Below are 139,795 nucleotides of genomic sequence, written 5' to 3'. Positions count from 1 at the left end.
CCAAATTAGGATCATTTCCTAATTCGGAATGAACCTAATTCATTCCGAATTAGTTATGAGACAGATAATCTGTGGGGAACAAAAGGTTGAGGTCCTTTGTATTCTCCCTGTGGTCCAGCTGCAATCTGTGGAAATACACCACTTGTTCAGAAACAACCAATAAGAGGCAGGAGGAGGGTCTAACGCTGTCAATCATACCAGTGGTCATGCCCTCCCTCTTGCTCTCTGTATGCCACAGCTGATTCCCTATACTACTCTGGAGCCCGGCTCTGATTGGTTGTTTCTGACCGGGAGCGGTGCATTTCTGTTGAACATGAGATGTTTTTTTTTACAACGGGTTTTCAAAAGTTTACTTTACCTCCTCAATAGAAGATTAGTTGTTTTTTTTTCTATAGGGTACATTGTCAAAACAAGAAAAAAGAAGTCAAATGTAACATTCCTTTCATGAGTTTAACTTACTGCCTGAATTCTGCATCATGCAGCAGCTCCTCCACCATGGTTCTCTTCCTCTCTTTCTTGGGAACACGGGAATGATGGAAATCAACTGGGCTGTCCATCACGGTGCCCACCTATCAGACATGTAGAATGAGAAAAAAATAAAATAAAAATCTTATCACCGCAGACTGTGACATCGTAGAACAGCTATTTGAAAGATTAATGAAAATCTGTGAATTTTTGTAAGGAATCAGACACCAGTAAACAATGACCTGGAAATATTTGGGGAAGCCATCTCTGTCGTTCTTCTTGTAGAACCTCTTGGGATCCAGGGAGCCTCTCATCTTCAGGACCTGAAGGTCTCCTTTCAACTCCTGGGTAACCTCTGGAGCTTTCATACCAAACCAACCGTCTCCCGTTGATTTCGCCCTCTCTGCCTGAAAAAAAAAAAAAGATCGGTACAAAACAAGCTTCATTGATGGAGAGCTAACCAGACTTCAAAAGTGCTTCAATTGTTCAAACTAAAGGTTAACTTTTTAAAACTTACTCTGTGTTTCAACTTTAAGGCTTGTTTAGATTCACTGTAGGGAGGCACTGCATCCTTCTTCTCAAAGTCCGGGACGATCACGCTCTTCTTCATCGCCTGTGGAGAAGCACAAAAACTGCCACCCTGAACACGTCTCTAAAAACAACTGAGTAAAATGGGACAAAGTCCAAAAACTTTGACAGAAACTATAAACATTAAATAAATATGACGTTTGTTATTCATTCTGCACCTCAGCTCACCTTCAGAGAAACGGAGTTAAGAAAAATCAATCGGTAATTTACCTCACCCAAGCTCCTCTTTTCCTTCAGATTTTGCAGCAACCTGGAGACGGGTTTTGAATTGCTGGAGACGGGTTTTGATTTGCTGCCATCGAAACTGATGTATAAACCCCCAAGCTCCTTCATCCTGATGCCAGGGTCAATACGGCTGGACATCTCTGTCCTGAAATGAATAGGCACAAAGAAAATTCCTCAGGAGGCGCAACCACGTCTCATTCCTCACCGCCGTACGGCTGGGATGTAACCAGGAGGCTCTGCAGTCCTTTACATGGCCAGTCAATTTAAGAAAATAATAAACTCCCCAAACATATAACCAAGTTGCTCTCTGAATGAAGCACATTTCACAGTGACAGGTAAGTGTTGCTACGATTCAGTAGAAATCTCTATAGCACAAACACTCCTGCAAGGATGAGTAGCAAAAAGTTTGCATTCCCTAAAACTTGGATAATTATACCTCTACATGCATTGGTAGCTGCTGGTCTGTTATCTACAGAGACCCGAGTGTCCAGGTATGAAACAACAGGGATATATTGCAACTTAGACGAAAAACAACACATTTCACTATCTTGGGAGTATAAAATGAGTTTAAAAGTGATAGAAACAAGTTAATATATTGCAAAAACTGATAGAAATAGTCCTTAAAATGTTTCCTCTGGCTTCAGTGGGTAAATAGACCTCTTAGTCATCATGAACATTCAAAGTGCTTTAAGCTAGAGCCACATTCACCCATTCAAATTCTCAAACATGCACACATTCAAACACCCTGCTGTATATTTGCACCCTGCTTAGCGTAGCTTTTCTTAAATTAAGATGGAGGTATACTGATCTTTCTCTCCACCTGCTCATTAAAGACTCCATCATTTGTACATTTTGAATTTCTAAAGCCTTTAAAAAGCTATTCCGCTTATTCTAAGTCATATTTTTCCATGTTGCTTTTTTTTTTTTGTGGTTGGATGCAAGTAAAATTAAAATCTATAATCTATAGAAGTCCCACCCCCTTCCTTCATTGAGTCTTGGGACGGCTTTGCATGTGTGTGACGCTGTGCAACACAGAAAACATCAAAAAAGATGAAGGTGATATTTTTCTTCTCTCTGCCTTCAAACTGGAATAATCTGTTTCACTTACAACTGAGAGCCTCTGCTGAAGAACAAGACTTTTGAATCCTCGTCGTCATCCTCGTTCCCCTCTTCATCTATGAACTCTTCATCTTCCGATTCAGCTGCGTTATCCACAGCTTCCTCTTCCTCTCTGAAGTACTGCTGGTCAGCATCTTGTCCGGGTCTAGTGTCGATCATAAACAGGCCCTCCACCGCGGACGTCGAGGCTGCCTCGGACATGCTGGAAGGCTCTCTTCGTCTCTCCTCTCTGCTCTCCGAATCGTCTTCATCAGACATCAGGTCCTCATCCTCGTCTTCGTCGCTGCTGTCTAGCAGGCTGATTGTTTTCGTTTTCTGGACGACAACGTCCTTCGATTTCTTCTCCGAGTCAGACTCTACCGTGGCCGTTACCTTCTGGCTCGCCGTCACCTGGACTTCTAGTTTTTCCTCCTCACTGGGCCTGGTTTCCTCCTCCAGAGGCTCGTCTGCCGGGGTGGGATGGATCCCTACAGCTTCTTGCTTCTCCTTACTCTCTGCCATGTCGGAGTCCATCTCACTTATTACTGGAGCAGACTGAAGATTCTGCTCTGGCTCTGATGGTGGTAACGTTTCCTGTATCATCTCCATCTCTGAGGCCTCTCCAGCTTTGCTTTCAGAGGACAGCTCCTCCTGCAGGTCTTTGGTGATCACTGCAGGCTCACTCTCGTCACACACTGACCCTGGGAGCTCCACATCTTCTGCTGGATCCGTTTTCTCCTTTTCTGCTTTCTCCTCATCAGCTCCGCTGGAAGTGAACTCCAAGCTTTCCTGTTCTCCAGATGTTTGGATCGTTTCTTCCTCTACCAGAGTGCGGTCGGCGTCCTCTACAATCACGGTGCTTTCCAACTTAGAATCATTCGACAAGCTCTCCTCTTCAGTTGCTTCTTCACTTTTTTCTAAAACCACACTGCTGGGCTGGGTGGACTCTCTGCTTTCTGCTAATGAATTTTCTTCCACCTCCTCGGATTCTGAATCCCCAGTGGATTTAGACCCAGCAGACTGGGTTCTGGTGCTCAGACTGTAGGTGGGCCCAGACTCAAACCCGTCAGATTCGCAATCTGATTTCTTATCTTCGTTCCCAGCCAAAGCTGTTTTCCCTCTTACTAGTTTGCTTCGTCGAGTCGTCCTGGTGGGGGACTCGGAGCTTTCGGACAGCTCGTCCAGGTGGATGGGAATTGGACGGAGTTGCCCCCTGAGCCTTCGTCCTGAGACGCTGGACGTGCCGCTCTCGGCCTCCGAGAGCTCAGAGTCTTCGATGTGTCGCCTTGCAGATGATTGTGTGTGAGCAGATTTCCTCTGACTTCTAGTAACTCTCTGAGATTCGGACTTGGCTTCCGGTACCGTTTCCTCTTTGCCATCTGCGGCTTTCGCCGAGCCAGACGTCTGAGCCGGCTCTCTTCTCGTGCTCCGTCTGCTGCCAAGTCCAGGTCTGGCTGCAGACACAGCAGACGAGCTCGACTCCACCTCGGACGTCTCATGGTCCCGATCCTTCCCACAGAGCGCTCTCGTCCTCGCTCTGGTCAGCGTTACTGGCGGCTCGGCGTCCGACACAGCAGAGCAGAGGGACTCCACGTCAGACATGTCCTCTTGGTGGTCGGAGCCCACGGGAGTGCAGGGCTGCTCTGGGCTGTGGAGTCTGGAGGCTCTGGTGCATCTCTTCCTGGTGGAGGTGGCATGAGTATCTAAGGATCCTCCTTTGTTGTTCTCCAGCTGGCTGGAGGTCTCTGTGAGGGTCTGCTGGCATTCCTCCTGCTGAGCCCTCCTGGTTCTTCGGGCGGTGGAGGGCGTGGCCTGTTGAGCACAAGAAAAACAGCTCATAGCAAACATGGTTTAAAGGTATATAGTAATACATTAAATTATCACTGAAAACTATGTCACTCTTATTTTACTAGGACTGGAACAGGCGATTATTTTTATAACCCATAATTTTGACGATTAATTGGGTAAAACAATTGGACGATTTTGCAGATTTCACCACTTAAACCTTTCTCTACACAATATTAAAAATACATTAATAGATGCAGAAAAACCAACAATTCAATTCCCTTTTCAAATAAGAAAATAAACACAACCAAGATTCCTTTAGTGAATTTGAACTCGGTGAAACTAAAACTACACCGCTTGAGGAGGAGTTTTGTGTAAATTATTGTAAATGCAAAATGTAGATAATTTTTCTTACAGTGTTGGTCAATTACTGTCTGAATAAGACCTTTTCAGCAAATGGTCTTTTATGTAAGACTACTTGATTACTGTATGAGCTGATGATTATTTCAACTATCGATTTATCACAATTCATCCGGTTAATCATTGCAGCCCTATATCTTACACATTGCACACAAATTCCAAAGAATCAGTTCTATTAATCTAAATGATTTTTAACAAATTAATCTTAAAATATAGTTTCTCATAAAATGAGACTCAGCAGAGAGAGAGAGAGTAAACCTCAAAACAAGCTTTCTATATCTTCTTTCTCACATATTGCAGACTTTTTCGAATTATTGCTTTCTAGACTTCTCTTGTGTTTTATTGATAAAAGCATAAAGGGAAAGTAGGAACGAAAGCAATAAGGTAAGACGGGTGCAAGAAAAGGAAGGTAAAAATACATAAGATGGAGGATATGAGAAAGGAACATTATTAATTTACTAATTAGAGTCAAATTCAAACATTAAGCTGAAAGAAAAATATGAACAAACTGACTTTGATTTTAAACAAACATTCAACACCAACACTTTCGCTCTCAATAAATGTGTCCATCAGGGTTGGCAAAACAAATTTGTACGTTTCTTTGTAAAGTTTTTTTTTTCCTACTATTGCAGAAGATCCGCATTTTGCACGTGTAATTATAGCTGGGTGAGGGGCATCTGTGTTCCAAACTGGGGGGAAAATAGTAGACAATTAGAAGAACAGCTTTCAGTATTTTCCGAGACAAACTCTTCACGTGAATCTTCCACCTGAATGGGTTTTACAACCTGGTCTGTTTGGTTCACACAGCGTGTTTTGTTTCCAGCAGCTTCTGTTATAAAAATGTTTGTAAACTCAGGCAGATCGCCTCCTATCTGTCCACGTGAAGCTTCGGCGGAACCACACACGCGAGAACACCAACAGCCACGTGGCTGCTTTAAATCGCCACCGTTCAAACATCCACATCAAACTGGGCCTCTACCAGTTCCCAGCTTCAAATACACATATCTGCTGTACGTACCTGGACAACTGGCTGCTTTTCCTCCGCTCTTTTAGGGGGAGAGTTCGCGTATGCTCCTCTTCTGGTGGCCACCATCTTGGACGCAATATTCTACTTTCACTTCCGGTCCGAGCCAGACCTGAGTAATCGATGCGCGGAGAAAACCAACAGTCCTAGTAGACGAACACATCGGTTTTTGTATTCCTATTGTTGTCGACCTCCGATTTATTTTTGGAAAATCTAGCTTTTTAATTTTCAAACTCTTGATGTCTTGTAAATTCACTTAATGATAATCAAAGTAAATTGTTTATTATTCGGTTAAAGTCTGAATATGTATGTGTTTCTGTCAGTAACACAATGACAAGTTAAAAGAAATATATTGGAAAAAATGAGGCATGAACACCAACTTATTTTCGGAGTTCCCAGGTCTAGATAATTAGGACACAAGACATACCAGTAAGGATGGAAGGAAAGGCAGAAAAGAAGTGACCACCACAATGGAAAATCTTAAGACAGATGGACTGAAGAATCAAAAGGACAAAACTAGGAAAATAAATTAGTAAAGATGGAGAATAAGGACAAAATGGAGAAATGTTGCTCCTGAAGAAAAGAAAAAGGGTGACAAAAATCAAGAGAACAAGAAGTAAAAATGACAGAAACAAACGTAAAAAAGAGGGGAAAGCAAAAACATGGAAAGACTGAGAAAATTACAGAAGCAGGAAAATATGAACAGAGAAAAAGAAGGCTGGACACATATGTAAACGCAAAAACCAAAGGAAAGTAAAGAGACAAAGGTTTCCAGGAATGGAGGAAATTAAGGTTAACAGGAAGGACAGACCACACTGTAGGAGCTCTAGGAGCAGCGTTAATGTTTTAACACACCTTTAAATAATTCATTATACAACTTATTGTCAGAAACCAAGTTAGTGTAAAACAAGTTGTTAAACAAGCTGATTAGGATAAATTTAAATATATCGCTTTATAATTACATCCATCCATTCATCCATTTTCTTCCGCTTATCCGGGGTCGGGTCGCGGGGGCAGCAGCTTCAGAAGGGAGGCCCAGACTTCCGGATGACCGAGCTTCTCACCCTATCTCTAAGGGAGAGCCCAGCCACCCTGCGGAGGAAACCCATTTCGGCCGCTTGTACCCGTGATCTCGTTCTTTCGGTCATGACCCAAAGCTCATGACCATAGATGAGGGTGGGAACGTAGATCGACCGGTAAATCGAGAGCTTCGCTTTTTGGCTCAGCTCTCTCTTCACCACGACGGACCGGTACAGCGCCCGCTTCACAGTAGACCCAATCCGCCCCAATCCGCCTGTCGATCTCCCGTTCCCTTCTTCCCTCATTCGTGAACAAGATCCCCCAGATACTTAAACTCCTCCACTTGAGGCAGGACGACCCCCCTGACCCGGAGAAGGCACTCTACCCTTTTCCGGCTCAAGACCATGGCCTCGGATTTGGAGGCACCGAGCCTCATCCCGGCCGCTTCACACTCGGCTGCGAACCGCTCCAGTGAGAGCTGCAGATCACGTTCCGATGAAGCCAACAGGACCACATCATCCGCAAAAAGCAGAGATGCGATCCTAAGGCCACCAAAACGGATCCCCTCAACACCTCGGCTGCGCCTAGAAATTCTGTCCATAAAAGTAATGAACAGAATCGGTGACAAAGGGCAGCCTTGGCGGAGTCCAACTCTCACCGGAAACGAGCCCGACTTACTGCCGGCAATGCGGACCAAACTCTGACACCGGTCATACAGGGACCTGACAGCCCGTATCAAAGGGCCCGGTACCCCATACTCCCGGAGTACCCCCCACAGGGCCCCCCGAGGGACACGGTCGAACGCCTTCTCCAAGTCCACAAAACAGACTGGTTGGGCGAACTCCCATGCACCCTCCAGGACCCCGCTGAGGGTGTAGAGCTGGTCCAGTGTTCCACGACCAGGACGAAAACCACACTGCTCTTCCTGAATCCGAGGTTCGACTATCCGACGGACCCTCCTCTCCAGGACCCCTGAATAGACCTTACCAGGGAGGCTTAAGAGTGTGATCCCCCTGTAATTGGAGCACACCCTCCGGTCCCCCTTTTTAAACAGGGGGACCACCACCCCAGTCTGCCAGTCCAGGGGAACTGCCCCCGATGTCCATGCGATATTGCAGAGTCGCGTTAGCCAACACAACCCCGCAACATCCAGAGCCTTAAGGAACTCCGGGCGGATCTCATCCACCCCCGGGGCCCTGCCACCGAGGAGCTTTTTGACCACCTCGGTGACCTCGTCCCCAGAGATTGGAGAGCCCAGCCCAGAGTCCCCATGCTCAGCTTCCTCAACAGAAGGCATGTTGGTGGGATTGAGGAGGTCTTCGAAGTATTCCGCCCACCGGCCCACAACGTCCCGAGTTGAGGTCAGCAGCGCACCATCCCCACTATAAACAGCGTTGGTGCTGCACTGCTTCCCCCTCCTGAGACGCCGGATGGTGGACCAGAATCGCCTCGAAGCCGTACGGAATTACATTTATTTAATTATAAATTACATTTATAATTACACTTTATACAGATTTATCAAAACATCCTCACTTCAAGACCGGTGAGTCAAAAAACACACTTTCATCACTTTAATAAAGCCAATTCATAATATACAGATAAAACATTTTAAATATGTTGATAAAACCGAATTTACAGTCATGAACCTCGTCTAAGAACAGTTGTATTTAATAAAATAAAAACAGATTGTCCACATCTTCTGTGTGTGGAGTCTCCAGTGCTGTAATCACAACATGTAAAGGACACAAGCCTGCTAGTTAATCTCATATTGCTTCACTTTGCCTCGGATTAGTTTTCTGTGTACGAGCTGATTGAACATATTATAGCTACAAAAAGCATGATAAATTATACATTTCTACATACATAGCTGCATATTTACCCAAAAATCCAACCATAAAATAAACTCAACCACCGCATTTGGGTTTTCAATCTGTGCACCGTTTCCAAAATAATGGAATGATAATTGTCTAATCAAAAAAAATATATATATAATCGTTTTCCAAACCTGCTAAACTGAATTAGATGCGTTCAAAACTAGAGAATAAATTTTATTTTATTTTTTTACAGTTCCAATAACATTTTTACTCCCCAATATTCAAAGCTGCATTCCTACAGAATAAGTGGAAAGCAGGTAAGTCTGAGAACAGAAGGGGGCAGTAGAGAGGCACTTTACATCAAGACACAATTAAACAACCTCCATGTTCAACCAAGGTTTAGCCACCAACAGTTTCCATTAATAAAACATCATTTACTGTGTTTCTGAGCGGCTGTTAGTGCAATGCTGCTGCTGGTGGTGACGATTAAAGACATTTTGCTTTAACACTCGGTGACCGAGTGTTTTGTGATACTGGTAACCACCAAGTGCTTCTGTTTAAGTTGGAAACGAGGAAGATGCGACTTTATCAGGGAGATAAATTACTTTAATTACTTCATGACTAGCAGCGTCCATTAATCGGAGCTGGAACTTTCTGTGTGAGAATGACAGCTGAGGAAAATGGCTTCATCCGTGCGTTTTCCTTCCCCTCTCTCTCTCCCCGTTTGAGTGCTAGGGGCTCGCCCTCCTCGCGCTGACCAGGTAACCCTTGGATTTGATGATGCCGCGGCTCTTGACAATGACGGAGTAGCGGAGGACCCACTCCAGCCTCCAGTCGGTGGCGCTCAGGCCCGGCGCTCCTTCCTGCATCGCCTCCTGGAATGTGGCTGTTGACATCAGTTCTACGAGAAAAACGACATATTAGGCTGCCTGCAAATCACAAAGATGAAAGAAAACACTACTTGCTTCTAGGGAAGCTTGTTTTATGGATGTCAACTTAAAACTGTTTTTCAGTTCTGGTGAGAAGAGAGCATCGACACATACATGCACTTTCAGAACTGTTGGGTTTTAACCAACTATTGACATCGGTTTTCAAGCAAAATGTCTTTAAATATTCACTTTCCCATGACCAAAAGAACAATAAAGGAAATTTATTAAATTGCCTAAAGTACAATATTAAGACAACATGGCTTCTGGGGACAGATTCCTTTTAAACATGCCTGTTGCCTTCTGGCATCAGGTGATTTAGAGTTTTATAACAATGTAATAACAGTCAGTTATGCACCACTGAAAAACAATGCCTCCAGTTAGTTATTCAAGAAATTTTTTTTTGACAAATCGTTTAAATAAAACAAGAATGAGTGTACAGATTTAAACACAGCTAAATATAATTTCAGCTGTAGTAGGGGAAAATTGGTTTATGCCAAAAGACACGAGTCCTAAAATTAAAAGAAATTTTAAGATCTTGCAGAAATTGTGTTTTACACAAGAAGTTAAATGATGCATTCTGAAAGCTTCAATATGATTGGTCAGGATAGAAAAGACGCAATTAGTCATCTAAGGGATGTTTATCACACATGAAAGTGAAAATGACTGAATGTTTGCAACAGATTGTTTCAAAGGGTTTGAATGGGTGTCAATGAAAGTATAAAGTGAATAAAAATGTAGTTTGTGAATTTCAGGTGCTCAGATATTGGTGCGTAACACTGGACTCTGTTCTCTAATTGGCAAAGTTATATAGAAAGAAGGTTAAAATTGGAATGCATGTTTCATTATTATTAGAAACATGCATTTATTTATCTATTCGAGATGGTTACATTTATGCGTTTGCTCTACTACATAGTGAAGGTTAACTAGTGTAGCTCGTTTTTCCCCAACCTGTCCTGCATTTTTGGAATAGTTTGTTGTAATTTATGATCTACCTCATTATTTTATGTTCCTTGTGTGACTGAACTTCTGTTGTGAGTTCAGTGCCCGACTGAAGGGGAAAAAAACAAAACCAGGTTTCACCTTTGGGGTCGTTGTGTGTGAGCAGCTGGATGTCAAACTCTTTGGCGAAGGCGGTCAGATCAGGCGGCATCACGCAGCAGGAGGCCAGGTTCACCTGATTACTGCTGGGCTTCACCTGGTTCAGGACAGGAAATAAAAAGATGGGGTTGCAACATGTTTAGTTTCAGAAACCAATTTATTTTCAAGACTCAAATTGCTAAGAAATTTCACAATTTTATTTTTAAATCTGAAATTTGACTAGCAGGAGCTTCCAACATAGTCAAGGTTGAAATATGCAAGCCACAAACATCGATAAACTACAGACTATAAAACAGAATTAAATAAGATCAAACACTTCCAAAAGGGAAGAAAAAAAAAAGTTTGCACTTTAAACATGATTTACTTTCGTCATTACTTGTTCAATCATTTGAATAATCTCTCTAAACAGTAAAAGTTTAATGATCATAGCTTAGAGTCTTTAACTCCAAACATAAAAGATTTATGAAATTAATCTTTTATGTACAAACAGTGTGTGCTCGTAAAATTTATTGTTACGTCTCTTTCCAGATGAAAAGTTCAGATGAATCTGACTGGAAATATTCACTGCCTCACAGAAACATGTCTACACTTATTGGACCTGGCGTCCATGTTGGGAAACTGTCAGCAATGTGAAAATTATTGCTGGCCAGATCCGGTTCACCTGTAATTGGAGGTCTGAGCTGCTCACATATCGCTAAAGGCTTCATCAAGGGATGTTCATGCTAATCGGAGGCTTTTCTGTTCCATCCAGGTACCATAAATGTTTGCTATGTGCAAAGGCTTTTATCCAACACTGTGGTGATGTAGCCTGGCAAGATTTAGTCAAACATTGTGGTTGGCAGCAGAACTAAAAGCTGACTCAATGTACATGAATCATAACATTGATGATTTTCCACATAAAGTCTAAACAGTTGCAGAGTCTGTGGTTTCACATGCCTCATTTAAAAGCATCCTCCACTCAAGTTCCTCTTCTTTCCTCGAGAATACATCACATTTGACCGTGTAGCCTGAAGAATCGCACATGCTGAAGTGGTTTATATGTATTTGCTTATGTAAAAAGTGTTTGTGCGCCTGGCAGTTTATTCCGGATGCCTCAGAGTTGCCCTGTGGTGGACTGGTGAGCTGGAGATTGCGTTAAAGAAAACAACTCCTGCAGAATTAAGTGGATGTAGATGTTGAACATGCATTTTTCAGCTCCACATTGATTGGGGAGTAATGTGCTTGGATCTATGCATGCTTAAAGTTTCCCAGTGGTTTTCTTTTGTGCATGCAGTTTTCTTTTTTGGCTCAGCAGTTAAAAGTCTGGAAATACAAATGTTTCCCATTTTTTCAGGCAAGTGACGGGGAAATACTTCAATAAAATGGTAAACTTTTCTAGATTAAACAAACACTTATCAAAGTCCAACTATTTCCATTCGAGTTGCTTAGATTTGGTATTTTAAATTCCTTCTCGTCTCGTCTAAATGATCCAACATTTGTTCTCAAACCAAGAGATAATTCTGCCTGTTGGGCGTTTTTGGGACAGGATCAAGAGAAGGAAAATTAACAGCAAGGTGTGAACGCTTTCAGGGTTTCCTTTGTGGATTTAGGTGGAGTGTCTCTGTCCTTCTTTCAGTTTTTACCATTTCTTTCAATCTCTAACCATCATGCACTTCCACACCAAGTTCAGACTTGTCTAATCAGGGGGAGTAATTCTCCTCAAACAGCCCAACCAGGACAAAACCATTTATTTGGTGATGACTGAATTGTTGCATTTCAGGTGCAGGACATGAAGCACTTGCCATGATTTACTGGTATTGTTGCAGTAGGAGAGTTACTCCTGCTGCTACAGACATCAAAATTAAATTCTGTGTTTAAAAAAAATGCAGATATCTTAGCCCGAGACATTTTCTGCATCCTTCTGACTTATTACCACTTTCACAGCTCAGAGACAACAGATTCTCAGCTACCTGGGCCCAGTTGTAGAGCTGCTCCAGCAGCTCTTTGTCCAGGTCAGACGTGCCGATGGCGGCGATCTTCTGCTTCCTCACCAGAGACTCTAGCTCCTCCCACGCCGGCTGCAGGTGAGCCAGACTCTGGCCGTCACCCTCCAAAGGCCCAGGGGGCGCTATGATGACAGAGTCGAGCTGGGAAACTGCCAACGTCTGGCAAGCTGAAGGCAAGAAAAAGAAAACATATTTATAAAAAAAAAAAAAAAAGGCTGTGGCATCATTAATCTCTTACTGAAGCGGTACGAAGCTCACCCGTCTCCACGGCATCCCTGATAGCCGTCTGACCCGACTCACAGAGGAAAAGCTTCGCTGCAAAAAAAACAAACATCAATCAGCAGGTCGTCCTCGATCAACTGCAGCCATTTCATCTACGGAGCTCAAATTTGTGCCACAGATATTTTTAAGTTTCATTTACATAACTATGCTTCATGCATGAAATCTTTATGAAATTGACAGCAATGATTCCTGACTGGTGATTTATTAGCATTTGGTAAAAAAAAAAAAAAAAGTGGAAAAATTGACATCTTTAGGGGGGAAAACCCCGAATTTAAATGCTAATCTGAAACAGTCCGATTACTCCAATACTTCTGTTTTGACAGCGGCTGCAAAGCAGCACTGACCTGAAATCTTCACTTCCTCCCTTTCTTCAGGTGTGATGGCATCTGTCGCCTCAGGAATGGAGCAGTCCAGTGTGTCTGGAAAACCCTGTTCAACAGGAAATGTCTTATCAAAAACTCCATGTAAAAATGTTTAAGTTGTTACTCATACAAAGTATTCAAAAGGTTCACAAAAACTCCCTACATGGGGAGTAAAAAATTTATACATACATTTTCTCTTCCTACTAGACTGGAAATCTTATTCTCCAACTAAATTAAAATCTAAAACTTTAATTATATTCACAAACAAAAGCATCTGGCTATAATATTGTTAAAATATTAAGTTAAAAAAACATTGTTTTTTTCTGCACCACAGTGAAGCAAAAAGCTAGAACATCGAATTCAATATTCAGTTATTAAGAAATATTGACATCCGTTTGTGGAATTTTATTCATCTCTGAAAAGATATTTATTTGCGATCAAGTAACAAAGACATTACATGTTTTAAACATCGAAAACAAAGACAAACAAATGTGTTTTAATGTACCTTGTTCCCCAACAGCTAGTTGGCTAAAATAGCCCTAGTGGGACATGACTAACCCTCAGTTGTGCCATTCTCAACATTTCCCTACAGGAAAAGAGTCATGCGAGTTTTCCCAGGGTATAAGACCCCTCACCTCACCGTCCAGACCTCCCCATCTCTGGCAGAGTCTGCTGGGTGAGATGATAAAAGTTGAGATAGATAAGCTGAGATCAGCTAAACAAGCAGAGCAGGAGCAAGTTCAGCAGGGCTCATACTCTGCAGTCAAATGCATCTGGTTTTATTCTTCTCTGAATACATTCGATTAACAGAATCGCTATACAGTAAAAGTAGCACCGTTTGATGAGAGCCTCCAGACCTCCTGTGATAAAAGATTTCCACCCTCGCCTCTTCCCTTCACCCAGCAGACAGATGCCATGTTTGGAAAGGCGCCTTTGGCGGGCAGCGCGGCATGAACATCCACTGTGACAGCTTCTGTTCAGAGAGCCCGCAGGCTTCCTTTGACGGCCATCGCTGCTGTTATTTTACTTTAACAAACACTGCTAGCCAAATAGCCGAGGCAGCACATCGTTCACATGCAGTTCATGTGATCCATAACGCAATCAATGCAAACAGTTATTTCTAAACAAACACACAAAAAGAAAGAAAAAAGCCGCCTACTCACCGTGCTTGTGGGTTTAGCCGTCGACAACCAGTCACTCAGCGTGGCTTGGATGCAGTCTCGAAGCTAAATAAAATTAAACAGAGTTGAAGTTTAAACAGCACTCGGAAAAATATGTGAATCTATTTACAAAGAGAAAACACGTGTAGGATACTCGGACGTCACTGATGTAGTGCAGAAAATGCGTCAGAAAAGTGAAACAACAATGCTCTTAACGATCAAAATATTGACATCAACCTGCTTTAATAGAAATTACAACATAATTATAAAATGGCAAAACAAAACAATTGTTTCTGTTCAATAAATAATTTAGTGTTACTAAATTTGACTTTTTGTGACCATGTATTAAAAAACAAAAAGTGCCATCTTATTATTTTGAGAACCACATTCCAACCTTTGCCCTTGATGGTGGTTATTATAAGCCTGGAGAATAACTTATCCCTAAGGTGCGACGGGGACTGTACCTGCTGTGTCATGCTTTGGGGGATAAACTTCAAACAGTAGGACAATGAAGGGAGCTGGAGAAACTTCAGCCAAGCCCTCTTTGTAAACAGCCATTACATAAAACCTCAAACCCGTCAGGAATGGCTTTACCCGATTAATATAAGGCAATGATGACATCATAAATGGATCGCTTGCAAAAGGTTAAACATGTAGCTACTAGTCTCAGCTCATCTTATCATACAATGTAAAATTAAATGTCAAGAAGCCTTTATGAAAAAAATAAAACAAAAGAGTAGCATCAAAAAAAGTGTATTTCTTATACTGATGCTCATGAGAAATAAGCATCTGTATGCTTATTTCTGGAGGAAGAGTGTACAGGCACAGAATCCTGTACATTCTACTTGGATTCACAGAATCCAAGTAGTGATGATTTAGCGCATCATTTGATGCATGCGTGTTAAACCAGGGAGAGAACTAAAACATGTCGGCCCTCGAGGACCGACTTTGGGCACATTTAGAATATCACATAAAACCATTAAAAATATGTTTTTAAAACTCAGAAATGTTACATTATGGACAAAAAAAATGAGAATCTCTGCTGACTTGTCAGCTGACCACAGCCTGGTGCATTCAAGAGGTTTGAGAGAAATTCACAGCGAATCCACTATTGCAAGTGGATTTACAGCTTCAAAAGCTGTGTCACACACACGTATCCAGGAAATGGGCTGCCACTGACTGCTGATGCTAAGCTACTCCTGAATGAGAAGATGTGCTACCCACGCTGGCCAGGCGAAGGAGGAAAAAGAACATGGTTTCTCAGGGGTCCAAATTTCTCTCTTCAGAAGAAAGGACATTTTACGTTTCATTTAAAACAGAAGTCAAGGTCTCAGAGTCTGGAGGAAGAGTGTACAGGCACAGAATCCAAGTAGTGATGATTTAGGGAGTTGTGTTCTGTGCAGGTTCTCACACTCAGCAACAGTAAAGCAGCTGAGGTGGCTCTTCACTGTGACCCTATAAAAGTTGACCATCAGTCTGCGTGGGTGCTGTGCCTTCATCAGATTTCTGTAAGATAAAGTTGTTGTTGTTTTTCTGCAAGAAAAATTCTCTCTCAGTCACATGCTCTACTTCGTTTCTGTGGGTTTCCTTGTTGTCACGTGTGATTAGACTTACCACTGATGTGTCAGCAAATTATACAATGAAGTTTAATTATTCTCTGAATAATGCAAAGCTGACAGTGCTCAGCACACAGCCTTGAGGAATTCCTGTATTTCCAATAAGAGTAAAGATGGCTTGCTTGGCACCTGGATAAAATATTTAGAAACTTATTACTTTGCCGTCTTGACAGGATTCTTTCATCATATTGGATGAGTTATTGGATAACAGAAACTCTTGCTCCTAGCTTGTTGGCCTCACTTGTAAAAACATTTGTGCCAGATAACCATTTATTTTCAGGTGAAATAAGTCACCATAAGTCACCTGCTTGGTCTGTGTAGCTCAGGGGAGTCAAACTCCAGTCCTCAAGGGCCGCCGTCCTGCAGTTTTTAGATGTGTCACAGATCCAAAACACCGGGATTAAATGGTTCAATTACCTTCTCATTGTATAGATAAGTTATCCAGAGCCTTGCTAATGACCTAATTATTCTATTCAGGTGTGGTGCAGCTGAGGCGCATCGAAAAGTTACAGGTCAGTAGCCCTCCAGGACTGGAGTTTGACACCTGTGGTGTAGCTCTACAGTCAAAGTGTGCCTGCAACAATCATTGATCAGATGCTGCAGTCTGTAAACTATTCACTTCAACTTGAGCCATAAACATTCTGATAAAATGTTTCATTCACGACCTGAACCTCTAGAGTTGTACTGAAACAGCTACAAATAGTGCCATTGTTTACCTTAAACCGGCTTCATTCAGTCTGAAACAGCAGTTTAAATATTTAGTAGCCTAGCCTAACTTAAGCTAAGCTAACAGGCTAAGTAATGACTTAGCAAGTTTCTCTGCGGTTCTTCCCTTACCTCCTCGCTGGGAGAACCGGGACACTTCTTCTTCAGCCGGCTGCGGTTCACTAAATTCCCTGTGTGGAGTCGGAGGGTCTTGCCGTGGTTCAGCAGCTCCTTCCCCTCATCGTTAGTGTTGGTGTTTTGAAGATCCATGTGGCTTTCGGTTGCTAAGATAATGAGTTGCTAAACAGTGTTTTTGCTGCTTCGAAACGCGACAAAGCGGTTTCACCGAATGACTGACTGCGACTCGGATATAAAGACAAAAGGTCCTCCTGCTGCTGCCAAACTGTTGTGTTCAGGATGACTTGCATTCAGTCAGTCACTCACCTGCTGCTGTAGAGCGACATCAGTGGCTGTTTTAAAGCTTAGCCGGTCGGTCACGCCCACACGGAGGAATCCGTCAAACTCCTCAGACAAGTATTACAAGGACTGCGCTGCGGCTGTTAAACCACTAGATGGGGCTGTTGTGTTTGTATTCACTTGACAACGTCACAGTGTTAATGGAGCTAAGGTGAATGTCTCCTGAATTTGATCGAAACAATTGCATTTTTATGGTTATTAACGTACAGACATTTTTTTTGCTTCTTTTAAAAGAACTGTGTATCGATTAAGTTTTTATGTGCTTAAATGTCTTAAGACAAATGTTGATATTATGCTAATTCCTGCATATTTTCATTATGGTAATATTGATACAAATAAAATACATTTAATTTAATTTAATTTGGTTTGGTTTGATTTGAAGTTGGCACCTCTGCTTGTTACTGGGAGTAGGGTGACTAGATTACTTGCTTTGCAGCTTTTATACTTCTTCAGCATCTCAGATTTTGCCTTTTAATTGGTTGGGGGCAGCATTGGTCTGCAGGATGGTGATTCTCCATCCCAATCACAACTCAGCCTCTAATGAGTTTTAAAAAATATATATTTAGTTAATTTCCTTCTCCAATCGACTCTGACAGTCGACTCTGTTCCTGCTAAGGCAAAGCTTACCCACATGCTGTAGCCACCACAAATAGTTACTTCATGCAAAAAGGTGGCAAAGCAATGCCAAATACGGAAAGACATGCAGAATGAATTTATCTGTGAGTGTAAGTAGCATAATTATTTTCATTTCATTAAACAACAAAACAGCTGTTTTTAAATGTAATTCTTTGAAGTCTCTTAAAATTATTAGTGTCCCTACTACAATGACACTATTGGTAAATGGACATTGAAAATATTCATATTGCAGAGAACAATAATAATATTATCATCATTAACATTGTGGAAAGAAGAATTTAATTTTATGACAAAAGCAGTTTCTGAAAAATGTTATGCAGCCAACCTTTCATAAGAATTCATTTGTTTCAAATAATCTATTTTGAAATAGACATGACATTTATAAAGAAGTGTAACCTTTCAAAAAAAAATTTTGTGGATATTTTCTCTAAGCAATTTTTGTGTTTTTGCCTGCTTTCTTTTGTGTTTTAAGTGTTTAGAATTCAGTTTTTCTTCTCATCCCATATGTTTGTTTTAACATGTTTTAAATACTTCTTAAATTCTTCAGTTGTTTGTTAAAATAATATTGTAAGCCTTGTAATCTGGCCATACATTACCATGAAAGAGGGCAGCTGTGTTGTGCTGCTTGCAGTGAATACTGCTTGGTGCTCCTGAACTATGTAGGTTACTAATGAAGGCAAATGGTTGCACTGAATTTTATTTAAGAGTGGAAGAGTAAAGAGAATTAAGATGCCCGCCATATTCTTCTGATTTTTTAAACATGTTACTTTGGAAAACTTCCTTCTCCTTCTTCAATATCATATGCCACTTTATACTGACCTGTCACATGAAATCCAAACTCAGTGCATTGAACAACTGAAGACCAGTTGTGAAGAATTGGTATTAACAGTGTTGAATCCTTTTCTTCATAACTTCTGCAATTCCCCCTGACTCTGAGTAAATATGAACTTTTGACAAAATCCTGACTGATCTATGTCAGTATTGGGAGTCAGACAGTTTTATTTGCTTCTGTGTTTCTGCTTTTATTTTTATTTTTTTTACTTTTTTTTTAAATGACCCCAAATTTACGAGGATTCCCGGAAATTTCTGGACAGTAGTCAAAAATTCCAGGGCTATGAATTTGAGCTTCTTTATCACTTTCGCCTTGGGATCAGGATGGAAAGGAGGCAGATCGTCTCAACATAAATGTTGAAAGAATTTGCTCTCTGAGGATTTCTGTGTGCACCTCCTAATCCTTGCCATTGTCCTGTGGTAAAGTTGTGAGTAAGTCTGTTCCGATTTATGAGAAACAGCCACACATGGGTTGGATCAAGACGCCTCACTTTTTGGCAGGACACATGAGTCATGATAAAACTTACCTTTTTTGCCAGATAAGTGATTCTCCAGATGTTCTGAACAATTGTTAGGGGGATTCATTCGTTTATCAGGGGAAACAACTCTGGATCAGTTTCTTGTCTTATCCTTCTTCCTGGACAGTCTCTGTCCTTGATGTTTTTGTTGGACAAAAGGGGTTACATTGGTGCCTTCTTTTATCACAAAGCTGTTGCCCAAATGATTTCACTTCTCAGCTCTGCAACGGTGGCGGCACCATTGCAGAGCTTGCTTACTCATTATTTAGCTACAAGTAATGAACTTGTAACTAAGATGATGAAGAAAACCTTTTCCAGGTAATAACAACTCACATCTCTTTAGAGAATATGAAGGGTTTTGAGGGTGAACTGTAATGTGTGTTTTTTTGATCTATGTTTTTTTTTATCAGGTCTTCAATATCTTCAAAAATGTGGTTTTATTAAGTAAACTTTTTGAGCTAATGGACCTCTTTGCAATTATTCTAATACATCAGATCAATCTGTAGGATAAATAAAAAAAATGACTTTTACTGTCATCTTAAAAGCTGAAGGTACAATGTTTGCCAAACACAACATTTGTGCCAATGCCAAAACCTTTGGCCATTATTGTACTCTGAACTTCTGGCCCAAGCAGTCAAAACAAACAAAGGCCCAAGAAGCTGAGGTTGAGGAAATCCTTTCCCTAAGCACAAGAAGCCACAGATTTTCCATTGTACTGAAAACATTTAAAAGATGTTAGAAAGTCGGACAGATTCTCAATTCTCAAATTGCTCAAGATATTGCTAAATAGTAAGAGCAGACAATGCAGTATGATCTGGCCCAGTTGTCTTTGCAGAATTATTTTTAATTTAGCTGCAATGGAGGGATGTAAATGAACTGCTCGAGGTCAGTCCACAGCATCTCAAATGTTCAGCAGGATGTGTTTGGCAGCTGTGAGAAAAGTCATTAATCAGCAGGAGGTTTGCATCTTGAAACTCTGAAATGGACGCCATTTTGGAGGCAAATGAGATCTGCAGTGCTGTGGACCTCTGGGTCTGGCCTAAATCTGCTTTTTGAGACTATTGGCATGTTCCCAATAGTTTCCTTCATTTATGGAGCAGAGAAATAAAAGTCTGACACTAATCAAGTCTGAAAGTGGTTTAGTGAAACTGAACCCAAAATTATCCTGGAGTAAATTTATGATTCACAAGTGGACCAATTATATTTTTTAAATAGGACCAAATTGGCTTGAATAGCTTTTTCCTACAATGAATGAATTTGATGATTCACTTTGCATTTGTATGTGTTGTTTGATGATAAAATCAAGAACAGAACAATTCTACACGGGAGTAATATTTTTTTACTGCTCTGTATGTTTCACAAATGTCTGAAATAGGACAACTTGACATGATTTTGGTGACAGTCCAAATCATGTTGCAATGAGTAACCGTTTTCCGGCTCCACTGTTCAGCTGGTGTGTTAAATCTTTTCTGTTTCTTTGTTTAGCACAGCACCTTTTGATTTGTCCATGCTAAGATTTAGGAAAGAAAAAAATAAAATTTTCAAATCATCATTCCAAAACTATTTACAAAATGAAGAAGCTATGTGTTTAGATACCTGCCACTATCAGGCTGCTCATCTTTTATTACTCAGCAAAAAACGCAAAAAGCTGAAAAAACCGCAAAGCAAAAAAGATCCGAAATTAAACACTTTATAATTACCAGTTACTTTGTAAACATGTACCAACTGTGAAATCCTAAACTAACACTAATGTTAATAATAATTTAACCAAAGCCAGTGTAAGTTGTATTTTACTTCAGCTTCCTATTTAAGCTTTAAAAAAATCTATTTACAAAAACAAAACAAAAGAACTTGATTAAGAGCGCCGTGGTTCGTTATTGAGCAGAGACCCCAAATCTGATGCCGCTGGAATCCAGCAGAGATATCCAACAGAGACATGTCAGAGTGTTTTCTAATAAAAAGGCCTGTCGCAACAACCCAGCATGAGAAGAGAGAAAAAAATGGGGTATTGAGTAAGATTCAGAACAATTACTTTCACTCTCTGTTCTGTTCTGAGTTTAAGTTAAGAGGCATGTCCTTTTCTCAGTGTTATGTAACCACTGGGTCTATCAGAGGGTTTTTTGTTACCAAACCTACCTCAGATGTAGACATATCAATCACTGGGAATGTTTGAAAAACTGTGAAAAGTCATTCTTATCAAGGCGCCTCCAAAAATATTGAGGCCTGGAGAGAAAACTTTTTGCCTTAAGGAAAGTTAACAGACCACTCACCCAAAATGCAACTGGGGTATAAGGCATTACTACAGGCTTCATATGCAATAAAATGTTTTAAAAAAGAAGTAGCAAAAAACAGTTGAATTCTCTGACTTCATTTCTTATTTTATTGTTTGTTTAGAGGGAGCCTCCTACTCAAGTCGTCAAGAGCATTGTCCTGCAAATTTTAGATGCATCCCTGTTTCAACACACACACACTAAATTCAGATTGTTTTATGAATCTGAAGAAGCCTCTGACTGAAGATGCCCTGCCTTCACAAGACGGCATCATGAAGACTGATTACTATCCTCTTGGTTAATTGTTAAGTAGCTCTAGGAAGAGGTTTTCATATTGGTTTTGTGGGTCTAGTTTTCATTTCCTCAACAGTTACTGGTGGGTGATCAACAACTTAGAGGTGTAGAGATGGACTAAAACTGCTGCAAATGGCAGATGCAGATACATGATTTTATTAAATATGATTTGTATATTTACACAGTAATTCAAATAGATGTTTAAATATGTTGTGAGCCTGGAAAGCATGGCTAACTCACTTGAAATAAAAAAAGTTGGGGGAGTGCTTTAGAAGCAAGTGAAAGTTGTTTCCTGTTTCTACATGACAGCATGTTGAGCAGTTGAACACAGTACTGGGTGAAGGGGGTCAAAGTTTTTGCAAGAATAAAAACATAGATCCCTTCTGTTTGAGCTCTGACTTTTCTAACTCTGGCTACAAGTAAAACGTTTTCACTCCCACAATAAATGCCGTTCAACTGCAGGAAATCCCTGCAGACATGAATAAAAAATAGAAATCCGATGCTCTCGCTCCAATCTGTGGGAAGATATTTCGCAGTCACATGTGAATGTGCAGTTTGTGCGACAAAGCTTTAAGCCTTGTAATTCATTGCACATGGCGCTGTAAATCCTCCCCATGTGGCAAAGTTTTTGCATAAATATTCAGCAGATTTGGCTTGTAGCACATGCACCTCTCCAGAAATACTGAGCTGAATGGATTTACCATCCTGGCTGAATGTTATGCTTCTGACAACATTGCTTCAAAGAACAATGTTGTGTGGAGGTGATGACAGACAACCATAAGTGCAGGAAGTGAAATAGGCCGTGTCGTTTTGCCTCATATTTCACAACATATTCGCATGGTGAAAATCTAGTTTACAACGTTGTTGACAATATTGACTCTGAGGTCAGATTCTTTGTGTTTTCCTCTACGACTTGCATGTTTTCACAACTTTACTCTGCTTCCCACATTTGGGCAATCAGGCTAAATGGAAACAAATTTTAATGTTTGACTGTGAATCAATCAGTTGATATGAAGGAATTCATCCTTAACATCAAAATATATATGAATTATTTACCTTTACAGCAAACAATCTTCCTCACATATATAAGAATAACTCAATGAGAATCGATACTAATATATGGACCTCAGCTAAAGACTATAAAAAAGAATCAGTAATAAACTAAATCAGTAGCTAAACTTACTGTAAATCCAATTTAAATCTATTCAATGATAATTAAATTAAAGCAGAAAAACGCAAACTACCATGTTTTCCGGACTGAAAGTTGCTCCAGAATATAAGTTGTATGAGACAAAAAATGCATCATGAAGAGGTAAAAAAGCAAAATAGTCAAAAGTGAGGAGATGTCATTAATTTTGACGATATGACCAAGTAACATGTTCAGTTCAATTACATGTTTTTTAACAAGCTCACAGAAACTGTCAAAGTCAGCAGACAGTTCGCATTTCATGAAGCAGTAGTATACGTTCACAGAGCAGTTTTTGATGTTTAATTATGATTTGATTAGGCTTGTGACCTTACAAGGTCATATTCTCATATTCTGATAACTTTGAATTTCACCTGCAATGGAAAAGAGTTTATTTTGACAAGACCTAAAATCTGGTGAGTCCATTTTGATATTAAAGTAGAGATATTGTAGGTGAAAGGTCAAATATTTTGTGTGTCTAGGAAAATGACAGACATAAACAAAATAAATTAGCAATGTTTGAGGTCAGACTGAAATGAACTTGAAAAGGCAAAACTATTGTTCTTTTTGTCCAGGCTTGAGGCTAATGACAAACATAGTACAGAAAACAAAGAAAAAAGGCCAAACTGAAAAACAAAAGAAAGTATGAAGAAGAGGCTGTCAGTCCAATAAACATTTTAAGAGCTGGGTCTGGAGATGTTTTACAAAAATCTCATGAGGGCGCTTAAGAATGTTTCTCAGGTTTCTTTGTTGTTGTTTGTGTTTTGCTCCAAAAATTCTCATAAATGACTGTTCAAGAATCCGCCAAACCCGACCACCTAGAGTTTAATCACCAACGTCCAGCCACACAGTATTTTCTCCCCCCCTAAAGACATTAAAACTTCATCTAAAAATAATTAACTATGGTTTCATTCAAAATAAAGACAAAATGAAACAAAAATTCAACCACGAGAGACTCGCATGAAGAGATGCAATTAGAACGTTTTATTTGGCGTTCAGACCACAGCAGAAGACATGGGTGGTTTGAACTGCAATTAACTTGGATGAGCAGATAAGGATGAGGATTAGAGACGTTGTTCCCCCAGGGGATCGGACACTGGTGGTGGAGAAAGGATGGAAGCCTGAAGGGCGGAGAAGGGGCGGAGGTGAATTGAAGTTCAGGTGGCGAGCAGATGGAGCCATGGATGGAGGCTTGCTCGATGACTGATTACGGCGAGGCGTAACCCGATGCTGATGGGCTGCAGCAGAAACATGTGATGCAGCGACTGGATGATGCAGGTGAGGCGTCCAGTTCAAATTTACACTTAGTCTTCATTATTATAGTTTTTTTTTAAATAATGGTTTAAAAAACCTCAAATTCCAACCTCACTACCAACTACCAACCTCAAATTCTAGAAATATCTTGTAATAAAAGACATAAAACTAAAATTCTTCCAAAGAGGCATAGTTTTAAAGATGTTAAAGGGGGGTATTATAAAGTCAATGCACGTAGTGCCATTTTATAACACAATCAAGTAACTTAAGTGGTTATTGAAAACCTGTAAATATAAAAATCAACTTAAAAGAATTTAGATTTTGCATCGTAACCGAATCTGGCACCTTGAAATTGGCCACTGTCTCTTTAAAACCTTCCTGCCCTGTCCGACACGCTCCCTTTAGCATATCATCACACCAGTGCTTCTCCATGCCATCCATTGATGCTGCTTACAAGTTGTAGTTTATATGACAAGCTTAGCAGACGTGCAATTCCTCCAGGTGTTTGCTAAATGCTGCTGCCGCTAGTCTGGAGGATCTGACTGGGGAAGGACGGGTGCTTTGTGGGGCCAAAGCTAAACTGGGGACTGTCGCTCCAAGGTGGAGCTTTGGGTAAAGAGGAGCAAGTGTTTAGATGCCACCGTCAGGATGTTCAAGGATTTCTCAAACATGCATGAAAGAATCAAAGCAAAAGTCTGGGTATGTGTTTTGATGACTGAATGACATTATAACCTGATAAAAAGCTCTACGCACAGCACACTTTAAGACAAAATGGTTTCATTCATCTTTATGTTATAAGGATGACTTAGCTCATATTTAAACACTTATCACTAATGCTTCCATGAATTTATAAAAACGTTCATCAGTAGAGATGAGGAACAGATTCTAAAGCAGCATGTGCTGCACAGATTTAGTCTGCATTTAGTTTAAAATGCTACTCCTATTACGACAACATTGAGCTTGGGGGAAAACTCCGGAGCCGGAGCAGGCAAGAATCCAAAAGTGGAAAAGAAATGTGAGGGGCTGAAGGAAAATAAGCATGAAGAACAAAAGCCATACAGCTCTGCAATACTGCAAAAACACATCCTAAACAAAATAAAATAACCGTCGCTGGTAATACTACTTGTTTTGATGTTCTGCTGCAGTCTGTTTGAAGAGGTTTGATTGCTGAACAAACTGCAGCTGCACACATGTGTGTCTTCCTTTGTAATCACTGAAGAGAAGGGAAGTACATGTTAGCAATCAGGCAAGAAACACTGAACTACAGCAGCTCAGTAGTACTCAGCAGCTCAGTCACAGATGAAGTGATGTTTAATGATGCAAATGTTTCTTTGTTTGTTTGTTTTTTTGCTTGTTTCTAATTGAAAATTCTTCATTTGTATATAAAAAAACAATTTTCACAATTTCTACTTTTGAATGTTGCCTTCTGACATGTTCATCTAAATAAAAGTTTTAATGAAATGTGCACACAATCTCAGATTTCTAAAAATTTGATTGATTCCATTTGGCAATGACTCCTGTGCAATTCTTTTTCAGGCTTGGCTTTAGTTTAAGATGAACAAAAACCCGAAACAGCCCACAACCTCCCACAGAGATACACAGGAGAACAGATGTGGTGTTGGCTGTCTGTGGTCAGCAAGCAGACCATGACCAATGTGATGCATTTAGGAGTACGATAAGTATTAATAAATAGCTTGAGGATTTAAAAGAAAACAGATCTACACAGTATCCATTACAATACTCCTGTTGCTGTAACTGTGGTTAAATTATCAGATTTCAGTGCTGCAAGACTTGACCTTCTCTGTGGGTTGATCTGTTCAACCTGAAGACAGAAATCTTTTACTGAGAAATGTGTTTTAAAATAAAGTTTTCCAAAGAAGAAATAAGTGAATGTATCAAGTGAGACTTTAATAGTTAACATTTTTATATTGCACAACTGGAGTTGGAGACATCACAAGGATCGATCAACCAATCAGAAGCAGATGGCTGTCGTTTCCACATTACTATTTCTTAAAGTATGTAATCGTTCCGTCTAATAAAAGACAGTTTCACATTCAAGGTTTGTCATGACAGAAAGTATTAGCACTGTAATTTACTGTTCACAATGCAACTTTCAACATTTCAAGATTGTTGATGTAAGTAGGACTTTGTTGAGCGTTAGCCGGTGTTCAGACAAAAGATTTTTTTAATATCAGTTCAGCAAGGTAATTTATTTCTCATATTTTGGAGGGCCCAGGTGGACTTTTGTCCACACATTGTTTTTATTAAAAGTTTAAGGGATCATAACTACGTGTTTTGTTTTTATGATAAATGTCAGAAGCCTTTGTGTCTGTTTTTTGTTCGATTTGGTGGAAATAATTTTAATTAGGTATTCCTATTTAGGAGAATTCCTCACTGTTCTGTATTGCCTTCATTTGATAACAATTTCTGTCAATGTGATGCACTGGAGCATCAAAATTTTATGCTTTAACTCTATCCAGATGTCAATAACTTGCCCATGATCTGTCCTGGAACTTCTTTAGATCAGGGCATGATGTTTCACAATTTGAGATCTTCAAGTCTGCTTCTTGTTGTCAGAAGTTTTGTGGCTAACAAAACTGAACCAAAAAAGTAATTATTTACAGCAAATCAATGTTTTTACTATTTTTTTCATAGAGTCAGGTCGATTTATGATTTGGAAACTTTTTGTTAAAAATTTGATATGTAGTGTTATCAAACTCTAGCACTCCATAGTTCCATAACATAGATATCCAATTAAAACATGTTGGAAAAAAGCAGAGGAAATCGATATTCCATTTATACAAGAGGGTGGTATTGATATGTATCTGTGTGTGGTGATGTGCTTCATTTTCATGTCATGACTCATTTTGTAGGCTCACACTCCACAAAGATCAAATTGCAGATCAACTCATGGCATCTACGGAGGAGGTGTGGTAAAGACTGAGCAAGGAGGAAGGCAGACTATAAGAATACTGGCTCAACGCAAACTGGGTCAGAGAAAAAGTTTTTTCTTTCAAGACATTGTGTGGAGTCCTGAATGTGAGCACGTGAGTTTTTACTCTGCTTCTTCTCTTGATTTCCCAATCTTCGGTTTTGCAAACATGTTTTAAAAGAGACTGAGTTCAATTCTGTGCCATAGATAAGTGGTGCGAGGGAGTTGGAGCAGTAAATTTTTCAGATCTTGTTAGATTTCTGTAAACAATACTAAGTGTGCTGGAGAAAGAACAGCTGGACACAGCGGGATCCCAGATATATTAAATATACTTAATCAGAGGTCAGAGCATGCTTTGTGCAGGAGGACAGATATGGGGGGCTTGTGTTGGAAATAATTTGTGTGTATGAAAGGGGAGTTGTTTGATTTGTTGATATTCTCTCTTTGTCCAGCGAACAGCAAGCAGCAACAGCGAAAACCGCAGCAACCATGAAGTTTCAAGTTTTTGCCATCCTTCTGCTTTTCACCTGCATGTACCTGAGTGTGGCGCAAGGTGAGTGGACAATATTAGCCGTAAGTGGGATGCAATTCTTCTGCATTCAATTTTAAATGTCTTAATGAGTCAGTGTTAGGCTTTTTTTTTGTTTAGACCATATATATGGTTTGTGTTTGCAGAACTTGGAAAAAAAACTTGGAGAAATTAGAGGTTTTGGTGAAACAAAAGTTGAAATCTTATTGAACTGATCTTCAAACCACATGTCTTTGAAGAAGAAACCAGAGGGTGAAATAAAAAAAATAAAAAAAACAATTGTTTTTCAAAGCGATGGCATCATTTTCTTTAAAGGCTTTTAACCGCAGCACGTTAAGGTTGTATCTGTCGGGACTTGTCAAATATGGATCACTTGGCGGTGATGACAGATGTGATTAATGCAGGAGAAAAACTGTTTGCTCCGAATAACTGAAGCACTTGCTTTTCAAAACGACTTTCTCATGGGGAGTGATGCAGCGAGCCGTCGTTTAATCCTTTCGTACTTGTCAGAAAACACTTTGAGGTACTAAATTTGTTCAATGGAGGTGATTTTAATAGGTATTATCAAATTAAACCGTAAGACTTCAGATCTCCCTGAAATATTTGAACTATCACCTCTCAGAAGTAGCAGACACGTACGACAAAACTACTAGTTTATTAAGTAAATTTTATTATAAAAACATGAATAATGTTACATTAGCTGCAGTGTGCAAACAATGTTTGGTTCCAATTGCTGAAACATTGATTGATTAATTTGAAAGTCTTAATGCTCACAGGACATAGATGCACAGCAGAGCAGGGCGGTAGAAATAAGCAGACTAAAAGATTGAAAGTCTGAGTTTAAACATGCATTCAGATTCTGTTACTTTTTAATTAATTGCCCCTTCATAAGTTCATGATGGGGATCTTGGGGGAGGAGCCTTCCCGGATGATGTTGGCTCAGAGCCCCAATGTTTTCACAACTCGATGCCAAAAAAGAAAAAAGAGGAATGAGTTCATAGCGAGACACTTCATGTTATACCAAAAGATGAAGTAAAAAAGTAAAGATCCAGTCAGCTGCTAAAAAAGTGGGCATGGCTTTAAAAATGCTTAACATTTTGCATCGTTTTTTTGCTGTTCGCCTCTTCCAGGCTCCTATGACAACTGCTGCCTTGGCTATGTTAAAGAGATTGGAAAACGTGCAAAGAAGAACATCGAGAGCTACAGGATACAGGAAACAGATGGCGATTGCAACATCAGAGCGATTGTGTGAGTACCAAATGTGTCCTGCTCTCTACTGCCTGATTGGCCTTTGGCTTGGTAGCGTAGTTAGAACTGGCAGCTTCTGGGGGGAAAATGCAATAACATGTTTAATGAGCAGGTGAACGGGTCCAGCGGCAGATCAAAGCAGGGCAATCTGAAAAGAAAAAAGGTGTAATGGTAGAAGTAAATAAAATGTTTCTGCTGTGTGCAGGTTTACGATGAAAAGGAAGAGAACCCTTTGTGCCAATCCTATGGAGCCCTGGGTGAGGCAGCAAATCAGCGTTGTGGATAGAAAAAACCTGAAAAGGGTAAGAAAAACAACACAGTCCTGCAGTTTTGTCCTAACAACACCTACCAGACAATTTCATCCATTCACCATTCGTAAAACATTTGTCTTTGCAGAGTTCTTAAAGGAGAAATACCAGACAGGAGAGAGAAGAGGGGTCACTTCACCTCCCTGTCAGGCATCGTTTGTCAACTTCGATCACATGGATTGTGTTTCACCTATCTTTATATTTCCTGTTGCTGAGAGTGAATGTAAAACATGTAAGCAGTCCTTTATACCACAATCATAGTTTATCATAAAAGTTATAGCCAGTATCAACAATTTCATTTATACGAGCCATTACTATGATATTGTCCACTTCTCTATGATGTGTAGAACCTGCTAAGAATGAGCCACTCTTTGGCAGCTTTAAAATGTGAGTAAATCTGTGTAAAAAAAAAAAAGAAACACCTTTGTGATAAGCTGATTTTTCTTTTTATATATATATATATATGCATATATATACAGCAAACTATTTTTGTATCCACACTAAATGTACATTGTTTTTCCTGCAATAAAAAAATGGATTAAAAGCAAAAACTGTGTGTTCCTAAAAAACAAACGACACGCATCAAGATGTTCTAAATCAGTTCGACCCTGACCTGCTTTCAAGCCAGTAGTTGATGGAAGTGAAAGAAAGAAGGAAAGCCCAGCTTTTCCCCGCAGGGATCTCTTGTTTGTGTTGTTTGGCATCAGCATTAAATGACTGCATGATCTCTCAGCTCAATAAAACCGTCTCTTTACTAAAGCCTGTTTCCCAAAGTTGATGGTACGGTTAAAAACGAACCGCATTCTGACACAGGTAGTAAAGTGGGATGTGGATGAATTAAAATGACTTCCAAACTTTTCATGTGTTAAAACCTTGGATGTTTCCAGAAAGTGAAGGTTTCTCATTAAGAGATTTTAGCAATACAAGTGATGAGGATTTAGGTGAATATTCGTTATAAAATATCATTAACATTTTTTTTAATTCATCACTATTAGCACATTATTTATCATTTAACATATTGATTTATTTGTATTTAGTAAATACACAATTATTAAAGTTATTTAATGTGTTGTAGCTGTTAATGTGTCTTTGAAATTAGTTGATGTAGCGATATTTTGTACATAATTTAAGTTGTGGTAGATTTGATTTTTTTTTTTTCTTTTGTTAAGTTTTATTCCAGTGTAGTATTGATGACTTATTTTAAACTATATTAATATAAATAAACAGTCTCATAATTTCTCAAACAGCTGTCTTAATGATGTACACTTCCCTTCTTATTGAACATTTTTACAAAAAAATTAAAATAATAAAGTGAGTAAATCTTAGATTGAGATTTATTAAGATTCTTTTCTCATTGTTAAAAAAAAAAACCAAGCATCTTTCACTGATTGAACAAACCACCAGGAGCAGATAATTCATGTAATCTTGAACTAATTTCTTTACTCGTCAGATAAAAGGCTACTTACAATAACTTGATGATGCCAAAGTAAACACTAAAACAAAAAATAGAGGTAAAAGAATATTTCAGCTATTTCTAGTTCTACATGGTGTGTTTGTGTACTATACATCAATCAGAATTAGACAAATAAATAGTCCATATCAGGTTAGGTTAAGATATAACATTTTTGATTAATATTTAATAAAATATTAGGGAAGTAACTAAATTAAAAGAAAGATAAGTTAACCTAAAAATGTAATAATTAACACAGATAAGAAGAAAAATGTTTCTATAAATGTCTCCCAGGCAGCAGTATTTGATGTGCAGAATATTTTTAAAGTGTTGGGATTAACAAATCCCGATGTATTTGCTTCAAGAAATCCCATCCACCCGTCACCACATCTGAAATATTATTATGTTTCCTGTCAATTCTTCTGTCTGATGGATTCAGTTCAAAGTAAAAAGTATGTTTTTATTCCCCTTTATCCTGATGAAAATAAAAACTTCTTCCACATGTTGAGTCAGATCTTTTTTAATATTCCGAGGGATTAGCTGTTCCCTCTCGGCTGGAGAAAACGTTCCAGCTTCTTGTTCTAAATAAACAGTTTAAAATCCCTCTAGCGTGGCTGGAAAACTCAGTGTCACAAAGCAGATCTCATGATAAGCACCATTTTTGACACTTTCTCATGATCTACGCTTGATAACACTTTTTCCTCCTCACTTTTAAACAAAATGTCTGCAAATCCAAACATTTGCTCAGGTTTTACGTGTCCACAGAGCTTTTGGTGTTTCAATCAGTTCACAGAGAAAAACTAGATTAAAAAAATATCTAAGATAATCTTCTGGGACATCACAAGATCTTGTTATTTTTGTCTGGTTAGGATCCGACCTTTGGGGAAAGTTTTGAGTACGTTTCAAGCCTCGAATAAGATGCCAGTCATCAGATTCTGATGGACATGTTGCGAACAGCCTTCAGACGTCATTAACACCATGGCTGAGGTTTGCACTGTGTAAACAGCGATGTTATTTCAGGTGCCGTCCCCTAATTACGTAGGTTCTGTTGAACAAAAAGCTGAAATGCATTGTGGACTCTGGGTGCCTGCATTGCTCACTAAAACAAATTGAACGTCAAAATTTTATCTTAATGTTTACTTTTTAACCGTCGTCACATTTGTGCCAAAAGATTTATCTAATACTTAATCAAAACATTATTAACAGGAAATGTGAAAATAATGCCCTTTTATACATAAATGCTGTAGACCATGTCTTTGTTTTGTCTTTTTAAATCTATTAGCCTGACCCATTGCTAAGTGATTTTTTCAAGAGGAAACCAACTCTTTCACATATTAAGTTTATTGTAGTTAGTCTTTACCTCTTTTAGATCATCTAAGTTTATGTAATCTAATTTTTGTTTAGGTAAATTTTTCTCATCTGAGATTAGGTTTAGTAAAATTTATTTTAATTGCTGAGCTTAATTAACTTAAGATGATCCCATCTTGCTTTAGTTTATCTCAGGTTAGCATACAAAACTTCACGTTAAATCAACTTAGCTTAGATTTTTTTCTGACCTTTGCCAAAAGTGATGTTTATTATTTAGATTTAGATTATGTAAACTTTTGACTTTGAATTTTTAGAAAGTTACAAAAAAAATTCTAAGAAATGTTCTTCCTAAGTTTTCTGGTATTTAACAAATAAATAGATTTGGTAATTCTAACTAACCCAAAACAAGAGAAGCTTGATTTGATTTAACTTCAAACAATGAAAAAATGTGTTTATTCTGTGTATTTAAATATCTGGGTAAAACTGAGCTTACTTTAGCTGAGTTGCTCTTGCTTTGACTGGCTTTAATTTTGCTTAATTTAGCTTGTCTAAATTTAATTTGATCAACTCTAGTTTATTTAAATTCAATTTAGTTTAATTTAGACTAACTTAACTTTATTTAGTTTAAGGAATCTTGGTTTGGTTTAGATCAGTTCAATTTAGTTTGTTAGCAAGATAAAGCATACAACAAATGAAAATACAAAAATCTTGCAGGGAGAAAGACAGAAACATAAGATGTAAGAATTAGTAATAAATAAAAAAAATCAACACTCCTTCATAAAATCAGCTGCAATGCATGGAATGCATTTTATAGCAATTATAGTACAATGATTTTGGGCAAAGAAAACCTGGCATCATAAATTAGTGCAGTGTTTTTAGTTTGTGCGAACTATTAGACCATTGTTGACTTCTTGAAAAATACTTGAAATGTTAACCTATATGTAGGTATGAATGTATTTTCAGCAATATATGATCAGTCATGAAAATACGTCAATTCTTGTGAAGAATCAAAGAGTTCAGCAAACACAGTTAGAGCCGTGTGTTTTAAATCACTTGTATTTGTCAGGCTGAAATTCCAACAAATCTTATGTTGACCGTGAGAGTTAGCTTATACTACTACTTCCTCTCTTAATGAGTCACTTGGTTCAGATAGGGTTACATACTTTAGTGAAAACGTAATGAGAATGAAAAGTCAAACAAATTCAAGTCGGAACAGATTTTGATGAAGAATTGAGAAACAGACCCTGAAGCGGAAGTGATCCCAAAGATTATAAAGAACTTACCAGAATTATCTGTTTGGCTCAGATCATCAGTGTGAAAAAAAATAAAAAATCTAAACTCCAATAATACTAAAATTGTAATAAGAAGCAGCTTTTGCCTGAGGCAAAAATGTTCTGGTTCCGACAGGGAAAATGTTGATGACTCATTTGAAAAAATATTCATTTATATTGGTATAAGCTTAAAAACTGATGTGTAATAGTTTCTGAATGCAATCAATATTTGACAGAAATGTAGTTGCTTAACTTAATCTTACATTTAGATTTTTTTGTTCCTTGATCCTGCTTCTTTGTTCGCCATGGTAGAAAAATGCAACTAAATGTTGCAGGATGCTGGCCCTTGAGGCTCCTGGTCTAGGGTTTCCATCGAAGGAGACCCGCGGCTGGGTAACGCCCGTCAGAGGACAGAAATATAACTTATAACCTCCCCCAACAATATGAATGACAGAACGTAAACAGCATTCATCTGAACTGCGAGCCAGGCTTACTGGTAATCAACCGAGCCCTTGAGCAACTTGGCAGAAAATCATCTACACACGGGATCAATGTCACCGACAGAACCGAAACTCACAGCAGCAAGGCAGATACCTGCCTGACAAAGTGACGCAATTCTGGCTGAAAATAGCACAGGCACCTCACGGGTCCACCAGCAGCCTGGACTTGAAATAAATGCTGAAACTGCCTCATTCACATGCAGTCCAGCTCTACAGAGCTCTGCTGATGAGATAATGTTGGAGCCAGGTGTGCCGAAGCAGAGGGGCACCTGAAAGTTGCATGACACCGGTCCTTGAGGAAACCAGTTTGAGACGACTGATGTAAACACTGAGCTGGACACTGATTAGCTGACCAGTGCAGAGTTGTTTTAATGGGTTCAGCCCTCAATCATTGATGAAAATGGCACTCCTGCAGCCACACACCTTTTCACACCTGCAGTGGGGAAATACTCCAACACTTTGTTCCCAGCTATGATTGATTCAGTTTTCTAGAAATAGCTTTTTGGTCATATGATCCTTCTCTGAGCCTGTTGTAATTGACTTTTAGCCAAGACGTAAAGCGCTTTTCAGCACTCTTCAAACTCAGGTATGTAGTACCAACACATATCGAGCTCCTCTGGCAGAAAATTCCCTTTGACCAACTTTAAGGGACTTCTCACTCAAAAGTCAAATGGACCCGAAATGTAATATTCTGGTCCTGATCTGCTCAGTAAGCTCTGATAACAGACTTAAAACTCTGATGGTATTGCACCAGTGGCCGCTGCAACTGAATGGTTGACAGATAACTTGAATTGATTGACCTCCAACTTCTTCATCACTGTCTGAAAGACCCTAGCCTTAAAGCTGGAGCCCTGATCCAAACTCAAACTAAGTGAAAAACTTAAAGTAATTTAAAGCTGTTTAGGGGCAAATGTTAATCAAACAACTAAAGCTGTTAACAGATATTGATTAGTTTCTGGTTAGGGTGGCACACAGTCTATTAACACATGACTGAATGGTTCTCCAACTTCTTAAATTGTATTAAAAAGAGCAGGTTGAATGCTTTGTTTGGACTTTCCATCCATCTGACATTCATGATGCTTCTTACAAAATGCCATAAGGTCCTACCGGAAATGCCACATAATCCTGGCGTTGGTCTTATTAATGCCCAAGAGGCCTGAAGTAGGAATTTCATGAGCTAATCTCATAATCTCTTCCCTATAGCAGAAGGTAAATGCAATCTGATGATACACTCTCCATTCTTCAGCAGCAGGACGTCGATGGCTCCTCAGATCTCTCATCAACATATAAAAGCCTCATGTTCCTCCTGCCATAATTTTCAAAGTATCAGCACTAGACAATGCATCAGTAGCTCTGCTCCCTAACCAATCCTCCTTACTGAACTTTTGTTTAAACACGAATCAGCTTTGGCTCTTCCTGATCTCAGGGACGGGACAGGGACGAGTAGCGACACTAGTAGGATAAACCCCCTTAAATTCTCTTCTCTGAAGAAAGTACGGGAGAATCTGCAACCAGAGGTGCAACATTTTCACTTCGTAAAGTGCCCTGTGGAGCACGTGTTCCCTTTCAGATTCCTTTTTATATCATTCCATATATATTTACATATATTAATGGATATATTTCCATTTATATCCTTACATACTGAAATGATTCATACCACCAGAAAAAAAAAGGAAATCGGACCTGCTTTACAACATGAAGCAGGCAAGAAAAGCTTAAAAAAAATCATCATGCCCCAGCTAAAGAAATTCAAGAAAGGGTGAAAAACAAAATAATCTATTTCTATTGTCAGAATGGAGGCAGTTATAAAGTAATTTTTAAGGTTTAATCTAAGATGAACAAACTCAACTCAGGACAACGATCCAAAAGCACAGCATGTGCAAAATGTCTCAGAAAAACTAAATGATAGTTTATGGAGTGGCCAAGTCAAAGTCTGGATTTAAATCTGATTGAAATGCTGTGGTATGATCTTAGACTGGCCTCAGAATTAAACTACTTCTGCAAAGAGTTGTGGGCCAAAATTCCTCAACAGTGATGTTAAAGATTTATTGCCAATTATCATAAACACTTGATGGCAGCTGTTGCTGCCCAGGCTGGCACAACCGTTAAGAAAGTTTCAGAGGGCAATTACTTTTTCACATTAAGCCATTTTATTTTCCCTGAAGGAAATAAAGCAGTCATTCAAAAGCTTCATTTTCTCAGAGTATTTACTTTTTCAAATTTGTTCGATGTAAAACATGTATGTGAAACCAAAAACAGAAAACATCAGAAAGGGGGCAAATCTTTTCTGCACTGTACTTTTGGTACAAGCATAACGTTGACCTACTTAGGTGGCCTATTGAGGAAAAGAAAAATAAACGAAGCAACGAAAATCCTCTTCAAACGTCAGATATGAAAGCTTTATTTTTTTATTGTGTTTAGCTAAGCTTAGGATTTTAGAAAGGCCATTCTACCCAACAGACCATTTTAAGTAATCTCGTTCTCAAGGACATGATTGACCTGATTTTAGAGAGTTGGGCAAGTTCATCTATCCATTTTGTCTCCCACAGGCTTACAGCCCCGTTGGATTCTCGCTTTGAGCAACTTGTCCTTACAAGGGAAACTGAACAGTATTTCACAATCACATCAGCCATGTTTTGTTTTATGATCCGAGCACATTAATCAGTCATCACAAACTTAAGGATGGTCCGTTTCTGCCAAATGCAGTTATAGCCAAAAACAAGCTTTCTTATTCAGTTTACATTCTGGCACAACTTTATAATTCAAAAAGTGAAAGGACAGAAAGGGCAAAGAGTTGTTGATGAAAGAAAGCCAGAGGAGTTTAGGTTTTCAGCGTGCCATTTTATTTTAAGTCATGCATTAGTTGACATGATCAAAGAGATTTACATTTCCTTGTAGGTAGTTTATATAGGTATATCCCTCAAACTTGTAGTCAAGCTAACCGATCTAATTTTCTTACTAGTTAAATTATCTAGACATTATAACTTTGACATTATAACTTTTTTTTGCAAAGAAAGGCTGAAGATGGATGCGGCTATCTCTAAAGTTTGCTTTTCAGTGACACCGCGTGAAATCATAACATCCTGACTAAGAATGACTGTGCAGACAACACTGCAGATAAAATTTTTCTGAAGTCGAAACAACATTGAGCAAGAACGGGTTTTTATAAATAAACAGCTATTCAAACACATCTTGGCACTTAAACAGACTGTGATAATATCTCAGTATTGGCTCCTACCATTGAGATGTTTACATGTTCATGTGTGAACAGGCAGCAGGCTGAAGGATTAACACTCCATTGCGAAACCCGAAGTCGCTTCAACTGGCTCTGTGACAGAACAGGTGCCTGCGGACCCTGTCAGAACTGGCAGTAAACTGGGAGCTGATGAATATGGGAGGGAGTCACGCTTGGGTTAAATCCCTGAAGGCAAATCCCAAATGTGAGGTGCAAGAGATGTGAAGGAAAGAACATGAGTTTTGATATCTAGAGATAAAATTTGGGAGAAAATAGGACGAAGAATGCATAAATGTTTCCTGTTTCAGCGTTCAGTCCAAAGTTTCCGAGAAGTCTCTCCACAAGTATCGAGTTTTTATTGATCCTTCAGGCTTACAAGCTAAAATTGAATCATTTTACATCCTAGAGCGAACCACTTTGATGAATGCCCCTCACTTCTGTCATGATTATAATCATGTGGAGACATGTGGCATTGAATGCAATTCAGTTTTCAAAAAGCATTCATCAATTTTTACCTAAAACAAAAAACAAATGGGAAAAAAATGTATCAAATGGACAATCACAGAACAACGTATGTGTCCCAGATGCGTCTGTAGCTGTGAGGAAGGTTCTGTATTTACTGCCATGCATGCACAGGCACTAAACTGAATCCATGAATTATCGACTCGTATGAACTGCCTCGTTTCCTGGATGTGTTGTTAACATCCAACTTTCATTTAATTGGAAAAAAGCATGTTGTCTGTGTCTTCCCTATTAACATTACCTGTGGCCTTGCATAACTCTGGGGGTTTATGTCCTGATTAAGAGGGATTGGAAGATGCTGATAGCCATTCAGAGATAATGTTCTGCGTCAGTAAGCTTGTTGTAATCAGAACAGAAAGCTGCAGCTTATCACTTGGGAGACCTCATCCTCCATGCATTGGTCAATTTGATCCACATGTAACAAAACCCTGATATGTTTACATGGATTTTTTATTATTTTTTTAAATAACATTTGTTCCTTCAAGGTGGGCCCCGTTCTATTTGTGGATTCACCAATTGGAGGATTTTCTGTGGAACGTAGCTGCAAAGTATTTGCAGAAAAAAAACAGTCTATTTGGAGTTTTGATTTTGTAGAGCACATCTATAATATTCAAAAGAAAATGAGGCATTGGAAGATGATGCATATATTTGATGCATTGTTGGTTGTTATCCAGGAGCATCATTTGATTGACTGTACCCACAAGAGGGGAAATAACAAAGACAGTAGATATTAGTTTCTGCTTTAGTGCTACAATAGTTTCTACTGTGGGTTAACGTACATTACGTTGTATCTGATATGTGTCAACTATTGAAATAGGTAGTTTTAAGCATTTTTAGAGGGAGTCTCAAGTATTCACTGATTTTAGCTATTGTAGGCAGTTGTGGTTCCTAACTCCCATGAATACCAGGCCACTGTACTTCCCATTAAAAACATTTCAGTCACTGGAATAATGACAACATCAACTACACTCATTTAAATTTAAAAGAAGAAGAACCTGAGCATGGGAAAGCAGTGCTAAAATGCAGATTCTCCAATAACAACTGCAGCTCATGTTTTTTGTTTTTTTGACACAGTTTGCCTTTTATTCTCAGTCAATAACTTCTTCAGTTCAGTTTGAGGGTAACAGAATCAGAAAAAAAATGCTCTATTGTTGTGGCTAATAGCACAAAAAGCCAGAGTAGGCATGTGCAAAGTGGGCCTCTATTACACCACTTAAAACTGACCTCCATGTTGAACACAGATCACACAAATCTCAGACACAGAGGAAAAGAAAATCTCCGGTTTGCAGATAATCCAGGTTAGTGTGGACAAGGCATCCGTCACCAGGCCCACTACTGTTGATTTATATTACAGTATCACACAGACAGCAGAGGGAACGTGTTTGCCAACAGATGCTTCCGACCATTTGCTAGGATTCCCATACTCATCAGGGTGATGCGCTGAGTATCCCACGGCCTCCACGAGCCTCCTCTTCTGAGCCCGATGCAGGAGGATCCTGTAGGTCCCCGTCAGTGGGCTTCTACAGTCTGAACATGGATTGTTTTCCAGATGAACTTTCGAAATGCCTAAACCTGAGAGGAAATTCTTTACCTCCTGCTCCTCCATACTCAGAGTCAGATTGGCCTGGGCGAAGTGGGCTGGAGATGTGGGTAAAGAGACATATGGGCGAGGATACTCTATCCCCTTCAGCCAACTGCTGTTTGTAATCTGTGTGATGGAGGAGCGGTCCACAGGCACAATGCGCAGCATGCCCTTAATGAGGAGCTGGCACGGATCAGGTACAAACGAAGGAATGCTGTAAGACCCCTGCAGGATGCAGCGCTTCAGCCTCCCAAGGTTGTCTCCATAGAAGGGTAAAGTTGCTGTCACCATGAAGTACAAGAGAATACCCAGAGCCCAGATGTCCGAATAGCGCCCGACGTAGCCTTTCTGCTTGAAGAGTTCAGGCGCAGCGTAAGGTGGGGAGCCACAGAAACTGGTGAGTAGTTCATTCGGGCCACATTCTGTACTGAAACCAAAGTCCCCAACCTTGATGCAATAGCTGGTGGTGTAGAAGATGTTCTCGGCTTTAAGATCCCGGTGCACGATGTTGTTGTCATGCTGAAAAATCACAAAAGACAAACATTTTAAGTACAAAGAAATAAATCTCACTAGACTCGGCTAATAAAAAAACCAGAACGTTGCAAAGCTGAGGGTTATCTGAGCCTTGAAAGGCTAAAGCAGAGGCTCTCAGGCCTTTATGCAACATCATAACTTTACATGGTAGTGCAACAGAACCTCTATTTGCCATATTATGTTACCAAAGCAAAACAAAAAAAACTGAAACCTTTGGAGTCATTGGCACTTTTTCCTCTGAAGCACATGAACAGAAATGTTGCTTGCAGCCTGAGAAAGTTGGTTTCTCCTAAACCCAACAGCTGCTACAAAAATGTTTCTCTACATTTCAAACGATTTCTAACTAACATATGCCACACACCCAATAATCTTCCTTGGTTAACTTCTTACTAGAGTGTTTGAAATAACAAAAGAAATGCATTCTCAGCTTCTTTTTTTACTAGGAATATTTATGGTGGATCAGTCGGAGGAATCTTTAGCTTGTAAACAACAGGATATGAGTTTGATTCCAGCCTCTTCACTGCATGTCTAAGTATCCTCGGGCAAGGCACTAAATCGTCAGCTGACAAGCATGAATGTTTAGTGGTTGGGAGTGCAGCTGGGTGAATGATGCTGGTACTGTTAAAGTGCTTTAGGTAGTTCTTAATAGGCTCAGCACATATACCACTTTACAAGTAATTGCATTTGGCATCACATGTAATCCCAGCGGTTTTTACATAATCAAAAGGGCTTCAAATTACACGTTTCACATATGTTGGTAAATGTAACATGTGAAATGTGATAAGCCACACTGACATTTGACCACCTGTGATAAGATGTGATTTTGGACATTTTGTCTCAAAGAGGGAAAATTACCCAACACTATATAACAGAACTTTATTGTCAAAACACGTCTTGAGATTTTTCTTGCACAACAGCGCGGTTTTATGGACACACTTACACAACCTAAAGTGCACAGAAGAGCAGACGATATCGCTCTAAGCTGGTAAATGTTCCCTCTTTAGTTTCATTAATTCTCCATTATTAACCTTTTTAAACTGGGGAATCTGTAACTACCAGATTATAGCAGCCTGTATTCATGATTTAGAGAGGGTCAGAGGTCAAGTCCTGAGATAATTTCACCATTATCCCTACGGTAGGAAGATTCATAAGGTTTTTCAACTGGTTGGCAGTCATCTATTATTTTATATCTTATCTTGTTTTGCTTAAGATGCAACATTTTTAGAAGCGAATAATATCATGCCACTGTGTACAATTAAGCATCTGTTTAGAGACAAATAGTGGGAACTTTCCAGACTCCAACTAACTGTGGTTTGCCTTCAATTTTCCATCCCAGGGAATGCAAAAAAATATGACTTATTTATTTATAGAAAATGAATATTTATACAAAGAGAGGAATAGCCAGTGGCTCCCTGAAGGAAGTTTAGGACCCATCAGTCATCAGTTTGTATTCACCAGGGGGATATTTCAAGCCTTTTTGACCTCAATAAATTATATCTACCAGCGGGAGTTCACCAAGTTATTTTGCTTTGATGACAGGCCAACGTCTATCATATTTCATCAGAGCCGACTGGTCCAAATGGGGGTCAGAACCAAGCAAAGTCCAGCAACATGATGCACATATAAATTCATCTGCTTTGTAAAATCCCCTATGGAACTGTGATCTTCTTTTAGCTGCTATAAAATTTTGAAATTTCTGTTTTTTTTAGAGGAAAAAGCTTAAAATTAAAACACTTCCTTATATTAATTTTATGTAATATACACAATTTCTCTTCTTGGTGTAAAATCTGTTAAAATAAGTTTGAAGGGAAAATGATTTTCCCTAATCAGAGAGCCTTCACACACATTTTAAAGAAAGGAATGAGATTTATAAAACAGTAATGTTAATGTTTTCTTAAAATCACATGATTAATATTTCATCAGAAACTGAATGGTTACAATGGAACTAGTTACCTAAAAGATAAATAATTGACATATTAGCAACTGAATTAACATAGGAGAAACACAAAATCGATTATTTATCAAAAAGCATCATCAGCTTTTTGTATACAATTGTGAGATCTAAGACCTGTCCTAACCTTCAAGGAAAGGCTGGGAGAGGACAAATGAGAATTTAAATGGACGAAGGCCTTTGAGGCCTGGCAGGTTTCAATGCCAGAAACCTCAGAAAACCTGACAAGACGTGTTTTAATCCTGCCACGTCTGTTTGATCCGACCTCGAGGTTGTCTCTCCAGGGAGGCTTAGCTGGTTTTACCTGCCACTGCGTTGGATGTTCAGCGGCTCACAAACAGTGATTGTTGGATTATCTAGGTTTGTCTTCAACACTGGGGTATAAAAGGCAATAAAAGTTGCTTTAAATTTAGACTAAAGACTACAGGGTAAAGTGAACAAAATGTTAATTTTGCTTTTTAATTGTAAATTCTTTTGATTCTGTGACTATCTAAGCCTTAAGAACTTGCTTCTACTTATTTTTGTTTATGTTTAGAGACCAAAACCCTGTATAATATATACCTGGCTAGAGATGAGTCCTCCTGTTGAGACGTAAAGAAAAAGAGGCCATTTCAAAACCTTACTGAGTCCTAAACTAGCAGAAACTTTTTGACACATATTTAAATAAACTGTCGATAATCATAAAAAAAAGAATTAATGTTTCAAAAGTCTCAGGAAGATAATCTGCAGAATGATACATCATTTATGCTCAATTCATTCATTGGCCCTTTGGACCAGCCTTGGTGGCTGTAACTGGGTCATGCCACAACACGTACCAACTCTGACGATCTCAGGGTACGAAGAAGTCATAAATCGTTACCATTTCTCCAAACTGTGATTGCATTGAGTGCTGCTGGTAGAACACCAAGAGCTCTTAAACACGTCAAACAGCATCCACAAAGCAAACTATCACTTTTATACTTCAGTCGTATGCCAAAAAATGTGGTGTTTGTTTCGTCTTGTCATGTTTTCCTGCAGGCAATCTAGCCAGTACAATTTCAACATAGAGGGTTTGCAGTCTGTTGTTTGAGGCTAAACCAATAAAAATCACTGAATTAAACCCAGGTCTCTCAGAAAAATATTGAGCGGCTTCCTTAATCCTTATTTTTTAGTGGTTTTGATTAGGAATGTTTGTAGAGTGTTTAAGCAAAACTCTTAGATTATATTTCCCAGAGCTATTAATCTTGGCAAGTTGGTTGAAACACTATAGCTTTGGTTTGTCTGCAGCTTGCAACTTTTATTGCTATTTTAAACTACCTCTGTCTCCACATATTTATTTCTTGAAATTAAAATAATAAAAAAAAACCCTTCTGTTCTGCAGGTGAAAACAAGAAAAACAACAATCAAGTCTTTAAAATAATTAAAATTATTTTCTCATAACTTAGTTCATGAGTAATGGGCAGCAACAATCCGTGCCACATGTGGCTCAGTGTCGGGTCGGGTAGTAAATGATGATTAACAGTGACACTAAGGCTCACCATGTGTTTCACAGCAGAGATGATCTGTGCAAACACCAGCTTCGTTTCCAGGTCGTTCAGCTTCCCCCTGCTGGTGATTCTGGAGAACAGGTCCCCACCGCTGCCGTACTCCATCACCAGATACAGCCTTCTGGTGGTCTCTATCACCTCATAAAGGCGCACTACGTTGGGGTGGCTCAGCTTCTCCATGCAGCTAATCTCACAGGAGGCCAAGGGCTGGCTCTTCTTGTCTTGACGCAACTTGTCAACAATTTTAACGGCAACTCTCTCTGCAAGACGAGATGAAAGGCATTAGTGGATTTGTGGTAAAAAAAAAAAAAAATTCCATTGAAGACAGAGGGAGTTCATTTGAGAGCAAAACACTTACTTTGGGACATCATTTCACTGAGGGTTTTTATGCTAAATCTACTAAAATAGGTTTCATTTTGACCCAACATAGTGAGACAATATAAACATTCATAAAAAAACAAATACAGAACTTCATGTTTTAATCTAATCACATAAAAATCACTTGAAAGATGCTGAGTTGTGCTTGAAAAAGCTACCAGCATTTTACAACTCGGCAGTGGTGGAGAAAGTACTCAAAAAATGTACTTAAGTAAAAGTACAAATACACAGTCAAAAATGTACTCAAGTAAAAGTCAAAGTACCACATTAACATTTTACTTAAGTAAAAGTAAAAAAGTACTGGCTTTTAAAAATACTTAAGTATTAAAAGTAAAAGTACTCGCTGAATGCATCACTTAATCGCTAATATCATTAAGTGTGCTGATCGTATTTAATTTTAATACATCAGAAATGTGCCATTTTAATGAACACTACCACAGATTAAACATGTTCTTATTGTGTTTATTCTCTGTAACAGTTTAGACTTAGATATGTGATTCTATGAATCATAATTTCAGGGATGGAAACATTTTKTCTCCTGTCCTAACATAGCATGAACTTCATTAGTCACATTTATTTAGAAAGAAATCTAACTGAAAGGGGATGTAAAGAAGGTGTGGGCGGGGTGGAGGACATGCAACCAAGGAGCCATGTAGCAGAGTTGTAGTGAAGACCACCGAACCCAAGACCAGCGCCCTGCGCTAAATGACACAATAACATTAAGTTTACCTATCAAAATTGGTTTTCCGATTGATCTGAAAGATCCACATTCCCATAAAAACACCTAGATATTAAATACTTAAGAGCTGAAATGAATTTAGCCAGTATCAATTAAAACTCACTTCATTCTGTTTTGCTTTCATCGCTGTGCTACAATCCGCAGATGTCTCCTGCTATCCCTAGAAAAATAACGCCCTGGGCGGTTGCCCATATTGCCCATGTCAGAAACCACAACTGAAACATCGCAATTAACGGTAAATAATGTTCAACTATGAACACTGTCCAACGGCGCAACACCGCGCAACAAGTAACCAAGCAGAAGGAGCATCGTGACTGTTTTCATCCTCCCTCCCACTGCGATGCTTGCCACCATGACAGGAGACGAAATCAATCAATGAGCAATGAGCATACTCTGCATTCATACATTCAACTTTTACTTATTCAGCGATTAAATAAATGTGTGTGTATATATATATATATATATAGCTACCGCAGTGTACACAAGAACAAAGAACGGCTCTAAGTGAGGCTTCAGTCCTTAGGACTTAGTAAAGATCCGTCCAGAAGAATCGGATCGTTCGTGAATGTTATATCACTATATTGCAGACTTTGGTCACAGTGTTGTCCTAAGCAACACCTCAGTCAACACCTCCACACAATAATTCAGCGCATGAGTGACAACTTTTTTTCATCGCAGATGCAACATGTGTCTCAGTACAGCTAGCTTTGCTAGCATCACTTCCACAGATATTACCTTTCTTTAAGCTTTCCTTCCAAGTGACGCTAAAAGTTGGACGACGTCCCACCGTCTGTGAAAGCGAAGCGCTGGCGATTTTACATGTCGCCATATATTATGATTTATGCAGCTATTATCGATTAAACAGACATCTTCTCCCGCTCAGAGGAAACCACTGCGCATGTCTGGAGCTCCGCGTGCGAGTAAAGGTGGAGTCGATGGGTGACAACAGACACTAAGTCACGTTATTGCTCGGATTTTACGGCGCCACCTTAAATCCCTGAACTTCACATTTTAACGGAAAAAAAGAGCAACGAGACTTGGATGTAACGAGTAACGAGACAGTTTTGTAGAAATGTAGTGAAGTAGAAAGTACAGATACTTACTGTAAAATGTAGTGGAGTAAAAGTAGAAAGTCCCCATTATTAAATCTACTTAAGTAAAGTACTGATACACGAAAACTGTACTTAAGTACAGTAACGAAGTACTTGTACTTCGTTACTTCCCACCACTGCAACTCGGGCAATTAAAAAACACAAGCAATTATTCAAACCTTTAGTCAAGGCATGGATGCCCAGCTTCACTGTCGAGAAGTTTCCCTGGCCGACCTCTCCACGGAGCTCATAAAACCCAACCCGCCGACCGAGCATCAGGTCCCTGACTATCCTCTCGTTGTGTGCCATGTCATAGATGACCCTTTCGATGGGAGTCTGCTTGACTCTTTCTGCCTCAGTGAGCTGTGGGATGACACTGGTGGCAGCAGAAGCCAGGGGAGATGCTGACTTTTCCACTTTTGTGGAGTCGTCTTTGGCATTTTTGCTCGTTTTTGGCTTTGGCCATAGCCGTGTTTTGATGCCTTGAAAAATTAAGCAAAGGAGAAAAAAGGAAAGTTTTGAAAAGTTTTCACACCTGTTGACCTTTTGATACCAATAAAACGTCTGTGCATTTCATTGAGATTTTATGAGGTAAATCAGTTCAAAGCAATCCATAAATGTAAAGTGCAAGGGAGATTATACATATGACTTCAAAATGTGTTTAATAATCCATTTTCAAGTTCTGTTTCAGATTCTCAGTCTGGACCATGACTGGGCCGTTCTAACACATCAACATACTTTGCTCTAAACCACTCTGTAGGAATTAGTGCTGTACCACCTTAGCTAAAGAATTGCCCCGTATGCTCCATCCGTCTTACCATCAACTCCTACCAGCTTCACTGTATCTGAACGAAGCATCCCACAGCATGACGCTTCCATCGCAATTTTGGGATTCTGTGTTCATGGTGAGGTGCTGTGTTATTTCTGTGCTATGTGACAATTTTCAAGTTTTAGAAAAAGTTTAATTTAAGCATTCTCTGACTGGAGTGCTTTCTTGCTGCACATCATGATTTGTGAACTCATAATTGACTTTTGGAGAGATTCTTCCACCTGAGTTGTTAATGTCTGCAGTTCCTCCATTAAATTACACACCTTCAGTCCTCAAGAGTCAGTGTCCTGACATTTTTTAGATTTGCCTCTGCTCCAACACAGCTGATTGAAATGCTTCAACTCATGTCATAATGCTCCTCAGATGCCTGCTTAATCAACCATCATTTGATTAAACTGTGTTGAAGAAATGACAAAAATTAAAACATGACTGACCTTGGACACCACTGCTGTCATGTAAAATTTTTGAAAATGTCAATAGTTATCTTCATAAAACACTATGAAATAACCACTGACAAATAAAGGGAAAAAACTTTTTTTTTTCCAAGCAGCACTTTCTTACTTACTTACTTTTATGAGAAAGATATTTGCTACTCTGCCATCAGCGTTTGACTCTTATGGGAAATCCGCGCGGAGACAACTAGTAAAGCCGTTCCATGTCTAGAACATTGGTAATGGGATTAACCTCCCTGCCATGTCACTTTGTCTTGTGTGACATAAAACGTCTGCCCTCTTTTACATCATTCACAATGGAGGCTTCATCAGTGCTTAATTTCAAGGTGAAACTTCAGCACTGAATTTAGAAACAAACGAAGTAAATTTTAAGCAGTTTAATTTAACGTGTGATAGGACGACCCCTGTTCTCTGTCCAAAGAGCTGAATCTTAATTCTCAAACAGTACATAAAAAAAAAAAGCTGATCTTTGAAAACTTTAGCTTTCATTTTTGTCAAATGGGAAAGTTTTTTTACTTTCATGCCGAAGTTGCACAATGTTCCTTTTTACACTAAGCAGGAATCAACAGCTTCAGTGTTATGTAAGGAGCTGGTAAAACGGGGTCAGGAGTTCTGTTATTTGTCAGCACATTCAACCTCCCAAAACACACTGATAAATAACAGACTTGCTGATCCTAAAAAACATAAACTCATTTCTTAGATATTTCATTTTGCGCTGTCAGCTGCTCTTTCATCACGCTGCTTTACCTCCTGGTCACTGATGGCTAAATTTAGTCGATGCTTGGCAAATTTCCCAGGATAATGAGGATTACTTGCCTCTCTTAGACGGTATTTATGGGTTACGTCCAAAGGTAGAACGTTATTTTTAAGAGACCTTACTGGCCCTATGACTTTTTAAAGAGCTTCCTATGGAGGTCAGTGTTGACCTCTGGGAACTCTCCGAACAAAAGTCGGGCCCCTGACTGGAAAAATATTAACAAGACAATAATTTTTTTTTTTTTCTCTTAATTTTAGATAATGTATTTCACCATATTTTACATATTATATTAGCTAATTAAAAATACAAATAAATAAACTTGTTTACGTGATCTAAATGATAAATTTAAACCCTCAATTTCTGTGACATATTTTCTCTATATATAAAATTACACGAGAATTACATCGACAGCTTATGCAGAACAGTATAGAGCTTCACTGAATAAAATGACTGAAAGTGTTATAAAACCTAAATATTTTCTCTAATTGCCAGATATGCTTATATGAAAGTAAAAAAAAAAAATCTTAAAACAAAGTTAAAGTCCAATAAGCAAAACTTCTGTTCTTCAGTTAAACACAGCATGACATAAAGGAATGATTTAAGTATCATAGTTCATGATCTTTAACCTGCTAGTTAACGTATTCAAACTAAATTCACAAAAAAGCAATTATAAAGTTGAATTTTAGATAAAGGAGTAAAGTAGGAAATCTTACCAGGGAGTTGTGGGTCCTTCATGTCTGTCCCAGAGGCTTTACCACCTGACTGTGACCAAACATGTGAATAGAGCTCCAGAGGACTAATTCACTCCTCACAATCCTATTAATACGATGTACTAGTAGACGGCTCATTATCTCCCCTGGCACAAACTGACCTCATAAAAGTGCTGAAAACATACGTCCAGAGTATAGAGCAACCATGCGCCCATGTTCATGCAGAGTATAGAGTGATGTTTGCAGATGTAATGTTAGAATTGGAATATAAGTTAAGTTGTTAACCACTAGACCAAACTTCATTTAGAATTTTTAAAAAGTATTGAAGATTCATGTTAAAAAAATCACAATATGGTAAATTACTGTGTACATTTTCCCACAAAATTGAAATATTAAATACTATACATCTCAATTTTTTTTATTTAATTACATTTTCAACAATAAAAACTACTTATTTGCATCATCCAAAGGAGCAATGAAGTGAAAGTGTTTTGCAACAGATGTCTTGAATGCAGAAGGGAGGTGCACATGGACAGGAAGAGATAAGACTGTTCTTCCATTTGTATCAGGAAGTTTTCATTTTTAAATAAGTCAGAAAAATCAACTGCAACAACTCTGGATCTAAACTCCAGTATTGCTACCACATAAATAAAAGTATTAAAAGTTGCCAGTGTTAACACAGCATTTTTTTGTAGTAAATATATTTCACTGTTTGTGCAAAAAGATCAAAAATAGATTATATTGTTGACTTCCTAATATTTTGATTTAGGGAACATAGCAGAGTAAACCTTTGTGTAATTTAAACTCTGCATAAATCCAGCTGTGTGACCTACATGAAAAGCACTATTTGTAAAGCTGGTTTAAGAACTAATGGAAAAATTATGGAGCTAAATCTGGGACAGTCCTGAAAGAAAATCTGTTGAAACATATGCAAAAGATGAGACGGTGGTGAAGGCAGTAAAAACATACAACTAGAACTAAAATGAAATTGCTTAGATTGCAACAAGCCCAGACCAAAGTTTAAAAGTGGTGAACTGAGCTTGAGCTATTTGCAAAGAAATATGGAAAATATGTCTGCCACATTTTTCTTTGCAAAAGGTAAAGCTATATATAAAATATTCTCTTCATTTCACTATCAATCAATCAATCAATCAATCAATCAATCAATCAATCAATCAATCAATCAATCAATCAATCAATCAATCAATCAATCAATCAATCAAATTTTATTTGCATAGCACATTTCAGCAGCAAGGCATTTCAAAGTGCTTTACATAATTAAAATAAAAACAGCATGTGACATTGAATAAACAGTGAGAAAGAGATTTAAAAAAARAAGATAAAAACATTAAAACCCGCACCCCTTTTAGGACTTCAGTTAAATGTCGTTTAACTGGGATTCTAACCCTCTGGGACTTTACTCAAAAACACCGTTTGACAAGGACTCCAACTTCTACTATCTTATGGTCTATCACGTGGCATGATGAAAATAAGTTTTACACTAAATACTTTAACAAGAAACTGCACAGGCTATTACAAAACAAACTAACAAAATAAAATAAATACAAATTATTCTGGTAAGTCTTTGACAATGATATTGGTGCTGCTATATAATGGAGCTAATCAACAATTCTTTGAATAATATCCCAAATTACATCTTGCTTAGTATTTCTTATTTACGGGCTCTTGTGTGTTTGCTGCTATCCACTTCAGCGGCGTAAACAAGTACTACTTTATAGCTTTCGCTGACTTTTACTGCCCTCTAGTGGGTAAACCGTAAAGTGACTAACACATTTTCTTCATATGAACGTTCAAAATTTCTATAGCCAATCAACATTTAATCTTACCATTATAAAATTAAAATATATCGCCATATTCAGACAACAAAGTCTGAGTCTCGACATCACTGCAGCATGTCTATCTGAATCTTCGGTGGCGGCAACATGTCTTGAAGGACATTTCATCCCAGCCAATAGCCTTGCCCTAAGTCACAGCTGTCCAATCAGCGACGAGTATGTGTTGGCGGTGCCTGAGCTGACGGACCAATAAGCAGAGGTAGCTCACTAACAAGCCGGAAGCACATGCTGGCGCGCTGCTGCTAGAGATGTTTGTGTTTTGACATAAATACACACTTTCACAGCTGAGTGACGTTTATGATAAATAAAGTTGCGATCACCTTCATAGAATGGCAGCTACAGTAGAAGCGCCTGTCCCAGCGGAGCAGGACTCTGCGCGGTGCGGGCCTGAAGAGGAGAACCGCGGGGCGGAGGTGGAGGAGAAGAGCCAGCAGCAGCAGCAGCAGACAGGCTCCACCGGGCCCGCCGTTCCTCACAGCCGTCTGTCCAAACTCCCGCTGGCCCGCATCAAAGCTCTGATGAAGACCGACCCAGACGTGTCCCTCGCCAGCCAAGAGTCCGTGTTCATCATCGCTAAAGCCACGGTATAGTCACAGCTGCAGGGAATGGAGAGCAGTCACATCATTCCATCATTATGGAAGCCTTACTGATGATTTTATTTTATTATGTTATACAGATTTCTTTGACACAGCCTGATGTATTTCAAGCATTTGAATTAGCTAATTTTGATTATTATGGTTTCCATCTAATGAAAACCCACGATTCAGTCAAATTCTCCACAAAATTTAGTAGTAATTTGGTAGTAATTTTTGTAAGAAACAAAAATATCAATACAGAAGTGTTTCTCAGTGGATAGGAGTAATAAATGGACTGTTGTCCAGCACATAGACATTGACATCACCTGCAAGGAGGAGCTCATTACTAAAGAAGCTGGTTGTTCAGTGTTTTGTATGTAGAGTAATGGGAAGTTGAGTGGAAGGAAAAAGTGTGGTTGAAACAGATACAAAAGGAAAGAACTGCAGCACATGCAGCTTTAAAATTCACCTGTGAAAATAGCCTATGTTTTTTGATATAATTTGCCATTTACTCTTTTAAGTTTTTTTGGAATAGTACAGGGAGAACAACACTACAGTAGGAATTTGGTCTGAATAAGGTGGATAGTTAAACAAATTCTAAATAAATTAATCAATGGATAAGCATAAAATGTTTATGTCATGTATAAAATGAAATATAAAATATTTATTTACATTTTTTTCATATCCGATAGGAATTGTTTGTTGAGATGATTGCCAAAGACGCTCTTGTGTACGCCCAGCAAGGAAAGAGGAAAACATTACAAAGAAAAGACTTGGGTAAGTCTTGTTACATTACTTAAACTACTACAGTAGTATGAGATATTTAGCACATCAGTGAAACTGAAATTTGTGAAGCAAAGTATGCTGATTTTACATATAAACGATTATTTACTCTTAAAAACGATGCTTACAATTCATACAGTCAGAGTCATCGTGGGCTTGATACGACCACCCTCTATGCTTTTCAATTAAGATTTTTATTATGTTTGTAGAGTTATGTCAGTATCTACTCTTTAAGCAAACTCTTTCCCTCCAGTCTCAAAGAGCTCTAGCTTTGTGTATTTATCATAGTTGATATCTTTCCAGTTTCAGAAATTAAAAGGAAAGTCTCAAAAACATCGACGAAGGGAGACGGAGGCATGGTGTCACAAGAACTCGTGGTTATAACAATTTTCTGGTTAAATAGAAAAATACACATCTCAAATTATTCATTCAAAAAGGATAGCAGTATCTGTCATTGTAAATAACTTGGTTTCTCCACATCTGCAGTTTTCATTTTATATTTTAAATGAAGATTATTGGTACATATTTATGCATTTTAAGCAGCTCTTATCAACGATATTACAGGATGTAGCAGACGGATATCGGTGATGAAAATGTTAAAACTTGGCTGTATTTTTGTTCACAGACAATGCTATTGAGGCCATAGATGAGTTTGCTTTCCTAGAGGGTAAGCCTTGTTCAGACAATACAGATTTTAGTTTTTATTTACCTTTCATCACATAATTTGAGCAATCTCCTAACTCCATTAATTAGAGATACCCTCTGCTGTTTTCTCCGCAGGTACGCTAGATTAAAGAGTCCTTTGCGAGACCAGTGAGCCGACGTCATTTCTGCCATCGTCCAGGAACCTGCCTTTGCAGAAGCAGCTGTCGATAAATCTCTCTGGGACGTTTCTGAATCAAACTCACACATTCAGTGTTTATTGACAGCTTTTATGTATAGCTGATCCCTTTGGATTTCTTTTAACTGTAATGTGTATATTCTTCTGTAAATATCTGGGTAATTCTACCATAGGTTGAAATAAATTTTATGTTTTAAACAGCATGCGTTTGTCTCCATCAGATTTCTGTAACGCCCCCGTTTCTTTCATGTTAAGCTAAAATCACAGCTTAACATGAAGTCGACCTGCTGCTGTCAAAGAACAGTCTCAGAGCCGAGTTGGCAAGGCACAGAGCTATGAAATTATTTTCTTTTTAGTCCTGTTTTTGCTTAATATTTGAAATTAAGGGGGAATAAGTTACCCAAACAGCGCAGACTGTAAGTGACAAACTCCCCTCTAAACATAATTCCTAGTTATGTTGCCTTTGGCAGCAACAGTTCCCATAAAGGTGCTTCAGTCTTATGTCACTGTTGAAAAATTGTCAGTGATTTGAACTGAAGTTCAGTTTCATCTGAACTTCAGCCAAATTGGAGGGTATTTAAAGTTTGAACATCTTGTTTATGATCACTGTGATCATATTTGAAACCAGCTCTCTGGGGAAAGTTCCCCATTGTTTCATCTTTTCTTTATTTGTGGAAATACTCACAACGTGCTGGAACATTAGAAATTACTTTTTAGGCCTTTCCTAACTCTTAGATGTCACTTTCAGTTTTTTTTGCATTCCTTTGAAGTAAGATGTGGAGATTTGAGATCTTTTAGCCCACTTCATGTTGTTGAATACATTCCATTTTGATCTCATGATTGTTTTTTGTGGTTTATTTGTGATTTAACAAGAGGCTCAACTATTTTCCCACATGGGTCCTGGCTGGTTTAGACATCTTTTCTCCCTTATTAATGAAACCAGCAGTCAGAAACATTGGTTTCCCATTTATTAAGGTTATCTTTCTAAGACATTAATGTTTATTTGATTACATAAAACAGTCAAATAAATCTGTATTGGAGCAAATATGAAAGGATTTCTTAATTGTCAAAAAGCTACTATCCTGCATGTTTCTGATTTTCTCCTGCATCTGGCTTTATTACCAGGCCTCTATAGTACTTGATGCCATACTGAGGAAGTAATTTAGCCATTTAAACACTGTTGCTTTAATGTTTGTTAAAAAGAAGGAAAAAAAACTAATTAGGACTGGTTTGAAAATGCTTTCAACCTAAAGGTATTTGTTTAAAATCAGTAAAAAAAAGCAGATGTTTTTGATAAGCTAGAACATGTTCTTCTTTATTAGGTGATCCCAGTCTGAAGATATGTTAGTTATTTCAGCTGATAGCCAGCAGCTTATTGGCTCTAGTCTAGTTTTATTTCCTTATCTTTCCTGTATGCCACTAAACCAGCATCTAATACAAAATGTCATATCAGCTGGTGTTCAGACCCTCAGGTGAGGTATGTTTAGACTTTCTGCTATGCAGAAATGCTTTTTTCTTTTTTCAATCTTTTAAAATGATTTTTTAAGAAAATGTTTGTGTGCTGACACCAATACTTTGGTAAACAACGTGACAAGTTGGTTATGCATTTTCACTGCATACATTTTCTAAGTAATTCTAAACATGTCCAACGGATGTTGATAGGATTTTAGGGCTGTGAAATATTTATTTTTTCAAATATTCAACTAAAACAAGAGCAAGAGTCTTTGAGTGTTCTGAAAAGCACCATAGAAATGTGTGAGACAGGCTACAAAAAGTGCCAAAAGTTACAATTTACAATGCCTTCACTGTAAAGTTGTCCTCCTAAATAAGAGTCTTATTTTCCGATGCATAAGCTGACATCAACTTTAATGACAGTTAAGAAAAACCTTTCTGAAATGGTCCCACACTGCAGAAAAAAAATACTGAAAGCCAAGTAAAAACTTTAGACTGAATTTGAAAAAAGGTGAAAAATAATAATTCAGGACCTAAAGAGATTTACAAACCTCACACTCTTTGTGTAAGCTAGCCAAGCAAAATCTTAAACTCTGCTTAAATGCTTAATTAATGGTTTCACAAATACATTTTATTAAGACCAGAGGGGATGATAAATCCTTTGGTGTCGTAGATTTAATTGCCTCCATCTTTGGACTGTGCATTCTGCAGATTTTTTTAAAAAGCAGCTAGAGACTCATTTATTCAGACTGACTTTTCACTGGATTTGAGCTGCATAATGTTAAAAAATGATGCTTTCTTCAAAACAATCACAGCTCTGGTGAGCTGAGAACTGGAACAGGAAAAAAAAACTGATAGTGGAACAACTAAAAAGAAGACTCAGGAACAAAATACATCTAATAACATTACACTTCCTTCAAAACAATCACAGTTCTGGCGATCTGAGAACTGGACAAAAAATCTCAGTTGCAGAAGAAATAGTGGAACAATCAAAATGAAGAATGCTTGAAAAAGTTGTGAAAATAAGCCAATTTACAAATGTCTGCTGTTTATGTCACAACTGCTAGAAAGCACGACTTACAAAATGTACCTGAAATATTCTCTCATCACGTATTGAGACAAGATTAGAGATACTTTATTTTACAAGACTGTGTGCCATGTCAGGAGAGCTGGCTGGTTCTTCTCTCCTTTTGTTTCTTGGCTGCACAAAAAGCACAAAAAGCAAGCCCACGGAGAAATACTGAGGTTCGAATTTCTCCCTCTGCACCGTGACACTGAGAAAATCACATCGCACCAGGAATGTACGAGACGAGGGCCAATCCAGACCTGAGATGTGTGTTGTTCTTCCAGGCAGCACTTGTAAAACACATCCAAAGTCTCTAGTTTCAGACTCCAGGCTCAGTCGAGACCCTGAAACGTGTTTGTGGTGGAGAGTTCTAAAATAAATTCCTCAGTGTGTTTAAGGTGATTTTTCAGGGTTTAGTGTTTCGGTGGGCAGTGAAGCGCGGAGTGATGGAAAGCTCAGCTGTTTGGTTTCAGGAGAACAACGGTCTACTCCCTACAGAGGAATGCACACTGTTCCTTATCCTCACACTGCCCAGTCCTCACATGATGGAGGACTGGGCAGTGCTGCTTTATTTTCACGGTTAAAAAAGAAATTCTGTGAAAAATTCAATACTGAACATCTCTATTAAATACCCAAGTCATTCATTCAAGGCTCCAAGTCATGATAGATTTAGTGCTGAACATGTGGCCTTGCTTATAAAAATATTCATATTCAGTTGATACATTTTTTAAACGACTGACAGACAAAAGAAAAAAGCCAATCTATTAGCAAATAAATCAACCAAGTCCAGTAAAAAAAAAAAAAAAATAGAAAGAATCTGTACTTTGTTGCAATCAAATAGTAAACTGTCATGGGACTGAGAGTTCATGGCTGTTCCAGCAGCTCTCAGGCTTCCCTGACTGTAAATTCTGGATATAACTACCATGATATACAGCAAACTCTTCGGTTTATGGAAATGTTTAAAAAAACCTTAAAATTCTCACACTGAAACAATCAAACAAATTTAAATGTATAATTTTTTGATTATTTTACACCTTTAAATAGAGTACATGTTTTTACCAAGTCACTATTTCCTTTAGTAATGCATAAAAGTTCCGTAAAAATGTACATTTATTAACTAAAAATTGTTAAAGCCTCCAAAAATTATGTGTAGAAATATCCTAAAAGGCAAGAAACACTTGGTTTTGTTGTCTTTCTCTACTTCAAGGTACTCAAAAAACCCATGTTACATTTTACAACAAATGAACTGATTTTAATAAAAAATGTTACCAGTGACAACAACAATAGTGAAGTTTGTTGTAACCTACTGATTTGTGTCTTGCAACTGTGCAATACACAAATTTATAGCAACTTAACATATCTAAATTAGTGCACTGAACCATTATTTAAAAAAAAAAAGATTAAATAAATTCCTTTAGCTCAAAAATGATTAAAAACATGTTTTTAGGCTTCTGTAGCCAGAACTGCATTCCACAAAGCTTTTTGCCTTCATTTAAAGATTATGTCAAGTATTCCCCCCACTGCATTTTATCCGCCAGTAATCCGTTTCAGGTACATTAAGAGTCTGTGAGGCTGCACGTCCAGCTCAGCGGGCCAAGCTTTCCATCAACTCCAGGAGGGCACAACATCCCTCCTTACATCCCCGGATAATGTTTCCCCGAGTGAGGGAAGCATTAAATATCCTTCCCATCGCTCCTGGGGTTGTTTTTTATTTGTGATTCACCATATTTGTGGCTCAGCACGACAGATATTTTAATCAGGGCAAAGATAAACAGAACGATGTATCTTTCTCACAGGCAGGCCTGTAGTCATGAGAAAGGTATGTTTGTGCAGTTTAGATTCCAGCCTGATTTCTTGGGTCAAATTCTTTAACCCACACCCATCATGCACACATGCTCACATATACCCACATGTATACATAGTGCACGCTTTTACGCCAGCCTCACCCCTCAGCACAGACTGCATATTTTCATACCTTGAATTCCTTAAGGACATATTGTTGCCTTCATGTCTGGACAGTTTCTCCCCCTCAAGCTTCACAAAGGCATTATACGCTTTCATTCAGGAGTGTGTTAACACAACACCAAGAAGAAATGGCATCAGCCAGTACCTTAGAGAGGCATTTTCTTTCTGCAGGGAAGCATAAATGTTTTCCGATAAGAAAATGTGTCGCTAAGGGTTTCGTTTTTATGTGTCCTCTGCCAGGATGTTAGCTGCTTGCTTGCATCCATGTGTCACTTTATTAAGTTAAATCAGAAATTGCCGTCTCCAAAGGTGATTTCATTTGCAACCACAGAATGTGTAGCATTAGCTTGAAGTGACTTCTCAGAGGCTATTCTCAAAATAACAGCTAAGATCTCATGAGTGAAACACAAACTTAGAGAAAAGGGAGACTTTTAGTTTCTTCCATTCACTATAAGGCTTTTTATAAAGTAGGTCTTTTCTTGTGACCGTGTGTTTGGAGAAATTAAAGGGGTAGCACACCCATACTGCAACATTCACCTCACTACTGTTAAAATGTAGTTTTTTCCAAAGAATAGAAAATGTTTTCATGACCACTGAGGTGACATGCAGACTGCTTTTAAATTTTTGGGTAGGGTACTCGATTGTTAGGTCTCCAACAGTTTCCTATTTTTATATTTAGATTTGTTTGGACGCATTTCCATATAAATATTTGCCTTGTGAACTTTTGTCTTGGATGGCCGTTGTGGTTTGCACTGATGTCCCTCCAGGACACGTTTTGTTTGTGTTCTTGTTTTGCACTGTTTTTTTCTAGTTACCTGTGTTTGGGCATGTAAATCTGTTCAAATATTGTGAACTACAATCCTGAATACAAATAAAACTGAAAAGTTGTAAAAGTGATGTCTGTTCATGGCAATCGGGAAGACTCGTTTGTGGATCCATGCCAGCTGTTGTACTGCAAACGTTTTATATTTTAAGCCCAGTCAAGACAAAAGAAAGCAGGAATTTCTAACCAAACATAAAAGGTATGATGCAGACTTTTTTACTTTATTGTCAAAGCATGCTTTATAATTCTGACAAATTACCAACCATAAATAACAAGGAATTTAGCCAGTAAAAAGGCTTTTAACTGATCTGCACTAGGAGCTTTAAATGTCAACGTTTGGTGTTAATCCAACAGGAAAACAAACTAGGGAGGATAATTCATCCATCATACTAGATCAAAATTAAAAGCATGGTTACCTTTTCATGAACATAAGAAAAGAAGAAAGATTGTCGAATACAGAAGTACCGCTTCACTGCAGGAGAACAGGAGAACTCTTACACAGGGAGTCTTGATATCCCTCGGGTCAATTCCATCATACTTACTGTGACTTATTGTTATTCATATTCTTTTCATTTTCAGGTGATGGTTTGATCAGTATCCTGTGATACGTTCAAAACTTGGATTATTGTTTCTAAAACATAACCCTTTGAACTTCCACAATCTTCTCCCTGACCTGTCTGCTGTGATTCTTGGTCTTTCAGAGTCTGTTTGTTCAGGAATGTGAGGTCTTAACTCATGTATATTTAAATTAAGTCACAGACAGGTTAATTCACAAATCATTTGACATTCAGATGTAATTGTTTGCAGTGTATTATATGTGATCAATGTGACGGGTGTGAATGCAAATGCAGCACACAATTTTCAGATATGGTTGCCCTCGTCCTGCACAGTTATACTGTAAAACACATCTCAATAAATTTAATTTAAAGCCCCTATATTTTCACACGTTTTTGTTTATATGTACAACATAAAGTCAACTATTGTTCTTAATGTGATGCATATCAAAATGTAAACATTCATTGCACAATCAAAATAAATTATCTAATATATTAAGAAGAGAACTATGGGCTCCATAAGTCTGCACATTCATCTGGTCAAACAATAGTAGGCATTGATGTTCAGCCATTGCAATGTTCTGGAAAGAGATCAGTTCTATTTGACAGAGTTAAATGAGTTTGGTGCAAAATATCTGCTGGATTACAATTTGTAAGTGCTGTCATTGTTATAGATCTTAATTTTTGGAGACTTGCCTCAAGGTTTCATGAAATCGAATTGGAATTGTTTGACCTTAATAACCATTACTACCTTTGAGAAAAAGGTGGGGCACCAAGAAGTCTGAAAACACCGTTCTAGGTAATGAAGCACATGCTTTAGTATCATGTTGTGTGAATGTTTTGCTGCAGGAGGGACTGGTGCACTTCACAAAACAGAAGCCATCATGAGGAAAGACAATTACGTGGAATTATTGAAGCAAAGCGTCAACTAAGTATTAGTGGGTGTGATAATGGATGGTTGGATAAAAGGAAGAAATGTTGAATTGTGCCGGAATAAAGGAAATATGTTAAAAAATTGTCTTTAATTTAAAAAAAAAAATGCCATTAGGACCATATGTGATATGTGTGGAAAAATTCCTGGTGTCGAGAATGTATGGTATCACTGTAACAAACCTGCAGGAGTATTTTTTAGTCTTTGATGTATTTATTGAAGTTACATTACAAAAGTACAAAAATACAGACATTACCAACAAGAGAATGAACAAACCCAGTTCTCACTATTATTTGAGTAACGAAAACGATTTATGACTGTATATCATTACTGTATATGACCAGATTGAGCCGTATAGCTAAATAAAAACAATTTCTTAACCTGTCAAGGGTTGATTTAAAAAAGAAAAAAAAAACGTGATTTACTCCTGTATAAAAAGGACAACACATCCCAGTGGAGTATTTTTTAAATTAAAAGTAATCCGTTAATGTGACAAATTACACCTCCAGCTTTGATTTATTGCGGATTAATTAGTGCAGCAGCATTTCTTCATCCATGACGCGTCGGCAGATTTTACGATCGATCATTTTTCACTCTGCTGTTGTTGGATGTGTTATGTTTTTGTTACCTGTTTCTATCGTTTTCCCAGCACAGACTATCCATGTTAATAAACAGATGCAGGGTCACTTTATTTCCTCTGGTTTTTATCATGTAATCAGGCTGGGCTGCTGCTTTCCATTGAAGCCGCCACGCTACAGATGAATGCACTTTACTGGCATGTTGAAGCTCCACGTTACTCTTGTGCTGTTTGATTATGGAAGCAAAGTTCCAACTTTATTATGATTTATGCACAGTAATAGGAGAAGATGTAGAGCTCTGTCACTGAGCTGTTATTCAAACATCTGTATCACTTGTTATAAAAAATACTTTCCATTTATTTGATGACTTTAGTGCAGAATGAGCCAAGATTTGAAATAAGCCAATGTGCTCAGATTAGTTTCATACTGATGTTATAGTTCAGAGTTTGCTCTGTTAGCTGCAGCATCTGTCAGAAGTTTATACCTGTGGCAGAAGTAAAAAATGAGATAAGTTCAAATATAAACATACACTCTCATTAATATAGTAATAAATGTCCTTTAGAGTTTCAACTACATGCTCTTTGAAACAAAATAACAGAGTCCTGGCATAAATCTGGCTGAATATTTATCAGAAACAGGAGAGCTTCCAGGCACAAACCTAAATTTTAACCAAAGTTTGTACATTTTCAGCAGAGTTGAGGACAGGTAATTTCAGAACACCAGTATCAGCTGGTTTGGACATGTTCTGGGAGTTCATTTTCTGACTGGAATGCACAGTTGTGTCAAAGTTTCCATTGGCTAATAGTTGGCTTGGAACAAGCTGAATAGCTGGATGTTACTTTTCAATCTTTATTATTTCAGCCACCTTGTACTACGCAAGCTTACATGCACAGGAAAGGGGTCCCGAATGCAGAAAGACCCCAGGCAACAAAACTACCAGCGGTGCTGCCATGCAGTCACTTCAGTTCAATTTAATTCAATTCAGTTCATTTCCAAAGCCAAACATTTTGTATTTTGACAGTGAAACAGAGGAGAAACCTCCATTTGAGTGGCCATTTACAGTGACTGACTGGGAGTGTGGGTGTACTCTCTACATTGAGTGGAAAATAAAGACAAAGGCAGCGGCTGCTTTTGAAATGGTTTCACCAAGAAGCCACAATTCAACTAAACAGATGCAATGAAAAAACAGAGAACACATCTAGACATCAACAGCTCCTTCAATTTCTTTACCAATGTGAGGCAAAGGGTGGGACATTTATAAAGACAAAATACAGACAATTTATATCCTCTTTACTGGAAGTACGTTAGGCTATTAGTGGCACATACTGTAATACCCTTACAGTGTTTTTTTGTTTTGAAAGCCTCACTTTGACTCCTTCAAACTGTGCAACTCTAGAAAATTAGCTCAGTCTTTATTCCCCCCGATCATAGCTGTTCTCTGAAGGTATTTAGTTTGTGCATTTCTGCAGCTGCAGAGGTCAGTCAAGCTTGAAGGTGTCGGTCTTGGAGCAGCTAATTCTTTTTCGGTCGCCACCGCTTCAGTCCACGATGATGTACAAGGGAGAAAGTGCAACCTCAAAGTACAAACTCCCAGCTGGGATTCAAACCCGTAACCCTCATGTCTCACTACTGAAATACCAACAAATTTTAAGTGGCAAACGACTCAGCCAGAATGAGTCCAGAAGCTATTATAAGCTCATGATTAAGGTGCAACCTGCTAAGGCACATTTAATCAAATATTGGTGGGGTGTATGTAAATTTTTGAGCCTGTAAAATTCATCTTAGAGAAAATTCTCAATAAACTCAAACTTTCGCATCCTGTGCAGATTAAAAAATACGCTCACTGAAGTTGTTTGTTTGGTAAACAATATTTAAAATACATAATTATGCATTATTATGACACCAGTGCCGTTAAGAAGTGCAAATGAACCTAAATAAATCTTAAATCTGCAACTAGAAACCTGTTTTTGTCAACTTGCTTGCTAAGTAACTGGACAGGCAATGTGATTTAACCTGATAGCATGAGCAGTGTTATTTGTTCTTATCACTCTTTTGAAATCTATTCAGTCCTTAAGGCAAAACATGCAGCAGAGGAGGAAAAAAGGAATTTAAAGCCTCAAATCAAACAAATTGGGTCTGGCATCCTGAGCGAGGACATGAGAAAGGAGAAACCAGGGAGAGGTGGTATGAACAGATCAGGGAGGAGGAAAAAAATCAGAGAATATGAGGGAGGAAGAGAGTTGAGCGGGAGGCTGACTGAGGATGGATAAACAGAGGGTGGGAGGGAAGGACGGTAAGAGACAGAAAAAGGAGAGGTGGCGAAAGTGAGTGAGTGAGAGATGGGCAGGGAGGTATAAAGAGAGGGAGGGAGTTATCTACAAGAGGCAGCCATAGAGGGAGAGGTGACAGAGTAGATTATCCTCTCCTCCCTGCCAGTCTCACCATGTTCATGCTGCAGACGCTGACTGTTCTCTCGCTCACTGTCATCTTCCTGGCATCTGTAGAAGGTAGGACACAGCTATCCTTTGAACGTCTGTGTGTTTTGCGTCTTGCACGTATTGCATGCACCCTGCAGGTGGACAGGGTGGCAAACAGAGCGATGGCGAACACACAAATAAAAAAAGGAAAGAAGAGGGGAAAGAGGCATGGATGTAAACAGAGGGGCAGAACGCAGGATGAGCATCTGAAAAAAAAAAATCACACGCATGCAGAGCGACATGCCAGGCAGCCTCTTCTTTGAAACACAGCTTAGGAAGTGCACTGATTCGGCATCACCCATGGCATAACAAACAGCTCTTTCTCTCTATTATTTTTTTTTTGCAGCTCAAATTGCTCCTAGTGTTTCAGATCTCACTTTGTTTTGTTTACACATTGGCTTTGAATGAGGGAATGTGATGCCAAACACACACTCCCCCCTCTCCTCATCTCACTTCCACTCAATTCTCACACTGAACAGGGCAAACCAGTGCATCTCCTCTGACATTCCTATGAGGATTATTTTTAGGACAGATAATGTGGAAATAATGCATAATTATTCTGCAGCTGACATTAAGATGATTCCTGGTTATTACCAAACTTTTTTTTTAATTGCATTTTTATGTCGATGCTGTGATGTGGTGCACAATATTATTCCAAGGTGTGTTTTCTGTTCCCCAGGTAAAGGCGTGCAGATGCAGAGGGATGTCCAGTGTTGCATGCTGTACTCCCAGGGTAAGGTGCGTACCAAAGATGTGCTGCGGTTTGAGGTGCAGACGGAGGGGCCCGACTGCAGCATACAAGCCATCATGCAAGTATTTCAGCTATCCACTCCTGGAGCTTAAGAGTACAGAGCAATTTGGAGGCATGGAAAAAAAATGCTTCTCGTTAGCGCAGGAGCAGGGCTGCATGGCCTGAGAGGCATTGTCTTCTTTCCAGGTCAAATTGTTATGGCAGAGCTGCTTGCTGTGATTGCCAGGGAAGTAAAAGAGGAAATATGTGGGAATAACAAGCCGCCTGAAAATATCTTTCGGGCGAGCTGAGCCCCGCAGCATTTAGTCACTCGGTCAGAACAGCAGGGTTTAGTTAAGTAAACGACACTGTGATGCCGATCGCTGCCAGCAGTTCGCAGAAATCTGATGTAGCAAGAGAGTTTGCTTTTGCACACGATCCAGTTAACACAAACACAGAAGTCTTCTCACACACAAAATATTTTTACAGCACCTTGAAAAAGTTTTCACTCTTCTTGTTATTGTACAACTAATTTTCAACGTACTTCATTGAGATTTTAAATGATGCTCAAATACTCAAGTAGTGAGTAATTGAGAAGAAGGTTTGTATTTCTTCCCCAAGATGTTCATGGCGATTATTGGGGAGCTGCAGAGATTCACAGCTCAGGTGGAAGAATATGACAAACACTCCTCAAGTCTGTCCTGTTATGGAGGAGACAAAAGTGTTGATTGAACAATATAAGAAGTCTTGTTTGCCACAAGCCAGATGGAAGACACATCAAGCAGGTGGAAGACTGTGCTCAGGTCAGATCAGACCAAAATTAGATTTTTTTGGCCAATATGCAGAATGTGTTTTAAAAATTTTTTTAAAATGCATTTCAACCTGAACAAACACTTAACATGGTGGTGGCTGCATCATGCTGCGGAGATGCTATTCTTCAGCAGGGAAGCTGGTCAATAGGTGAGTTGACGAATACAGGCCTGTAAGAAAACTTATTACCTGCAAAAGTCTTCAGATTTGGATGTAGATTCACTCTGATAAGAGGTTAAAATTACTTTTTGCACAGGGATTTCACACAAAAGTTGGACAAAAATCAAAACCTTTAGATATGAAAAATTGGTCGAGACATAACCAAATTGATATTCAACTGAAGGTGTGGCAAAAGGTGATTTGACAAAGTATTAAGATGAGATTAATGGAAGGCGACACAATTTTCTGATTTGTATTTTTTTTTTAAATTGAGAAACGTGTTCTTTCCTGTGTCTTTCACAATCGCGCAGTACTCTGTGTTGGCCTTTCTCAACAATGCCAATAAATCACTCTGGTGTTCGTGGCTTTAAAGTGATCATATATAAAAAAGACTCAAGTGATATGAACATTTTTAATTTACCAACTCATGACTTTCATCATTTTGTTCCCATGTCCACTCGTGTTTATTCTTTATAATACTTGACAAACGTGTTTCTGACCTTAAACTTTCAAATTTGTTTGAAATCTGTTATATGTTGGGTCGATCCAAGTGAGAGATTCTGCTCTTTCTCTCTCTAGACTTTACACGAAGAAGGCAGTGAAATGTGCGGACCCCAGAGATCGTAAGGTGAAGAGGTTGTTGAGGAAGCTTCTGCAGAGACAGAGACTCAAGAACCACAGAACAATGTGGCTGCTTCCTCGCGACAACCTGCCCGCCATGTCAGAGGTCAGGTTTGAACCTCCCTGCAGCTGCTTTTACTCACTAACCACATCTTTCACCAGAGCCTTACTATCTTCCTCATGTGAGACGGCACACTGAGTTATCAGTGAGGAGCTAAGGAGCCTTAGATCATTTTTATTTATTTCGTAGAGCAAACTGTTGCACTGATGTAAAGTTGTTCAAGAAGTACAGACCTTGTTTTTTAGACTTTATGTTCATTGGACAAACTGCTGTATTGAGTTTAAAAATGCTGAATCCTATTTTACTATCTGTTTTTTACTTTGGAAAGAGGCAGAACCAGATCAATTGCCAGTCAACATTTGTAAATGCATTTTTGACCAATAACCAAATGTATTTTGAACAATAAAATACATCACCAAGACACATGTCTGCTACCAGACACATATATAACTATCAAGCTATCTAGCTTGATAGTTGTGAGACAAATAATAAAGTGTTAAGTATGGAATGACAGTCATTATGCTGTTATTAGAGTTACGCGTTACTAAGTAACGTGTTGATGACGCCATTGTTTTTAGTATTTCTGCTCAAGCTATTTACGGATCTGTCAGGTTTGTGATACGTGTCCCCTCAATGATGCCCTTGACTGATACTGACTTTACCATCCAAGCTGCACTTTCCTACCCTGTCACCTCTGAGAGAACCCGACTGACTGGGTGGTCTTATGTATCCGTTTCTGTTCACCAGATCACTGACACAGAATCTAAAGATTAGGGTAATGGCAAGTAGGCATCTCAACATTAAAAGCTTAAAGCTCATCCCGAAAGATTAAATGCCACAAATACCAATGCAAAAAACTGGTCAGCAAGTATAAAAATTCCTTCATTGCTCTAATTGTTTATGGAGAGAATGGTATAAATAATTCAACATGATTTTTGTTGAAATAAAAACAGTGTTGCCTCTCATACAATACCGTTTTGCCTTTTGGAGCACGTCCATCTGATTTCCAATGTGAAAAATCATTCTTGGTTGAATGAAAATATTTCTTGGGTATGAATATTTTTGAGCTCAACTGTTCCTCAGTTTTGATTCTCATATATCTGCTCACCTGTTACGTTGTTTTCAACTGTTGTGATCAGGACAAAAAAGACAACTGGGCAGTTCTGAATGTGGAGTGAAGAAGCGCCGTCAACAGTGGAGTTAGTCGTAGTCATACGTAAGGCTTCTCTAAGTTTAATAAAATTAGTTTAAAGCTTATATTATGTTAATGTCTAATCCGACATCTTTTAAACTCTCCTTTTACTTTGCAGGCCAAGTAATCATTCAGCAGCTCGTCGGCTTTAATCTGCGACGCTCGCTGACGTTCCAGTCATCTTGTGTCTCTCTATCCGTCTCCTTGGGACCAGACCTGGGCAGCAATACTTATTTAAATGGTATAATAAAATATTCCCAGTATGTGAGAGGGAGAGCATTATTGTAAGATAAGTTGCAGTGATTTTTATTTAATGGCTTATACTGTTATTTGCCGGAGTCTGCCTGAAAGTATCGCCCTCTGAAATAGTGTAAACACTTGTGGCTGATGTGAGATCAGTGAAACAGCATTGACATTCATATATTATATCTGCAATATACTCTGTGCTTATTTGTGACTCGTACCGCGTAAATAATGTAATGATGTAGTTGGGGTTTTGTCAAAATCAGCTGAGTGTGCAGAAATTTGAAAAACATGTTTTTAATATTAACTTGCACTTTGCTCTTTTCTCCTTTGGCTTTCTTTTGAAGTATTTGTACTGAGGCTTGCAGGTCTTTGTTGAGGCCAGCATGGGAAAAAAATCACAAGGTGATGATTTCCATGGGCTTTAACATACTTTTTAACACATTTTGTCTACTTTGTATATTGACTGTTTGTAAAATATAAGTAGATCTTTTGGATTTTGACCCACAAGCATCAACAAATCATCAGATTTAACTTGGCTTAAGTTTACTTTTATCTTTTTAACTAGTAGTTTGACATTGAACTATGCCAAAGCACTCATGGATCGATTCATTAAATGACAAGGCTGTTAAAACTTAGAGGGCTGTCCTGTGTGTGTAAAGCACACAAGCATTGTAACGTAGAGGAATGCACTGTATCTCAAGTGAATTATTTTATAAATTAATCTGAAACATTAACTGCAACTCGTTTTGTGCATTTTGTTGGGGCTGGGTGGTCTTATGTAGAGATTATACAGTGTTGAGGTTCATCATGAAGACAAATGCAGGGAAGGTGTCAAGAAAAGCAGAACAGGAGTGTCACTAAATAAAAAATATAATTCATAGCAACTTAGCTCGAGACAAAAACACAATCCAAAAATCAGGGAGTGAAGCAATAGCAGGTTAAATTGAAAAAATATATTTATGTTGACAAAAGCAGAATGAAAGTGTAAAAAAAAAAAAAAAAGTGCAAAACAAACATGGGAAGCAGAAGGATCTCATGTTTAACTAGAGACACAGGAGATGTATATGTTGGGTGGGTGATTATTTAAACCAGAACAGGTGAGAGTAATTAACTAATTAACAGCTGGGATGAAGGAGGTGAGAAAGGTTTCACAAATTGTATGTCATTCAGTGCAATTTCTGAATCTGGGTGGGCTGGACAAATCACATAAAAACTTTGTGACAACTAGTAATGTTAAGGGATGAGTATGAATCTAAACCAAAGAAAGAAAAGAAAAAGATTTGTTATCCAGAAAGGATTAATTTTATCCTTTGAAACATGAAATAAAGAACATGTTTCAGAAAACCAGGTGGTCAACTTACCCTTATTTCCTCCTGTTGCCATGGTGAATCATGTTTCTGACCTCCATCGATAAGGCTTATATATCCACTTTTGTTTCCGAGACATGACTATTGTCTCAATCTGCTTTTGTTTTGGAATCATAATTAATTTTTGTTGGTGGTGGTGGTTAGTTAGGGTGTTGTAGTTAAATAAATGTAGCGGAGCCCAGTGACAAAATATTAAATGTAGAGCTTTATTTCAACATCCCATGTTTCACAGTAACATAGAAGAGCAAATAGTATCTTAGGATAATATCCTCCACAAGGGGTAGCCACAATCACAATAATGAGAATTACAGTTCAGTTCCTGAGACATTTATTCATCACATTTTTCATACAACCTCCACAGAAACTTAGAGCTGCTCTTCCATATAAAACAATGTTTTGTTTGGTAACATCAAGCATCAGAACTAAGCCATATTTCTGAACAAACACTGCACAAAGTCAGAAAATCCTTAAAGTCACTGATAAATAAAAGCACTTGTTAATCACTAGTCACACCAGACTTAAAAGCTAATTTATATTTAAACTCTCAAATGCTTCACAATATGTCTTCACAGCACTCGTTCACAAACCAACAAGAGGAACAGTCAATTCAGATTTTTCAGTTTTCTTGTAACGATGTTACAAGGCTTGGTACAATTATAAAAAAACTACAAGAAAACAATCTTAGTCGCACAGTGCCGTGGATAGACAAAAATAAATAAAATAACAGCATTTAGCATTGTTGTAGCTAATTCTGTGAAATTACCGGGTCGCAATAGCACCAAATAAATATCTGATATCAAATAAACACCTCTAAGAAAACACTGTGTAAAATCATTTACCCCAAGTTACTACATTTAAATCCTTTTTCCTGATTTCACCTTTCAAGCAGTAAAGTACATCCAAAGATTTAATTAAACTGTAGGAAAGCTCACATAATTTTTACCCCATAAAGAAAAAAAAAAACCTCAGTAATTTCTATTTACAGCCTGATGAGCTAGAGTGCTTTTCAGGTGGTTTGTGAAACCTTGTAAAACTCCCAAAGAGAGGTAGTCAAGATGAAAATGACAAAAGAGGGAGTACACAAAATAAATTATATTTGTTTAAAATATTGGTCCTGTTAAAGAAGTGGCCTCACTGGAGGCTGGGATGTAATGCTAGTTGCAGAAAAAACAGTACATTTAACATAGCAAAATATCTTCATAGTGGATAAATAAAACGCTTGGAAGTGTGAAGGGTTCTGAACTTTATGTGGCCTAAATTTATTTTTATATTAATGTTGTAGGATACAATTAGCTTTTTTTTTTAAAGAGGGAGTGTTACATATTTTCAAAGTACATAGTGACATTTTATAGCACAATCAAGAAACTGTGTTACCTTTAGTTGTTATAAAAATGCTGTATTTATAAAATATAACAAAAGAAATTTGACTTTATAGTTTGACGCCTTGAAATTGGGCGTTTGTCTCTTTAAGAAGCTTCTGCTCTCTCTGACACTCCGCCCTCAGCACGTGATCATAACGATGCTTCTCCATAGTACGTTTAGCAACGCTGGAGATTGGAAGCTGTTCGCATGATGAGCTCAGCAGAGCTCAGCAATTCCTAATTGTCGCTGTCAGTAGACTGAAGGAGCAGAGTGGGGAAATTGTGACTGAGTTGTGCTCTGTAAGGGGGAAGTTCGACTTTGGGACTGCAGCTCCAAGAAGGAGCTTTGTGGAAATAGTTGGTGCATTGTGGGAGCTAGAGTTTAGGCAATCCAAATGACTGCCACAGGAGATTGAATGATTCCTCAAACATGCATGAAAGAAACAAAGCAACTCTCCAGATGTGTTTTAGATGAGGGAACAACATTATAACATGATGTAAAGCTCAAAAAGCTGATTTTACATACTACTCCCTCCCTTTAAGAATGCCTCATTTGTTGCAGAAGACGCAGCTTATTTAACCAATTCCAATTTAAGGTGTTCAAGAAAGTCCTCTATCTCAACGATTCTCACTTTCTTGCTGAAATGTTATTGATTTGTTAAGTCCTTTCAGGTGAAAACAAATTTCCTCACATCGTGGTCTCGTTGTTGAGGTGGTTCAGTGTGTCATTATCCTGGCAGATGAGCTGGTATGGCTTCTCATTCTCCTCTATCACAGAGTTTCGCAAGTCAGCATCTTGATTCTGCAGTTCTTCACGAGAAAGATATTCCACGATGCCGGCACCGAGCGAGTCGCCCAGCACGTTGGTGGTGGTGCGCAAACGATCCCTGCAGCGGAGACGGAGACAGAAGATGTTAGATGATAAGGAGGAGAAACTGGGGCACACCTGCAGGGGTTGATTATGCAAAGAACCATTTCAACCAGAAACATTGGTGTACACCAACTACAAATATCCTCACAGGCTCTCTAATCTGTTGCTCTGCATTATGTATCAATAACCTTTGTAGACGTGCAGCCTGTAGGCTCTCAGAAGCTCCACAATGACATTTAGGCTGCCTCAGTCCCAGACCAATCCCCGTCAAGCTGACATTTAGTGGGAACTCACAAGAACCAATCCACGGCGATGATCAGTGTAATGTCCTCTGTGGGCAGTCCCACCGATGTCAATACGATCACCATGGTCACCAGGCCAGCCTGAGGGATGCCTGCTGCTCCGATGCTGGCAGCCGTTGCTGTGATACTGAGTGGGTGGGATGGAGAGTGGAGACATTTAATAAAGAGAAACAAACAAACAGCACATGTGCAGTCATAGTGGGAGTAGTAGAGTGATGAAGCCAAACAAGGAACTATTACACTACCTACACTACAAACTGTGTTACGCTCCACATTTAACGTAACTTAATCAGAAGACACTGTTAATGCAATATGTTTTCAGAAAAGCTTAAACTAGAGCCATAAATCAGTTCCTCTAGGTAAGAAAGTCAAAGGACAAAGCAGGATTGGAAAAGAGAAAAGCCACTGTAATCCACATCTTTCCTTTTCAATTCATCTCATCTTCTAGTTCACATCAAAGATTTTCACCAAACCTCATCAACCTCTAATAAATCTCTACTCTAAAAACTTTTAATCAGCTATGCTTCAATAAATATTGTTATTCTGAGCAAAATTCCCTACTTTCCACGACAAAAACAAACAGAATGCTTCGATTACAAAAGCTTTGATGGATTACATTTTAAAAGTAAAATACATGCGTGACACAAAAAAGATGAGGTGCACGTCTGACAAATTTCAACCTGCAAACTCAGTTTCTCATTTCCGTATTAAACTCATCAACCGGTTTCAGATTAAACTTCACAAAATCTCTGATGTCTTTCTCATTTTTAGATTGATAAAATTATGCTAAGTGAAGTTATTTATAATTATTCACTGTAACAGTGATTTAAAAAATTTTTCTTGACAGAGCATAGAGCTCTGTTGAGTAAGATTAACTGTTAGTCTATGGTGATAAATTGTTGTTTTAGTGCAGTGTTGTGTTTGACTTATAAACTTCAATATGTTTTCCTCAACTACATAAAAGGCTGCCAAAACTACAGATTATTAAAAGTTATTAATAAGCAGATTGTATGGGATCCATTGGAAAGTGTCACATTATCCAAAGTCCCAAGATGGCACTGCAATATTTTTATTTGTAAGCATATTTTAGTGTTTGAAACCAAGAAATATGTATTAATTTTCAATAATTTGATGATGAAATGACAGTGGATATCCAAACGTAGAAAAATAAAAAATGATACAATGTATTGGTTCTGTTGTTGTATGAGCTTAACAGATGTGCTCACATTTATTTTTGAAGAAGCTTAAAATGTCTTTAATATAAACAGACAAATTGTACAAAAATGGTTAATCATTTAGGTAAAATATTAATCCTACTCTTGCATTCATTGTGCTTTAAATTCATTTATTAGTGATTAATGAAAACTTGCTAACCTGATGGTGAGAATCTGCCCAAAGTTTAGGTCCATGTCGTTGACTTGAGCGATAAAGATGGCCGCCACAGCCTCATAGAGCGCGGTGCCATCCATGTTGATGGTGGCACCCACGGGAAGGACGAAGCGAGTCACTCGTTTATCGACGTGGTTGTTTTCTTCAAGACATCGGAAAGTGATGGGCAGAGTAGCAGAACTGCAACAGAGTGGGAAAAAAAAAGACAAAAGACGTAGCGTCTGTGATCAGAGATCGGGTTGTGAAGATAATAATATTCACAACAATTTTATGCTCCTGAGATTTAGGGGTAGCCCCAACATGATTAAAGAGTGACTGCTAATTTCAACCTGGTGTGTAGCAGGTTGAAATTAGCTACATTTTGCAAATAGTGGGTCAGTGCTATGTTGAAGCCTTTGTCTCAATATAGCTTCATTAATACTTGAATGAAGCCTATTTCAACACATTAAATTTTATATGTTGATAAATGTAGGTGATGTCATGCATTTGGCAATATAATGTATGTGGTTAATCAAGATGTGTTCAAAGACTATCTGTGTCTAACTCCTGTCCTATAGGTGTTGTGTTCTGCATTTTAACGATGTATTGCTGTGCTAACGACGCTGAATTAAGTCACAACATGCTCTGAAGTCCTGCAAAGGACAGGTGGTTAATCATTTATTAGATTCAGGAGTTTTTTTACATCCAGATCTAAGGCGAACCGGTCATAAGGACTGACTTTGGATGTTACCGATCAAGGTGTGTGACAGTAGGATGGCAATAAAACTGCTGAACCCTGGAGATCAATGGAAAAAAAGTTTCTGTTAGAGTTTTCTGGCTGCAACTTGAAGTCAATGAATCAAAACTATTTTGTGGGAAGTTTAAACAAATGGATAGAAAATACATTTATTTTTGCAAAAACAGTCTGCTTTGGGCATTAGTGCTGTTGTCATTATGTGCACAAGCCAACATCTCTTTACATGCTGGATGCTCATCAGAACATTTCATTCTAAAATGGTCAGTAATGTGGCTATTCACTATGTCTGTTGAGCATTTTGGACAGTAAAATACAAAGCCTTTTTAATGAAATAGTGGTTTTTCCTTGACTTAGTTTTTGTTCACAATGAGTATGGAAACTCTTGACAGAAAAGAAGTCCCTACCCAAACTAGACAGAGGGACCCATTAGGTCCTGATGGGAAAGGGATGGAAGAGAGAAATAAGATCACTGAGAAATATTTTCATGGTGAAACTCACCTAGACGATGTCCCTAAAGCGGTGATAAGGGCCTGCAGCAGGCCACCGATGAAACTATAGGGATTCCTTCTGGTAACCAGAAAGTAGAGCAGCGGTAGGACGAAGAGTCCATGGATTAGAAGACCCACAATGACAGACACTGTGTACATCCCCAACTGACCACCCACTTCTGCCAGATCCTTCATCTCCACTATTTTCCCAGCAATCAGAAACAGGATTCCAACTGGAGCGTACCTGCAGAAGGAGATGATTCGGGAACAGTGTTTACTGTCACAAACAAACATGACAAAATGCAAGTGCAAGCTTCATTATCTATATAACAGTTTTACAAGTAAGTCAGAAAACCCATTTTGCCGAAAAAGCAGCAATTCTGGTAATTATTTACCAAATGATGACGGCTACCAGCCTCATTATGGCCTCGTTTAAGCAGTCAAAGAACTCTTTAAGAGCGTGCCCCTGCTCTTTCATGTTGCCAATGACCAGACCGAAGCACATGGAGAAGACGACCAGACCCAGAGCGTTCACGCCGGCCGAGGAACCAGACACAGGAACCGTTTCCTCCACTGTCTCCTGCAGATCACAACAGAAACAACACTTCGTAATCTAGGCGAAGGGCTTAATTCTAGGAAATAACAAGATGATGTATTGATTTGAATTCACCTGTATGGTGCGTTGCACCCTTGTGAGGTTTTCATTCAGAGGAGAGTCTGTTATGTTAAGCAAGTCGGTGAGGTTGAGAGTCACTGTCACGTTTCTTGTGGAAACAGTCTTCTTGTACACAGTTTTATGCTGCAAATAAACCCACAAGTGAAGTTATGGAAAGGAAGTGAATACTTCTGCATGGCACAGAAAGTGGCAGAAACTGGAAGGAAGTGAAACATATTTACCTGAATGAAGCACGCTTCCACCAGGTTGGGGGGAAACATGTTCCTAAGTGGACAGACAAAAACTCCAGATGAGTCAAAACTGGTTTGTTAGAACTGTATGAAATATCACAAATAGTCCTATAATAACACAATGATGTAGTACGGGGGATATAAATAGTGCACAGACCACTTGTTGAAACATCTGGTTTTTCGGACGTAAAAATGAAATCAACCTTCGGTGTGACGTATATCCTGTACATTTGAACTGAAAAAGAAACAACTCTGTTTGACGCTCAAAATAAAAAAAATTAAATGCTTCTATTGTTTAGTTGCATAATTGTGCACACCCATAAACTCACACTTTGTTAAAGAACCTTTTGATTCAATTCCAGCATTCAGTCTTGGTGGTTTCACACCTGTCAACAATTTTAGTGACTATTTAATTACGTTCAGCTGTGCTATTACGATTTTATTTGCATTTATATGTTTCTAGTTTGCAGAGAGATTACAGAGGATAAAAAGGATTTCGTTGGACATTAAATGCCAGTCAGAAGAAGAGCATAATTCACAGACCATATTCCTGTACCATGGCACAGAAAAATTTGAGACAAGGGACAGTTTCCAAAACTGGACATTTTTCCATATTTGAGAAGACAAGACAGAAAGTGGAGAAGGAACTGCCAAGAGACTGACAGCAACACTGAAAGAACTACAATAAATATGGTTCTGTTTTAGTTCTACATGTGTCGGTAATCCCTTCCTGTGTTTCCCAAATGTTTGGACGAAGGAGAGTGATTGCAAAACAAAAGCTTCTCTGAATCCACCATGAAGCCCAACTTTATGCTGACCATAGTTGCAAAAGACGTGCTTATCACAAAACATAAAAAAGCACCTCATCAAAAAAAAAAAGAGCACTAAATGTGAAACATGATGAGCATTATGATATGGTCATTATCAGGACTCTGGAGAACCTGAGAGAGAGCCATTCTGCTTTTATGCACCACAAATCCGCAACAAACTTCCAGAAAACTGCACAACAGCTGAAACACCGAGTTCCTTTAAATCTAGACTAAAAACCCTCCTGTTTATAATTGCTCTTGAACCAAAATAAATGAAACATTAACCAACAAATTTCATGTATAGTGATGGCACTTGGCAAAACGTAATGTTTCCATTGTTGCCTGTGTGTCCTATGACTTTGTATTTTTGTGTTTTAACGTTCTTTGAACTACCTGGTTGCTGAGATGTGTTGTACAAATACAATTGATTGATTCATAAGCAGCCAGCTCATTGCAGTTTTTTCATTTTCTAACCCTGGAGTTTTATTCCTTTTTCATGTAACTTTCCATGTGGCATTTTAGCCAAACACATTGATCTCACTAAACCAGTGGGTCCTCACCTGATGAGGTCCAGAAAAGCATCAGTAGCCTGAATGGATTCAATGTTTCCGCTTTTCACCGCAGGACTGTCCCTGCTGCCTTTCCCAGGACGGATGATCATGACAATCACGATGCCGATAAACACTGCGATCAGTGTGGTCACCATGTAGTAGACCACTGCGCGCAAACCCATCTTTCCCGATGCTCTCCTGTCCAACGAGGAGATACCTGAGACATTGAGAAATTGTTTGTGAAACTGCCAAATGTTGTTAACCCTAACCCTACTGGTATCATTACTTTATTTCTGTGATTTATGAGTAAAACATTTTCAGTAAATAAAGAGATGGGATTAAAGCACAGGGACTTTGTTTCTTTGCTCATCGTGAGCTAACCTGTGACCAGACTGGAGACAATCAGCGGCAGCACTAGCATCTTCAGCATCCTCATCAGGAGCTCCCCAGGAAAGGAAAAGTATTTTATCTCCCTCATGGACAGGTTATGGGGTCGTAGAGCAAAGCCTAGGATTACACCTGAACAGAAAGTAAACATTCCCACACATTCAAGCAAACAAATAAAGTCATTTGTACCCAAGTAACTGATAAGTCCTCCAACATAACATGACTTTATTCCCACTCACCCAGAACCACAGAAGCCACTGTGAACAAAACGAACAGGTTCCTCCTGAAGAAACCTTTGAGGCTTTTCTTGCTGATGGAGCCGATCCTCTGCCTCATGCTGCCTGCTCTCTTCTCCATGGCTCTGCGAAAACGCCTCCTGAGGTCAACTTTGTCCGGCAACGTTGGTCTTTCTGTGTCCTCGTTTAGAAAAAGGCTTGCACTGTTGGGTGGCTTCTCATTCATAATAAGCTCCAACACCTGGTCCAGCAGGCAGGTCTCGTGTGAAACTGAAAGAGGATTAAAAAGCAATATTTGTCGCTATTCCATGTTTTTTGTCTTGGATGGGTGAAGAAACCAAGAAGCAGATTTCAGCACCAGGCCAGTGCTGCGAATCAAAATTAAACGGTGACCAAAAATCTGACAAAAACATGTGAAACTCTGGAAGCTATTATACCATTGGCCTGTGCATTCCTGTTAATTAAAATAGCTTCATGGTCAGAATTCTCCACACTATAGCGTCATTTCTAAGCCAGCATGTCAAACTTGAATGCAATTAGAATTTAAACTACTTTAAATTCTATTTAAATTTAAAGTTATTTAAATAACTTTAAATAAGTAAGAGTTTACACATTATTATTGTGTAATAAGCTAAAAATGTTGCTACAAAATTGATGAAGCAGCAAAGAAAAACATACAGAAGAAGTAACAGGCAGCTCAACACAAGTCTCTTCTCACTTAAGCTAATGTGTTGTGTTCTGTTGCAGCTTGTCAAACAGTTTCTCCATTCAATTCTTACTTTACTTTGAAAGTACACAACTTTAGTTTTACACACTACAGAACTTGTTGTATATCTCACAAAAATTTAATACATTGTTTTAGCTGTGGAAAAAAAGAACAAAGAACTACAGTGTACACCTTGATTCTGTGGGTTTGCTAACTTTTACTGACACTGCAAAGCCTCAAGTCCAGTTTCCCAATTATAACTAAAGCAGGAAAAACTTCTTGTTTTGAAATTAGATAAGTAAAAAAAAAAAAAAATGCAAGTATCCTTTTTAAATGTCCTGAATGAAAAGTGCTGTCAGTGTTAAATTACTGAGCTTTCTTAAATCTTACCGTGTTTCTCTCTTTTCTTTGTGCGTGTAGTAACACGTGGCTGATAGTTTTACGTCTTCCTATGTGCCCCGGCTGCAGACCTGCTTCCTCTTAACACGTCCCCTTTTGCAAACAAACTAGACTTCCCGCGCTTTGACTCAGTGACGTATTCATGTGTTTATCTACGCCCTCAAGTCACACAGACATGACCTCCCTTTAACTGAACACCTCACAGCAGTAATTTCACATTTCTGCATCATTCTCACCCCATACATACATTTCTGGTGTTTTTTTTTGGGGGGGGGGGGTTTGCAACAATCTGCTCCTCTCTTCTTACCTTCCTTGTTGTCTAGCTGCTTAGACCACAGATGATTTAAAGTAATCTGTCATTCTTTACCCAGAGTTTGTTATAACGTGGCCCCTTTAAATAGGCTAATTTCTTCCCCTTCGATGTTATTTGGGTTTGATCAGGGATCATAATGTGACATATTTCACCTTACTCAACCCAAAGATGAGAATGAATGAAAATAGTTCAAAATACAAAATCTTGATAGATTATTACAGAGTCAAGTTAAATGAACCACTGATATGTGATGCATAAGTATATGTATGCAAAATATTTTAGGGATTTCTTGTAAAGCAGTAGCAGGTGGGAACAATGTATGACAACAAATGAGGGGATGAGATTTCAGGGATGACCCAGAACCAGTTCATATGCTGGCATCCTCTATCTTAAAAGCATTCTTTTTATTTCAAACTAAAAAATACATGTTGCTCCTGAATAAAAAAGGTGAAAGTAATAGGCTCCTTCTGATTGCACAGTTGAGAAGATACAACTGTAACAGAGCACATTCAGCTGCAAAAACATCATGCTATTAACATCCAGGCACAGCGAGCATCACTGTGTGTGTTCAACTATAAACTATCAACTTCAAAGCCACAACAAAGTTACAACCATAGTTATCGGACCACCGTCTTGGCTAACCCTTTTGCATAATGTCAAAGAAAATTCAGAAATGTACAGACAGTGCTGTGCTAGTTTTAAATCCCCCCTGTTTTAACAAAAGATTTCTTTGTCCAACTTTGTGGATCATGATTTAACAGAACCGTATGAAACACACCTGTTTAAATCAACAATGGTCATGCAGAATAAAACTGGTGTAAGCGTTGATGGTCGCTATTTTCTTTAAGCAACAATTCACACAAAAACATCAGATGTGTAAATTGTTATAGATTTCAAGAAAATTTATCCAAAAGCCACAAAAAACATCTGAACTTGCAGATAAGACAAAACACTAAAGAACGTTAACGCTGAACATTGAAGTAAAACATAAACACACACACCTATGCCTTGTTTCGTACAACTATAATATAAATTTAAGATTTATCCATGTAATACAAAGTACATGCTGCCTGTACAAGTAAATACACAACAGTTTCTGTAATTCATTAACAACATTGAGCAAATGCTCTTAATAAATATCCCTCTGCGACAGAAACAGGTGTAATTACTCACCACTCATGGTTACAGTCTTTGGGAGCAGTTAGATTAAAGTCAGGTGACGATCAGAACTGGACCAGCACACACTGCAATGACCTTAAGCTGTATTAGAGTGAGACGGTCCGGAGCAGAGCAGCACAATGATTACGGCTCTGCGCTGCGCTCATATACGGACAGACATGAAAAGACCTCTCCTATGGTCTGACCTTCTCACATTTCCACACATAAGCCTGGAAAACACACACACACACACACACACACACGCACACACAAAGGACAGTCCATCTTTCCCTTAATGCATTCAATAAAAGTCTATTTATTTCAGGAACTTTATCACTAAGTGAAACACACATTTATGTTAATTACACACAGATGGCAGTTCGGAAGACATTATTCCTGTAAAACATGATGTCTTCCTACTTATGTAAATTATTTTTAAATAGTCTTTATGCAGAATTTAACTTTTTTGAAGTATTTTCTAAAGCAGAGAAACTTGTCAAAACAAATGTAGGATGAGAAAAGTCTATTTATCAAGCTGTCTGTGCATTAAAGCTGCAGTATGTAACTTTTATATTAAAAAAATACACATATTCGTTGAAACTGTCAGTATTTTGTGACAGTGTGGAATGAAACAGATAATCTGGGAAAAGATCGAGTGCCTCTGACTTTTCAAAGTGCTCCCAGTGGTAACTGGAAACAACCAATCACAGCCAGGAGGCGGGACTTGGCACTGTCAATCACAATAAAATGTGGAGCTCCTCATCCCTCTTCGAATGCTAAGGCTAGATAGCATGGCCAAAGATGACGGTGCACGGTAAGTTATTGCTCACCATTAGCATATTTAGCAGCATTGATTGACAGTGCTAAGACCCTCCACCTTGCTCTGATTGGTTGTTTGTTGTCGGGAGCGGAGGAGGTGAAGGGAATTGGTCTTTTCCACATATTATCTTTTCCACATATTATCATAACATACTGTCACGACATGGTGATGGTATTAACAAATATGAAAATAATATATTCTTTATAAAAGTTACCTACTGCAGCTTTTAGCCAAAGTAGATGTCATCCCAACCTTATTTCTTTTTTACTCAGATCCATTTTTACTCAGAGCGAAAGAATGAAAGAGTATAAATATAAAATGCAGTCAGTGTGACAGCTGCAGTTTGTGAACTATAATTACAAAACTTTTGAGTTTATAATGGCGTTGTCATCATTTTTGACTTTTAGAGACCCAGAGATTCCTACATCTGAACAGGAAGTTAGAGAATGACAAATGAAATCTATTTCTTTGTCATCACTTATTTAAAAATGCTAATCCTTGATATCGACACAATAATATTTATTTTAAAATAAATGGATAGATAGATAGATAGATAGATAGATAGATAGATAGATAGATAGATAGATAGATAGATAGATAGATAGATAGATAGATAGATAGATAGATAGATAGATAGATAGATAGAAACTTATTTACCCTGTAAGAGTCTCTCCTTCCTTATGTCAGACTTTCATGACTTGTCTATTCTCTTCGTTTCAACTTCTCCTCCTTGCAGGTCTTCAGAACCTTTACAAAGTCAACACACAAAAATGTATTTCAAATATCATTTTTGACTCTATATTCTGTTGTCAGTTGAGCAAAAAAGATGAGAAGCTAATTAGAAACAAAGTCTCGCCCACCTATTCTTCAGAAACGATGCTCTCTCCATCATGTGTATCTCTCCATCTTCGCTCCACCGCTTGCTGCCGATAATGAAGCAGTGATGCCCACTCACACACTCTCCCCTCATCATCCGCACTGTAAACTCTACGATTTACAACGTAAACCGATGTAGCGCGTCGTGCTTTGTGAGGAGGCGCGTCTGGGATGTGCGTGTGGGTGGAGGAGAGGTTGATCATTTATTTGTATCCATAAAACCTGAATTTGAATGAGCCTCTTTGTTCTGGGATTAATGTAAATCTGACTAAATGACTCTTGTAGAACTTAAATAGCATAAATAACATTACTGTAATGTATGTGGGTCCTGGTGCTTGTAGACAGCACACAGGGGTTATTGCTATGACAACAAGCATGTGCTCAGTGCTGAACTCCAGGGAACTGGTTGTATCTGTTACCCTGCTGGCATCCAGCTGCCCAGCTCTCACGCCCACACATCACACTGGTCTTCACAAAACTCCATTAACATGCATGAACATGAAGTGTGAGGAGAAAGAAGCTCCTCAGCAGCCAGTCACGCTACACCGTGTATTATTCAGAGGGAAGTACAGTAAGCTAACACAGGAAAAAGAGACACACGACATGGAAAAATGTTTACCTTTTGCTTTCTGTGGCTTAAAATAAGGTTTTCTGTTGTATTTCAAATATCTCAGCAAACATTTTCACAATGCACAGAGCAGAGGGTTAAAGAATGAAACTAAACGAATAAATAACTCAGTAAACTTATCTCCATAAGATTCATTTAGTGGCTCCTCTGAAGCTCTTGAAGGGCCCAGGATTGTTATTACATGAATGCATATAGCTATGTTTTACTTTTCTTATTTCTTCAAAATGTCAAATTGTTCTACACCTACAACTGAGCGTCCATCATAGTGTATTTTTTTAAGACTGTTGTCAAGGCTTATTTGCAATAAATGTAGCCAGGTGTCTTCCCTGGGATGAGATGCATTGATCTGCAACAAGCGGGTCAAAATTACAAGCAAAACTGGGATGTGGAGGGATTTCAGAGAGGCAACGAAGAACGGCTTTCAATTGACTTTGATGAAGTTCTGGAAAACTGAGAGAGTGATCACAGCCCCAGACTGATGACTGTGGAGGATCTCCTGAATCCGGCCTCCACAGTCCCTGCTGTGGCAGCAGAATCCTGTTCTGTCACCGCAGGCTGATGAGGAAGCTAAAACGCTCCGCAAGGCTAGCGCAGCAGAAGTGACGGAGATTTCTCCTGAGATGTTGAACGCTCCAGAGATTGTTGGACTTTAATGGCTGACTAGACAAGGTTAAAGACAAACTGCAGTGGAGGTTCAAAGTATTAAGAAAGGAGCTCAGACTGCTGACGAATCAAATGAGGCCATCAGAAAGAAGCTGAACCGTTAACGGTGGTGCACAGCAACGGCTCACCAAAGGTGATGAAGAGCGTGAAGTTCATGGGAGTTCACAGACAGACCTTAACCTGATCAGAAAGCGTTGGGTCTCTGGTAAACAACAGTTTCTCTTCCCACGCAGGACAAGATTAAATCTTCTTCCTCCTCCCATCTTCACCTCCTTCCAAAGAGAACCAAGGCCAAAATGACCAACTGTGTGGTGCAGCAGCTGTCTCTCTACCCCAAATTTTAATACAACTCTGAATTAAAATATTGCATTCCATTACATTTTTTAAATCACATGAAGGTTATTTCAGCCATAAAAGCATAAAAGGGTGGAGGATTTTATTTGAAAATGGGAAATAATCCACATCTTTTTTTTAGAGCCTGACGTTTGGGTATTTTTAAGACCTCAACGTGTCTTGGCTAGATTTTAAGCATGCTTATGTTGTAAAGATAAAAACAATAGAATAAAAGGCTTTCAATAAATCTTATCCTTACTCTCAATAAAACAAAGTGTCATCAGTCTAATCTGCTCTTAATTATCAGGGCAAAAAACAGAGAGATGTCCACTGAATGCTCAAAAATCAACAAAGTTGTTTTTATTTCTGATGATCCTGTTCCAGTTTGGTGTAGGACCAAAGCGATAGAGGCAGACTGCATCGCCATGGAAACGCAATCATCATGCCATAATGTAGGAGGCATGGATCATGTATGAACCACGCTTGGTGCAATTACTAGCTCGCCCACAGAACAAAGACGTTTCTCAGTGTTTTCTTTGAGTTTAAATTGCCTTTCTCCGTCTTGCTCTGTTAATTACAAGTGATTTTTACAGAGCGCTAATTTAGAAATTTGCTTTAATTTAGTACATTGATAAAGTAACAAACCTATAAACAGATCAACCAAAATAAACATGATTATTGCACGTAATGCATGTTGATTAAATTACCTCAAACGGTGCGTCTTGTAATGAATTTAGATGCTCATTGCTTCCACTTGTAAACTGTCCATTAGTTACCCGGCAACATGCCACATGTGAGCGCCGCAGCATCATGAAGCTGCAAGTCTGAGCTTTGCCTCCTCAGATGTTTGTGCAGCCATGCTATTGTCTCTAAACAGTATGAAGGGCAGAGAAGTGGAATGAAGCATGCTTCCCCATCCCTGAAGCGCGCGCGCACACACACACCCACACACCCACACACACACGATGACGGATCGCTCATCAATTATTTCTCAAAGACAGGATTTTGGCTCAGCATCGCCCCAAGTCGACTCTCACCCAAGATGTGGCAGGTGTTACTTTACGACTACAAACATGTAGCAGAGTTAATTCTGTCCTCAGAAAACAAACACCACTGATCAGATTTTTAATAATTACCGATTGAACCCGAGTCAAAACAACAGGCATTCAATTAAGTCTTACTTGGGGTTTCACGATAACTTCTACGGCTTCGTTTGGAATAGATTTCCAATATTTAGGAGATGAAAGTGCAAAAAAGCTCTGTACATCAAAAAGCCACAGGATAAACAGAAAGGTCAGAGCATAGATCGTTCCGCTTTGAAATGTCACCTGATTATTCAGACCTGGGACCATAAAAATACTCGAGAGGCAAAAACTATACATCATGTTAAATTTGTGTGTTAATATCCCAAAAGTGGAAAAAATACATCAGGGTTGTGCAACGTCATGAGTGGTAGTCTGGAGAAAAACAAAACAAAACAAAACAAAAAAAGAAAAACATTGATGAGAAATGTCGTCTTAATTTACCTTGTTAATCCCTCAAGAAAGTTATCTTCTTCACAGAAATTAGAAATAAAACCTCTGCAATCGCTCAATGTAGTGAATTGATGTGTAAAGTGAGAAAAGTAAAACAAAAACATTTAGCCTCGGATTCAATTTAGTCTTAAACTGGAAGGTTTAGAGTGAACACTTTAAAGACTTCAAACTTGTACTCCAACTTAATTATTTCAAATAAATTTTTATTACATAAAATCAAACATCCCAGTGAAAAAAAAGGCACACATGCCTGCATTTTAATCAAAAGCAGAACAAAAAAAACAAGAACATTGTCACTCAGGCATAAATGATTAGTGAATATAATCCATAATTTGTGTTTTAATGCTAAACTAAATAATAATTAGTAAAAGAATTAAATCTGAACATTATTTTCTGTCAACTGTGATGTTTAACCTAGAAAACACAAACAAAAGAGAAAATTGGAAACACAGTTTGTTTTAGGTGCTAGTTTAATATATTGAACTTGTTTTTGCGTTTAAAAACATTTCTTGATTTGATTTTAGCTGTACAAAGCCAGTTTCAGTGGGAAACATTTCTGATAAAACACATAGTTCATTCTTAGAGCAGGGGGACTAAAGTCCCCGGTTTGATTCCCGTTGCATGTGTTCCCCTTCTCTCTCTGCACTTTTTCCTGTCCAGAAACTAATGAATAAAAATATGAGAACGATTCTCAATTCTTAACCTGATAAATGTCAAGGCAGATGGAAAATGTATACAATAAATTACTGAAAAACCATGACTGGTGCCATCCAAATATATATGTATTAAAAATACTGTTTGTGTAAACAACTCGTTTTAGATTTTCAGTCTCTTTAATCAGATGTAAAAAGTTTATCGACTCAAAGCAAGAAAATGACCAGTAAATAATAATAAACCATGATACTTACACAGCATACTCTATCAGTTAAAAGGGGAAAAAAATATCATAAATCCTGCATTTTGGCTTTAACTTTGGCGTTTATTCTGGATAGCAGAATATTGGTTCTTTGCTTTAGATAAGAGGAAAACTGATCGTTAAGTGTGATCAATACGATTTAGTTGCAGTATCCGGTATCTGAATGCTACCGAGATTAATTTAACAAACATCAGCTAAATCAACATGAAGGAATCATTTTGTTTAACACTCATCAACACAATCAACATTTCTTTGTATTTGTTCTGCCAGTGGTCAAAAGTTACAAAAGGTAAACCTGGAATTACATTCGTGTGCTGTAGTGTGAAGATCAAACTCACTTCACTGTTCAGGTGATTTCATTACTGAGCTACAAAAAGTAGGAATAGATCTTAAAGGGAAAGCTAATAAGTTTATAGCAATTGGGATTACACTCGAGCCTCAGATAACTCAATAAGTCTCCAAACGTTAAATGGATGGACTTGAATCTGTTTTGTTTTCTTTGCATTGATGTAGCTTTACGGGCCACAGGGCAGCTGCATTTGGAGACGTCTGCAGCGTTTGTAAAAACTACCCGGTCCTTTGCTGTCCTCGCATTGGTCTGTGCAGGCAGATCACTGTCTGGGATGACTCCCCTTTGAATGTTTAACCGCTTCTTCCAGGGACTTCCTGGTTATCAGTAGCCTGACCACGTCTTCCCTCTTCTTTGTCAGCTTTTTACGAGCCTGGTCGTGAGTCACCATGGTCATATCCCAGCCGTTCACCTGGCAGGAAGGAAGGAGGACAGTCTTTTCAAGGTCCAGTCCAGGATAAGCAATAAAACTTGCAGCTTTAAAAAAAAAATGTTTTAACAACTCTCTACTCGCATTTTAAAGTGCCAAACAGCGCCATCTTGTGGCTTTTGCATCCAATGACGAGAGTTGCTACTACCCACCTGCATGATTTTGTCTCCTATCCTCAACCCTGCAACTTCTGCTGGTCCTCCTGGAGTTATCCTGGTCACATAGATTCCCTGCAGACCACACACTTCTTTTACACACAGTGCTACATACAGTTTATGTTTTCTCTTCTATTTGTGTACTAAGGTTTTTGAGAATTTACTCAAATGACGTAGTGCATTTTAAATACTGAAATAACTGGACCAGCTCATGTGATATTTACTCTTGCTTTACTTTCAGTTCACAATCGCTCTTCTAAAATAAAATTAATGTCTCACATTTCTCTTCCACACCAACTGAAAAGCAGAGATTGTTGAGATAATCAAGTTTTCTCTGACATATCATTACTGTGTATAACCCGACTTCACTGAGTACTTCTGCTCAGCGAGCTGAAAGACAAATTTAACTGTTTGAAAATATTTCCAGTTGCACAAAAACATGGTGCATGCATTGAAATTACATTTATCCATCAATAACGTCTGATTTATTTATTTTTATTATCTGTTAATCACAATAAAAACATCATCATCCAAATCAGAATCTTTTTAATCTTCCAGCCAGCAGCCAGATGATTTCTGGTTGATTATTTGGACAAAATCAGTTAAAAAAGGTGCAATGACAACAAAAACACAACCAAAGATGCAATAAATTCATTTAATCTCTTGCACCGTTTTTATCTCTTCTCTTTGTAGCACAAACATACTTCTACCATAATTATGCATGTTATTTTGTTGGGTTTCTAAAAAAGGATCTGAAGTCCTCTCACTTGTTGACTCGCAACACATAAACTGATTTCGGGAAGCAACGTTTTAGATTCCTAAAATAAGGAATAGACATCTTTTCAGCTTTGAGCAGAAACAGATACATGTTTGATTATAAGTTTTGTTTAATGAATCTGAGGTATTTTTACTCAAGGTTTTTGTGGTGTGATAATCTTTTATTAGCTCTGTTTTCTAAGCAAAATATCAACTAGATGTTCAATTATATGATTTATTGGGCGTCTGTAAACAGGATCTAAACAACACCGGGAAATAATTAAGATCAACTCTGTTTTAGTGCTCAGCATCCGTCATATTCAATTCTAACATTGCACCTCAGTTATGTGTGCAGAAATCACTGGAAAAGGATAAAGTCCTCTGCCCTGAATTTCGGCCATTTTTCTTAGCAACAATGTTCTTCAGAAACTCGTTTCTTCTTCAGATTGTGTTGCAACCTTGTGGTGTCATAGTTGGGTAAGTTATTGTTTATTCACTATCTGCTAGTGAACCTGAGCTGCACATTTACCCTGCAGTGGTAAATGTGCACCACTGTACTGAATTTGTGGTAAGACTCGAAACGTTATGCGTATGAATGCGACACATTCAATGTGACAATGAACAAATGTTTCAGACTCCAGATGTGAACAGCTGGTAAAGGCTAAAAGACTCATAGCTGTAATTGCTCCAAGGTTGGTTCTTTTGTTTTGTTTTACAAAGCACCGCAGGTACAGACACTTTAGTTTAAAATACAGACAGAAACTTCCAAGAGCCGCAGCCGACTGCGAGTTAAAGTTATCATTCATTGGTAATAGGATAAGTGGAAGCACATGACTTGTTCTCAAACACTTCCACCAGCTTAGAGAGTTTATGCAATAATCAGGTTGTACATGAGTCTGCATAAACCTGCAGTACGTATTTCCATTACTCATGTATTTGGGTCTGGCTTGTTCTCGCATGAGGCCATGAATAATACGTTCAGGCCTGTTCTTTACTTACAGCTCACCGGTATATGCCGAGTTAATTAATTTCTTGCCTTTTCTGTTCCTCTGTAGCATAAAATAATATGCGTCTTAGTTTGACTCAAGGTTAAAAAGCCATTAGAAGAAACAGACAGTAGATATGAGTGCTTAGATGTTTGTTTTCTGACCTTATCTGACTTGTCCTCAGAGAAGGGGTTCTGCCCGGGGTCCTGGTCGATACCGCCTCCGATGCTGAAGCCCAGAATCAGGTTTTCTCCTTCGCGCAGCTTCTGGATTTCAATTCTTTGCTGTTAGAAAACAACCAAACAAAATCAGATTTTAAGCAAAACACTCAGTATAAGCTACCGACTTACACATATGAAATCTTCTCGAGTGATCTGGCATCGTTGCCCAACTGAGTCATTACTGGGCTGTTCAGACATGAGGCTAGCATAAATCAGGACAAATTGCAGCTGTGCCAGTTTTTTTTCCTGCTACTACAAAGAAATTGTTGTGCAAAATAAAACTTGTTGCTAATTAAAGCATTTAAAATTCCTACACCATCAAGGGAGCATCTTCACAACATAAGAGTTGATTATGAGGGACATTTTCTGCCAACTCAAGCCAAAAAAAAAAAAAAAGATGGAAACATTAATAAGCATTAATAAGTTCCCTGTACAGTGACAACCAGCTGCAGACGGATGGACGGGTCTGACTCCAGAGCTCCTCCAACACAAAGGCCGCCTGTGTGTGCGGTGATGAATAACCGCAGAGTCTCTCTAATACAATGAAGTCTAGAGATGACTTCACTGATGCTGTCGATCAGCCAATGAGTCAGGATTTCCAGATAAAAAGCTTCTCCCTTTCAGAGCCTTGCAACCACGGGCAACAACAGCAAATAGAAGAAAACATGTAATTGCAGAAGGAAAGACAGATATGTGTTGCAACTTATAAATTGGAAATGGTGACCAGAAGACGGCAACACACCTGAACAACTAGAACTGTGGAGAAAAAAAAAGGCTGGACAACAATGTATGTTTATCTTGTCATCATGCACAATGAGCAGGATGGTAACGGAAAGAAAAGCTTCAAAACTAACAGTACAAAGCTGCAGCAGGAGGTGATTTGGGACAAAAGTATGAATAACTAAAATTAGAAGTTATTGTCTGGACCACTGGTTGGTTGTTCAGCAAGCAAGACTAAAACATTTAGTTTTCTAAACTCTTCTGGGGCTCTAGTTGAAACTGGTCAGATGAACCTCAGATCAAACCTGCCAGAAAACTAAAAAAAAGACCAGATCACTGCAAGATTGTTGAGCAGGAACAATTAACAGACACCAAGCCTATAAAAAAATCAAAGAGATGAGCTCAGGAAAAGCTGAAAGAGAATACAGAGACAAACAGGAATTTGCTTAAAAGAAAAAGAAAAAGAAAACTTGTTACATTTGAATTGGAATGTGAAGAAAAATGAATTCAATAAAAAAATAAAAATAAAAAAAACCTTCCATCGGTCTTAAAAAAACAACCAGAAAATCTATGGTATTATCATATAAATATCAGAGGCTGAGGCTGGCTCGTTGTCCTCCAGCGACAGGTTCTTGGTTCTCCGGGTACTCCCAATAACTCGCCCAATAACTGCTGGAAATAGGCACCAGCCCCCCCACAGCCCTGCAAGGGTAAAAACTGTGGATCGATGGATATCAAATAATAATTAAAGGCTTTTTTGTTTTACAAAGAAGTAGTTAAATACGTGATATGACAAATATGACAAAGATTGTAATTATTTTTTCCAGTTCTCGAGTCATTTCATCACATTAATGTTATGAAAAAAGGGGACATAAAAGTAAGTCGGTAAATTAACCACAGAGAGAACCACTATAGTGAATGGTTCATGGTGATCTTCCTAGTTTGCGATACAATCAAAATAAAGCCAGAAATGTAAAAATAACGGATAAAAATACTACAGATAAAACAAATACTGTTGTGTTGCGTTCACGGACCAGGAAGAACTCACACACCTAGGGGGTGACGCCCCTGACAGGACATTTTCATACTGTGTGAAAGTAACAACTGTAAAAAAAAAAAAAAAATAGACTGTTAAAAATAAAAATCAACTAACATCTTAGATTATTCAAATTATCTGGCTAAATGTAATACTTAAACTGAAACAAATGTTCTCATTTTCACTAAACAAAGAAAATACTAACACAGTAATCAAGAACATCCGTATGATAGTTAATTAGCGCTTATGTTTGAACATATCTACTTAGTTTAATCCCCGATTAACGACAATTTTGGCCAAGAAGATGAACAATAGCATCCAGTTCAATGAAACACAGTCGCTGTCCTAAACTTACCACAACTGCAGTCACTGGTTGACCGGGGACAAACGACATCGTTTAGCTGTGATTTAACAAAAACAAAAACCAAAACAAAAAAAAAAACGAGCCGAGGAATGTTTAACAAAAGCTTTCGTAAAAGTTTTTAAAATAGGTTTTTAGTGGAGAAACAACTTCCCATGAGTTACTAGTAGGCTGATCCCGAGCTGAAAACCAGCGTCTTCCCAGATGACGTAATCTCGCCTCCCAGCAAACTCAGATGTGCGTGTTTCATTCACCCGGGCAGCTAGGGAGAGCGGTGTTAAATGGCTTGGCCGCTGCCTTTTTACCTCCAGACATTCCCTGCCGCGTCAGAGAGAGAGGACTGATTAATGTCCTTAAACGGACAGCAGGGCTGAGCCTCTAAAAACGAAACCATACTCCTTTAAGGCACAAAATCAGTCGTCTAAAGTGCTGCTTTTGACTATAATATGAAGTAATACTATGACCAAGTTATAGTATTATTATTGTTAACATAATAACTACTATTGCTCAAAAAGTCAGCATAACTCCCTGTGGATCACATGCTATGAAACTGGTTTAATAATCACACAATATGTGTCTTAATTTAACTTTTAATAAGCACATGTCATACAGACACTAATAATTGTATAATTTTTCTTACTATATATATTATATTAACTAAATATTATTACTGTATAATTTTCCTTACTATAAAAACACTCTTCCCCAGAGATGGTCAAAGAGTTTATGCAGGATTTGTGCCCCAGTTCCAGCTGCCAATCTCTCCTCCCAACATTAACAATTTATATATGTTTTCAATTATCAAATCTGAAATGTTTTATTATGACGAGCAATGACATTTGGGAAGGGGCTAACATCCAATATAATGGATGATGCAGCATAACTCTTGTATCTCCATCGTATTGCACTATTGTACTTGCTTCCATGTTTACATGGTTTTCATGCATGTGTGCACATCTATTTGTGTTTGTATGTTAGAGTGCACAGAATCATAACCAAAGGTAAACTGTGCAAGTAATCGCTGAACTCCTCCCCCCAGTAAGCCCTTTATTTATCCCGGCCTACTGTTTTTTGGGGGTTTTTCTGTAAAATGTTCAAATTCTAAAAATAGTCAATCTGCCCAGTAAAATGTTATATAATGAAATGTTGTATTTGCCTAAAGCATCTTCTATGATAAGCTTTTGTTCTTGCAAAGTCTATCTTTAAATTTAGCTGGTGCTGTTCTTCCCAGCTTGATGATGAGTGTAGAACATGTGTTTCCTATTAAACTGGAATGCAGCGCTCTGATCTGTCTTGAAAAATGTAATCTACAAGATCTGAAACTCTGGCAGGGACAAAACACCAGAGCGTGTACTGAAAGGCTCTTTGTGTTTAAAAATTAATTACCTACTGCACAGGATTTGCATATACTACATCGTGCATCTCTTAAAGTGCTTTATTTGGGTCATTTAACGATATTACATCTATATATCAAAAGTATACATGTGAAATAACATGTTTTGCATCCACCAAAGTCTGTAATGAATATACATTAGTAAATTATAAAGGTACATACTATACATTATACATATTTCAATGAAAACTGTTTGCAACAACTGTTTTAACTCACTTTATAGCTGTGAAACCAGTATGACCAGTATTCATTTCCTCTCTTCCAGTTGCACCTTTTTGATAACAAATGTTATCAAATGTATCACCCATTTGTCTGCTGTAGCATCAAACAAGATTTTTTTCACAAGTATTCTTTGCAGGGATTTGTTACTTCATTGAAGTGTAAAACATTTATGGAAAGTTAATGCCTAACAAATAAGAATTGCAGCAGGTTGCCTTTATTTACATGTGCTGCTCTGTAGGTTGTCACAAAACATTCAGACAGTGTAACAGTGAATCTGACTGTTTAAACGGAACAAAAATATATTTTTTTAAAGCCAAATTAGATCTGGATTAGTTTGGATCATCAGTTTTCAAAGAAAGATGTCACTGTTCCCATTTTGCCTCAGGGAATGTGTTCATTTTTTGTTGCTGATTTTCAAAATTAAAAACTGCAAACATTAAACAAATTTGACATCGTGATCAAGCTGAGCAAACAGGCTAATTTATTATTTTTTTAAGGTTGACCTAAGTCTCTAAAAGTTATATATGTACTTACTTAGCACAATGCCAGACAAACGAGCTTTGAGGTCAAAGGATGAATATGCTGAGTAGTTTCAAGTCCTCATGAAATGTACACTTGTCCTATCTGACCTGTCAACTGAGTGATTAAGGTGGTTTGTGTTGTGGAAATAAAATACATGCCCACATTTTATTCATCCCCTTTCTACACATCACAAATTTGTAGTCAAGATTTCTTGATCCGGTGATTTCTCCTTACTACCTACTTGTGGGGTTGCAGTGTAATTCACAATGCAGTCAATAGAGGGAGTTTTAAAATGAATGCCAGTATCTCAGTAGCCTGGAGCAAAAGGTGGAGGCGATCCGTACTCCTGAGGTAGCATTTGATCGTTTAGTTTCACATCTGTGTGGTGTTGAGGGGGAGCACGAAATGTGAGCTCTCCTGTGATTTCCTGGTATTCGTTTTCCGTGACTTCTCTGCTGTCATTTGGCCCGTTAGTAATCTCTGCATAGACGTTTTCCGGTGGGTTGCTCGTCTTCTTCTGGAATTTCTTCTTGAGGCTCTTCAGGTTCACAGCGACCGATGGCCTCAGATCCTGTAACTTCACTGACTGGATGTTGGTGAAGAGTTTTCTCTCGGTGGCTGACGGTGTAGAGGAGCTGTCGGACACCACGGTTGTTCTGCTGCAGACCAGGTTTTGCTTATGGACAACATGATTCCTCAAAGGGACTTCAGGAGGCTGGATCCACCGAGAGCTTTTCCTCATATTTGGCACTGGCTGCAGATCAGAAACATGAAACGCAAGGCACATGGATTTAGATTTGAAAATCTCATGCATGAATCTTAAACATGGAGCGCAATAAGTTGGTGATCAGTATCAGGGCCACAAACTGTGGTGTTTGGTCGTTCTAATTTTTGAGAGGAACTGAAACATGAAGGTGCGCATTGACCTCCAACATCTAACTTAGCATGCATGTTTTTGGAAGCCAGAGTACTTGCATGTAAAGTGAGAACATGAAAACTGAAAACGTCACGAAGAAAACCCCCAGCTGGAAGTCAAACCCAGGTGTGAGGCAGTAGTGTTAATAACCTCACCACCCGGCAGCTCAAAACTGCTTTTTGCCCTGCGGACATGTCTGCTTTTGTAACTAAATGTAAAGCAGAAAATGCAAAAGGTTGTTGAAATCCTGGGTTATCTGTGAACAAACTTGTCCATTACATTTCCTGGAGTAAAATCTCATCAGACTAATTTCAACTGTGCTAAATCTCTGGCTTGTACAATATGTAAAACATCCTAAGCAAAGGCAAAGGCTGCCTCAATACAAGTTAAAGGGGAACCAAAATGCAATGTAAAGTAAGAAAGAAAATCAAAAATGTATACATAAACATTCTTCTGTTTCCAGTTTGACCACAAAACAGTCTTTTCTCGTCACGTTACCGAAGCTGGAAGAGGAGCGGTGAAGTGTTGTAAATCTTCCTCCAAACTAGGGTAGAGTCTGTTTGGTTGGCTGTTTGGGATGAAGAGTGCAGAGTTCCTCGGGTTGTTGGGTCGATAAGGAAGGGCGGGTGGGAGCTCGTTCGCTGGTTGTGGTTGACTCTGGTTGGGCTGTCGGAGGTTATTTGGCAGCACGCTGGTGGTGTAGCTTCGGGGTCTTTGGGAGAACTGTAGTTCTGCATAGTCTATACGGTCAGCGGATGACTAAAATGAGATGAGACCAACTGATTCACTTCTGGACTTAATTCAACTTCCATACAACTGTTTGCCATTTTTTTTTATCGAGATATTTTGCAATATTCATCAAAACCAGAGACATTTATATTCTTACCTGTCCACAAGCAACTGTGAGCACCTGATTGAAAGGCATGATGGGATTCCGGCTGTGAAAGTCCACCAGGTGCTGCAGACTCCTGTGAGTCCTGTCATCCCCTACTATGATGTACTGGCCATTCTCCAGGACATCAATCATGAAATGCCTGCAGTGTTCATCTTCGCTGAGGTAGGCCCACACAACACAGTGATGATTTTGACCTCTTACTCAATCGGCACAACAAAGCTGTGAACACTCACCGATATGACAGGGTGTAGCCAACTCTGCTCTCGCTGACTCTGATGAGGAAGTAGCCAGGCGGCTTCACCGTGAGCCGTTCTTCTGCTGTCCTACACAAATCAGCAGAGACAAAGGCCTCTTTCACACATGCACTTTCAGCTGGAAATGTGTTTTGCGCTGCGCCACTATCGCGTTTTAAATGTTTTAATAGCCACAGAAAATACTTTTGCATAATGACAACATATTCTCTCATTCACAAATTATGGAAAATAAACTGTCCAGAATAATAACTAAATGTAGACAGACTGTGTTTGTTTTGTTTTGCTTTGAGAAAAGATTTCTTTTAGAATCGTAAGTATCCTGAACTGAGACCCATCCAGTACTGATTAACCTTGTTTGGTCTATTGTTTAAATTGGGTGTGAGCAGATCTGTTGAGTGCGAAAGATTAACAATTTGTAGCACAAGTAAAGGTCAGGACTGAGTAAATATTGCAGCAAAGCTGTAGCAAATAGAACTATTGTTGTTTTTTTAATAGGTCAAGCAGCAGATGTCCTTCCTTCAATTTGCAAACAATCACTGTTCACTTTTATGCTGCACGCACCACAGGTTTGCAACAAGCACAGAACAATGAAAGGAACTAACTGAGAAAGAAAGTGAATGACAGAAATGTTGCTGTGCAGTTGTGCATCTTTCTCTTGCAGATTCTGATGATTTCTGCTTTGCTTGACTCTATAAATACCAATAGCAGTGGGAGTCATGTCTGCGGATGCAATTATAGGAAGAGGTACATTTACAGATTGCAGTAACTGAAAACCAGATGCACATTATGACTTTCTAATAAAAATCTAATTGCATTTCAGCTGGTAATTACTCTCACTGGTACAGCAGGAGGAAACGTCTGCCGGAGGAAATGTTTTGTCACGTCACATCCATCAACTTCAATGCATTTTAATGTGATTTTATGTTTTTTTTCTTCTTTTTTTGTTCCTCTAAAAGGATTGTTCTGTATTTAGCTACGTTCACCTTGCCATCAACCTTCCTTGTGCCTGCCTAAGAAAACCACCCCCTACCTTAATGCTACCACCACCATGTTTCATGGTGAGTGTGGTATGGTAGTTTTAAAGTGGCACTATGTGAAAACATATTAACACCTGTACAGGAAATAAGTGCTCACCACTTATTTTCTGTTCAGTAATTGATGAGGATTCAAAACTTGAAGTTTTAAGCAAAGGTTTCATTAATTGGTCTTTTTGCATTTTCTCTTTTTTTTTACTTTCTTTAAAAACTGTCTTTTTTTTATTTGATCGTCTTCAAGAAAATCATTAAAGCAACCTTAAAATAGCTTGCGTTAGTAAGCTATTTTAAGGTTGCTAAAACAAACACTGTGACACTGACATCATTCCTGTGTGTGATTTGTAAAAGCCCAGTTCTCTCTTGTACATTCCTACTGCCGCAGTGACAGATGGCAGATGGTGATAGACTTTGAAAACTTACTTCCTCGTAATAATCCCATGAAACCAGTCTGGAACCGAGCCGTTCCCAAACACAGACCGGAGCTGGGACTCCGTGAACCAGGTAAAAGGATCCTTTTGACCCTGTGTCGACTGACTCCACTCCATCGTCCTGACAAAAATAAGCACATCATGTAGTTCTGTTGTAATGCGCATGCAAAAGACTTATTTCACTGATTACCTACACTAGATATTTGTACACAGTGTTCATAAAACCACAAACTCATTGTTCCTTTTTTTTTTAATGCACTGGGAACTTTTTTCCTCTCAAAGATTTTTCACAAAAGCAAACTTTAACTTCTAACCATTTTCATTCAAACCAAATAAAACAAGCTGCTTTTAAAGAGTAAAACAGAACTCTGCTACAGTTGACGACAATGAAAATTCACGCCAGTTCTTTTTTTTGCTGCGTAAATCTGAGCTCAGAGCAACACAAATGTGACTCACCTTCTCTGATGGCTTCAGGGTGAAATGACGTTGCAGAACTCAGTCGCCTGTCAACACCTGCGTGGGGGCGGAGGCAAAGTCTTCCCGTGACAGCAGTCACACATATTTGGAAAAAAAAAAAAAACACACACAGTGTTTTACATTTGCAAAATATTTACAAATTGATTCTATTTTTATATATATTTTTTAACATATTTCTCACGCTACAACAGATCAAGTAAAGTTCTGCAAAATACGTAAGTAGGTAGTTTTCAATTATTTATTTATGGAGAAGAAAAATCAAAAATGTGTGGAGTCCCTGTACAGTTTTCTCCCCTGAGTCAATACTTTTAGAGTTATGATTTGCTACACGTATTTCGGGAGGAGTCATGTTTGTATCAGTTGTTCACATGTACAGTGTGATGCTTTGAATAAAAGCTGAAGTTCAGTCATTTTTTAAAAGAAGTTCAGTCTTTTTTAAAAGAAGAGTGTCTGTGAACATCAATTTATTAAATCTTACCATTGTTGTGCTGTTAGACAAATCTCCAACAGAATCTCAAGTGTTTTGCAGCTTCCAACAGGTTTTCTTCTACCATCCATCTCTCCTGTGACCTTTGACCAGCCTCCACCGTGTCTGCTGCTGAAAAGCAACCCAGCAGCAGGACGGATACTTGCACCACTTTGCTTCACAGTTTTTCAGGCTGATATTCGATATCAGTTTTCCACACAGCATTTTGTTTGTTGGGCAAAAGTTCAAGTTTGGTCTCATCTTACCAGAGCACCTTGTACCAGATGTTGCTCCGTTCCGTATGCGGCATAAATCATGTCATAAATGGGATTTCATTTGTCTTTCTTCCACAACAGTTTTCTTCATGTTGATGTTCCCTGAAGGCCAAATTTGTGAAGTGCACAACTTGCCCCTCTTGAGCTGCTGATCATTGCAGTCCCTCCCGAGGCACAACGGGCCTCTTGGCTGCTTTTCTGATTCATGCTCTCCTTGCATCGTCTCTCAGTTTAAGAGAGCTGCAGATGTGCCATCCTCTTTCAGTTTTAGGATAATGGATTTAATGGTACTTTGTGAGTTGCTTAATGTTTAAGACACTGTTGCATGACTTAACACCAGCTATTAAACAACTTTATTCCTGACCCGTCTGCTGTGTTCCTCCTTGTGTAATGTCCTCCAACTCTCAATCCTTTCACTGTACAGCTGTTTTATTACTGAGTTTAACTTACACTCAGGTTGACTCTATCCAACAATTTATTGATGCCTAAAGGCAGCTGATTGTAGTGAATTTTATTTATGGGCATCAGGGAAAAGGGACTGACTATAAATAAACACTACAACTTTGAAAATTTTACTCATAAAAATGTAAAAATCCCAATTTGTCAAATTTTCATTCAGTTCCACAATTATAAAATACTCTGTGCTGGTTAAACACACATCTCTCGACCGTCTACTGATGTTGTAATGCCACATAGTGGGTGTAAATCCTTTTACAGTGCAGTTTGTATCCAGATGTCTGATGCTTGGTCAAACACAGGGTTAAATCACCTCTAAATGCAATTTCTCTTTCTGTGGAAGCAGATGTTCTCATGTGTTTAAGATTATGAGGGGGGGAAAAAAAAAACAATTGAGTGACTCATGACTTGACTTACACTCCTGTCAGTGTTACATAACCTACATCTGTTCCAGTCTACAAAGGTGAGAGGTTATGGGAGTGTTTTTAATTTAGTATTGCAGTAAATCTTCAGAGTAATTTTTTTTCCTGAATCAAAACTTGGACAACGACCCTGAAGCTGCAATAAAGCAGCGATCCATCACAAACTGCCAGCATCTGCAGCCTGAGTTGTATCAGTCTTCATTTATTGTTCTGGCTTGCCAGGAGCCAGATAGTGATGTCAGAACAAGCTGGTTTTTGTGCAAATCTTAAAGGTCAGCTCTGACTCACGACACACAAAATCCCACCTTTTGCTGTTTTCAGTTTGAAACTTCTTGGATTTAATGCAAAAAGAAATTAACCATCCCTACCAGCATTACCAAGAGAGACTTCGTGGAAAATAATAAAATCCCAGTCAACAAACGAATTAGTCTGCTGTGTGCTTTCGGTGACAAATTAACAGCTTTATGATCTGATTCACTGCACTTAGACAAAGGCGTTTTCAGGACGGCCCTCCAGCATGACAAGTGACTCAGATGATGCCTGAATAAAGGTCAAAGCACACTGATTTCCCTCTGTGACTGTTTGTAAAACAGAAGTGTCGGACGCCACGGAAGTATTTTTTCGAGGACTCTTCTCCATTTGCGTGTAAATGCACTCTTTACAAGCATTCACGCATTTGTTTCCACAAAAAAAAAGGGAGCCATTTTATTTGATAGATTGAACTTTGTTTTTGCGTGAATGGAGGGGAAACGCAAGTAAAAGCTTTGTTGTAACCTGGTATTTGTCACTTTGTGGTCTCACTTCACATCTCTGTCCTGCACAAGCAGTTAATATATTTTGGCAAAAAAAACAATTGCAGGCTGCAGCTTATAGTACACACACATTTGACCTACTTGCAGGAAAAGGAAGTGTACCAGTGGCCAGTTTATTTGTATGTTTATTTGTATAAGATTAGTTATAGGTGTTAGTTATAGGTGTGCACAACAGGTCATTTTGTGTGTGAAGGTCTCCCTTCAGACAGCTTGCCACCACCTGCCAGATATAACACTAATTATTTTCATAGCACAGCACAGAAATGAAAGTGTGGCTGTCAGCAGTAATGCAGAAACATTTGCATCACACAAGTGAAAGTTATGTGTTTCGAAACATCACATTTTATCAAACTCATGCTGTGCGAGCAGTTAGGATTTGCTCCAAAAGCAGTCAGATGCTTTACTGCAGGGTTTTAAATGACAAGGCAGCTTTGTTTGCTTTGATGCTTAATTGGGAATTCACTTCCGTTTATTCACACAGTACACACACCAAAACACTAAAGCACATCCCTTGTCAAATCAAGGCACCAAAGATGCCTTGAAAATGAATAATATAAAAACAAGTACTAAAGAGAACAAATAATATTGAAATTTGCACACAGAAGCATTTACCATTTGAAAAAAAAATCATTCACTTCAAGGAAAGTAGTTTGAACAAGTGTAAGATGTGGATTTTTATTAATTGCACATGTTTCGTGCAGAATGTGTATTAATAGAGGAGTAAATTAACAGAATAAATTCTTATTATGTTGTCTTTAGTAGTACATCAGGGTAGTCTTATTTAGCTTGCTGTTAACTGTGGAAAATATAGTATGTGATTAAAGTGGGAACAATTGTGTGAGGTATTTAAATGAGCCACATTTTCACTTTTGAAAACTTTATAAACTGACAAATTAGCGTTGAAAATCCTTAATATTTGCACAAAACCAAGCAAATACTGGTGTAGAAGGATAAACAAAATGCAAACTATACACATTCTTCAGTTGTTGAGCCCTTATAAGGTTATGAGGTTCTGCTGGGGCCTTCACATGCTGTCAGAAGGCGAGAGGTGCGGTTCACATTGAAAAGGTTTCCAGGCTATCACCACACAGAAAATCAACTATGAACAAACTCACTTTTACGTGAGGTAATTCAGGGCTGCGAATTAACCTGGCGTGCGTGTGTTTCATCTGCTGGAGGAAGTGTGAGTACCTGGAGGAACCAACATACGTACATGTCTGGCAGCACTTTCAAATGTGAACCCAAGTGAACCATTAAATACTATGTTTCTTACTCTGCCATGTTACAACTACAAGCTTCCCACAAAATTGTACATAGTAAAAAAATTTCATTGACATTTACATTCTGCCTATCTTATCCCTGAAAAAAAAAAAACAACTTAATATCAGTATATGGCTGTTTAAAAGCCTAACAGATTTACCGGAGAAAAACAACTAATAAAGTAGCATCACAATGATCGAGAGACAGGGATAAAGTTGTGGAGGCGTTTAAAGCACAGTTAGGTTATAAAACGACATCTGAAGTTTATCATGWTGTTGTTGTCCATCAAAAATGACAGGCTGGTCAAACAAACAAGAAAGGCAGCTCAGAGTAACTCTATCAACAATTACTGGTAAGTCTCTTCACAAATATGGCCTCATGGAAGAGGAACAGAAAGATATCGTGGAAATAGAAACAACAGAAAATCCTGTTTCCTGTTTGCCAGAAGACATTAAAGGGGGAAATAAACTTGGAAGACGATCTTCTTCAGATGAGACCAAAATTAGATCTGTTTGTTGACATGCAAAATGCAAAAACTGACATTGCAGATCACCTTGAGCACATCTCCACCAGCAGAGCTTTACACAGAACAATCCAGGAGGCTTCTAACGACTTACATTCACCAGTACAAGACTAAAACACACAGCCAGAGTTACAATGGAGTGGCTCAGATCTAACAATATTCATGTGTTAGATTAGTCCCGTCAAAACTCGGCACTAAATCCATTTTACAATCTGTGGATAGAATATGGAAATGCAGCAAACTGTGGTTCTGATATTTATGGAGTTTGCATTCAAATTTTAATCAAACTTATCAAATCTTATTTGTAAATGTTTGAAAACCAGCTTGGTTTTCCTACAGCACACGCAAGCATGAATTTTGTGCTAATTGATTAAAATCTAACAAAAATAAAATTTAAGGTGTTGTAATGTGACAAAACGTTTAACTGACTTATTTTATAACTGATTTTGTGTATGTTGTCCTTGAAAGAAAAGCATCTCCAGATAAAATGTATTATTAAAATGCAATAAGATTCAAGGTAAAAAAATACAAACAAGTTGCGTAACCCGATCCTAGTAAAGAACCTTTTTAAATCTTGTCGTGAATCACGTCGATTGTCGAGATTGACGTATATCCGACCGATCACATGTTCCTTACTTCCTTAAATGCAGACATTATAAGCAAATAAATACCAAGTTAAAAATTATAAAACCCGACATTAACTCCCCTAGAACAGAACCTCTCATGTGATTCCTGATTGAAAACTGCAGAAAATCTGAGTGAAGCGCTGAACTCGCAAAGAAAAACCCAGCTCCAGATACGCAACAGAGAACACCGAAACATGTCAAAGAATCTTTTTAATAAATCAAAGGTACATGTATCTACAAAAAGTGTAGATCAATAGGATTTATGAAACTACAGTACAATCATTGAAGATCTTATTTACAATTGCTGAAGTATTTATTTTATGTATTTTCCACACCGAGTCCATTGATAATCTCTGAGGAAATCCCAACCCGACTTTAGGAATGTTGAAGACATGTGAACACTGTCCGATTCAGAAAGACAGAGAATCAATTCACTAATCAGATGGTGCTTTAATCAAATGGGTCTTCAGAGAACTGCTGAAATCAAACCAAAAGCTGAAACTCAAAAGTTAACCACAGACGAAACATGAAGTTACACGTGTGATTCAGTAACTTTCATAGCACCACGAGTAATTAAGAGACTCTCATTGGAATGACTTCCGATATGAACTCAGATTTCTAATAATTTCCTATTTTTAACCCTGTGAACAAAATTCTGGAGATCAGTGCGTTCCTAATTTCAAACAAAGCACGTTGAATCACGTGCAAAACCGTTGTTCATTTTTATTCCTTAGGTTTTACCATGCGCAGGCAGAATGCTGCGACGGCAGGTTCACGCCGACGCAGACCGTCTTTAACTGCGATCTGCAGAAACATTCAACCAGAAAGTGGGAATGCTTTGGTAGAGGACTAACGGGTCTCGATGGCTTAGAGGCGTCACAGCTCAGGTGTTTTTCAGGAGGACCGAAGCCGGTAAATAAATCTCTTGTGCATTAATATCTTTTATTTCTTTCAGTTAAGACTTGCAACAGTCAATAAATGTTAAGAACTTTTTTTCTTTCTTTTCTTGTATAAACAGGAAGAACAAAAAGGAAAAAGTGCATACTCAATAAGAACATAAAAAGGGCACTTTGTCATTTTGGTGCTATGTCTTGCTTCACTCCATAAATACTGCTACAGCACAGCCCCAATCCAAGGCCCAGGAAACTGTCGAGTACGTGTTCCCCCATTGGAACGGACAAGTAGATCAAGTAAAAAAAAAACAAAAAAACAAAAGCGGAAAACAATGATTTCATCGTCGCTCCGATTCCTTCTGCACTATCCTCTCCGGGTGTTTGGGTGTGAGTGCGGCTGTTCGTCTTACTTGAACTCAGACTGCACCGACTACAGGGCAACCGCCTGCGTGCTTAATGAGCGCAGACCAGAGGCCGGACATACGTCACATTGCACATCAAAGTGTTAGCGAGAAGCGTGGAATGTTTCAACCTACGGAGAACGATAAAGACGGACAGGAAATGTAAATCCCACGAGGAGGTGTGATGAGTAAAAGGTACGTTTTCATAATCAGTGATACACATAGATATTTACATGCTGCATTTTACATGTCGTAGATGTAAAAACAAAAGAAAATCTCGACCGAGCTGTCAGTGCAAACATGTAGCAGAATCTGGGGTCCTGTTGTCTAGAAGGATGAAATAAATAGGATTTTTTTTTTTAATGACAGACGCCAAGAAAAGCAGGCGGAAAAGGTTTGATCGTCTTCAGTGTCTCACCAGGAGACAACCTTTAAAAGTGAATAAAATTTCTGGATTCAAGTCGAAGCTGTCGGTGTGTAACCGAGGCCGCAGCTGCTAAATCCACAGGTAGGAAGACTAGGAGGGATTTCTTTCTTTTTTTTTTTTTTTCTTTTATCTAATTAATCACAGGATAAATCAGAAGAAGGAAGACGAGGGAGGAAGAATAAAACAGGCATCAGAGTGTGCTCTGTCCAGTTCTGTCCAGTGGGGGACGCAGTTAAGGCGAAGGTGGATGTCGGCGCTTCCGTCTTTCTCACAGAAGCGTGCAGCGGAAGAAGCTGCTCTTCTTGGGCTGCTCTGAAATCTTGACTCCCGGGTTGCTGCTCTGAGGGTTGTTGCCCTCCTGAAACAGACAGTTTTCCAGTTTTGAGAAAACGGCAAAAACGATTCTGCCCAACCGCCAGTAAACTGCGTCGCGCCACGTTTTCACTCTTACCAGTTTCTTGTCCATCTTTGCCTTAATATCTCTGGCGAGGGTTAGGAAGGCCTGCAGACAAAAACAAGCATGCACATTAGTTGCGTCTCAGATGAATGCTTCAGGAGAGGTGGTAGCTTGTGGCTGTGTGAGAAGATAACCTAAGTGGGGGGAAAAAAAAAGAAAAAGACAGAAAAGGAAACCAAATGGTCTGTTATCTTTCCCCCACATGAAACCAGATGCACCACAGACGTGATTCAGGATTAAACATGTAGTCGTTTTGCCGTGACAATCAGACGACGTTACTTCTACGAATATGCTCATCCCTGCGAGGGAGCCGGTTTAGACAAATGCAGGAGGCGCCGTCTCCATTTATTATCCTCATTAAATATGCAACACCTCAGATGCATGGACTCTGAAGAGTGTCGGACGTAAACCTTTTAATGAGGTTTTTGTCACCATGTCCTAGGATTTCAAGTTCTCCAAATTGTAAAACCAGAGAAAGAGTCAGAGGCAGAGTTCTTTTCAGCAGCCAAAAGAGATACCAGTTGCTGCGCGCTGCAGGTCAGCTGCCTGAACGAAACATTCTCCCCACACTTGAAGAAATTTTTGAACTGCTTTGAAATACTCCTGGCAATATGGCTGAAAAACACATCACAATATAAGACATTTATATCGGTTAATATGGATAATTACTGATTTGTTTCTTTTGTTTTAAATATCTGAAATACCACCAAACTTTTAACCTTTATCCACGGTTACCACTCCACGGCGTTCTTTTTAGTTTTAAGTAGTTATGAGGCACGGTAGTGAAACTTTTAAACTGCTGATGCGCAAGTTGTTGTTGCTAGGTAACCAGAGTGAGTCAGTTGATGCCTCTAGCCTTCCCGATAAAGCCATTCCTCTGCCTGCATCCCCGAGAAGGCTGTGCGGTTCTAGATCCGAGTTCAGCGAAATTACTGAAAACTATCGAATGTATTATCAATCAAAACTGATCACGTGTCTATTGTGATATATATTGTTATTGATTTACTGTCCAGCCCTATGCCCACCTAAACACAAACAGTGTGAAAATTAAAGAAGCACCACTCTACTGATTAAGCCCACGCTATTTTATATCTGCAGGTAATAAAATACAAGCATAGAGTCTGGTAATGCAGCCGGTTGTTGCTTTTTCAATAATCGCAAAACTAAGGAGCCCCAATAGGTTGAAGCACTCGTACGCCATCCTGTAACATGTGGGCTATTCTCACTGGTTTTCTGAGTAATAAAAGTATAGAAAGAAAAGGAAGGGACTCACATTCTCCACATTGATGTTCGCTTTTGCACTCGTTTCCATGAACTTGATCCCGTACTCCAGTGCCAGCTGAACAGGTTCAGAGAAAAAAAAAGTCAGAAACGATGCAAGGGGGGAAAAAACAAAAGACACCATGACATCCCAGCTATTCTTACTTTCTCTCCTCTGTCTTTGGACACTTGCCGCTTGTCATTGACATCACATTTATTCCCCAGGACCATCCTCTCTACGTCTGCGGAGGCATGCTGCAAGAAAAACAAAATATGGTGAGGTAAATGGGTGCTTGCAGTGGTGAAATGTTTTCACTACTGTAATCTTTGCAGAATTTTGGCACCAAGAATCTAAGTGTTTACCTCTTCTATATTCCTTATCCAGTTCTTGATGTTGTCAAAGGACTTCTCGTTGGTAATGTCATACACTAACATGATGCCCTGGAGAAGTCAGAAAAAAACATTTAGGAAAAAAAAAAAAAAAAATTTAAAACTGATTCCATTTCCAATTTATCTGTTTGCTAGATCCAGTAGCATTTTCTGTAATGTTTATCTGACTCAGCTTTATATTTTCAAATTAAGACAAAAGCATGCAGCTAAGCCTGTACTACACAAAAGGCAAACAAAACACTCCTTATTTTGAGGTGTGTAAAGCATAAACAAGAACACCAATATGAGGCGTGTTTCTGAAAAGGTAAAGGATTAACCGCTAGTAGCTAAATGAATGTCGCTGCACCTGTTCAGTTTCAACGCATCATGAGTAAAGATGACAATGGATCTTACCATGGCTCCTCTGTAATAGGCTGTTGTGATGGTCCTGAACCTCTCTTGCCCCGCTGTGTCCCTACACACATGAAAAATATATATATATATATCTATTTCGGTAAAGTTTCCTTTTTTACTGCAGCGGCTTACAAAATTAGATTGCATTAGACGGTTCTCACTGTCATTTGTTTATACACTTGTTAGATCTGCTGCTGTAAGTAACCACTTTGTCAATAAAAAATTAATAAATAAGCTTATTGTGATAATATATACTAGGAACTACCTAGAACTAGTATTAAATATTCAGCATTTGTCCATCTCACCATATCTGTAGTTTGATCTTCTTTCCATCTAATTCTATTGTTCTGATTTTGAAGTCAATACCTGGGGGGGAAAAAAACAAAGAAAATCAAACAAAACCTGAGTATTTTCAGTAAGCAACAAAACTGTGTATGCTGTTTAGGAAATAACCCAAGATTAGAGTACTGAAGTATTACTTTTGGAACACCACACTTTAAAAACAACGTTTAGTTACTGCATTTTAAACATCCATCCATCAATCAGCTACACCCACTCATCCATGTGGGGACTGATGCCACTTAAAAAAGGGTTAAGTTTCTTTGTTACGAAGGTTTTACGTCGACTTGCCCAACCTCTTTTATTAAACACATGGCTTTTAATTGTACTGGCATGACAAAAAAAAAGCCACCAATAGATCTAACTATGAGGTGCCACAGTCATATCTGTAATTGGCATACTTTGTCCAACATATGGACACCAATGATCGACGATATTAAATGTCATGACATCTTACAACTGAATTCAGAGTCTTTTACATTAGAAAGATAATATATGCCTTTTACGCCAATCACAATATCTACTATTTATGGTTTAATTGTTTATTAGTTAGGGATATACAGTCTATAACTTTGAATTTTATTATAATTCCTTTATTTCATATAAGATTTAAAACTAATGCTGATTGAAATAATAAAAAATAGGTGGCCAGAAAAAGCCTGATCAGCGCATCACTATATTTTCTTTTAGTCATCTTGGGTGAAATACCCAAAGAATTTATTCGAGTAAAATAACACTACTTCAACAAATTTTGATTCAAATAAATGCAATTATTGTCCTATAGATGTGACTCTGTTCGTTTGTTTGCACAAAGTGCGTGCCTAACCTGGATAACAAATAGAAACCGGTCGTTGTGGTTAATTACGGTACATTTTACAAGTTGTGCTAATGTTTATTGGTGTGATAATAATCGTCCATTAAACACAGTAAAATAAGCCAAACTGAATGGCCTTCATGGGTGATCTTTGGATAAATATTCGTGATGGTCAGATTAATGGAGATTGTTTTTCGATCTGTTGTCAACAACAGATCGAAGTACAGGCCAGCTGGTCATAAGGGAAATGACACTGCCAACTAACTTGCTTTAGCCTTTTAGCACGTTACCTCAGCTGTCAACGTCTGTGTAGCCTATAAAATAACCACAACGCGCTCAAAATGTACACAAATCAGTGATATCCGTGCTTACAAAGCATTCAAGTCAGGTTAAAAATCAGTGAAGGTCTCCTAAAGACCCCTCTCTCAAGCCGGTTGGGCATTTCCTGAGTCGCTGAATGCTAGCCAGAAAAGTTAGCACCAACTTAGCATGACGGGATGGGCAGCTCCGGTACCGCTTTTCAGTCAGCTGAGGCGTTAATGATGCGAGCTCCACTCACCTATAGTTGAGATAAACGTTGAGTTGAAGGCATCTTCTGAAAATCTGAAAAGCACGCAGGTTTTCCCGACTCCCGAATCACCGATTAAAAGTAGTTTAAACAAGTAATCGTAAGTCTTCGCCATGTTATTAGCTAGCTTACTACTGCGGATATCCCGCCCGTTGTGCAGACGGAGAGGTCGCTGCTGCTACGGGGCGTCCTGTTGGTCAAATCAACTGTCACTCTGCGATGTCGTCGTGGCTCAGGAAGCCTGCTGCCGCTTGGGTGGGTGTGCTCGTTTTGGAGACTGTTGCCACCCGGATTAACTACAGTAAATTTGATATGTTTAACTAAGAACTCGTTCTCCAAAGAAGGATGTGAAAAATGGCGTTGACTGATGTTGCGACGGAAATGAGACAATCCAACACGATCAGTGACAATAAGGCAGCAGGCTAAATTTAGTTTCTCTTTCAAAGAGAAAGGAAGCAACGACTTCACTGGTGATAATACAAATACCAAACATTCAAGGCTTTCTGAAGAAAATGATTTAAAAGAACTGGGGAAATTACTAGACATGTTACTAAAACTAGTTATTTGACATTCAAGAAGTGTAATGAAACAAGTCATCGCATTTTAGTACACAATATAAACATTTATGCTCATTTGTTAACATTTTTCCAAGTGTAGAAAGATTTTACAACAGCATAAATTAAATAAAAACAAGAATTGAACAAGCTTGAATTTATTGTATTTTTATTCCAAAACATTAAAAAAAAATCAAATCTCTGCATTTCAATTAGTCTGTAATTGGCAGTGAAGGTTTTAAAAGTAGCTTGAGTAGGCTAACAGCACCTGTTAGGGAGTATGATCAACTATAGCTGATTCCATTATGATGATTTATATTTGGTAATGAGCTCCAAGTAATATCGGATTTCTGGCTTGGGAATCTAAAATGTTTTTAAAAAAATGTCTTCCAGTTAGGAAAAAAATACATTATAGTAAAAAAGTAATTTAGTAAGATAACCTTGAATCTACATCTGCCTGCATGTTGTTTTAATCATCTCTGGCTCAGTTATGTATGCATAATTTTCACTTTTTATGGATTCAAGAAAATCAACAATAATTTCAAACTTGTTAATCTAGTTCTTGTTTTTAAAAGTCATTGAAGTTAAATGTTGACACTTTTTTAATCCCAGAACTTAGAATGAATTTAATAAATCATAAAAAATATACACATTAGACACCCACAACTTGACAATATTTCTGTAAATGAGAAGTGTTTGCAGGCTCATCTGAGATAAATGGGACCTGGAGAAAACCCCAGTTATCCCTCTCTTACATGAATGGCTCTAATTTGACTTTTCATGTGTCTATTCATCTCACTCCCCATTCTACCATCATTCTAGAACAAGACAAAACAAATAACAGAACAAACAATACTTAAACCCCCTTGCTTGAGGCAAAGACCAACCCCTGATACAATGGCAGCATTTTTCCGGTTGAAAAACGTGAACTTCTCATTGGCCACAGTGTATACTGAAGGTCATCACTTGAAGATGCCACCAGAACCACAACTTCTGTAAAGGTCTAATGCAGGCATTAAGATTAGACATCTCTTCACAACGTTACCATGACAACCTGCCCATAAACACCACAGTCAACATCAGAGACAAGTGGCAGCATTGGTAGAGACCAGTCTGTACTATAAAAAGCTCAACAAAAGAGGCTATCACTTTTGTTATACAAGGACTATAGACTTCAAAAGCCTCCCTGATAGCCCAGACTCCTGCAGAACCCCCAAATACACAAATTGGTCTGTAAAAGATCCCCAACACACATATGGACCGAGCAACCAAACTCCCATGAGCCCCTCAGCTGTACTACAAGGACAAAGAAGATGCTCCACTGCCCGGACTAAAGCCACGTTGCTTTTCTTGAACTACACAATATGGTAAATATTAGATACATCTAAACACCAATAATATCAAAAAAAAAAAATGAACCCTGAGCTGCAGTGAAGTTGAACTAAGAAAAAGTCAGAGGTTCCAAAGGATGTATTTTGTTTCATCAATACTGGTTTATGTACTAAAAATACATCACACCAGGTCTTGCTTTAGATCTATTATGACAGTATTCTCCTATGCAGTGTTCTTTTGGCATCTCTCCATTTATTGTTTTGATTTTAACCAACCCTCTTTATAGTTTATCCATAGCCCCTCCCCTGCACAGACAGACCTGCCTCTGCTCAACCTCCTTCAGCACCAAACCTCAGAGTTGTGAAAGGAGCAGGTGAATCACGGAGCAGATTAGTCTCACTTCAACTCTTCTCTTTTGTATTGGACAAAACATCTGGGCTGATTTCAATAATCATGTCTGTAAGTAAATATGTATCCAATTGTATCTGTTTCCTTACTAGTTTTAATATGTTTTACAGTTTAGTTTTCACTGATGGATTATCACTGCACAAATATTAATATATATGAACATATTTTGATGACAGGCAGATTTAAAGTGACAGTATAAGTTAAAGTTGTTTGCTTGTATTGTATTAGGCTATTTTTCAAAGATATGCAGTTATATCATATGTGTCGTTCCTATGCCTGCTACAAAAGGTTTAGGAACTTGTCTGGACATGTTTCTTTGCTTCAACTAGTAATTCATTCATCAGACTGCAGAGGGCAGTAAACCTCAAATATCTTGGGATCCTGTTCAGTTACCACAAATCTCACCTCAGGATGTCAAATCAGTTGTAAAGACCATCATTTGGGAATGCTCTGCTGAACTTTTCAGCTGGCAAAGGACTTGTTGTACCCCAGTCTGGCAGACGAGAGGAGGAAACACAAGAAGAAGAGGCTGGTGCAGAACCCCAACTCCTACTTCATGGATGTCAAATGCATAGGTAACCACCTCCCCAAAGCACACTGTCTGTCACACAACAAATCTCACAGATTAGTAATATTCTTCTTCAACATTATTAGGCTGCTACAGGATCTCCACCATCTTCAGCCATGCCCACACAGTGGTGGCCTGCCCCGGCTGCTCTGTGATCCTCTGCAGGCCACGAGGGGGGAAATGCAGACTGACAGCAGGTGGGTGCAGTGTGCCACAAACTGGTCCTTACAATAAGGCACATCAGTTCAGTTTTTAAATCTCTGGGGGTTGTCAACATTATTTTGTTCTCCACTTAGGCTGTGCCTTCAGGAAGAAATGTTCCTGAGATGCAATTTGCCATGACAGCCACTAGGAGGCAGCAGAGGGGACCATGAAAAGATCTGAGCCACTCCGTGTGGCTTAATAGAGACATCACCTCTATGCTATTTGCAACTTGTAATTTCGGGGTAATTTGACCCTCTTGTGGGTTTTAATGACGACACGAACATAGGACCACGCTTGTACACTCCATTATGCTCAGTGAAAAATGTATGAAGGCAATTATAGCACAGAAAAACCTCAAAATGCAAAAGGAGTCAAATGAATCAGAACTTCTGTAAAACATTTATTGAGGGCTGAACATGGAGGGGGTGGTAAATGAAACAAAAAGAACAGGGCCTCAATCAAATTTTTAGGCCCCCTCCTAGGCCTTGACATAAGCTGAGACCATCACAAAAAATAAAATAAAACATTTAAAGATTTAATTGTCTGTGTCATGTGTTCTTTGGTCTTTGCATTTCCCTTGGAAAATAAAGAAGTGGCATAAAAGCAAACAAAAAAAAAATATTCAGAGCATTACAACTTGTCACATACCTAACATTCTCCTACTATATACAATAGTTATCAATGGTTGATGAGACGTGACTGAGCTCCTGATTTGGGGTTAAGCTCGCTCAAGTGTTCTGATACGGTAGGAAAGGTAGTGCAGCCTGCTCCGGCTCGCATGATACCCAAATTATGAAAAGGTTTGACACACTGTAGATATCCAAAATGTCCTCAAGTTGGTCAGAGCTGCTCTGAAGTTCAGGACTCTGATTAATCGTAAATAAGATTAAAGTGAAGGAGCAGCTTGTGCCTTCATAGTGTGTTTATTACTGAAAACCTTTCCATCAGCCAGGCGACCACGCAGATTAAAACCCAAGCAGATTTAGGAGGATGCGGATCAGACAGGCACAGATTAGTAAAATGTCTTAAATTGCATCCTTCTAAAAACAAACATGAGCGACTTTTGTGTCGGCAACAAACTGCCTGAGCAATTCAACCTGTAGGACTTCTATCAAAAACCCGTTTTCTCTGGGTGAATTTATCACGGCTCTTTCTAAATAAGTCTTCAAAAATCTTTTTCGAAAGAAATTCCTGCAATTTCAAGTGGGAATAAAAATTAAGCAATGTGAAAGAGGAGGGGACAAAAGAAAAAAAAAAACATAACACCAAGGGACAAGCATTAAGTTAATCCTCCCCGTTTTATGTGGGGAGAAACGATTTTACAGCTCGAAATGTGGAATGGAGTCGAACGCTTTAATGGAATGTTAATGACGATCTCATCCTCTCCATCTTCCTCTCCAGGCGTTTATAAGCTGTTCAGCTCCTGCAGGGTCTGGTCCAGGACTTGGTGCATGCCCAGGTTCTCCTCTTTGGCATGTGATAATTTCTCTGGAAAGAGAACAAAAGTGACACGTTGAGCTCCTAAAAAGCAGATAATGATGCAGCTCAGTCTGCACAGAGCACCGTTTTCCTGGACTGATGTTTTGAATAGGTACTCGGGTTAAGCTGAGTCACATGCAAAAATTTAACCACAACACGGTGCCTGTCATGCATAAAGTGGCTGCTTGACTGTTAGAATATATTATGGCTACATTAGAGGACTGCAGAGGTGTTTTACTTAAACCAAGCGTCCTAAAGGTCTACAGGGGGCTGCGATTTGTATTAATTCAAACTAAAATTACAGTAAATATAACAGAAAGCCTCACCTTGTATACATGACTCTCATATGTGCTAAATACAACAGAAACCAAATGCCTTGTTATAATAAAATCAGAAAAACTTTTTAACGAGTGCGTTCCAAAAATATCCACACCACATAAATGCCGTCATATTTTCGGGTTACATGTTTCAATTTAGTAAAGTAGTGCATAATTGTGAAGGCCTTGCAGAGTGTTTTTGATCGACACATTCAAATACATAAAAATGGTTTCCACTGCAGCTCTGACTGAATGCTTAGCGTCGTTTGTTGTGGTGGATTATGAACCTGGCCCCAGTCTTCAGCGTTTTACAGCCTCCAACTTGAAGGATTGTTTTGCACAGTTCGTCCATATTTCCACAAACTCTGACCGGCTTTCCAGTTCCCATCTAGAAAAGCAGCATAATGCTGCCACCGTAGGGGTGTTGTGTCCAAGGCAACGTGTGGCGTTAGCTTTCCACCTAACAAGTGTTTTTCGTATGCAAGCCAAAATGTTACTGTAAACTTTGGTCTCGTCAAACCACAGCATCTTCCAACACATGGCTGCAAACGTTAGCTTGTATTCCAATAATACTTTTCTCTCAGCACTCATCCAAATTTAGGTAATGCGAGAATATATTATTCCCCACCCATGCTGGTGATTTCTGCAGATCCAAAGGTACCAGGCTGTCTGATTAATGCTCTTCTTGCCCAGCCAGCCAGTTTGTAGTTGCGCTACATCCTTTTTTGGATGATGGATTGAGATATTTTTTAATAACCTAATCTGCTTCAAACTTCTCCATAATTCTCTACCTGGGCTATTGGCTGTTTCTTCAATTAGGGTTGTCCTTATCCGATATTCATATCAACCAAAAAAAATAAAAAAGTATTGGTACATATCGGCCTGCGTCTAATATCTCCAATATGCGCATGCCGATAGAAGCACTCTGATGCAGCATTTCTACCCAGCAGCGCATGAAGACCCATTGGCTAATAAAAAATGGGTCAGTTGATCTCATGGCTGTTGTTGACTATTTGTCTCTGTTTGAGTAATAGCACTTGATCAAGTGTGTGCATGTACGGGTCCATGCTGATATTGCATCGAGTCAATATCGGTACTGACTAAAAGCTGTAACATCGGTACTGGAAGAGAAAAAGTTGAATCAGGACCCCGCCAACCCCCTCACCCCCCCTGTATTTGTCTTCATGATGGTTTTTGTTCACCAATGTTTCTGAGAAACCCTGAGACCTTCACAGAACAGCTGTGTTGATACCGAGATTAAATGACACAAGTGGACTCTTTTTATGAATTTAAGGTATCACAGTAAAGGGAGCTCAATGCAAAATGGGCACCACATTTTTTCATTCAAAAAATTTTCAAACCACGTATGATTTTGTTTCCACTTCACAATTATGCACTACTTTGGATTTGTCCATTCACTGAAATCCCAATGAAAAAAGTTTGAGGTTTTACTGACCAAAAAAAAAAAAAAAAAAGGGGGGGGGGGGGGGGAGGTTTATTTTACAGTAGTAACAAAGAACAGAGACAAATGCTGCAAAGTAGGAAATAAAGAGACTTTAATGAAACAGTTGAGCAAAGCAAGATGAGCAAAAGGCACATATGATCTGCAGGGAAAAAGCTACACAGAGTGCGACAGAGGAGAGTCGGAGCGAGCAGAAGACGCCTAAAGAGACGTCATGTCATTAAGGGCATGGTCCAGCTCCTCGCTAATGGCCTTGTACTTCAGCTTCTGAGCATACAGCTCGTCTGGAGGTCACAGAGGTCCACAGCCGAGTACAGGCAGGTGGCAAGGACAGCAGCAACACAGACAAGCCAAAAGCAGCATGAGAGACAGGCGGAGGCAGGAAGGAGCAGAGAAAATATGGAGAAGACAAGGAGAAAAAAAATTAGGTCAGGCTTTTACAAAAGAGGTAGAATGCTTGGATTAAAAGAATGATGCATGTCTAATTAGGCTAGCAGCCCTCTTTGCCGGGTGAGCTGCGAGCGTTCAAGCTTGCTCTGAGTGTCTCATAAAGCTGCTCCAATAACGCTATAAAGTGAGCTCCCTGTGGTTCATCAACTAAATAATGCTGACCTACAAAACATGAAAGCACATACTGTCCTCTTTGCAGCCTTGGAAAAGAGGATCTCTTCAGATTTTGTGGCCAGTTTTTATAGCTTTTGGACATATTGTTTTTTTTATTTCCCCCTCAAAAGGATGTTTCCACTCCTTCAAGATTTCTACCAAAACTGTAGCTGCTTGTATTAAAAATGCATTAACTTGAGCAGCGAACACCATAATCCGTCTACACGTTACGCAGACTGGTAATGCTTGCATACCTTCCAGATCGTCGATGGACTTTTCCAGTTTGGCCACTGTTCTCTCTGCAAACTCTGCTCGGGTTTCAGCCTGGATGGAGTTCACACACACACACAAAGTCAGCGAGCCTTGACAAAGTAATCCAGCATGCACCACTGGAAAAGTTTTACACATTCTTATCTGGGTGTTTTGCAGTTAGAAAATGTCTCCCTTACATAACTCAGACATTTAAAAAAACAACAACACATAGACGACCACCTTACTGCCATAAAAATAAACACGTTTGTTTTGTTTCAAGTCTTAAGGGATGTGAAGAGGTGAGGAAATATGAGATGACAGTATAATCAGAGAGGAACATCTGGATCTCACCTCCTTCAGTTTGTCAGTCAGAACTTTGATCTCCTCCTCATACTTGTCCTCTTTTTCTGAGTACTGTTAAGGCAGAAAAACAGAAAACTCAGTGGCAGAAATCTAAACATGTCTCCACTTGCGTTCACCTGCAGATTAGCTGAGTGTGAACTTCTTCAGCTCACCAGACAGGAGACAGGTTAAGTTCCTCGGAGGCAAATACGTTGGTATGTTCTGGGAACAAACGACTGTGCTGTCAACCATGACGGGCCCGACTGCCCGTAACGCAGCATACGTTATGCGTAAAAGCATAACGTATACTGCAACGCAAAGGGGAAGTAGGCATGCGGTTAACCTGGCATGCTGTCATACTGCATGCCTGACCTTGGGAGGAAAGTGAAAACAAAAGGGCAGTTGGCATTCGCAGAAACGCCCTGCAGTGTCTTTACCTTCAATCTTTGTCTCGTAGCAATCACACACATCAATGCGATTCATTAGGATTTTATGCGACAGGCACGATTTTGAACTGTGCATGTCGTCGATCAGCTCTGCGCATCAGCAGACTGACATTTCTGCTTGTTCATTACGAAATAATCCAAGCTCAGTCATTTCAAACCAGCTTTACACTCTAAGTTGACTCCTCACAGCATTATGCTGACACTATTTTTAGACCATAAAGTCTTATTTCTGGTTTCATCCAACCAGAGCAGCCTTCCTCTCTGTCCCGTCTATGGCTTTCACTTCTTGTAGCTTTTTTTTTTTTACCCAACACTGATTTTTTGCCTCGTGGCTCTTAAATAAAGCCCAGATTTGAAGATTGCACAACTATTTGTCATGTTGTCTGCAGATTCTCCCACCTGAGCTCTGAATCTCTTGAGCTCCTCCAGAGTGACAAACGATCGACTAGCCGCATCTTTGACTAAAGTCATTTTTTTCCTCTTCCTTGTCAGCTTGGATATCTGACTAGTTTAGAAAGCTGTGCCTTGGTTTAACCATTTTAAGATGAACAGACCAGACTGCTGCCTTTCCTTGGTCTTTATGATGCCGTTTGTTCTCTAATGTTCAAATAAATCTGAGGCTTTCACAGATTAGCTGCATGCATAAAAACATCTAATAAAACATGGGTGGATTTTATTTATGCAGTTGAATGATTTAGATTTCATTTTTGGGTATTTGGGGAAAGATTACAGAATGCAATTTTATTAAACAATTAAAATTGTATCCAATTAAGCATCAGAATAATTGATAAGGCAATGGATTGCTGAAATAATTATTAGTTGCAGCCCTATTTGCCAATAAACCCTAAATGTCTTGGTGTCTAATTGTGTATAAATCACGACTTTTATGGGCTTTCTCTCCACAGGACACAGAAAAACACATGGTTGTACAAAAAGGAGGACATAGTTATACTAAGCAACTACAGAACTGGTATTAAACAACATGTTAGTGATATATTGCAGTTTGCCTGAATTACCATCTACTGAGCCAAGTGTGACCAAAATGACAGGATCCATGTTCTCAGAGTCGGACCCTTTGTTTATTATAATAATTCTTTTATGTATTCAGGCTTTCTAAACTTATATTTTGTGCTGCAATGTTTCACGCCAGCTCTGTTGGATTCCAGATGAAACTTGTTTTTTAATCCGTTGCAAGCTAAAATGGGTTATGTGGATTTTTAGTTTGCATGTAAATCTTTAGCGTGCAAAAGTTGGGACTCATCACTTGAACATGTGTGTCTGGTGTTTTCGTTGTGGACTCTCACCTTCTCCGCTTGGGCTTCTAAGGACTTCAGGTTGTTGGTCACATTTTTCAACTCCTCCTCCAGGTCACTGGCTTTACTGCACAAAAACAAAAAATAAATAAATAAATAAAGCAGAAGCACACTTAGCTATAATAGACAACTAAAACATAAACATTAAGACATTTCGGTATCACTTTATTTGAAGGGGTCTGCATAAGACTGACATGATACTGTCATAAACATGACATAACATCTGTTATGAACATGAAGGAGTCTTTATGAATGTGTATGACAGTTGTCATGAAGTGTCATTCGGTAAATAATGACACTTTTAATGCAAAGTTGATCTAAAAGTTGCATTAAAAGTCCATTAAAAGGGCCAACTTTGCATGTTTTTTAAAATTATGATAATTTAATGCAAAGTTGGCATTTTTAATTGACTTTTAATGCAACTTTTAGAGCAACTTTGCATTAAAAGTGTCGTTATTTACCAAATGACACTTCATGACAATTGTCATAAACATTCATAAAGACTTCTTTATGTTCATGACAGATGTTATGTCATGTTTATGACAGTGTCATGTCAGTCTTATGCACACCCTTTCAAATAAAGTGTTACAGACATTTCTAAGTGCATATGCTGTAAATATGTTTTACTGTGCATCTTCGTCTTACCATTCAGCAAGTTCAGCCCTCTCCTCGGCTCTCTCCAGATCCCCCTCCAAGATCACCAGCTTACGAGCCACCTGACACAAAACGGGGTACGTTTTATTACAGTTTGGGGTGGGAGGACAGATTTCATTATGCTGCTTACATTTGGGACAGACTACCAAACTTTTTCCACATTAAAGAATAATAATTCTGGAAAAGGTTGCAAGATTGCTTTCTTGATCAACTTCAGTCATATCCTTCTAGACGATTCTCACACTTCCTCCTCATGATCATCGGTGATGTGGTGCTAGTTATTTTTATTTTTTACAGACTGATCCAAGTTTAATTTCACCTGCAGTGTGAAAACCTCAGTACTTCATTTAGTCACCAGACAATCACAAATCTGCCGAGTTCAGGCACAATTTGGAGGTGTGCGCAATTCTCTCCAACTCTGCACCCTAATCCAGCCTTATTACTTCCTAGATGCAGCAGAACCAAATGAGCAGGAAGCATCTTTACCTCCTCGTATTTACGGTCAGCTTCCTCTGCGATGTGTTTGGCCTCCTTCAGCTGCATCTCCTGGATCTCCATCTTCTCCTCGTCCTTCATCGCTCTGTTCTCGATCACCTTCATCCCTCTGATATGAAGAAAAGACAACAGATCCGTGTTCCAAAACGACTCCTACGTTGATTATTTGCAACGTGAAAGCCAGGTGTATAACTAAAGGAAACAGATCTGACCTCTCGCTCTCATCTGCGGCCTTCTCTGCCTCTTCCAGCTTCTGCAGCGCTGTGGCCAACCTCTCCTGGGCTCGGTCCAATTCCTCCTCCACCAGCTGGATCCTACGGTTAAGAGCTGCGACATCACCTTCTGCCTGCAGGACAAGATGGGGAGGAAGAAGAGAACTTTAGTCAGACATTTCTATAAGAAAACGTCCAACCAGTGTCCTGTCAAACAAGAAGAAAATGACAGGAAGAGGACAGAGCTGAAAATTTAAACAAAAACATGAAGATGATTAGAGTGACTCCGTATCTTCAAAGTCTTGTTTCCTGTCTTTTGTTTGTTTTATTTTGCTTTGAAAATATTTATTGACATTTTGCTCAAGAAATAAATGTTGGTTTCAACACATACTTCATGTCAAAACTCCCAGGTTCATATTAAAGCATTTGAATGCAAACTTTTCCTAAGAATTGATGTGAAATATTTCTGAAGTGGCAAAGCTTTCAATATATAATCTGCAAAAAGTTGTAAAGGAGAGGAAGAATGGACGGACAGACTGTCATATGAATGGATGGATCCCTTAGAATTTGAGAGAAGGAAGAGTCTGGAAACATAAATATCTTTCAATAATTTGTTTTCTTTTTCCGTATTTATAGAAAATCTAAATACTGTATATGACCAAACATGAGCGCTAGGGAGGATTAATGAGCAACTTAAAGGAGAGCAGCAGTCACCACTGACCAAGTTCCTCCTGACTATGACAAGTTTCCACCAAACCATTTCTGTTTTTTTAATAAAACAGAAAAAGATGGATGGAGCGCTGCATGGCTCAGTATTAGAGCAGGACCATCCTAAATTAAGGGTACAGTCCTCAACGCAGTTGTCCCTGGTTCAATTCCCTGCCTCATATGCTTCATGTCTTCCCCTCGTCTCTCTGTTCTTCATTCTGTCTGTGATGCTACGGTTGAATAAAAGCCACTACTGCCATAAAAAACCTGAAAAAAAATAATAAAATGTTGAGGACAATCAGCCCCAACTGTACACACGCATTTAACTTGGCTCTTTCTCACAAAACATCCGTTAAAAGATATTCAAATATAACCACAAGAGCATGACCATGGCGCCATGAGGACAGGGAAATATTCAGCTTTATCATTTAGGCATTTTAATAATTCAACACCAATTGTCTGAATCCAAACAAAGGCAATGCTCAGCTGTAGGTGGACTACAAAAACACCATATGTTGGTGAGCTGCTCTTGTTATGCCAATCAATGAGTTGATAAATAACAGCTGGAACAGCATTGCTGTCTACTGAGCCAAGTGTGACCTGCAACGTAAATCTTCTGTGGCATCTGAATGAAATGCCTAGTAAAACTCAATTTCCGGTGTTGGTGGATGCAGAAGTCGGCCAAGCAGGGAGGGCAAATTAGTTTTTCCCCTCATCTGCTCTCCGTAAACAGAGGAGAAAAGTGGAAGCAAAGGTTCAACTAAACAAGAATCTCCCCGGCAGGAAACGGCTATAATCTCCTAGTGATCTGCTTTCAGACTGGACTCTAGAGTCCACCACGGAGGGCGGACCTTTGAATGGTCACAACCAGTCATTAAACGTCACAATTACGTCCAGACAAAGCAGCTGAAGGTGCAGCACTGCAGTTAGTAGGTCAGTGATTCATTAGCCAATCATGAGTCCAGGAGTCAGTTCAACAGTCAGAGGGGTTTTGTCACTCAGTTTGCAGGTTGGTGAGTCATTCTGCAAGGCAATGGCTGAAACTGAAAAGACTCAATGAAAAGGAAAGGAGGAACCGCAAAAAGTGGCTAAGATCTTAGTGAAGAAGAAGAGCATTCTGTGTGTTTGTGTTCTAAGCTATTCTTTCTTTCATATGTCAGGAAATGAAAATGTCGCTTTTAGCCTTCTTTTCTCCTTATTCTGACTCAAACCAAATCGTCCCCACTAATATTTAAACCATCTCCTCTCTGCATATCGTGCCAAGGGAGGGCCGCTGATACCAGACAGGAAATGCCTGTCACAGCGTCGTTAGCACACGGGAGGGGAAAGCCAGCCCGCTGCAGAATGAATGAACGAGAAATAAATCTCTCAGAGCATCTTGAATTCTCATCAGCATCCATCGTTACGCCATCAGGGAGGTGAGAAACGTTGCGCAGGATTAAACTGCAGCCTGAAACAACAGATCCCGTCATTTCCCGGCGTCCCGAATGAGGCAAGAAGGACGACATGGACAGAAACAAAAAAAACGTCACTCATGAGCTTCAGGTCAGCCATGCTGCCACAGACACTGACAGGCTCTGAAAACACACAGATATAATTGCCAGTCTGTTGCGTTCCTGTCTGTCACCAAGAGTAAGAAAAGAACCACACAAACCAGTTCACACTATTACAGTGAAACCTGCCCTTACACACAGTCAAAAAGGTGTAACCTGGTGGCTTATCTGTCATCAGACTTTCACAAACATGAAAGGGGGGTAGGGGGATCCCCTCATGCACACCGACAGCTTTGTGTTAAAATCAAAAGTTTATGTGTGTACTGGGCATATTCTCATACCTCCAACTCTATGATGCATGACAATATAGGGGGAAACCTGAAAGCCCTCAGGGTGCAGCTGTAGCTTAAGAAGCTGCTTTCCGGAGTCTTTGCAAAGTGATTTACCAGTAACAAGAGCTAACTGGAACGACCAACCTCACTGCTTCAATATGAGGATCTTGGAATAGGTGACAGGAAGTTGGCAGCTCACCATTCTTTCATTTCCTCCCTTTGATTGTTCTCTCCTTCAGCGATGCAGAGATCTGGCCACGCCTCTTCCCTTAGCACCCACTTTGCATTCTCCCACAGCAATGGAGTCACTCTGCCTTATAAGGTAAACAAACTCTGGAGAATGCTTGTGGTTGAGTAGGATTGTGACAATAAGCAAAAATGTCCACACACACACACACACCCCACACACACACACACACACACACACACATGTGCGCGCGCGCACACACACACACACACACACACACACAGAGAGAGAGGTACTCAAAGGACATTAAGGCTGAATCACCATTTCCTAGGGTTATTCCAACACCCTTCCACCCTTTCTTTTAATCTTTTAAGAAATACTACTTTAAAAAGAAACAAAAAGGTGTACATTAAACTACTACATTTTAATAATTGTTTAATTGTGCAGTTTATATCAATTTTACATGGATACAAGACATAACAGAACACCTCACATTAAATATCACAGTGGGTCTTTGTAATCTGAAAAATATGCCAAGCGAAAATATTTCCTTTAGCTCCGTTGCTATTCCACAAAACACTGGGACACTTTAACCACTTAGAAAAATATGGTGCAGGTCTACAATTTATGGCTTTAGAGTCTTTCAGCCAGTGAGAAGCAACACATGGGGGAGCTGAGTTACTCTGTGCTTCACAAAGCCAGAGAAAATGGCAGTGCCTTATGTTACAAGTTAACGTTATGATCGAAAAATGTTAGCAAAGTGAAACAGTAATGTGAAGAAAATTTATAAATCTCAGCACAGAAAACTACCTCAACCTATAGTCCAATCAAAGGTCAGAACCACTCCTTATTCAGCCTCAGAGATAGTTCAAAGTTCACAATGAATCCTGAAATATTTCTTCGCGTTACCACCTGAATGATCTGAACATTTTATCAACTATTAATTGGGTACAAATATCAAATTACATGTTGAAGGCACTATTCGCCCTCTATGCTATCATCTTTACACAACTTCTTTGATATTTTGAGTAAAAGGTGAACATAGTTTGATCTCTTCCATCATCTGATTAAATCCTACAGATTTAATTGTTCCTAAAACTGCAACCAGGTGATTAAAGCGCAGGAACGCTTCTCAGAAGAAACTCAGAAAATATAATCTAGAAATTATCCTTTATTACGTGTTCAATAAATGCACCAAGCATAACATTTTCCACCATTCTTAGTCTACAAATGTGTGAACCAAGAGCAGTTGTCATTTTAATTTATGAAACTACTCCGATCAAAAAAACTGCAGCAGAGTTTTTATTCCAAGTTATTTATTATATTCTTTATAAACCTGTAGCCCCATCAGAACAGATCAAAGGGAGCACAAGCTAAACGGGAAACATCGACTTTGACCTGGAGAAGCCTGATCAGTGCATCTCTAATAAAAGGATTAGCAGAAAGAGTGTAAAGGTGCATCTGTTCATCTTCATGTACACTTGTTCAGATACAGTTCAAAAACAAGCCTGGAAGACTCATTACACTGTAGCAGACTGTGTATTACTAAGCTACTTCTGTAACACGTGATTAAATCTGGATTCTTTGATTTATCTTCTCGCTAAGAAATATGCATATAATGCAACTGCTGCAGCTTTCGTGATAATCACATAGAAGATGCAGGTACACAAGAAAAACAAACATCTCCATTAACAGCAAAAACTGTGATTTTAAAGCGATCGTTCTCCATGTACTTTTTCAGCAGCTGAAAATGTTGCCATAACATGAATGAATAGCAATGCAAACAAAACTGGCTTTTTTTCCAGCCATATTCACTACATGGCATCAGGTTAAATGTGAAGTTGCTGTATCATAGCGGAATGTTATGACCATTTTTACCACAATTGGCCCACATTTTTCTATCAGTAGTACTTACTACGAGTTTCTGTGAGCCGTAGCGTCTACCCATGTGCACGGAGTTCAATTAGAAATTAAATAGGTAAATGTACTACTGTCAGGCGGAGTGAGTCCATTACACTTGAAATATGATCTCTAACCAAATATTGCATTCAAGGAGACAACTTGCACTCGCCAATACAATACTGAGAGAGTGTTTTTGCGTCATTGTGTTGTTGTTGAGCTTGGTGCGTGACGGCTGAGTAATGGCTCTAGGTAATGGCATATGCAGACAATTTAATCAATAATACCAGCAGGTATTGTCCCGGTCTCGCTCTTTAGACGCATTTTCTTTTGCAAGATAAGCAGTGCTGAAACCTCACCGCATGGAGACGCAGCACGCAACACAGAAAGTCACTCAGAGTGACTTTCTTAATACCTGGGTGCATTTCATGCACTGCAGTCCGGATCAAGGACAAATGAAAGAGGAATCCAATTAGCGGGCGATTTCAGGGCAGTGGGTTAATGAGCTGCACGGTGCTGCTGGGGTTCTGGGAAAGTTATTCCTGACACAGATGGTGGCTGTGCTCAGTGCGAATACGCGATGGTAGGAGAGACAATCTCCGTCTGTAAAGACCTGGCATGCAAACGCAGCTGCACTGAGTATAAGCTGCTCTGTTAGGAGGCATGATATGTAAAAGAATGTAATTAAACATCCAAGACAAGCTCAACAAAGAGCGCTCTCTCTGAGCTGAATGTAATCTGCCACCACTGCTCAGCACCTTATCGAACTTTCAAGAGGTTCTTCCTTTGGTTTTTAATGCCAAGCAGAGTTCTCTGAATTAATAGAAAGCTCTTACAAGTTACACAAACAGCTGAACTCTTTGCAGTTCTTTTAAGGTAAAAGAAAGAAGCAAGCGTCCTGCAGGACTCCCCATTCCTCATCGTTTCCTGTGCTGCTTGACTGCCAGGTGCCAAACCATTACTCACATTTTCTAAATACTATTTACTGACACCGCGACAAATTTAGCCTAGCTTGCCCTAAATGCATAAATATATTCTGCTCTTCACTCGAGGGAGAACCCACAGCCTTGGCCTGCATAATCAGCGAAGCCACTAACATGGGGGTGTTCCTCCAAATGCCACGAACCGCCAGAAAGTATCAACATGTGGCGTTTATATTTGGAAAGTTGAGCTATTCCCAGGGAGTAGGTCCAAAGAAAACATCGGAATCAGGAAATAGCCTTTTCCAGAGAATCTGCAAGAGTGTTAGAAGGCCAGCTGAAAAACTGCAGCAATGCAGCACTTAATTGCAAAGTAACCTCGCATTTAGTTAAATGTGCCACTAGAGTTTTCCCTGAACAAAAGGTCTTTTAAATGCAAAAAACGATCCAACAAAGGAAACCTGGTTTAGTGGGAAAGCAGCAAGAATGATACTCCACTGCAGAAACTAGATCTAAGGAATGCATGCAAACAGATCACAGGGTAAAAAAGCAGGAGGTGTGTCCGTTAGCCTTTCAGAGCAAAAGTTATCAAATCAAAATTAGCCATGTTTTGTTGCAAAACTGGAATTAAAGATAACCTGATGGAAAGTCATGATATCATAGCTATTGACTCGATACCGCAGTTCACCAGAGAGTGAAAGTATCTGGAAGCATTTGAGGTATCTTGGCATTCTGTATGTTTTACTTTAGGGAATATTAAATTTTTCTATTAAAAAAATAACCAATGCAACTGTTTTAAGGAAAAAACTGATAATACCTGCATTTGCCATTTTATCTATGTTGAAACACATTAGTTGCTTTTTAATTATTACTTTTAGCTAGTTATTAAGTCCCAATTTGAAAGGTTTAAAGAGTCACTTGCAGCTCCAGAGCTGCAGGTTGCAGCTAACAACTATAGATCATCTTTGTCACATAAATATTACACACACTGATATTGGCATGACAATATATGTGCAATATATAGTGTCTCCCTAGTTCTGTGCATGATTCCTGGTGACTGAGCATCAGGCATTTACCCACTTCAAGGTATATTCAGGTATTGCAAAATTATAAAAACGTAATTTTGTTCCTATAAAATGTTGCCAAATGCCAGAGTGACGAGAATTTACAGAACTCTAGTGCACCTGCTGCTCCAAGCTGTCAGAAGAAAACTGCACACTTTTTCCACGCTTGCAGCAAAAACAAGATTGTGTAAAAATATTTATGATGAGCAAAACAAACCGGCACGGCGTGGAAACTAAGGGAGCTCTTATTAAGATAGTGATGTTTTGAGGCTTGTTGTTCAATAGCTGATTACAGAGTCTAGCTGAGCAGATAGCCTGACTAATCTATACCTCCAGTCTCGCTCAATAAATATTAGAATAAAAAATGTATAATATTCTGTGGAACAAGCACTTGAGAACCTCTGCCAAGTCAGAAAGAGCAGTAAAACTATCATAATCCATACATCACTTTTTTTTCCCCCAGCAGCAGGAATAATTGTTGCTGCTCTGTTTTAGATAAGTGAAACCGGGTCACGCAAATTTTTTTGTTTCCAAACTGTGTTGCTAGGAAACCGCATTGTTTTTACTCATGGTTATCATACCTGAGATTCACATTCTGTCTACATTCAAAGAGGACTGGGTGACGACTTCTCATTGATTAGCGCTTTGATACATAATCACGTCAGACGAAAAGGACTTGTGTTACACGCAGAAATTATTCAGGATCTTTTCCCAGCTTCAAATGTACACATTGAATTAAATCTCATATGGAGATACAGATGTAAAAAAAAAAAAAACAAGCTGACAGACATATTCTATCAATTAGTACAATTCACAGCTTCCCTGTTTTGCTAAATCATAACACTTGAAAGACACAGAAGTGAATACAAAAGTCTTGAAGCTTCGCCAAAGTCGTACACAACTATCTGAGATCCAACCCCACCTCAAGCACTAATCTTCCTGTTGATCTGGGATGGAGCTCAGGGACAGGAAGCGTTAGGAGTAGAAGTACAGGAAGTGCTGGACCAGAGTCGCCAGACAACATCCTGGGAGGGGCAGTCAGGGTGGGGGAATACATCAGTGAGGGTTGGAGTCTCACTTCCTCTTTTTTTTTTTTTTTAAATGAGATTTTAGAAATAGACCCGAGAAAATAAAAACAAACCGTCACCATGGTGAACTGTGTTCCTGCTTCCCAACAAAACCGCACAGAACAAGCAGAAGAACTTTTTAACTTCAAAAGAGGAATTGCCTGTTTAATACCGCTCTCCCTCTGATTATTCAACTACTTAAAAGCATCACAACAAAGTTTCATGCTGCTAAAAGCAGCTAATCTGGTCCAACCGGGCATCCCAGGCAGCTCTCACAGAGCGCGAATGATTATCTATAGCCTGCCCTGGAGTAACCACAGAGAAAACTGAACAGCTCATTGTGAATGATGGTGGGGAATAAACAAGTCTAATGGACAAATCAGGAACAGATCACCTCTTTTAAAGTAGCTTTAAAGTTTCACCCGAACATCAAATCCACATGAGATGCAACGTCAAGCTATTACTTTTTTCTCTCTTTCTTTTGGGTGACAGATGTGGTAAAGGGTGGCCTGATAGCTCCACACTTTCACGTTCATTGTACTCAGCGAGGTTCCTGTTTTTGATCTCCCCGTGCTGGGATGAAAGGGTGTTTTTGTGCAGAAAGAAATGACTCCAGGTTGTCCTAATTACTCGCATATGGGACCACACCGACCTCGCCACACAAGCGTGCAAAGGAATGGCTGACTGTGAACACAAACGGAGGGAAATGTGCGACGTCTGAAGCTGCCTCTGCAAAAAGCGGCAAACAAAGTCGGAGGACACCCTGTGGAAATCATCAACAGCAAGACGGAGCTGATGCATCTGTGAACTTTGATTTGGTACCTTCTGAAAGAGAATAACTCCTCTGTTAAAGTTTCTAACTTGTTTTTGTTGCCGTCAATACTTAAAAACACCAAACGCAAGATTTTCTATTAAGCAATGACAAAACTCAATCAATTTAGCAACATTCTGAGATGTATAAAGTCAGACGGGATATAATTATTTGAGATGTCAATATTTAAGTCTGCACCACAAGCCAGGCAAACGCCCAATTGTCAAGTGAAAAAAAAAAAAGAAACGGTGCCCTGTTACCTAATAGGCAGCCTAACAAAAGGCGGTAAGTCCTCCGACGGCTCTGCTCCTTTCATCAGTTCAGGAGCCATATCTTTAGAGCCACACCCTCCCCTCCTCCCACTCTTCCTCGAATCTTCCCTCCGGTCCCGCAAACCAGAAGGTATGGCACTATAAAACCATACCCTACTGTGCTGCTAAGCAGTTTTTCCCCTTGCACTACTTTTACTTTTGCTGCTTTAAGTCATAAAACTCAGATGTGGCCCGAGTCAAAGAGGCAGCGCGAGTGTGAATATTTCTGACTTGTTCAAACAGGCACATTTTGTGGAGCTTCAGCCATGACGTTTGCCAGTTTCAGACCAAGTTACGTAACTACAGAGTGTTGAAATGTAAACACAAGCAAGCTGAAGTTCTTGCTATTATTTATTTTGCCTTGACAGTTTGCAGCTGGGTCAGAAGAAGGTGGGTTTGATGCTAAGGTTGGACTTTTGATCAGCTAAAGGATTTTTATCAATAACCAAACAGCTTGTTAGTTCATGTTTTCAGGCATGTATGAAAAAGAAAAAAGTGTATATAATTTAAAAATGCTGAAAATATGCATTTTTAACCCAGTTATATGTGATCTTTCTATTATTTGACAGTTTGGTTTAAGTTCTTTTGATTTTACTAACTAATTCTACCAAGACAGGAACTAGTTACGGTTACCAATGATTCCAGCACTTATGAAAAGTTACAGTATCTGAATTGCTAAAATTTTTCACCACACTTTTCATACATTTTGTTTAAGCAGAATAACCCACCCCTCTACCAGTTCCTTCACATTGCTGGTCAGCTGGTAGAAAAAGGGCCACCTCACTTTTACCATGATTACAAGAAAAAATTTGGAAAAAAAAGAAAAACAGAAGTCATTTAAATTATGGAAACTAAAAGATCATCACTTTTTTTTTAATACAGCCAATGTTGCTGATCAGTGCTAGTCAGCTGAAATCCAGCTTCAAAACTTGTTCTTTGCTGACAAGTCTCACTAATCTGGTCACCCATTACACTTATTAAGCATGATGTGTTTAGAAACTACAGTGTGGAAGCTACAAACAACATGACTGGTACGCAGCAGAATGCAGGCTAGCCAATTGTGCAACTAACTAACCAGCTAATACCAGCTTTTGTTACTCTATAGGGCTGATGTTCAAAAAAACCATACTGACTTGGAAAATACAGCTAAACGTAGCATGTTTTCTTTATGTTTGCTTAAATCTGCCTGAAAATTGAAAACAACAATAAATGAACACCAGAGACATTATGGCTGTAATTATAAAGTACTTAATAATAATAAAAAACAGCTATTAGATCATTCTGTAAATTTCAAACTGTGGGACTTTTACTCAAGAATCTCACACAGGCCCACACCTTGTTTGGCATAAAAACCCTTTAAATGATGCTAATACAGCTACTGGTCACATCAACACAACATATTCAAAAGTCAGCATGATTAGAGAAGGCCAGCGAAAATAACTGTCTTGTTTAACAAGCTGTTTTCTTGCTACACATGACAGAAAACGCTCAGACTATTATGTATCAGAGGAAGATCTTTTCCAGCAATGTCTTCTGTATTTTCTTATCTGCTGCAGTGAGAAAGTGTCCAAACAGCTGATGTGCTACTGCCTCACCAATGAAGCTTAAAAAAAAACAAATAAATATAAAAGTAGTCAAAACTCATGAAACTCGATGAAAATGTTACCAATATCATAACAGCGTCCACATATAGATTAAACTTTTGCATGTGGATGTCTACGTGGTTCATTCACTTCAGTTCTGCTAGTCAGACAACACTGCGCATGCGCAAGAAGGAATCCAAACTTTTTTTTTTTTTTTTTTTTTCATTACAGACCAACGCCTTGCATTGTGGAACAATCACGCCCGCGAGTGAATCAATGACATGATATAACGAGACGTTTTACACCCGTGGAGGTACATGCGAAGCCTGCCAAAACCAGTTCACCAGCCTGACGCACCACAGCAACAAAACCAAAAGTATGCGCGCAGCGGTGGGGTTAAAAGTGAGAGGAAAGAAGTAGAGCAGGAGGAGGAGATAGTCTCACTTTTTCCCGGAGCTCCCGTTCACCGTCCAGTTCTCTCTGTAGGACCTGAGCCCGGTCCTCTGCGTCGTCGGCCTGCTGCTGCAAGCTCTGAATCTTCCTCTTCACAGCTTCCAGAGAGTTCAAACCTGCCATTGTTCCCTGTTTTTGTTACTTAAGACTAAACGTAGAGGAAAAAGAGAAATGGGTTGTGCAAAAAAAAAAAAAAAGCGTGCGCTACAACTTCCAACTTACTTAGTCAACCCAGTTGAATAATTTAAAATATTAGTAAAATAATAATTACTTTGGTCGCTTGTTTACAGAGGCAAGAAAATGAAACACTAGATGTCCGTCCCTGACTGGTAAAAAAAAAAAAAAAAAGTCGTTCAAGTCCGGTAGGGGAAAAGAAAGTTAAATAAGTGAAAGGTGTGAGTGTCCAGGTGATCTCCAAAGATGGCTCCTGGTCTGTGGGAATGAAAGGCTCATGAGCAGACCAGATAGTCGTCCTCAGGAATGTGCGCAGCAGGTTTTTGGTCCCGGGTTTGAGGAGGATCACAGACGGTGTGCGGAGAGGAGAGCAGAGAGCGCCGGAGTGAGCAGGAGGGAGAGAGATGATTGGTGAGGTCAGAGAGAGGCGGGACGTTTTTATGAGTGTGTGTGTTTAAGAAGGTCTGATGTGAGGGCTATGAGCCCAGAAGTAAAAACAACAAAAAGCAGGACTAATTAATTAATCTGTCAGTAGTAGGTTCATCGTTTTGTCACCCTCAAAGCTCCGCAATCTGATTTTCTCTTCAGTGAATGTGGAAACAACCTTCAACATTAGAGTAAAGCTAAATATCCAGGTGCATCACAGTAAATCAGAATGTCATCCGAAAGGCAACTCATCTCTATATTTCAGTTAAAAAAAGAGTACATTTTGGTTATCATATAGATTCATTACACACAGAGTTGTTCATTTCAAGTGTTTTCTGTTAATTTTGATGATTATGCACCCTTCCATAATCAGCTCCTCTGAAAAAAATTAATTTCCAGTGAAAAAATCCTGCTCAAAGGCATGGCCCTGTACTGTACAGGATATGCACATACAGTAACAGCATCCTTGACGGTGGCTCTTTTTGCATTAATTACCTCATTTACCTATGCAGGTAATTACCTCTTAGCCCAGGTTAATGACTTCTGACATTGCTCCTGGTTCAGGAGGAGTCACTCAACACAAGGACATGTGACATTTGCAGCCCATTTCTGGGATACGCTAGGAGGCTCATGAAACACTGCCTCTACCTTGTGAATACCTCCAAACTCTTGAATGGGCTACGGTTATCATAGTTGGTTGTCCACCGTTCTTTTTTTTTTTTTCCATCTTCCCTCTTCTTCAGTCAGAGGCTACTTCAAAAGCCTTGCAATACAGACCGCTACAGAAGATCTTTCTTGCCCACAGCCATCACCATCAACAGTAATTCCTTAATGAATTTAGCTACATGTACATTTAATTTCCTTTTTTGGTCAATGAAGTATTTTTAAATTGAATATAATTAAATTACCATCCATGCAGAAGGTGTTAATGATTGTCATCTATATTCCTCATTCTTGTGTAGCCCATTGCATGGACATATACACATCCCCAATGTCCAAGAAAAAAATCCACAATGCTCATCGTTGGACTTGCTGAGTTTAGGATGATGTGTTTTCTGACCAACGTGGCATTTTACATGTAGGACAGAAAGTTCAGTTGTTTCATTTCTGTCAGCCATGGATCACTGCACCTCCTCCAGTTACTATGGACCTTTGCTACTTTACTGATTAATGTTCTCCTTGCCTGGTTTGTTGGTGGTCAACCACGTCTCAGTCCATATACAGCTACGCCATACTGTTTATCTACTCTCACATGGAGGATTCAGCAATGCAATGTGAAGTTGTTTACAATTTGGGATGTTTCATTTCCTTTCCTGACCTGTTTGGTGTGTTCACTAACATTTTCTGGCAAATCTCTGATGCCTTCATTTAAAGTTGTCATAATTCTGAGGTTTCATCACACCTGTGTGGAATATATAGTATGGAACAAATAGTCTGTCTGGATGCTCCAACTGAACTCGGAAGACGTTGGATATTTGAGACACTTGCTTGAAACAGTTTAGCTCATATTAGTAAGGTAACATTAATCTTTAGCTGTATTTACAACTTCAAATATTCAGTGTAAATGGTTGTGCTTTTGAGGAACCATGCGGAGTGTTTGTCATAAAGGAGAGAGCAAACATCCACGAGCCCCCCACCTGCCAGCACAAATGATGGGCCTTGAGTGGGTGTAAATCTAATTTATCCCCTCCTCCCCCACTTCATATGTCCCTCGTAGACCTGCCTGTGTGTTTACCCTCATCCTCTCCTATTCACATGACCGGCCTGGGAACAAACAGTGCTGCGTGAACTGGACAGGGAGGCAGCAGAGCCCGGCTCAGAGTCAAACATGTTTGCAGAAAGAAGAAAATCCTCTCAAATCAGACTCATGTGTCGATCGAGACTCCGCTCTCTGATTTGCCCCTTGCACCGGAAAAGCTGGAAGCCCTGATATTTATTAGACACAGGAGTGTGGGACTTTCTGTTTGCCTTAGCTGCATTCTTCACATACCACTACCCCTCTCCACCCCCCGCCTCCTCTCCTTCTCTCTCTGCTTTCTCCGCCGCCACGGCGGACCAGCTTTACCGCTCAGACTGTAACTGTTGCTGCTGTGAGTTATAAGTCCACACACAATGACTGAATGGTGCCATCTTTATCTCCACAGGCTGCACAAAGGTTGGGATCTTGCGCTCAGAAGTACGGACTCCGTCTGGTAGTCTGAGCTAACAATAAACTGTGATGACCTACATATTGGCACCTCAGCTCTGGTTCCCTTTTAGAAAACACAACTTTTTTTTTCTTCTGTTTTTTCTTTTTTGCTAAAGGCTGCTTTAGAGTCCAGGTTTTCTGGACAGTTCTCTGAATTCACATGTGTAATGACTTGACTGCTGCCTCTAATGAGTGACATGCCGAGGAGAATTTGTGCAAGTGGAGCAGAACATCTTTACTTCTTGTTTTTTTCTTGTCACTGGGTTCGCTGGGAATGTCATACATTCAAAGGAAACATCTGTTTTTCTACTTAAGAGTTTTAACTCCAGACAGTTCAGGTTAGAAGTTTGAATCCAACAGATTTTTATTATTTATTTCTTCTTTCAGGTTGGTGAAATTGTTACGTAGCATGCAAAAGCAATGTTTGAATTTATTGCTGATTCTTTCTAATCCAGACATAATAAAGATTATTAATCAAATCTGCACATGCCTCCGACTTTTATTTGGATAAATGTCCTTTGGGAAGTCTCATGTTTTTAGCCATCGAAGGGCTTGTGGAGCAGTTCTGGCAAAAATGTTTGACCGCTCTTCAAGACAGAATTGGTAGAGTTAATTTATCTAAATTTCATTAGTTTCGTATGGGCTCAGCTTTTAAGGACAGGTAATGTCAGGGCTTTTAGAAAGGAAAGAAAAGAATCAAAATGTTTCCATTCTAAAGCCGGATCCAGTTCATGTTCTTGTTGAAAAACCCAGTCGTGTGCAAGTTTCAGCCATTTGATCCAAGCTGACCAGAAATGGAGCCTCTGCACTGAAACCACTAAAGCTGAAATATAATTTACTGTTATGAACATGGAGAAGTCAAATGTCTTCTGGAGAAAAACGCAGTACAATGACATCAGATACGTCCAGAGGACTGAATGTCTCAAACCAGAGAAGACTAGAAACGAAGGTGGTAGCAATATGCTGTGGTTCTTGCTCCGCAAGCGCCGCATTTTCATGAAAAAAAAAAAAAAATGTGAACAGAATCTTAAATCAACACAAGGTTGAATTGATACATTTGGAAAGTCCTCAAGTCAAATAAATAAAACTTTGTGGATTCTGCTTAAAGACATGAACCGATTTCGAATGAACTCCACAAATTCTACCAAAAGTTGACAAATATTCAGCCAGATTATCCCAGAAGCCTGATCATGGCTGCACAGGTATGGATGAGCTGCAACATCCCAAGATATTTAGAATCCCACTAGGGGTGTTTGTTAAAACTTTGACCTGTAGACAATGCACCACAAAATAAAATTCATGTAACTAACAGTTTTTTCTCGTGTCATATACTTTTCCTTCTTAGAAAAAGCATCACAAAACTGATGTGATGTTTATGCTCATGTGGAGTGTTCGCATCCGATCTGTGTTTATGTTCAGTCTGCGGCTTTGTAAACGGTCCTTCAGGAGTCCAGTTTATCATTTTCCCTGTGAGGCTTCTCGGAGTCGTCCTCAGATTGTGTTCAGTCGCTGCGTTGAGGACAATCCTGCATGTCCCCGGACTCCAGCTGTGTCTCCGTACGACAAAGCCCTCCCTTGTCTTTGTGTGCACACAGAACAAAGCTGCATTTCCCTGGGATTTCCTTCACATGAGGCTCTAACAATGGAACATCTTGGAGGAGGTTAGAGGAGTTTTGTCCTTTACTAAACTCTCTGTTCAGCTTTCCTTGTTTTTTTTTTCTTTAAATTTAAATCATTGGATTGTAATTTGATTTTGTTAATAGGCCATTTCACCAACAAACTGTCTCTTCTTTGGTGTGGATGTTAACGATTCATTGGGACTATAATTGCCCTTGACTTAGCCTCTTTTCTTTGCGTTACACACACACACACAATTACGGACTCAGGCAACAAAACACACTCTTGTGCACAAGCATGCTCTCTCCCCAGTGCCAGAGGAGCCAACACTGACAGAAATACAGTCTTGTGGTTTGTGGTGATGCTAACAATCTAAAATATGGCCTTTCCACCCAGATTGTACTGATTAAGTACAGAGCTGCATAGCTTAAGGTTTTTCCTTCTACACCAAGTTATGTCTTATAAAAAAAAGGATTTTTTTACCCTAAAAGTTTTTGGACATACCCCTTAAGTCTGTTTAGGTCAGTAATGATTTACTCTGAGAACTGCAAATACAAATTAATTTTTTTTTAAATGAAGGAAAGAAATTGCAACATGAGGTTGGAACACAGAGCTAAAGAAAACAACTGTATTGTTCAGACAACAGCTCATCTAAAACGCCAGCACAATGTAGAGTCACAGACATAACACCAACAACGGGAATCAGGAGTTGACCTTAGTCAAACACTTCTACACCAATCATTGAGTAAAAAAAAAATCTAGCCCTTGGGAAGACGACATCTCTTAACTTTAATATATATTCTGTCATTTTAAAAATAACTATTTTTATTTCTGAATGGAATGTTTTGTTGCTGGTTGTTTGGTGGAGTCAAATTTGATCCCAATGTATTATGTATACAGTTTTATAGCTTAAATGTGCCAGATTGTGATGTACAAACTGATGTACAGTGGCTCTGTTTAAAGTTTTTTCAGGTATTATTTTTGAAATTTCCCATGTAAATGTTTTCTGTGGCAACATCTGTTTTGTCTATGAAGGAAAGCGTTAGATACATGAAAGAAGTTTCAATATTCTGGAAGGAATTTTGAAAAGAAAAAAAAAACACCTCGTGACTGTCTCACTGAATGCCAAAAGTAAAAAATAATAATTTTACTGTTTAATAATGATGATCTGCGTTATATTTAGCTTTTTTTGAAAGATCTGAGTGCATGTGTATGTCTGACTAAACAGATTGCAGGTTAACCACTCGCTTATCTTTTCAGAGTGCTGCACGGGAATGTTACAGTTTCCAGAGAACGCCAAGCCACGGATCAAAGTAAACCTACAGCTGCTGACGGACCAGCTGTGAGGTAATGGGCCTCTAGTTTCAACTGTTGCCATGGTAATACGTGTGTAAGTGTGTGGTCTGTTTGTTAACAGAACAAGTGGTTGATGATGTGAGCAGAAGCCTCATGTCTGTTTTCAAAATTTGGCTGGAGGCTCAGTTTAGCTTGTGATGCCAGGTGTGTGTGTGTGAGTGTGTGAGTATGTGTGTGGGAGGGGAGGCGGGGGGTAAGAGTGTGGGGCTGTTTTACTCACATCTGCAGCTTTCTTCTCAGACAGTTCCAGTTTTTCCTGAGCATCTTTGAGGCCCTCAGAGAATTTGTCCAATTCATCCTCTGTCTGCTTCAGCTTCTTCTGGAGGTCCAGCAGCTCATCCTCCAGCTGCAACAGGACCAGAGGTTACTTCTGTTACCCTCTTCGGTAACGCTTTATTTGACCAGGTGTGCGTAAGACTGACATGGTACTGTCATAAACATGACATAACATCTGTCATTAACATGAAAGAGTCTTCATGAATGTCTATGACTGTTGTTATGAATTGTCAATCGGAAAATAATGACACTTTTAATGCAAAGTTAGGTAAAAGTTATATATAGTTATATATCTAAAATATATGTCTAAAATATACATCTAGATATATCTATAAAAGTTATATATCTAAAAGTTGCATTGAAAGTCCATTAAAAGTGCCAACTTTGCATTGAAGTGTCATTATCTATAAAATAATGTAAAATAATAATAATAATAATAATAATAATAATAATAATAATAATAATAATAATAATAATAATAATAATAATAATAATAATAATAATAATAAGCTGCATGTTTGTTTGCCTTCCCAAGACTCTGTTAAATATCAACATCACAAATCTTTTTTTTTTTAATTCAGCATAACATTTTTCAAGTTGCTCTTACTATATAGGAGTTTTCAACTAGTAATCAAGGACTTCCTGCTTCCTTTAAATATTACATATTTCTATAACACTTTTTAGCCATTAAGCTAAATGAAGATCTATATTTGTCTTGCCACCACATAGTCAGCAAGAAAGCCTTACCTGCCATCCTCCTACCATCACAAATATATAAAGTATGTGTTAGTGTGAAGCAATGTATTAATATGTAGAAAAACAACTGAATCCTAGTGTTAAGTATGGTAGAGGATCTGTGATTCTGCGGGCCTGTTTCTTTTCCAGAGTCTCTGTAAATCTCGTTAGAGTGCAATGCATCATGAACTGTTTAACTACCAGGAGATTTTACACAAACGTCTATTAGAAAACCTGGAATAGGTCAGGATTGGGTCTTTCAACATGGTGATGATCTAAAACATGTGGCCATATTAACATAGAAATGGCTCCCTAAGAATTTATTTTGCCCCAAAAAAATCAACTTTTATTGCCACAACACATCAGAAAATATGATGACATCAGTTAAGATTAATCTACTTTTTCTGACTTTTTCCTTTCTTTATAACTTCAAAAGTCCCACCATTCTGTCTTAGGTTTAGAGTTGCAGCCTCTGTTAATCTTTCAATATAAAGTGCAGCTCTAATTATTTATTTTCACCTTCTTTTTGTCCACCGAATAAATATACTTAAAGTAATGACTGAATTTTTCTATTTTTATTTTCGTATGTTTGATTTAGTGTTACTTCATGTTGCTGCAGTAAAAGATACATTTATTTATCACTTCCTAAAATTATTTTACTAGTCGTGTTAATGCATCGAACTGGTGCTGCGTCTTCAACACATCTCCCAACTTAGCTTTAAAATAGAATAAAATTATACCTCGTAAGTTTAAGTCGTCCGGGACGTCGGTGAAGCCAAAGTTTTGAACATTACTGATAGCAAAGCGGTGGCTGATTTGAGAGTCTAATTGTGTTTATGATGTAAAGCAACATTTAAATGGCCGCGGCAGCTATCAGTCTCTCCTGACAAGAGCGCCAGTGTGCAGCTGATACCTCTGCTTCTCTGTTCGCACAGAGACAGAGAGTCAGGTGTTCATCCTAATCGGTGTCACCCTGAGAGCCTGTGAAGTACGTCTGATAATCCAGCTATATTCCACTCCTGATGCCAAAAATACAGCCTTTATCGGCGAGAGCAGACATCTGGAGCTACTGTGTCTTTCTGAGAATGTGTGTACCTTTGCAAACACTTTGTGATATCTATTCAATTAAAAACGCACTTTGGAGCTGGGAGAGGTGGGATGTTTGACTCGGCTCCTGGGTGGTCTCTACTGATAGCCCTTCTTCTCTCAGCGGCTCGAATCGGAGGTTTAAGACAAACGTTTTTCAAAATGTAGCTGGAAATGATTGTTTCTTGTTTCTGACCTCGAAAGTGATTCGTGACCATAAAAAGACACACCATTCAGTGTTGATGTGCAAGATTTGCTGACACAAAGTTCAGTTTTTCATTTTGGTAATCTCTCCCTTCTTTAATCATTTATTTGTTCACATTTAATCATGAGGTTGTTCAATGCAGAAAATGACCTGAACTATTAGAAAGCATTGCCTCGGAAGAACAGAAGGAAACCACTTTGTAAAAAAAATAGTAATGATGCCTATAAAAATATCTAATAGCATCAAGATAAGAGCGATAAGGAAATACTTCACAGTCTACAAAAGTTTTTAGACTGATTCACTGGGGGAATGATTGGTATTGAAGCTAATCTGAGCTCAGGAATTCAATAAAAAATATTATTTCAGACTGCTGCTCTAAAACTGCAGATACTGTACTTTTGAAACAAAATTTCTGATTAATAAATAAAAAAAAAAAGACTTGGCCACATACTGTTATTAGCCTACTCCCAATGCTGCATTTTCCCCACCTGTTTGCATTTGTCCTCGGCCGCCTTCTTATCCGTTTCCGCCTGCTCTGCCCGGTCGATGGCGTTCTCCTTGTCCAGTTTCAGCATCTGCATCTTCTTCTTGATGGCCTCCATGGTGTCGACTGAGTTCCTTTTTTCTGAGATGAGGGGGAAAGCACCTTAAAAAGTGTTCTTAATGCCTCCTGTTGCCTTTTTGATGAGGGGAATATGTTAGCCTTCCAGCAGAGCGCTGCTGAGGAACAATAAAAGGGAAAGAGACAGAAAGGGAGAGGACAGAAGGAAGGAGACAGAGAGAGATGTGGAAAGAGATGGAGAGCCCAGCCCTATATGGGTAGTTATTTGGGCTGCAGCAGAACCTGCCTCATGTCTCCAATCACCCTCTTCTCCTCCTCCTCCATCTCCTCCCATGGTTCAGTACTCCCTCCCTCTATCCAGCCTTCCTCTCCATCCTTTCTCCCCTCTTTTCATGCCTCTCCTCATCCCTCCAATCACCACTCTGCTTTCACTCCATCCTGACTCCCTGACTTTCAGCCTCTCAGCAACTCTCTCCCTCCTATAAAACTGAACCCTCTCTGTGAGGAACGGCCAGGCTGCTCCACTCCACTCCACTTACCCTTTACCCTGCCTGATCTCCTTATTTGGGCTGCTGGGTTTTCACATACCAACAGGTCTGGCTTCCACATATAACCTCCTGCAAATTTTCCACCGGGACAACATATCTGACACTTACGTGACAAGCATGTGCTTGATTAAATAACATGTAAACATAAGGAGAAAGATGAGTTGCGATCGTATTCTTAACTTTGGATGTCACTGTGTGTGTGTGCATGCATGCGTGCGTGTGCGTGTGCGTGTGTGCATGCGTGTGTGTGTGTGTGTGTGGCCTTGAAGCTGCATCAAGTACACAAAACTATCTGGTGTGGAGAGCATTTGAAAGGACATTCAGACTGGTGCAAAACTAACTCTGAACATCACCCAAGAAAATATTATCCTTACAATAAAACATGGTGGTGGCACCATCATGCTTTCCTTAAAGGGGCAGCAGTATTATGTGTTTTCCAGACACACGGTGACATTTTATGGCACAATCAATTAGGTATTTTACAATCAGTTGTTATAAAAGTGTTGAATGCATCAAACTTAACTCAAAAGAAATTTGACTTTGTAATTTAACACATTGATATCAGGTTTCTGTCTCTTTAAGAAACTCTTTCTTCAAGAGTTTCTTTAAGAGTCTTTTTGAGACTCCGCCTTCAGCATGCCATCACAACAACATTCCTCTTTTAAGGCTTTAAAATTGTTCTTAGGAGTGTTGCACTGAAAAGCAGTTTGCATGGTGAGCTCAGCAGATGTGCAGTTCCTCCAGGTGTTTGCTAATTGCTGCTGCTTCAGCTGATGGTCTGGCAGAGGAGGAGCTGCGTGGACGTTGATTTTACCTAATGCTGCCCCTTCAGCGTAGTCCGAGATGATGGGAAGATGGATGGAGGTAAGGTAAGATGGAAGAAAACTGCATCACAGGTTTTAGCAGAGGAGGTCAAACTTTCAGAGAGATGCTGAATGGCAGCCATTATATTCTACAAATGTGTCCCTGTCTTATCAATATTTAACAAAACTGTTTTGGTTTCATATCTGCAGAATGTAATACAGCTGTGTTACACTGCTGTGGCTGTTGCAAGTGCAATTAAAAAAGTGAAAGAAAAGAAATGTGATCAAATTTATAGACAGAGTCTGGAAGAAGAGGTTTCTGGTCCTCTGTGCGCCTTGTATTAGATTTTGATGAGTGAGTGATAAAACCAGAGAGGAAATACGGGAGCATTGCAGAACAGTTTACACAGTCAGCCTTTAAAGAGTGAGAAAATATCCAGAAAAACCAAAAGAACACATCACTAGGCAAAAATACATTAGCATGGATGTGTACTGTGGGACTGGACAGCCATGTTGTCAAAAGTGATACAAAAGTCTGTTGATTTATTTTAACCAACTTGTTATCTGCATCTGTACAGACTTGATAATGGACTTAAACTCTTTCATAAAAACCTAATTTATTAAAAACTTAAATTAGTGTTTTGCTGGGATATATTTTATAAATGTTTATACAACAGTGTTGACTCTCATAACATGTAAAAAAGAAACATTCTGCAGCCAATGAGGTTCCCGTTTTCTCTCTAAATGGCCCCATACCTGAACTACAAGGTGAACACCACTACTGGTCCAAAAGACAAGGAAAACCAGCTCCCCTTTGCTCAAATCTACATAAACAAGTCAACGAGGTTTAGAGAATATGTTCTGTGGAGTGAAGAATCGATAGTGTAAATTTATAGGCTTATGGTTCAGAGGTATGTTTGTAGAGGAAGGATGAAGCTGAAAAGAGCACGCTGACTACAGTGAAGCATTGTGATACCTTTGTTAACTAAAGTAGCCATTATTGTCCTCTGACACTGTCTAGACTCTAGAAGAATAAACCAAAATACCAGGAAACTATAGAGAAAATCTTATAGAAGAAAACCCAAGATATTTGACCCAAGTCAAATTAATTTCTACCAAATATTAAAGAAATATGTGAAGTTCGGAATACGAGAAGGTTAAAACATGTTGGTAATCCTATGTGACTTAAAACAGGGATAGGTTTACTCTGATTTGGTTCCATAAAAATAGATATTGTTTATACAGCGTAAACATCTGGTTTCATCTGTACATCTGAAGTCGCAGCTTAGAAGCTGAAGAGCAAATTTAAAGTCAGAATAATTTTTATCTTATGATTTAATTATGTATGCATGCCAAAACCACACATTTTCAGTGACCATACTAGTTTTATTTGTGAATTAAAAAATACAGTTAAAATTGTGAACCAAATTTTATGTTTATCTTGCAGAAAACATGACACTGTATTGGCTTTTTCCGTAAGAGATTCATTGAAGGAAGAAAGTTTGTCCTAAATGTGAAGACCAGCGTTATCGTTACCTTGCTCTGCTTTTTTAAGCAGATATTGTCTCCTGTGTCTGCTGCATGAATGTCACAGAGTTTGACTCAGTGCACATGAGTGATTTCTTGAGTATTTTTGCCTTATTGTTGCAAGCGTGCTTCCTTCAGCTCCTTTCCAGCCACAGGAATGCAGCGGATGGAACCGGACTGAAGAATAGCATCCGATCAAAGGGAAATTGTTCTCTTTTTTTATTATTATTATTATTTATTATGTATGATGAATAACAGATCATGTTGAGGAAGAAGATGCAACCACAGAGGAAAACGTCTGCCGAGCTGAACAAACTTTGCAGCCTTCCTAGAACCAGAACAACAAATCCTCTTACTCAGGGTTCATCAGTGAACTCGTGCGCCTTTGGGGTGGAAACATAAAGCATGACTCATGTCGGCTGTGAAGCACTCCTCTTCTGCACCTTTTTACACCCTTGTAGGCAGAAGCACATATTTTCAGTGTGACGGTAAGCTCCTGAACTGCCTGTGATGACGTCGTGCCCTCCACAACCAGCCCCACTTCCCCTCTCACCCCGTCCCCTCGGGCTTCACTTCTCAGGCTGAGGCTTGGCTGTGAGACTGAGGTCTGCATTTTTTAACGTCTTTTTAAAACACATCACTGTGACACAATCTGCCTCATGGTTACTGTTTTACAGCTTCAGATGTCATCCCAGATGTACTTAATTATTATGTTGTAACAGACAGATTGAGTCAAATGACTGCAGTACAGAAAGTGCAGAACGTTCAACATGTCGTCCTCTTTTGTTTAATTAATCTTAATTGTTTCTTCCAGCTTAAATGACTTATAAGTTCAATGCACAACTCTAGCACTCTAGGACAGCTCTAACACCTGAACTGCATCTGAAGTTTGGATGGTAGAAATTAATCACACAGTTCAATTATATAGAAGTATTCTTTATGGCTAAAAGGAGGTTACAACCTCTGCTGACATTCATTCCAATAGGAAAACATTGTTAAGATGTTATATTCAATCTGCTGCTGGACATTAGTTCAAATAAATCATTTCATGGTTTTTGTTTATTTCACAACCTTGTTCACTCACCATCAGTAATCATGACATTGTGAAGTAGGTTCCTGTGAGTAAAAAGTGAGAACATTCCTGAAGTATGTATGCTTTAAAGTAATGACAGAGGCAACCTGCTTCCAAATATGGCATAAAATKTATGAAATGCCAAGGCAAGACACCTGAAAAAAAAAAAGAATGAATCACATTACTAATATTTTTTTCATGAGAGGATGCTTTGAATGCTAATTGTGCTATTAACCCTTTTGGTAACAAAAATAATAACTTAATATTCAAATGTAACAGGAACAAGAGTTGCTGGCTAATTTTCTTGAGTTCAATTTACTTTGTAAGTTAAAACTCAGACAAAATCAAATGTAGTCATTTTTTAGGTCCAAGTTTTAAAACCAGGTGGAATTAGCGACATTAGCTACATTAGCGACCCGCAGGGGATTAGCTAACTGTTGAGCTTAGTGA

The 139,795-nt window shown here is 38.9% G+C and overlaps 12 protein-coding genes across 18 annotated transcripts in view; 4 read left to right on the top strand and 8 right to left on the bottom strand.

The window, feature by feature from the left end:
* dnttip2 (deoxynucleotidyltransferase, terminal, interacting protein 2) overlaps window positions 1–5,745 on the bottom strand; it is a 6,401-nt gene extending 656 nt beyond the window's left edge. The window contains exons 1-6 of the mRNA XM_008406900.2: window positions 5,600–5,745; window positions 2,387–4,188; window positions 1,264–1,423; window positions 983–1,078; window positions 708–872; window positions 460–569 (exon numbers count right to left, since the gene is read on the bottom strand). Of these exons, the coding sequence (XP_008405122.1) occupies window positions 460–569; window positions 708–872; window positions 983–1,078; window positions 1,264–1,423; window positions 2,387–4,188; window positions 5,600–5,674 (2,408 nt within the window). The 5' untranslated portion in view covers window positions 5,675–5,745. The remainder of the gene's footprint in view (window positions 1–459; window positions 570–707; window positions 873–982; window positions 1,079–1,263; window positions 1,424–2,386; window positions 4,189–5,599) is intronic.
* A 2,435-nt stretch (window positions 5,746–8,180) lies between these two features.
* On the bottom strand, window positions 8,181–17,136 carry gclm (glutamate-cysteine ligase, modifier subunit). The gene is made up of 7 exons (XM_008406901.2): window positions 16,709–17,136; window positions 14,259–14,321; window positions 13,078–13,162; window positions 12,710–12,766; window positions 12,416–12,618; window positions 10,449–10,563; window positions 8,181–9,340 (listed from the first exon to the last, which is right to left on the bottom strand). The coding sequence occupies exons 1-7, from the start codon at window positions 16,844–16,846 to the stop codon at window positions 9,171–9,173; spliced, it is 831 nt and encodes a 276-aa protein (XP_008405123.1). The 5' UTR covers window positions 16,847–17,136; the 3' UTR covers window positions 8,181–9,170.
* Window positions 17,137–26,979: 9,843 nt separating this feature from the next.
* Window positions 26,980–29,791, top strand: ccl25b (chemokine (C-C motif) ligand 25b). Of its 2 annotated transcripts, none has more exons than XM_008406904.1 (5): window positions 26,980–27,089; window positions 27,427–27,527; window positions 28,634–28,751; window positions 28,957–29,053; window positions 29,148–29,791. In XM_008406904.1, exons 2-5 carry the CDS (start codon window positions 27,464–27,466, stop codon window positions 29,154–29,156), a joined length of 288 nt encoding a protein of 95 aa, XP_008405126.1. In that variant the 5' UTR covers window positions 26,980–27,089; window positions 27,427–27,463; the 3' UTR covers window positions 29,157–29,791. The 2 variants fall into 2 exon arrangements, with proteins under 2 accessions (XP_008405126.1, XP_008405127.1); XM_008406905.2 differs by having other exon boundaries at window positions 27,057–27,081.
* A 7,371-nt stretch (window positions 29,792–37,162) lies between these two features.
* On the bottom strand, window positions 37,163–47,969 carry LOC103463522 (serine/threonine-protein kinase NIM1). The gene is made up of 4 exons (XM_008406906.2): window positions 47,898–47,969; window positions 45,326–45,628; window positions 42,930–43,198; window positions 37,163–39,446 (listed from the first exon to the last, which is right to left on the bottom strand). Exons 1-4 carry the CDS (start codon window positions 47,917–47,919, stop codon window positions 38,694–38,696), a joined length of 1,347 nt encoding a protein of 448 aa, XP_008405128.1. The 5' UTR covers window positions 47,920–47,969; the 3' UTR covers window positions 37,163–38,693.
* Window positions 47,970–49,944: 1,975 nt separating this feature from the next.
* On the top strand, window positions 49,945–52,152 carry pole4 (polymerase (DNA-directed), epsilon 4, accessory subunit). The gene is made up of 4 exons (XM_008406907.2): window positions 49,945–50,334; window positions 51,018–51,102; window positions 51,734–51,775; window positions 51,889–52,152. The coding sequence occupies exons 1-4, from the start codon at window positions 50,080–50,082 to the stop codon at window positions 51,900–51,902; spliced, it is 396 nt and encodes a 131-aa protein (XP_008405129.1). The 5' UTR covers window positions 49,945–50,079; the 3' UTR covers window positions 51,903–52,152.
* Window positions 52,153–61,534: 9,382 nt separating this feature from the next.
* On the top strand, window positions 61,535–66,348 carry ccl44 (chemokine (C-C motif) ligand 44). 2 transcript variants are annotated; one of them, XM_008406908.2, is made up of 5 exons: window positions 61,582–61,825; window positions 62,475–62,604; window positions 64,074–64,221; window positions 65,316–65,392; window positions 65,487–66,348. In XM_008406908.2, the coding sequence occupies exons 1-4, from the start codon at window positions 61,762–61,764 to the stop codon at window positions 65,352–65,354; spliced, it is 381 nt and encodes a 126-aa protein (XP_008405130.1). In that variant the 5' UTR covers window positions 61,582–61,761; the 3' UTR covers window positions 65,355–65,392; window positions 65,487–66,348. The 2 variants fall into 2 exon arrangements, with proteins under 2 accessions (XP_017159693.1, XP_008405130.1); XM_017304204.1 differs by lacking the exons at window positions 65,316–65,392; window positions 65,487–66,348 and having other exon boundaries at window positions 61,535–61,825; window positions 64,074–65,309.
* Window positions 66,349–68,389: 2,041 nt separating this feature from the next.
* Window positions 68,390–79,452, bottom strand: slc1a6 (solute carrier family 1 member 6). Of its 2 annotated transcripts, XM_008406911.2 has the most exons (12): window positions 79,274–79,452; window positions 79,071–79,160; window positions 75,021–75,287; window positions 74,776–74,913; window positions 74,404–74,611; window positions 73,026–73,068; window positions 72,799–72,927; window positions 72,524–72,708; window positions 72,139–72,372; window positions 70,890–71,084; window positions 69,508–69,642; window positions 68,390–69,229 (listed from the first exon to the last, which is right to left on the bottom strand). In XM_008406911.2, the coding sequence occupies exons 3-12, from the start codon at window positions 75,241–75,243 to the stop codon at window positions 69,031–69,033; spliced, it is 1,689 nt and encodes a 562-aa protein (XP_008405133.1). In that variant the 5' UTR covers window positions 75,244–75,287; window positions 79,071–79,160; window positions 79,274–79,452; the 3' UTR covers window positions 68,390–69,030. The 2 variants fall into 2 exon arrangements, with proteins under 2 accessions (XP_008405133.1, XP_008405131.1); XM_008406909.2 differs by lacking the exons at window positions 79,071–79,160; window positions 79,274–79,452 and adding an exon at window positions 77,609–78,933.
* A 3,448-nt stretch (window positions 79,453–82,900) lies between these two features.
* Window positions 82,901–88,635, bottom strand: tax1bp3 (Tax1 (human T-cell leukemia virus type I) binding protein 3). Its single transcript, XM_008406913.2, has 4 exons — window positions 88,373–88,635; window positions 86,205–86,324; window positions 84,296–84,373; window positions 82,901–84,125 (listed from the first exon to the last, which is right to left on the bottom strand). Exons 1-4 carry the CDS (start codon window positions 88,409–88,411, stop codon window positions 83,976–83,978), a joined length of 387 nt encoding a protein of 128 aa, XP_008405135.1. The 5' UTR covers window positions 88,412–88,635; the 3' UTR covers window positions 82,901–83,975.
* Window positions 88,636–89,798: 1,163 nt separating this feature from the next.
* On the bottom strand, window positions 89,799–94,560 carry hsh2d (hematopoietic SH2 domain containing). The gene is made up of 6 exons (XM_008406914.1): window positions 94,499–94,560; window positions 94,035–94,163; window positions 92,560–92,649; window positions 92,318–92,483; window positions 91,930–92,190; window positions 89,799–91,269 (listed from the first exon to the last, which is right to left on the bottom strand). Exons 2-6 carry the CDS (start codon window positions 94,157–94,159, stop codon window positions 90,823–90,825), a joined length of 1,089 nt encoding a protein of 362 aa, XP_008405136.1. The 5' UTR covers window positions 94,160–94,163; window positions 94,499–94,560; the 3' UTR covers window positions 89,799–90,822.
* Window positions 94,561–99,551: 4,991 nt separating this feature from the next.
* On the bottom strand, window positions 99,552–105,565 carry LOC103463528 (ras-related protein Rab-8A). The gene is made up of 8 exons (XM_008406915.2): window positions 105,293–105,565; window positions 103,886–103,946; window positions 103,581–103,641; window positions 103,161–103,238; window positions 102,963–103,052; window positions 102,811–102,876; window positions 101,532–101,582; window positions 99,552–101,438 (listed from the first exon to the last, which is right to left on the bottom strand). Exons 1-8 carry the CDS (start codon window positions 105,414–105,416, stop codon window positions 101,349–101,351), a joined length of 621 nt encoding a protein of 206 aa, XP_008405137.1. The 5' UTR covers window positions 105,417–105,565; the 3' UTR covers window positions 99,552–101,348.
* Window positions 105,566–107,513: 1,948 nt separating this feature from the next.
* Window positions 107,514–108,970, top strand: LOC103463530 (40S ribosomal protein S27-like). Its single transcript, XM_008406921.2, has 4 exons — window positions 107,514–107,646; window positions 108,062–108,170; window positions 108,250–108,360; window positions 108,460–108,970. The coding sequence occupies exons 1-4, from the start codon at window positions 107,641–107,643 to the stop codon at window positions 108,486–108,488; spliced, it is 255 nt and encodes an 84-aa protein (XP_008405143.1). The 5' UTR covers window positions 107,514–107,640; the 3' UTR covers window positions 108,489–108,970.
* On the bottom strand, window positions 108,755–135,668 carry tpm4a (tropomyosin 4a). Of its 4 annotated transcripts, none has more exons than XM_008406916.2 (9): window positions 135,322–135,664; window positions 132,752–132,877; window positions 115,943–116,076; window positions 115,722–115,839; window positions 115,227–115,297; window positions 114,573–114,648; window positions 112,832–112,894; window positions 112,483–112,552; window positions 108,755–109,855 (listed from the first exon to the last, which is right to left on the bottom strand). In XM_008406916.2, the coding sequence occupies exons 1-9, from the start codon at window positions 135,433–135,435 to the stop codon at window positions 109,773–109,775; spliced, it is 855 nt and encodes a 284-aa protein (XP_008405138.1). In that variant the 5' UTR covers window positions 135,436–135,664; the 3' UTR covers window positions 108,755–109,772. The 4 variants fall into 4 exon arrangements, with proteins under 4 accessions (XP_008405138.1, XP_008405140.1, XP_008405139.1 ...); XM_008406917.2 differs by lacking the exon at window positions 108,755–109,855 and adding an exon at window positions 111,703–111,909 and having other exon boundaries at window positions 135,322–135,668; XM_008406918.2 differs by lacking the exons at window positions 132,752–132,877; window positions 135,322–135,664 and adding an exon at window positions 126,762–127,338.
* Between the last annotated feature and the right edge of the window lie 4,127 nt (window positions 135,669–139,795).

Source organism: Poecilia reticulata, linkage group LG4 (genome assembly GCF_000633615.1).
Source record: "Poecilia reticulata strain Guanapo linkage group LG4, Guppy_female_1.0+MT, whole genome shotgun sequence".
NCBI classification, from domain to species: domain Eukaryota; kingdom Metazoa; phylum Chordata; class Actinopteri; order Cyprinodontiformes; family Poeciliidae; genus Poecilia; species Poecilia reticulata.
This window is presented reverse-complemented; position numbering and strand designations above follow the sequence as displayed.

What these genes read in the sequence shown, in the direction of transcription:
- gclm (XM_008406901.2), bottom strand. Translation starts at nt 16,846, where the DNA reads ATGGATCTTCAAAACACCAACACTAACGATGAGGGGAAGGAGCTGCTG. An exon ending in CGGCTAAACCCACAAGCACG is followed by an intron (nt 13,163 to 14,258) that starts GTGAGTAGGCGG and finishes CCTGTTGAACAG; the next exon opens with GGTTTTCCAGACACACTGGA. An exon ending in GGAGGAAGTGAAGATTTCAG is followed by an intron (nt 12,767 to 13,077) that starts GTCAGTGCTGCT and finishes TTTTTTTTGCAG; the next exon opens with CGAAGCTTTTCCTCTGTGAG.
- ccl25b (XM_008406904.1), top strand. Translation starts at nt 27,464, where the DNA reads ATGAAGTTTCAAGTTTTTGCCATCCTTCTGCTTTTCACCTGCATGTAC. An exon ending in GTACCTGAGTGTGGCGCAAG is followed by an intron (nt 27,528 to 28,633) that starts GTGAGTGGACAA and finishes CGCCTCTTCCAG; the next exon opens with GCTCCTATGACAACTGCTGC. An exon ending in TGCAACATCAGAGCGATTGT is followed by an intron (nt 28,752 to 28,956) that starts GTGAGTACCAAA and finishes TGCTGTGTGCAG; the next exon opens with GTTTACGATGAAAAGGAAGA.
- LOC103463522 (XM_008406906.2), bottom strand. Translation starts at nt 47,919, where the DNA reads ATGAAGGACCCACAACTCCCTG. An exon ending in GAAGGACCCACAACTCCCTG is followed by an intron (nt 45,629 to 47,897) that starts GTAAGATTTCCT and finishes TAATTTTTCAAG; the next exon opens with GCATCAAAACACGGCTATGG. An exon ending in TCTCTGCTGTGAAACACATG is followed by an intron (nt 39,447 to 42,929) that starts GTGAGCCTTAGT and finishes GTGATTTTTCAG; the next exon opens with CATGACAACAACATCGTGCA.
- pole4 (XM_008406907.2), top strand. Translation starts at nt 50,080, where the DNA reads ATGGCAGCTACAGTAGAAGCGCCTGTCCCAGCGGAGCAGGACTCTGCG. An exon ending in TCATCATCGCTAAAGCCACG is followed by an intron (nt 50,335 to 51,017) that starts GTATAGTCACAG and finishes CATATCCGATAG; the next exon opens with GAATTGTTTGTTGAGATGAT. An exon ending in ATTACAAAGAAAAGACTTGG is followed by an intron (nt 51,103 to 51,733) that starts GTAAGTCTTGTT and finishes TTTTGTTCACAG; the next exon opens with ACAATGCTATTGAGGCCATA.
- ccl44 (XM_017304204.1), top strand. Translation starts at nt 61,762, where the DNA reads ATGTTCATGCTGCAGACGCTGACTGTTCTCTCGCTCACTGTCATCTTC. An exon ending in CTTCCTGGCATCTGTAGAAG is followed by an intron (nt 61,826 to 62,474) that starts GTAGGACACAGC and finishes TCTGTTCCCCAG; the next exon opens with GTAAAGGCGTGCAGATGCAG. An exon ending in TGCAGCATACAAGCCATCAT is followed by an intron (nt 62,605 to 64,073) that starts GCAAGTATTTCA and finishes TTCTCTCTCTAG; the next exon opens with ACTTTACACGAAGAAGGCAG.
- slc1a6 (XM_008406909.2), bottom strand. An exon ending in GCTTTTCTGGACCTCATCAG is followed by an intron (nt 73,069 to 74,403) that starts GTGAGGACCCAC and finishes CTGTCCACTTAG; the next exon opens with GAACATGTTTCCCCCCAACC. An exon ending in ATCGCCGTGGATTGGTTCTT is followed by an intron (nt 69,230 to 69,507) that starts GTGAGTTCCCAC and finishes TCTCCGCTGCAG; the next exon opens with GGATCGTTTGCGCACCACCA.
- tax1bp3 (XM_008406913.2), bottom strand. Translation starts at nt 88,411, where the DNA reads ATGTCGTTTGTCCCCGGTCAACCAGTGACTGCAGTTGTG. An exon ending in AACCAGTGACTGCAGTTGTG is followed by an intron (nt 86,325 to 88,372) that starts GTAAGTTTAGGA and finishes GTTTTCTAACAG; the next exon opens with CAAAGAATTGAAATCCAGAA. An exon ending in CTGAGGACAAGTCAGATAAG is followed by an intron (nt 84,374 to 86,204) that starts GTCAGAAAACAA and finishes TGTGGTCTGCAG; the next exon opens with GGAATCTATGTGACCAGGAT.
- hsh2d (XM_008406914.1), bottom strand. Translation starts at nt 94,159, where the DNA reads ATGGAGTGGAGTCAGTCGACACAGGGTCAAAAGGATCCTTTTACCTGG. An exon ending in GGCTACACCCTGTCATATCG is followed by an intron (nt 92,484 to 92,559) that starts GTGAGTGTTCAC and finishes GGCCTACCTCAG; the next exon opens with CGAAGATGAACACTGCAGGC. An exon ending in TCACAGTTGCTTGTGGACAG is followed by an intron (nt 92,191 to 92,317) that starts GTAAGAATATAA and finishes ATCTCATTTTAG; the next exon opens with TCATCCGCTGACCGTATAGA.
- LOC103463528 (XM_008406915.2), bottom strand. Translation starts at nt 105,416, where the DNA reads ATGGCGAAGACTTACGATTACTTGTTTAAACTACTTTTAATCGGTGAT. An exon ending in AAGATCAAACTACAGATATG is followed by an intron (nt 103,642 to 103,885) that starts GTGAGATGGACA and finishes TCATGTGTGTAG; the next exon opens with GGACACAGCGGGGCAAGAGA. An exon ending in CAAAGATGGACAAGAAACTG is followed by an intron (nt 101,439 to 101,531) that starts GTAAGAGTGAAA and finishes TGTCTGTTTCAG; the next exon opens with GAGGGCAACAACCCTCAGAG.
- LOC103463530 (XM_008406921.2), top strand. An exon ending in CATGGATGTCAAATGCATAG is followed by an intron (nt 108,171 to 108,249) that starts GTAACCACCTCC and finishes CAACATTATTAG; the next exon opens with GCTGCTACAGGATCTCCACC. An exon ending in GAAATGCAGACTGACAGCAG is followed by an intron (nt 108,361 to 108,459) that starts GTGGGTGCAGTG and finishes TTCTCCACTTAG; the next exon opens with GCTGTGCCTTCAGGAAGAAA.
- tpm4a (XM_008406917.2), bottom strand. Translation starts at nt 135,435, where the DNA reads ATGGAGGCCATCAAGAAGAAGATGCAGATGCTGAAACTGGACAAGGAG. An exon ending in CCGAGGACAAATGCAAACAG is followed by an intron (nt 132,878 to 135,321) that starts GTGGGGAAAATG and finishes GTCCTGTTGCAG; the next exon opens with CTGGAGGATGAGCTGCTGGA. An exon ending in GTCCATCGACGATCTGGAAG is followed by an intron (nt 111,910 to 112,482) that starts GTATGCAAGCAT and finishes TGTGACCTCCAG; the next exon opens with ACGAGCTGTATGCTCAGAAG.